General features: G+C 32.4%; 4 protein-coding genes, 1 long non-coding RNA gene and 1 other non-coding gene across 6 annotated transcripts; 2 read left to right on the top strand and 4 right to left on the bottom strand.

Annotated features, from left to right (window-relative positions):
- Positions 1–4,668: 4,668 nt before the first annotated feature.
- On the bottom strand, positions 4,669–7,346 carry LOC123658432. Its single transcript, XM_045593855.1, has 5 exons — positions 7,241–7,346; positions 6,548–6,598; positions 6,039–6,125; positions 5,405–5,638; positions 4,669–4,771 (listed from the first exon to the last, which is right to left on the bottom strand). Exons 1-5 carry the CDS (start codon positions 7,277–7,279, stop codon positions 4,742–4,744), a joined length of 441 nt encoding a protein of 146 aa, XP_045449811.1. The 5' UTR covers positions 7,280–7,346; the 3' UTR covers positions 4,669–4,741.
- Positions 7,347–23,820: 16,474 nt separating this feature from the next.
- LOC123658448 (diuretic hormone class 2) lies at positions 23,821–80,812 on the top strand. The gene is made up of 4 exons (XM_045593870.1): positions 23,821–23,877; positions 78,484–78,564; positions 79,087–79,187; positions 80,670–80,812. Exons 2-4 carry the CDS (start codon positions 78,485–78,487, stop codon positions 80,810–80,812), a joined length of 324 nt encoding a protein of 107 aa, XP_045449826.1. The 5' UTR covers positions 23,821–23,877; position 78,484.
- Positions 80,813–83,549: 2,737 nt separating this feature from the next.
- On the top strand, positions 83,550–83,621 carry Trnae-uuc. The gene has a single exon. It is a non-coding gene; the product is annotated as a tRNA-Glu (tRNA).
- Positions 83,622–92,704: 9,083 nt separating this feature from the next.
- LOC123658263 (catalase-like) lies at positions 92,705–95,285 on the bottom strand. Its single transcript, XM_045593700.1, has 2 exons — positions 95,142–95,285; positions 92,705–94,210 (listed from the first exon to the last, which is right to left on the bottom strand). The coding sequence occupies exons 1-2, from the start codon at positions 95,283–95,285 to the stop codon at positions 92,729–92,731; spliced, it is 1,626 nt and encodes a 541-aa protein (XP_045449656.1). The 3' UTR covers positions 92,705–92,728.
- Positions 95,286–99,837: 4,552 nt separating this feature from the next.
- Positions 99,838–102,632, bottom strand: LOC123658525 (peroxisomal catalase 1-like). The gene is made up of 2 exons (XM_045593919.1): positions 102,479–102,632; positions 99,838–101,536 (listed from the first exon to the last, which is right to left on the bottom strand). The coding sequence occupies exons 1-2, from the start codon at positions 102,623–102,625 to the stop codon at positions 100,004–100,006; spliced, it is 1,680 nt and encodes a 559-aa protein (XP_045449875.1). The 5' UTR covers positions 102,626–102,632; the 3' UTR covers positions 99,838–100,003.
- A 28,941-nt stretch (positions 102,633–131,573) lies between these two features.
- Positions 131,574–132,416, bottom strand: LOC123658537. Its single transcript, XR_006743904.1, has 2 exons — positions 132,226–132,416; positions 131,574–131,824 (listed from the first exon to the last, which is right to left on the bottom strand). It is a non-coding gene; the product is annotated as an uncharacterized LOC123658537 (long non-coding RNA).
- Positions 132,417–144,179: the final 11,763 nt, after the last annotated feature.

The following is a 144,179-nucleotide window of genomic DNA, read 5'->3' on the forward strand; positions in this document are numbered from 1 at the left end:
ATGTATGTATAATTTTTTTTAAGATGCTTTAACATATTTACTTGTTTTGTAATTTAATCTCGAATCTGAATTAAAGTCTCATCTATTTGATAGAGCTTTTGCAAATACATAGGTACATACCTTAGTATAGTTACTCACACTACTATGTGAGTCATGAGTTTGGTCTCATGGTTGGTTCAGAAGTTTAATTCAAAATTTGCCTTTCGTGCTTTGTAAATTTCGTCAATACTAGAGCTATATTCCTCTGAACCTAAAACTCTTGTAAACTGGTAAAATTCAGGTAAATTATATGAATAGACGAGTGGCAACAAAAAAAAAATTAACTCTAAAGGGCTATTTACACGCATCTTTATCTTTTGTTTGGAGAACATTGCGATAGTATCATTATTGTAGAGTTTATACAAAGATAAATTGATATACCTCAACAAATAAATAATAATATAAATTATCAAATAGTTTTTTTTTTAGTGTTTTTCATATATTTTTTTAATTTTGACACCTCTGATCTTCGTAAAAAACTCAAGAACTTTAGACTTCACAGGAACATTCCATTACTTCTCTACTGTTTCATGTTAACTCCAGAGATCTAACAGAGCGAAACGCATTTCTATTGAGATAACGTTTTGGGCTATTTAAAATTTTCGCGATGCTCTCTTCTCTCTAGTAGCAATCTCCTTCGTAAAATCCCTTTATAATATTTTATGTTGGCTTTGAAACTAGAATATTAAAAGGGTCATTGTCTGACAATCATTTATATAACATTTTGTACATTAAATGAGCTTGGCCGCTAGTGTAACCGAGTCTTTAATCTACTTAAATAATAACTATCTTTTTAAGGAAAAATTAAAAATAATTAACATAAGGTACGTATTATATGTATTATGCAGTTTGTTTATAAGATTTTGTGTTTATTATTCAGAAAAAAAAACTTCAATCATTAGTAGATAATAAAATTTAATTGACGAAATATTCATTGTTCATTAAAATATTCTTGATATCCTCACAAATGATCTTGTAGTTTATTGCAGTTATTAAACTCTTCCCAGTTTGAACAATTCTATAATGATAATAAAAAAGAAATAATTACACATTTAACTTTACCTTAATAGATATAGGGAAAGAAAATTATTTGTGATCAATTACTTAAAAATGAAACAAGACAACAAAAATGTTTGATTCTCAAATCAAATCTTTCCTTTTTTTTAATAGTTATTTATAAAAGTTATAATCTTTTTATTTCATTTGTTTTTAACATTTGTTTCAAATTTTTCTTAAAAACAAACAAATAAAGCAACTAAGGAAATGGTCGAATGTACTAATAAATTTAAAAAGTAAATAAATAAACTCGTTATAAATTTATAACTTTTAAATAATATATGGAAAATAAACTAGATCGTATTTTGTAACAACCAATATAGGTCCAGGTTTGTTTTAGTGTTAAAATTGATGCCAATGATAACATTCTGCACAGACTTAAATTCTAATTAAGAATAGTAATGTTTAGTTCGTAATGTATGATAACTTCTTGATTAATTCAAAGTTCACTGAGCAAGAATGCTACAGTTTTAATACAAAACATCAATTTTGTGCACAGGGGAGCTTAATACCGGAAAGCTTGGATCTAAGACAAATATCTTTAACCTTTTAGTATTCAACCACTTATATTTAGGCTTGCCGTGTGGTGTCGGCCGAGTAGAATAGCACCACACCCTTTCTTCCCGTGGGGGTCGTAAAAGTCGACCGAGGGATCAACCTGGCTCAAAATCATCAGGTTCCTGGAGAAGGAAAAATTCATTTGAAACCCGGAATGGGCTCTCCGTCAAGCATTCGTGGTATAGCTCTAAAATACGATAGACTCCTGCAGCCGAACTGGCTCCACACGTATCGACTCGTCATTCCTGTGGGCCTAGCCAGTGAGGTCGAGAGGGTGGCACAGAGCTTAGGCAACTCTGCGTTTTCCTGAAGAGTGTCTTAGGCAACACAGTGTCTGTCTGACACTGTCTAAATCGTCTGCAATAGACGGCTTAAGGCCAATGATGATGTTCATGCGAATCGTAATTCTAGTTGCCACCAAAATGGTATTAAAAAAGTATTAATTGGTATCAGCTACTATGATACATACGTGTGTTTGACAACAACTGGGACAGACAAAGTATTACGTGCTCTCCGAGGCACGATGGGGAGACCCACAAGAATAGCTACCAAAACCGGAAACAAATATTTGTGTAAATACAAATATCCTTTTCGAGCGAGAATCGCCAGTGCACACGCATTACTACATCAGAGTGGTTGTAATGATGAATATGAACAAAACGGGAATACATTGATATGAATAACTTAATTATTGTAAACTACATAACTAGTTAGTTGTTGTAGAAATGTCCTAAAATATAATCATTAGGTTCCTGTCGACTATTCAAAATCGGTTTTATGAACTGTAATGACATAATTATTATTTTACTACAATATCTTATAAAAAAAGTGTCCAAAGGTGGTGTTATCGCTGAACGAGCTATTTTTTTCAGACAACCTTAGCACATAGGACGCAATATAACTACAACTTTTTTTAGTAAAAGTAGTAAATATTATTAGTAAAGGAGAAAAAGTATACATCAATAATGAGCATGTAATGATTGTCGAATGTCCTCAAGACGTCATGCCTGGTGATTCAGGGTCAAGCCTTGAACATTGTTTCCGACGACAACGAGCATTGCACTATTGACACAATTTTCTTTGTAGATATACTGTCTTTTTTATTTATAACTAGATTTTTGTGTGGTTTTACTTATGATATTTAAGAAAACACAGCTTTTTCAGATGTAATATTGTTAATTTTCAAGTGTATAACCATTCTTAATGGCTTTCTAACTTAAATAAGTTTTTAAAAAAATATTTTGGTCTTTTGCGTTAAAAGAAATAAGCATATAATAAAAAGTTTTTCGATACAAGGTCGGGAGACCCAAAATAACCAAACAAGAAAGAAATATTAGTTCATGTCAAAATATCCGTCTCAAGCTGAAATCAAACTCGCGACTGCTTTCTATATGCACTGCAATACTACACAGGGATGGATAACTACATAAATAAATGCATATATATGGTTTTGTATACACGACTTTGTTTTTAATTATTTTATTAGTATTATATAGAATTGTAGCGACACAAACTATTATATCGTCTGGTCATCGTCGTTGCGCCGCTGAATGAAGACAAAAGAAATTCTTCCGACATTCGCCATCACTAAAATTAATTAAGTTGTAATGGAAGATTTGGCTCGGCTAATATATTTATTTATTTATTTGTACAAAAATCCACAGCTACATTTTATGTTTCTTAAACCAATACAGAACATCCAAACAAAAGACAATTTCAAATTTTACATAATTTAAATTACGCTGTTAAGGTAGACAAAGTTGAGGTAGTAAAATACAGTTAAAATAAAATGTGAAATATATAAAATGTAAAATATCCATGTGTGGATATGTATGTGTAATTTTGTGAGTGTGTATACTGTAACATATCTGATGTTAACTGAATGCAATTAAAATAATTAGAACAGACGTCATGTAATAACATCATATCGGCTACGTGACGGCGATCTTCCAAGGTGATAATTTGATAATGAGCACACGAAGTATCATATTTCGAATCCCTATGTCCAGTGCAAAAATTTAAATATTGAACAAAACGTTGAAATTTTTCCAAAAGCTGAACATATGTTACATACTGGGGATTCCATACGGAAGAACAATATTCCAGGAGACTTCGAACATAGCAAAAATAAAGCAATTTTATTGTATTTATGATATTGAATTCTTTCGAGACCCGCATCACAAATCCCAGGGTTTTATACCTTTTATCTCTTATGTGTGCAGTGAAAGTCATTTTTTGATTCTGCGTGACGCCCAGGTCAACAACAGAAGAAACCTTTTTAATTGTAGCAGCTTCAAATTTGTAGGTAACACAATAGTCGGTTCTATTGCGTGAAAAAGTAATGTGAGTACATTTACTTACATTTATAGTTAAACGATTTTCCCTACAATATTTGCTTATTCTATATAAATCATCTTGAAGTAATAAGCAATCTTCGATTAGCTGTACTCTCTTGTTTTTACAAGGCGTTTGGCGTCATCGGCGTATAAAATGAATTTAGAGTTCTGGATACAATTGCCCAAATCTTATATGTATATAGAGTACAACATATGTATACATTACTTCATACGCTTCAGCCTGTAATATCCCACTGTTGGGCATAGGCCTCTTTCCCCATGTAAGAGAAGGATCAGAGCTTAATCCACCACGCTGCTCCAATGCGGGTTGGCGGATATATTCCCTACTAGGAGTAACGATCGCTATCAGGTGTACATGATAACAACCGGGACCGACGGCTTAACGTGCTCTCCGAGGCACATTACTTCATACATATATATAAAATATATAAATGCTACATAATATGTTTGAGACTATAAATATTTTTTGTGATACGGACAAGTTAATATCAAAAGAGTTGCAGTTAATGTTATCGTATAAAAATAAATAATAATTGTAGCAAAATGTGATGTAATGTAATGGCTCAATTTAAACTTTAACTCATTGCAACTTTTAACAACTGAGTACATAAATAGCACACAGATTACGTGGACAACAGACCACATATAAAAACAGGAAAATATTTAAAATAATTTATTTGTTTGTAAAAAAAAATATAAATGAGTCGAGAAATTTGGAGATGCTCTTCCGTTCAACAATTCCATGATTCATTTGGACATTTCTGAAAAATTAACAAAAACATAAACATTTATTTGTGTCTTTTCGATAAAATACCTATTGTTTTTATTATATATATTTTTTTATCTACAATATATGATATACACGTCCAAAACATTAGAAAAGCTTTGAAATATGTAAAATTTTAAATTCTTATAAAATGTTATATAAAACTACCTTCTGCGCGCGACTTTGTCCGCGTGGAAAAGTTACTTTTGGCTAAACGCTAACTTTAATAATTTGGTAAACTTTAGTTGTTTACGCAGCGCACGTAGCAGAAGGTCTTAAAAGGAATATAAATCCCGATTTTGAAATATTCTTCATCGCTCCTATTGGTCTTGTATTGTTGAGACGTTAGCCCACCAGACACAACACCCGTCTGGTTGGAGGATCCTCCCTTTGCGACGGAGGATGAGTGACCCAACACCTCTGTTCCTCCGTACCCCCAAAGATGATATATTTTCAAATCGGACCAATAATTCCTGAGATTAGCGCGTTCAAACAAACAAACAAACAAACTCTCCAGCTTCATAATATTAGTATAGATTACAATCACTAAATACTTCTAATATTATTTTAAAAAAAACTGAGTCTAACATTTAAGGATTAAATGTTTTCTTACAATAAAGTAATGTACCTTAAGCATAGCAATCCCTGTGCAGGTAAACACGTCGTAGGCTCTACAAGGGTAATCTAGATACTGCCTGAGGTCTTTATCGACACAGTCTTTGATTGCTTTATCTATAGCGTCCTCCCAGCCCTTGTGCCCCTCCAGCCACTTTCTGAGGTGTGCCCTATATGTCTCTTTGTTTAAAGTATTCTTGTCAATAAGAAAACCAGACTTTTCAAATACGCACTGAACATCGCCGCACTGGAAATAAATGATATGAACAATATCACAATACATTAATACAGGCGTCATGTGCCACAAAGGAGGCTCCATATTCTACTTTTAATCGCAATAACTTTGTTAAACATGTATTACGCATTCAAATCAAGTCAAGTTGCGTTCTAATTTACTCGTACGCTTCAGTTTTGGTTTGTTGCGAACCAAGATACAGACAGTGTAAATGATAAAGTACAAATTAGGGTTCGGTAGGTACGTGTAATTTGTAGTATGCCATTTGAAAAAAAAAACCAAAATTCAGACACAGAATTTAACTTCTGAAAGTTTTATTATAAGAAAATAGGAAAATAAAAGATATAGATAGTAGGTGAATATACCTAAAATTAAAAAGATATTCTAGTGTAAATTATAAATAAAAGCTTACCGGTCCCTGCAACTTGGGATTAGAGCATTCAGCCAAATGTTTTGGCTCTCCTAACTCGGGAATATCACAGCACGCTGAGATCGGTTTCTGAAAATGAAAAATGAATTTAATAAAAACTAAAAAAAAAAATCCACTTGAATTTACTTTCTCTAAATTATTTTCGACAGATATTGACAAACCATTTATTCTATAAACTAGCTGTGCCCGTGACTGCATCCGCGTGGAATAGAAAAAAAAAAAAACAAAAAAATAGCCTAAGTTGGTCCTCATTACATCAGCTTCAGCGCCAACTTACATCGTTTCAGAGATAAGCAAACAAAAATTGCAAAAAAAAATGTTATTTGGTGTATATACATCCATATGCATTTAGTAAAAAGCGGTTATTTTAATATTACAAACAGACACTCCAATTTTATTTATTTGTATAGATATACTTAGCAAATATGCAGTTATAGTTGTGCATGTTTGAAAACATTCTTAGTTATTATTAATTTAATAATTTTACTCACAAGAGTTGCTCCTCTACTTCTTTCTTGAGCTAAAAAATCTCCATTTACACTCTGAAAAGAAAATTAATTTAGAACTTATACTATTACTATATATGTAGGGAATTAGTATGATATTGAGGAATCAATTGTGGAAATAACCCGGTCCTTTTATTTCAAATCTTTAAAAACTATTAATTTTACGTGTATTGTAAATTTGTAATACAAGTACCATATTATTATATACAAAGTAGAGACCAAATGTATGTACAAAACACGTATACTTATTCTAAATACTACTCACTCTTTATTATTATGATTATTAGATGAAATCTATCTATAGAGTTACTTTGTTGCGTATTGTACATTTAGGGATGTACATGTCCTTGAATGTTTAAGTTAATTATTATTTACTTAGTTACAATGAATAAAAATGTAATAAATTAAAAAGACCAGATTATGAAAGAAAAGTACGATATTTTTATAGTATGGAAATGAGTATCAACATAGTATGTTATTCGATATATTGTGTGTTTAAAAATATTGTATACAAGACACTAAATTTTATATTTTCAATTTTAGGTTAATAACACTTTGTTACAATAATAAGCCAAAACAATACATTTTTATTATATATATTTCAAATGAACATATTAAAACGAAAATAATACATAAAATATGAGAAAAGAATTTGAAGAAAATTTCAAACCCACTCACCAAAATAAATAATGTTACCGACGTGAATAATCGAAACATTTTCACATATATCTTACTTCAATAAGCAAAGTTACCTCAGGCGTCTTTACGAATAAAATGAAAAAAATATATATGTGCACAATTGTTTACATACATATATACGAACAATTTGTAAACAAAGCGATAGCGTGACATAAAGATATTCGAGTCACAGGTCAGTCTGAGCGAATCAGCGTGTGTTAAACTTTATTTATTGTCACTTTAATAATCAATTATCCTCATGTGATAATGATTTTATTCTTTGTATTGGTTTGTTATTTTCATCGATTCTTGGAGAAATAATGAATACAAACAGATAATTAAATAATTCGTTGAAGAATTTAATAATTCCCCAATGCTGTCTGTTTGAACCGTCTTGTTTAATTACTATATATTTACTGTATAATTTTTATATTTTTATTACTATTATGAAATATGTAATGAGTGACGTAGTATAAAAAAAAAATATAAGGTGTAATATTAAAAATAAAATTTAAAAAAAGAAGAGTAGACATAAGTTTTTTAATACATTTGCACATATGCATATATGCACGTAAATATAATGAACGATTGGGTATTTTCAGTATTTTTGTGTATTGTGTAGAAGAAATAATATTATCATTAAAGACTCATCTCGTGTCATTCCAAATCTATTGAAAAGACTCGATGGCATCTTTAAATATTTATAATCTAATCAGAACAGCCCGATTTCGCATGATGAAGAAATAATATACGTAAGAAGTATAAAAAACAAGAAGATGTGCCTGCTTGTGGCAGTTGTTTTTTCTGTTTGTGCTTACTTTTAAAACAATGAATTCATGTAAAGTATTTTTAATGGAATGTGTAGCGTACATCAAAAGAGCACTGATATAGGAGAGAAAACAGGCGTCCTTCCTTTTAGGGCCATATAGAGTGAGCAGTGATAGATACATAGAGCCATGACATAACCGAAATTGTACGTGAAATTTTTTTATTATTTTTATTACAATGTAACTTTGAAATCGAAACTGTAAAAACTGTAAAACTCAGGTGACTAGGTAATTGACACACGTACACGAAAATAATGCACAAACGACGGTAATTTTGTAAATAGTGCGTGTGTGTGTAGTGCTTAGTCAATACGCAAAAAAAAAGAAATTAAAAATGTACAGGTAAATTTTTTTTTTAAGGTATTGTAATGGAAATTTTTTTAGTGTTGCAACACGTCTTACAGGGCTGTCGATCTTCAACTGTAGGATAAGCATAAATATAATGCAAAATGTTTAATAAATGGCACGGGCATTTTTGAGAAAGAAAACAGTATTTTTAATTGAATTAATGTAAGAAATTAATTTTAATCTACACTTAATTTTAAGATTACTAAGTTGATTAATTGGATAAATCCTAAAAGTGCATTGAATAAAATTGTTTTATTTGTCAATTATACTTATCAGTATAGTATCAGGAGCTATTTTTACATTATGACGCCTTTTTGTTTTGTTTTTTTTTTTTTTTTAATGTTTCTTATATATTTTAGGCTAGTCTCTGTAGGGCGCCGTAGGTAGCTACTCGTATTATGCAATATTGTACTTGACATAATTTACTGATGACGATAAGTCATTAAAACGCATCAAAATCGGGTGTACGTATAAGAAGAAAGAGTGTATTTAAAAACTAAGAACATTTAAGTAAAATATATTTTTAAAAATATGAAATATTATTATCTTTTTAACTAAAATGAAAATAATGAAAGAGTTTAATATATGACAAGAAAATATATAACGTAAAAGCAACTACTAAAACATTTCGACGTATTTATTTAAGTTATTTGTCCTGTCTTAGTCGAAGGACTAACAATGTAATTCCTAATATTTGGGCTGTCTACAAAATTTCACTGACAATATCTTGACCTCGCCGAAAATTCTCCTTCGTATCTTCTCCATTCCAGATAACATTGCTGAAATAATCTTTTTACATTTTGCACACACGTCTGCCTACTGAAATCTGAGTATGTGTCACTTTTAAATATTTTATTTAAAGATGAATATTGAAAGTAAATGATTTGCATAATAAGGTTTATTTATTCTCGTGTTTACAGCGAACCCTAGAAATAGAAATCGAGTAATTGATACGAAGGCATTTAAAGTTCATTGATTCTGTATTGGTATCTGTCTGGTCGAATCCCATTAACTTGTTTAATACTTCTAAACGCAATATACTTAATAATAGGGTATAAAACATTGCATTTTATTTTTAAAATATTGCGCTTAAAAATGTTAATTTAATTAACATATAATGAAGTTAAAATATAGTAGTATTTTGATCCAAGCATCGCCGTGTCAGGGGAACTTTTAATAAATAAAATTAAAGAGGAAGTCAACAGTTACCGTCCGTTCCACAACAGAATGGCTACTTCATGTCAGTCAGTCCCTCGACACACGTTTAAATAAAACATAAATATGTATGGAATTAGTATTTCTTTAATTAATAATATGGAGATTTTTTATTTTATTGTTTTTACACCAATTTAAATATTTTTTTAAATTTACTTACATTAAATGTAGATTGGTTCATGAATTTTATGAAAATAGTGGAAAAACTACGCATCTTTATTTATTTTACATTTATCTATAAAGAAATATATATAACACTCACTACAGCCTATTGCAGTCCACTGCTGGACATAGGTCTCCACAAGTTCGCGCCAAAAATGGCATTAACTCATGTGTGTTGCCCCCATAGTCAATACGCTGGGCATGCGAAGACGCTGCTGCCTATCTTCAGTCTGTGTATTTCAAAGCCAGCAGTTGGATGGTTAACCCACCCTCATGATAGCATTAAAAATATTCTTTAATTTAGACTTTATTTCATAAAGCTAGGTCAGGTACTTTTGAAGATATTGAAGATTTTCTTACCGACCCTTTTTCTTTACAGTCCAGTGTAGTTACTTATGAGTTGGGCTTAAATTTTTGGTAAACAAGTCAGTAAAGTAGCTTAAAAATATTTTCAACATTTTATTTAATCAAAATATTGGATACTTCTTCGGTAAACCTTTCAGACTAAGACCAAGTCACTGTGACACGTTATTTTGACTCTCCCTCAGAAAGATTATTTTACTTAAAGGCTTAGCTCAATAAAAACCTTACTGGAGCAGAGAGGTCACTTTTTCAATAAAGAAGCGTTTAATCTGGCTCGCTACTACATTGCATATTTACGTACATAATATAGGTGTCTGAAAGTTTGTACAGAAACATGCAAAATTTCCGTGCATCACTGTACACTTGATTAATTCAGTGGTATAAGTCCAGATTTGGACCGCATCCGTCTGGATTTAAATGCGTGTTTTGTCCATTTGAGCCACTTCATGTTTAATTATTAAAAGGATCTATTTCACCTATTGCTTTATAAAGTTCTTTAAGTTACTATTCTTATGAAAAACAATTTTATAGTCCTACAATAATACGTATATACACACACTAACGACCCGACGTGGCTTCGCACGGGTGAAATACTGATAAAATAAAATGAATACAAAATAAAATAAATGTAATATATGCGCAAAAAACGTGTTAATTTACGACATCACATTAGAAACCTGTAAAGCTGTCAGTGTGCTTTTACTATATTATTCATGTTTTTTACATATAAACCTTCCTCTGGAATCACTCTATTTACAAAAGAAAACCGCATCAAAATCCATTGCGTAATTTCAAAGATCTAAGCATACAGACAGCGGGACGCGACTTTATTTTATGCTTCGTAGTGATAATGTACGTAACGGTTATCTTTAAATAAAAGCTTTTCTTTAACTTGCAATGTAAGTATGTGCGTTTATTAGGGTGGAATCTTGCAGCTTAATTTTGAAGTATATCTTTAACCGATTGAGCTGAAATTTTGTATACACGTTTAGTTTGGATGACAATCCATGCTTAGCTATGTGATGTCATTCTAAATCTAACATAGCGTTCACACCTATGATGGTGGAGTTTTTATTTTAAATACACTCCTACAATATGGGTATCAAATGACAAGGCTTTATATCATAGGAAGAAAGTAATGACATGTTGACACGTTGAAAGTAAAAGGTTTAAATGAAAAGTTTTTTTTCCTTTCTTCGCATTAAAAAATATCTCGTTATAATCAAATAATTTATTACTTTTATTTATTTATTTTTTGTCTGTATATGTTTAAATTTAATTTGCTATTTAATAATCTTTAAAATTTAAAGAGTTGAAAAAATTAATGAACTAGACAAGCTTTTGGCAATTATTGCGGATAATATATAAATATGCTTTGTAAATATATTTATAATCATTCAAATTTGAAAAAATCGACGAAAAAACTACTTTTAAGCACTCTCCATTATTTATATCACATGCAGTTTTCGATTTCGAATTATTCTTTTTATCGATCGGTAAATGGAAATATTTTTACGTAAAGCCAGCATTTGACTTTGTTTTAAGTTTTATGACAGTGTTAGCACGTGTATGGAATTGTTTTAAAATAAAGCGCTTTTCGTACAGTTCCAATGTTATTTGAATAAACCGCGCTTGTAGCGTAGAACGTTATCGCCTTATCTCAAGTGAAAACAAAGAGTATGTGCATTCGCTAAAGCTCTTTTACAAAATGCCTTTTATAAAAGATTGCGTGATAGCTACTTTGTTACCTTTTGAAAGTTTGTATTTTATTTTCACATCGAAAAGATTTAGACTTGCGTAAAATTGTAATGTTATTTGATAACAAAATATTAAAGGTATCAAATTATATATTAATTATTATACGTGGACAGATATTTATTTTTTTCGCATTCAGACTGAAACATCCCACTGTTGGGCCTGTTTCTCCATATAGGAGAGGAGTTAGAGTTTAATCCACCACGCTGCTCCACTGCTGGTTGGCAGATATGTTGCCTACTATGAGTAACGATTGCTGTTAGGTATATAAATACAACAACCGGGATAACAACCGGGACCGACGGCTTAACGTGTTCTCCGAGGTGCCGAAAGAAGTCCCACAAGAATACAGATCCAACCAGAAATAAATATTTGTTCAAATAGAAGTATCAATCACAAGCGGGAATTTTTCTGTTTTAACCATATTTTAAATTGAAAGAAAAAAAGGAAATTATTTATTGTATGCATTAAAAATAAGTAAATATATCAATATAGTCTTACATTTACGATATAATTTCGTGTATTTACATTCGTATAATTTCGGAAAGCAGTTTTGTAATGTTTTTTTCGACAAAAAGAAATGTATTTTAGTCAAATTTTTCAATATTTATTCAATGTTAGTTGTGCCTTTTTTAATAAAGGCTTCAAAATTAACCATTTGATATTACTTTATACAATTTGAACTTAAACTTTAGGAGATAAAAAAATCTTTTTGACAACGAAAAAAAATCTTGTTGCTCTATGAACACAATATCTACAGACATATCATATGTAACAGTAGTCAATGAAAGTAAAATTTTACCCTTGAATTACTCGTAAGTTTGAATATAACTAATTATACTCGTAACTCAATCGCACAGGAGAATATAATAAACATTAATTTTTAAGGCGCTGACTGTGGTAGCATTAATCGGATTAGATGTATAAATAAACTCTGTATGTTTTAATTAGTTATTTTTTTTTTTTTATGTCACTAGGTCGGCAAACAAGCTTACGGCTCACCTGATGGTAAGCGATTACCGTAGCTTATAGACACCTGCAACACCAGAAGCATTGTAAGCGCGTTGCCGACCCAATCCCCAATCCCCCCAGGAGCTCTGGTCACCTTACTCACCAACAGGAACACAATACTGCTTGTAAACAGTATTATTTTGCTGTGATCTTCTGTAAGGTCGAGGTACTACCCCAATCGGGCTGCTCCATATTTTGAGCAGGAAATTCCTGCTGTGGCCTACCTCAGTTTATAGCCGATGTTCTAATTTGGGTTGGAACTCTCAGAAAATCTTACCGTATTCGTTAGTCAAATACGTTTGTCACTGTAATAAAAAAATATTGTACTTTTCAGATACACACCAATAATTATTTTGAAATATTACAATGACAATATCGTGTTAATGTTTTCATCCACAACATAAGCCTATAAAATGATAATATTAATGTTGTTACTGAATAAAATATTTACTTCTTTGTAATTCTGGTATTCCTTACAAACAATAAAAATATACAAATATACAAATCTTATAGTATTAGTATAGATAATTATTTCGAAATCATAGATTCATCTTTATAGTATCTATTTGTACGTTTCTATATATGTATATGTAAAAGTAACATTTACCTCATGATGTAAGCTTAAGTTGTGGGTCAACGTGGAACTTAAAATTTCCACGCATTATAATAATATTTTTGGTCTCGAATATAAAACGTTAACCGAACTTTTACTGTATGAACCAATTTTAATTTTCATAAGATGTTAGTAATTGAATTGTCGTAGGCTGTTTCAAGTTTTTACGCACCACATAAGATCACTTGTATTAGGACTTACATTTTATGCGTCGTAAAATCTAACATAGGGCAAATAGATGAACGAGTGACGCGTCTCGGACAGATTACACCATCGTGTGTGTACTTTAAGAGATTATTGATAGTTAAGTTGAGTTTATTAGATTTTTTACAGGATACTAAATTCTTGATTATATATTCAAATATGCCAGAACTAACCTTTAATGGGAACCCTACAAATGTTTTATATACCCACGTAGTTATCGAGATACGATGAGAAGATTAAAAAAGTATAAAAAGCTTTTCCTATACAACTGGGGCTACAAACAAGTATACGGTTAACATGATGGTAAGCGGCTACCATAGCCTATGGACTTTACTAAAACTAGTATAATCACAAGCGCGTTTCCTACTCTATTTCCATTGTCAATGCATAATGCAGCGCACCCTCATTCTATCAGTATTTCAATACATTTCAAAAGAATTTGTTTGGTAATTTTGTTGTTTTTTATTTGTAGATGCGATTACAAATATATCTTTTGTACTGAAAACTTTATTTGACGAAGATAACTAACAAGGCACGCATGGCTAGTGAACTAGTTGCAGTGGAAAAACCCTGACTTGTCTCCGAATTGATAACTTGTTACGTTTTTACCATCAATTTCATTTTACTACTATTTTAAATGTTATTTAGACACTAACTATATTAAAATCTAATATTTTATAATATGTATGAGTTACATCTTAATATATATAAATCTCGTGTCACAATGTTTGTCCTCAATGGACTCCTAAACCACTTAACCGATTATAATAAAATTCGCACACCATGTGCAGTTTGATCCAACTTAAAAGATAGGCTATATTTTATTTTGATATATTATGTTATTATTATATTTCAGGAAAAAATAAGGTGATGCGAAGTTCGCCAGGTCAGCTAGTGTATTATATAACTCTACAATATAATCGTTATAAGCGTTTCACTCTAAGGGAATAAAATTCAATAAACCCTTTAAAAGAAATCCAAATAAACCTACGATACTAAGCAATTCATTTTATAGTCTGTGTTTTACAGTCAATACAATGTGGTCCACGCAAACCCATTACGGATTTAGTACCATTTATCCCATCAATTCTACAAATCACTTATCCGATAGTCTATTTACATTTTAAGTCGTTTTAAATTTATTCATTAATTTTTTTTGGTTGGAACTTAGTCTATATTTTAAAATATTGATAGCGTAATCACATTAAGTATGTATGTGTACATTTTAACCTCATAATCTTATCAATTTTGAAATAAAAAAAGTAAAAGAGCATCGTAATATTTTCGATTTATTCTTTTTTTGAAATGCAGAGAGATAAGAATTGAGTGACGGTTTTGTTTACCTTTATTTATACTGTCGTTACAAAGAAATTTATCAATTCGGTTATTGTATACGTAACACAATATCTTCGCATATAGCAATTTAACCCTAATCTTTCTTTTCAAGAAATAGCTTATTCCAAAGGTAAAAAAATAAATATATAAATTCCGAAGCGAAGGCTTTTGAAATAGAAACGAACTTACTTTTTTTATTGGAGCAAAAATTAATTTCCTTACATAAAATTAATCGTATTGAAAGATATTGTCTCTAGTTTGGTTGAGGTTTCGGTCGAAACTTTCGATATAAAAATTGAATTAGTCAGTGACGTAGTAACCACTTACGTTCAGGATTACAAAAAGATACAGCTTATTTTATATTTGACTAACCCGCAGTGAGCAGTGTCTCTGCTTTCTGCTCCTGTTATGGGTTCTATTCCCACCCCAAGTTTTGTATAATATATCTATTTATTTATGTATGTTTTATTTGTATGTATTCATCGAAAAAAAATAATACTTATATCAGTTTGCTGTTACCTATAACATAAGCATTAAGTTGCTTATCATAGGAACAGGCGAGCGTCTGTGAATGTTAAAGATATTTATTATTTATTTATATATTTATCTGTTATTAACATTTACTTTGATTGATGACAGTGATATTTTTTTCATAAAATGCAAGATGGTCTCTACAGTGCAAGAAATCTGAAGTGCAAGAAAGTCGTTCTCGAAAACAAAAATAAAAAACAACGTCTTTAGCTCGATACAGATTAAATAACATTCTACATTATGGATGTCGCGATTCTTCTACTCTTTTATTACTATTTGAGCTTGATTTTTATTTAAGAAATAACAAAAAATATGCTCACCGAAAATATTCCCCTTTATATTTTTGTTTAGGTTTCAACTGTCCACCACAAAAATATCTAAACGATACACTTCCTATGACCTGAATCCCCTACTTGAACATCCGATACTCCCAAGAGACGTGGGCGCCTATCTTACACATCGCACCAATCATATTTTCTTTTGTTTGATATCTGACGCTATTGTCTGCCGCCTGAAATGGACCGCCTCAGATGATATTGTTTGATATGAACCTTCTTATTATACGTTGATGTTATTAGATTAATTCTTTGTACACAATTGATTGTGTAAAGATCGTTATATTGGTATCATATTAAAAAAAAATTTTAGATTAAGAATTACGACTATATATACTATATTATATTACGATAAAATTTAATATGCATCAGTGCTTAATGTTTTAATGCATTCGGGAATAAATAGAACTAATCGATTTTACACCCATCAATAGTACTTAGTAGTTTAAGTTATAAAAAGGAGATATGACTATCTTAAAGATATCTTAATTTTTGATAAGAAGTATTTACGAGTAACTAAACAAGAATAAAAATAAACGACTGGTAGATCATATTAATGAAATTTGTAAAACTTGACTTTCATAGCTATAAAATAAGATGGAAGATGTTAAATGAAAATTTATTTTCAAATTGTACCCTTTTCTTATTCTATAAACGAACAACTTGTACAAAATACTTCTTATTAAAGTTATACTCACAGATTAAATATGCTCCAATTTTACAGCGGCGAAACAGTAAAAATTAAGTAGAAACTGGTCTTTTGTTTCGTTTGTTCACTGGATTGCAGTTAATATAACCGATCTGTGAATAATCGAATATCGAACAATGTTAAAAAATTAATAATTGGACCAAAAAGAAATACTTAGAGATTGACCTCTAAATACTTAGAGACTGACCTCTTTGTTTATGCACATTTAAGAACGAAAAAAAAATGTTAAAGCTTACTCTCCTTATACAGTCACTGATAGTTTTTAACTGTCTCTTACAGCCAAACTTCTAGCCTTACATGAGGACCGTAATGAGTCTATAGTAACACTAATATTATTATCATACGATTTAATATTACAAGTTCAATAAACGAACGAAGTAGAGTTCATGTAAAAAGCTTGATACTTTGCCCAACATTAAAAAAAGATAGCCCTCTTACAGTCATATATTTAAATATAATAAATAATAAACTAAGTTGGCTATTAGTACTGTAATGTAGTGCGCTTAAAGAACCCAAGCACGCACCGTTCGCTCGTAACGAAGCAATTGATTAAGCATTAGTTGAGAACGAAACGGTTACTGTCTCCCCTTTGTTTATTTATGTGAATAAATAATAACTGGAAAAATTGCTATGATCATTTATGAGTTTGTGTGTTTCATATTTGTAGAAAGAGAGTATTCTTCAATATTTATTAAATTAACTCTTGTATAACTGTGAATCATTTTCATTTATTTTAATTCTCATTTTGGAAAATTCTCAACATTTATATTAAAATTTTATCATTGTTAGTTTTGCAGCTAAAATTCTACAAATTATACTAAAATATTAGTAGGATTATAATAAAGCCTGCTAATATATATGCAAACTATAAAAGTGAAGGTGGAGATGGGAAGATGGGAAGATGTACACAGGAATATTGGCTGTAGCTTACTTTTTAAAGCAAATTTAAGCAAATTCTAATGGAATGGAATATGCTAATAACCACCCTAATAGCTGAAGATAGAGAAGAAACCTTATCTCTAGGTTTTAGGGAATATGCACTAAAAATCTTGATACATGCATAGTATCTTGTAAAGTATATTTTCAGAAAGTACGTATTTTACTGTCACAAAACTATATCGTCTCAACAAAAGAAAATTTAACGCAAGTTGCAAATCGCTTCGAGAAATCAATTCACTTTTAAAAATAATAAAAATTCTTACAAGTTATACGTAACTTTAAATTGCAATTCTCGATAAAATGACGAGTTTCTCGGCAGCTGTTTCATTAAAAAGTTAAAGTACATTTCGTTAGGCCTTTAAAAGTATAGCTATTTTACTTCAGACTGCACTTCATAACAAGTAAGACAATTACTCTACGTGCCAGTTTTCAAATTTTATTTTTAAAACATTATTCCATTATGTATATCCTTAAATTATTTCACTACATATGTCTGTGAATAATAATAATAATAAATATCTACACAACACACACACGGTCGTCTGTTCCTACGGTAAACAACTTAATGCTTGTATTATAGGTAACAGCCGACTGGTATAGGTATATTTTTTTTTCAATAAACATACTTATAAATAATACATACATAAATATATATATTACACCCAGAATCGGGGTGGGAATCGAATCCACAACCCCCGGAGCAGAAAGCAGGGTCACCTACGAACTGCGCCAACGGGCTAGTCAATATTATCGTCAATAATAATATTATCGTCATAGCTTATAAAGTACCAAGACATACTCAGTACAGTATTACGTTACTAATATCCTATATATGCCTACTGATGAGAAATGAGTCATTAAGGAGAGATCCACTCAATTTTTACTATGCGTATTTATTTGTAATTTATACTATCTAATCTGATCAAGTATGTTCATTTATTTTTACATGAAAACACTTTTACAGAATTTAATTTTTATGTAAATTTTAGAAATCGAATACGAGTAGGTGTATTTATATTACTCTAGTATTATAAAACTTATCGTTCTGACCAGGTATTAACATGATGTGTATATTGTTTTGAATTAATTCATAGTAATTAGCAATATAGCCGTTGAACCAATATAATTACACATATACTTACCCTTTTACGGATTACCTTAAACCAGCGAAAAAGTGCGTGCGTACAAGTAAAACTTCTTTGGAAAACTAATTTTTAAGTCTCGTTTATATTTATACAAATCTAAAGCTTTAGATTTCCGTTCCAGTGCCATCGACAAAAACGTTGCCGTTTAATCCGTAAAAATTTCACCCTCATGCGCCTAAAGAGGTTTCACTTAAAAAGTGACATTTATTTGTTCTTTCCGAAAAATAAAAGTGTTTTATTAAATAAAACATATATGATAATTTATTTACAAATAGTTTTAAATTGAAAAGTTTACGTAAGTTACTCGTCGTCGTCATAATCACTATGCTTGCTCTACATTTCTCTATTTCCATCTATCTGACTGAAGTCCGCACAAAGAGAATACTTTTTGTGCGTATTCAATAGTTATTTGTCTAAATAATAATACTAATCTGATTTATTCTTATCGAGATTATAGTCGTATGATGTCGATTTTTTGTTGTTTATACTTTATTTAATTCAAATATAACAAAAAATCATGTGCCAAATATTTATTGATTAAGATTAAGATAGACAGTTACTAATGTAAACTACAAATTAAGTGTAAATGTATGAATATATTGAAAAGATACTGAAAATGAATATGAGCATATAGTCATAAAATTATTATTATTATTATTATTATTATTATAAAGTTTATTTATACAAAATATTATACATATTTACAATTCACAACTTACGAACTAAAATATAAACTACTAACAAACTAACTAAACTACTAATAAACTAATAAATATTTACAGATAGTTTTGGTATAAATCATGTCCGCGTGGAATTGTGCCAAGAATGCTGGCAGCATTTCCCCGTTGAATCGCTATGCCGATTCTCTGGGCAAAAAATGCACCAGCCCTCTTGTCACCAGTGGAGGCAATAAGGCGAGGTGTTATCTCATTTAAAAAATTTTTAGCACTGCTACTCCAAGGTCCAAGTGTTTCGACTGCAAACGGCACAAAGATGTAATTTGGAATTAGTGACGAATATTTGTGCCGTTTAGCCGTTTCAGCTTTTTCCGCTGCGGCTCCCGCTTTTAAGGCTGTTTCCCTGACGTGAGACGGAGCAAGTGTGTCAACGCAGGTTGCGTCCCACAAAAGCGCCCGTCCCCTTTCCCAGGGAACCAACGTCAATCCATCAGGTCTCTTGCCATCATTGCGACTAATTCCAGTTGGCTCGATAAGAGCAGGAACGTCGATGGTGGCAAGAGCTCTTTTTATGGTATCGTTTAGGGAACCGTGGCGGGAAAACCTACCTGAACTCTTGTTACAGGAAAGGCCGTGTAGTCCGAAAGAATCGACCTCTTTTCCGCACGGACATCTGTGTTCAAAGCACAGTGGAGCTCCCAACCGGAGACCGAGAGCAATTCTAAAACTTTCGTTGTCTAAAAGTGTCCCAAGATTTTTTGACGGCATTGCGTGTAACCAGTGTCCTGACTCTTTATTTGACACAGCTAGAAGCCTGGCACGGTTTTTGTCACTTGTAAGATTTTGCGTCAAACTTATATGAGTATTGTGAACTATTGGTATATCCCAAAGTTTTTGTTTTGTAACGTCCTTCGGGATATCGCCATTAGGACACATTAACTTCCAGTTTTCTATTGCATCTGTAGCATCTGTAATTTGGACTGAATTAGATTTTAAGATGTCAGAACATAAACCCTTGATACTATGCACAGAAGCAAGAAACGCAGGAAGAGCGACACTGGAAATTTTTCTCACGCCGATGCCACCATCTCTAATTGGTAAAGTAGCTTGGGTCCATGAATTTTCATCAAAAGATAAATTTAGAATTTTTTCTAATGAATTTTTGGCATCAAGTTTTTCAGTCATTCCAGGAAATTTCCAAATTGGGCTTGCGCGTAAAATATACATTAATTTTGGGACAAATAGACAATATTTTAATATAGTGTAGGCAATATGAGAATTTAGAGTGCCCAATTTGTCAGTGTTTTCAACAAATATTTTAATTTTATTATCCAAAATTGGCTGTATGCCTTCATCAAAAAGTGGTGCACCTAGAAGACAAAGTGTACTTCTTTGAAGTATTTTTAAATTAGGAGCAATTTTATTAAATAATTCCGTTGCCAAATTAATTTTGGAAAGTGACAGAAGATCTGTGAAAAAAATTTCACATTTTGAAAAATTTAATTTGAGACCAATTTTATCAAACTCGTTTTTAATTTTGATTAAGTCTTCAACGACATCGTCCACTTTACCTCCTATGGTTCCATCATCTAGGTACCATATGTTCAATTTTGATTTTAAATTTGAAATACATTTGTGGATACCTAGACTAAAAAGAGCCGGACCTAGTGGGTCTCCTTGCTGAACGTCGACATTAGAAAAAATTGTATTTTCGTCAAAAAGTAGTTTAGATGGTGAACTGTAACATTGCCAAACATAAGGATAAATTTCAGGAAGATGTAATGAAACTTCGTTAAGCAAGGTTGCTCTGTCTAAAGAATTAAAAGCATTCTTTACATCAACTTTCAGCAGAACTTCAGCCTCATTACTTTTTAAAAAAGTACGAGCCGCGTGAACTGCTGCTTCACAGCCTCCTTTGCTTCCAAAGCCCAATTGTATTGGTTGAAATTTGGTTTTAAGGCTGGAGACTATGTGTCTACATGCCAATTTAGACGCCAGACGGCGAAATGTGGTCCCAATAGCAATCGGACGGATACTACCGTCTTTTTTGTTAAAGGCACATAGTCTTGCACCGTAAATATGAGACAAAAAAGATGAAGATACCTTACCAGATAACATGAAATTACAAAGATTGGTTATGTCATTCAAGAGAGCCCTGCCAGCGTCACCGGCTGAGATACTCACAAGATCTTTAAGATGTTGTGGTGTGATGCCATCTATGCCGCTAGCAGAGCCACTTGTGAACGACATAATTGCAGCATAGGTGTCTTCATCTTTAACCTGTAAAACATTATTGAAAATAGGTGGACTTGGGAGCAAAGACGCCGGATTCGGTAAGGGATGCTTTTCGCGTAAGGCTTCTAACGTTTTATTATCAAAAGGTGCGAGGGTATCACTAGAGAAAAGAATGCGAGCTGCATTCTTAAGATCTCCATCCATTGCTTTATTTTCAATAATTTTACTAGAATCAGAATATAAAGGTCGTGGGTTTTTAGGAATGATAATTGGAATGTCTAACAAGCTATTCTGTTTTAATTTAGTTGATAAAGAACCACTTTTGGTTTTATCAACATATAAAAATTTGTAGGAAAACAAAAAAAGATTTTGCCAGGCCGAATCAGTGTCCGAAATACATTTTTTAATCACAGATGATAGTGATCTAGCTAGAGACATCCTCGCTCCTCTAGGAACTCGTTTAACAAGCGGGATATTTTGATGACATTTTAAAATAAATTTTTCAAATGGAACCGAATCACAATCACTGGTTACGATTGATGAAGTATCAGTTAAAATAGGTAATGAATGCACTAATGGATCACTGTGGCAACGGGTGGTGTGAATTTTTAAGCCTTTGCGGCCCCTAAACAACTTTCCGTTAGTGCATTCTGGACAAGTGAAAAGTTCCGGTTGAGATACATTGGTTGTTTTAAAACTATTTGACATAATATCGCACTAAACAATGTACACTTAAATACACACACATAAAGTCACTATAATGGCGTTGCTGCGGCGTCGGCAGCACGGAGACCCGCTGCAGGGGCACCCGGCTGCTTGCCTCAGGCCGCCGTCATCGCTCGGCAACGCCACGCTCAGGAAATCTGAAAAAGAAAAAACGTTAAAGCGGAATCTTGTAATTTATATATAATTCCGATATTGTCAGAATTATTTTATGCAATTTGATGTCAATTTAATAAAGAAATATGATCGAAATAATAAAATATAAAAATAAAATTTAGAGAGAAATGTTATTATAAAGTAAATTAAACCTTTTATTGTAGTTATAAACTGATTGATTAATACAAGAGTGATGTTTTATAGCCTACATGGCTCGTCATAATCAATCAAACATCACCCTTCAAATCACAGAATGTCGAGCAATGTCATAAAAGATCTAATCTGATCTAATCTGACTAGTTCCTAATAAACTGAAAATATGAAAGTTATATCTCGAATTAAATACTATTTAATATATGAATTCCTATCAATAAAATGTATATCGAATCCTTTGCGTTTCCACGTTTCTTTTGATTTGTATATCGGGGAAATGGGAGTATAATGGAACGAAATCTAATACAGTTTCCTTACGTTAAGGGATGCAGCTCATTTTACGTGATACAGTAAGATGTATCGTGATGTGATTTGAACAGACGATTAAATGACATGAGAAATTTGAAAACATTAGTACTTTCGTAAGTTATTTGTAAAGGTTTACTTCAGTTATTTGCCTTTATAATACTTTATGCGTTTAGAGGTTTTTAGGAACATACAAATTTTTAAAGAAAATATTTGTCAAAGAAAATATATTTGAATTCGTCTACAATAACTTTACTTAATATTTTGGTTTTCAATAGCTTGAGTTTTTAATAATAGTATTATAGTTTATTTGTGGCCCTAAGAACACTTACACTTAGCTGATTTCGAGATTGGAGCCCTCGAGATATTGGATATTGCTTTGAAAATTGACGTTTTTGATAAAAAAATATGAATTACATTCCATCGGCTTAGAGTCGTATTATTTTATTTTAATAGTAAACCTTTAGTATGTATACGAAAATGTAAATAATATTAATCCTTAAAAAATTGTTTTTTTAAACTAATTATAAAATATTCCATAATAAATAAGAAATTGAATTGTAATTCAAATCGTAATGTGTACCTACATTTTTCTTGTTTATAAGTATTGTGACAAAATGTGATTTAAAAAAATAAGAAGGTAAAAGCTAAGGAGGTATGAAAGTTTAATTTAAAGCAATAAAAGCTATATATATGCATTAAGTTAACTATTTCAGTATAGCAGGCGAAATATATTTTTTTAATTTCAATTTGAATCATTAGATGTGAGTGTAAACTCTGTTGGAGCGAGGTGGGCGGCCGGGTTTAGTATAAAAGAGTGGTTCTGGGCGGGCGGCGGCACAACACTTGTTGCCCTCACCAAGCTTAGTCGCTGAAGCCTGCTGACATCATCAAGGTACGTACATAACATATTTACTAAAATTTTGCGTCGTATTATAATGAATATTGAATAAATTTTGGAATTTCTAAAAATAATCCTAATGTTTTCAGTAATTTAAAAAAAAAACAAGAAAATTTTATATATATAATTCTATTATAATTCTATATATAGATATATATATATATATATATATATATATATATATTATATATAATCTATTATAAATTAAAAATATAAATCTATAAAAAAGGGAAAATAATTACAAACTATATACTAATAAAAGTATATATAAAGAATTATATTGTTTTTTTTTTTTGTAGTTTTCTTAATAAACTTATTAAGCTATATAACTAGTTAATACTCGCAAAGTTAATTGGAAAGATCGTAAAAGTTCCAAAGTTACGCCGTTATTCCGAAGTTTTGTGATTTAAAGCTTAAGCATAAACCAATCAAAACGGTTATGAATTTATTTTAAAACGCTATTTAAAAAAATGCTTCCCATAATTTTTATACCAGATTATATATAAATATACAAATAAAAAATCTTATATTTTAATTTCATAGAAACAATTTCATAATTAGTGAATTGGTATCGAATTTTTGTGAATTTATATTTAATACTAGCTGACTTGTTGAACTTAGTACCTTAATATTTCTCTCGTTAATATATAATTTTTTTTTTATCTGCTTTTATATAAATATTGTCCTGAAAAACGCTCAAAAAAAAAACTATTCAATTAAGTGCAGACGTTTGGAAGTTATATATATACGCGTACCTACATCCATTTTGGCATATAATATTAAACTATATTAAATAATAATTTAGGTAAGGTAGATTACTATACATAATAATAAACTTTAACACATTCATAATATTTGAAATGTTTGCAATTTTTATTTAATTTTTATAAATAGTTGTTAAGCTTTATACGTCTATCTGATTATTTAATCAAGGTAACTACTAAATAATTCATAAATTATTCTTATTTTAAACTAATTTTCAACTAAAAAATTAAACAGTCTTATTGAAATGTAAATTTTTTTGGTCTTTTAAATAAAGTGTCTTCTTAACAAATATATGCTAATTAGTATCGGATACAAATATGGAAATTAAGTAATGAATAAACAAAAAGTCACGGTTTCCTCCATCACTTTGAAAAGGTAGACAGCATAATATCTAAAAGATGGTAGATTTGCAGTACGATTTATTTATATATAATAATTTACCACGAGTAGTGTTTTAGAAGCGTAAGATTTAATCTTTTTGCAGAATATAGTTTTAAATATGTTATATAATTTAAATTATGTACCAAATATGTCGAAAATAGTATATACTTACATGCTTGACTATGCATGTAATGATAAAACTTCGTACAAAATCTAGCATTCATTGCCAAAAAGATATTTTATTAACCCATTTAAAAGATATTCAAATTTTAATCTGAATCATCATAATCATCAATCGAACCTCGTAACAATTAATAACTACAAACGATTATTCCTATATTATTCTTTGCATTTTCTTATTATTAGTAGATTAAATAACTCAACTTATATATAATATTAACATTTATTATAATCCACGAAAACTAAATTCATCCGTATATGAAACAGTCAGAACAAGTTTTCATGCATTGAAATTAACAAAGCACGAATTGAAAGTCCGAATATGAAAACTTTTTGAAAGTTATTAATAGAAATAGCATTTTTTATTATTAGGTCAGTTTAGGCAACCCGCGGATATCATGCTGAGGCGCCATTATCATATTACGTTGCGGCAGTAACCATAAAATTAGGATATTATAATTTGATCTTTCGGCCGTTTAATTCTGCTCTATGATGTCATTCCTTTTTCTAATGTTTCCTCGTCATATTTTTTGTAATAAAACATTTCACATTTCTTCATTGTTTTTTGAATTTGATAAAATATTATTTAGGTATGAAAAAATAAAAAGTACTTAAATAATTCAGTTACACCTCTTTTCTATACATATCCATAAAGATTATATAAATGTATCGTATGTAGTACCTCCACATAAAAACTAATTTTACGCTATTTTTAAATATTGCTTAAAAAAAATTCGTTATATTATTTTCAAATAATTGAAATCTGTATAAAAATATAAACGACAGAACAGTTCCATTATTTCTTATAAATATTTTTATTCCAATGCGATTTTATGCGAGAACATGATTGATATATCGTTCTGCGTACGCGTGTTTTCTGACAATTCAATATCCTTAAAACGATAAGCCGGTTCCATATATGAGTGACGTGTAAGAAAATGATGACAGGCTTCACGCGAAAGTATTAACTTTTTTAAATTACAATATCGTAACGATGTATCAAACATATTAACAATACCTACGTGTACTTGTATATAAGTACAATTTATCAAGGCTTAATTTAGGAAATACTTCAAATTTATCTTTTGTATCTTATCGAAGTTTCTGATTTTTCGGTGCTTAACTGAAAACCGCACATTTAATAATATAAAAACATCATTTCAATTAGTTGAGCTTTTTTTTCATAAATTTGAAGATTGTAATTTTTTTTATCAATGAGAAACATTTAATTATTTTAGTTATTGTATATTGCATAGTTACCTTTATAATTATTGAAAAAACGAGATTACTCACCAAAATGGAATGAAAAAAATAAAATGGATTTTCCATTTATTTATTCACTTAATACTAGCTGACCTACCAGACGTTGGTACTGTTTAACGAATTAACAAATGTTACATGATTAAAGAATTGTTAAGTTTTGAAATTTTTCATTGTATAAGATTTCCCTAGTTTTTGATTAAAATAGAATTAAATTAAATTACGAAGAGAATAAATAGTTGAATTGTCGATTGTGATTAGGTTATTATGAGACTGACATTTTCAGCCTAGCTCAAAGTCCCAAAAAAATAGAAAAAAAAAATCATCTAAATATTAGAAAATTAAAAAAATTGCCGAATTGCTCCTCCAGTCGTTCTTAAGTTTTTCTTTTCTCAAGTCACTACAGATTGGTGATGTTCTGTTTAAGGTATGTGATATCTTGGAGCATTTTAATTAGTCATTTCAATCATTTAATTGTTTATTACCATTTTTAAAATCACTTTTTTTATTACGTAGTTAAAAATACAATAATATTAATATCTACTTGAGAAAAAGAAACAAATAAGAAAAGAAAAATGTTTAATTCAACTTCCTGCAAATATGCATAATTATCGGAACTCCAATTTTTTCCGTTACGTTCTAAAAACAAAACTCTTCTTTGTTTAACGACTTCATTAGGAACTTCAAATTATTTTATAACGAAGTTATATTTATGTGTAGAGATAAAGAGATACCGCTTTGGAAAGTAAAAATCTCATCCTCCTTAAAAAAAAGTCGTGTACGTAATCTAAAATAAATTGTTTTACATTTATATTATGTTGTTTGAATAATCTGCCTTCTTATATAAAAAAAATAAATTCTAATAAAAACAACATGAAAAAAACAAAAAAAAAAAACTGCCAACAGTTTAAGAATACTTAAAACTTTTTTAATCAAAACACATGTAATCGTTATTTGGCAAAGTTTGAGAATTCATTAGAAGATCATTCTATTTTTGATTTTATTGTAAAAGCTAAGATTTTGATAAAAAAAGTATGATTTATATAGAATTGAGAATTAAATTATTTAATTAGACCTTTTAATTACATAACGAATGAACGTTAATTTTTGTATCAGTTTCATTGGTAGATGTTAATATTAAATCGCACTTATAAGACCTAATATGAGATTTTTCAGATTGTATCTATACGTAGGTATATATAGTATACTTTAGACCACATTTATATAATATTAACCAAAATTCCAGAATCAGCGAATTAGCATTAAAAATTATTTCCGTGTAATTTTTTTTTTATTCACTGTAAACATGAGATTAAAGCGGTTAAACATAAACATTTTTATTATATTACTAAAAATTATTTTTTTTGAAAGTATAATAAAAAAATATTTCAAAGTTAAAGTATTGTAGCGTAAGTTATTTCTTATAATATAAGTTATCTGTCAGTGAAAGGCCCTTTAAAAATAGTTCGACTACATTAGTAATCAGCAGAAACGAAGAAGATGAACGAAAAAAAACCAAACTCACAGTCAGCCATTACCAACATTATAGCACATAAATGAAAACCTGTTATTTTGACATTACAAACAGATGCATCAATCTTATTGATGTGTAAAGATAGATAAACGCAAAAGGGAACGTATTAATAGGTTATATTTTTCATCTACCCTCTCTCGTGCGCCCTACTTATGTGCTATAGGGCTACTGATTATGATTTGATTGATTGGATTCTTAGATTATTTTTACACTTGCATACCCATTCCCAGAAGAGCATTTACAAATATACGAGTTATTGAGCAAAATGTTAATTTAACTAAATAACAAATTTATTAATTATCATAAATAATATTTTAATAATATTTTTTTTTTATATATTTTAATAATAATAAATTTTAGATTCAAGATCCTAATGACATTAAAATAAACGATAAAGATATTTACCAAGTGTTTAAACTTCGCCTAGAAAACAATTCTTTAATCTATAAAGATTTGTCACAATTCAAACATCCAAACATTATTAGAATTATTAATATGAATAAAAACGAAGCATATCCAAACATAGACGCTCGTTAAAATAATTTTAAAAATAATTGAAAATAATTTTTTTCGTGCGAATATCGCATTTAAAAGTTTGACGTTAAAATAATCGACATTTAAATTAATACTGACGACATCAACTATGAAATATTTTAAAATAAAAAGTTGACACTTTACGAATAAAGCATAAAACGTAACAATTTAAATTTAAAATACTTGCAAAATTCAGAAAATACCGAGTTTGCGTACGTGAAATGTGCTCGCTCATCCGTCGTTATTTTAAATGGTACTTTCAGTAAAAATGGCCACGCGTGTTCGTGTGGCATATTATTAGATGAATATTTTAAATATTATTTTATTCTATTTATTACCGTGCAACTATTTGATATTTTCAAAATGATGCTTAATTTTTTTTTAAATTTTAGAGAGATGATGAGAAATAGATGTTTCATTAATTTAATATTCTGTTGCGTAATACATCACCATTTTGAATTATATAAAAAGCTGGCTTAATGCTTATAACATTCTTTACTAGTCAACCTACAACTTCATACAAGTGGATGTTTGTAGGTGTGCAAATACTAACCTCAGATGTGAAATACAAATATGAAGTTAACCTCGTAGTTCTGAAACTATTGGAGAATGTTAAAGGTGAGCTTGACGCTTGAAAAGTGAGTTTTCAAAAAACTTATCTTGAATAAACGTAAAGACAGTATGGGAGCAGAATTATAATCGACTTGAAATTTCATACAAGAGCATTCAATAAAAATCTCTATGAATTTAATAAAATTCTTCCTTTAAAATAATAAAAACGCTGGTTAAGTTCCTAAAAACTATATGCTTTTTGTTTCAATTTAAAACTGAACTTAAGAAATATACGTGTATGTATTATACGTTATTTAGAACACTGAAAATTTAGATGATGACAGATTCAACTTCCACGTTTATGGCTGCGTGACAGTATTAGAACTTGTGTCTTCTCAGGAATTTCAGTTAGACAAAGTTTTACTTCATAGTCTGTATAATTTCAAAGAACATACCCGAACTAATATATAAGATATACTACTACTAACAAGATACAGTACAAGATACAGCGTCGTGACCGTATACTTTTTGATATTTGTTCTGCCTCTTCAATATTTAAATCAATATAGTTTTGATATAACAGTTATTTTAATTACTTCTACAAAAGTGTAGTAGTAGTATCTGGTAAAATGTTATATTTATAATTATACATACAATTAGCTGTGCATGCGACTTCGTCCGCATGGAATTTAACAAAAAAGTTATTGTTCATCGTATATTCATAAAATAAATTTCATTACATCATCATCATCACATTACATCAGCTATCTGCTAGTGAAATATATGTCAAAATCGGTCCAGCTGTTTCAGAAATTAGCCGGAACAAACAGACAGACAGACAAACATGCAAAAATTGTAAAAAAAAAATGTTATTTTTTTTTTACAATTTTTGCATGTTTGTCTTTCTGTCTGTTTGGTATATATACCTTGTATACATCCATGTGCATTTAGTAAAAAGCGGTTGTTTGAATATTACAAAGAGACACTCCAATTTTATTTATTTGAATAGATAGCATCCAATATCTGATATATAGCCACATACATTGAAGTACTGTTAAAATATTAAAATGACCACTTTTTACTAAATGCATATTTAGTAAAAAGTGGTTAATACTTTTACGATTACATTAAATATTAAAATAACCACTTAATAGTAAAGTTATATTAAAATAACCACTTTTGACTAAATATGTAAATATGTAAAGATTGGTTATTTTAATATTACAAACAGACACTTCAATTTTATTTATTTGCATAGATTGAAAGCTAGGGATATTTACACTTTTCTTTAGATAAAGTTCAGATGATAATTTTCGCTTTTTGATATCAAAATGAATTATAGTTGTTTAAACAACTTTTAACGTATTTCAACGCATGTCTATGAGTATAAAACTTTCTGTCGGATGTTTATGTCAATTTCATTGTTATCTTGAACCTTTTGTGTTCGAATAACATCATCTCGATGGTTTTGTACTCGTGAAAACTTTATTTTGTACTACAGTGAATTTTTCCTCTTGAAATTATTATTTTTTTCCAAATATCATTTTATGACAAATTTATGTATTTTTATGATAAATTTATCACTGGAGTCTTCTTTAAGTAGTTTTAATTTCGAATACGCAGAGGCGTAAAAATGTACAAAGTTTTTATTTCCTATTCATTCCTTTTTTTGCTAATTTTGTGAAAAATAAACGAGAAATGAAATTAACAAATTAGGAGTTAATTGCAAGCGTATATTTTAATTATTTAGAGTTTTCGTGGAGATAGCGCTCGCTATTAAGAATATATTTAATGTACTAAGAGTTGTACAATTTATGAAGGTAGAAGAGGCTCTCTATTATTTGATTGGATATATAATATTACTATCTATATCTGCCTATTCATTATTTCTATTCTTCCAGTTATTATATCATATATATAGTTCAGGTTGTAGAAATTCTTGGTTCTGATATTTTGATTAAATATATATAGATAACCATCCAACTGCTGCCTTTGAAATACACAGGCCGAAGACGGGCAGCGTCTTGGGTGCGACAAAGCCAGCCCTGCGGTCACCAACCCGCCTGCCCAGCGTAGTAACTGTGGGCAACACACATGAGTTCACGCCATTTTTTGGCGCGAACTTTTGGAGGCCTATGTCCAGCAGTGGACTGCAATAGGCTAAAATGATGATGATGATGATGATGATTTCCTTGAGGAACTTATAGTTGTCACTTATCGAACAAGTTAGATAATTAAGTGAATTTAATATTGGCTTTTAGTTGTGTTGATTTGAAACAAATATTGTCAATGTTATATAATTAGAAAATATACAAAGAAGATGGCTCAGTATGGTACAGAATAAACAAAAATAAATTCAAGTATTTAAAATTGTTCCTATCCGATATCTTAAATGGAATTATATGACTCTAATCTTAAAAAATTAGTAAACGTTATTCTACCATATTTTTGTAACAATACGTCACTTAAGTAGGTCACACACAATACGATTTTTTTCTGAATAAGACCTAACACTTAAAAAGCGGCTGACGCGTGGATCATGGATACATTTTGAATTCAAATTACTTTTAGAAAAGTTTATTTAATCTCTATCGAAATTAGATTTAAATATTTCGTTCTTATTTTGTATTGTTGTTATATAAGATAATTAACATAATTATTTACTATTTGCATACAAATAGTCTAACGTAAGGCGTGAAATTGACATATCAGTCTTAAACACGCACATTACCGGTCAACGGTGCGCTTGAGTGCAATAATTACAATCTTGTTCATATTGTCACGAGAGTTCTGAGTTCCTTATATTATTAGGATTAGATTTCGAATGTGGAATTTTTTTTACCATTTCTTACAATACAATACAATACAAATATACTTTATTGTACAACCAAAAACAATACAAATAACATAAAAGAAAAAGAAACAAGCGAGAAATAATAATAATAATAACAAAAAAGGAATGTACAAAAGGTATTTTTAATGTATTGAAAATAAATCTAGAATAAAACGTTTTAATAAATACAGTAGCATCACACATATGTACGTATACAAACTTTTTCAATTTACCTACAAAGAGCATTGAAATGATTTTATTACCCCTTTTCCAATACCTGTCATTTACATTATAAATTTTCGCACCCTCATACTCTGGGGACCTGCGCTAACCTTTTAGAATATGTTTGCAAATGTACACCAGTATTGTAAATCAACAGCGTTTGTTACTCTGTTCATAAGGGAATTTTAGAATAGTGGTAGAGACTGAGTTATTGTAGTACAGCTTGACTAGGTTGATTAAATAGTTATAATAAGCTATAAGTAAATAATTTGTTTCACTTTTTGTACTCGCATATTTTACGTCGTAACCGAATTAGTATCCAGCCTATTTTGAAAGAAACCGAAGTAAGACATCAGACAGATTTAAATTATTTTGTGTGAAATAGCTGTATATATTTTTATTTTATATTTAAGCTGCTATACGTCGTTTAAAAAGTTTAAATGGAACATAAATTACCCCTTTCATGTTAGGTTCTAGTATATTTTTTTATTTTCTATCGGCTCAGACATGTGATTTTTATCCCTAGACTTTATACAAAAATTCGATAAAGGACTTGTTTCTAAAAGTTTCGCTCTTAGCTTTATGGAAACAGTATTTTTGAAGAGAATATTGGAAAAGTCTGCTACATCTATTAAAATTCAAAACGTATATTCCTCTCAAAGTATGAAAAGAAAATTAAACAATATCTTGTTGCGGTGGAAGCTTATTCTACATTCAAATAAAATTTACGGAAGAATATTTAAGGAAGCTTTAACTAATTATCATTACAGAAAGTGTATTTTAAGAAAGTATAATGTTTTTGAAAATTAATTACAAATCCTTAAAAAGGAATAATTCGAATGCTTTGAACGAAAACGTATATCAATACATCGTGTCCGTTCAACTTTAATAATAGTATTAATTTGATTCAAATTAGTATGGATTATTTACATGATAATATTTCTTTTTGTTTTCAATGTTTGATTTGTTTCGTCGTCGACGATAAAGCTCGTGTAACTCGTATCGTGTACTTTGAAAGTAATAAAAGTATAATGATATTTTTTCAGTATTAAAACTTTTACTTGATAGCGCCAGTAATAATGTTAAATTATTCCGTATATTAAAACGATATATTTTCTTAGAGTTAGTTTGTTGTTGAATAGTTAAACTGTTTAAAACAGATTAATTCTGTTGCTACTGTAGAATATATTAAAAGCTCAAATGAAATAAAGTTTTCAGTTTCCAAGGAGTATTTTCTATGAATATTTATCATCTAATTCATCTTCGGTGCCCAGCGTGATGACTATGGGCAAAAAACATGAGTTCACGCCATTTTAGGCGAACTTGGAGGCCTATGTGCTGTACAACTTTTTTTATTTAAATCGATAACCTTCAAAAAATATTTATTCGTTTTTTAGTCTATAATTTAAAAATTTATTGAGTAGTACTTTCTCCACTATTGTCTCAGTCAGTTACGTTTCTATTATCTTCGGCACGCCGCTAAGGGACACGGTTAATATTTGCTACCTTTGTTTTCTCTACTACGATATAATAATTTCGACATAAATTGAGGAAAACAATGTAACAGCCTATTCGACCTCATATGTTGAAAAAAAAATTGTAGCAAAATAATACACATTATTATTTTAATAGAAAGTAATTTTGTTAAAATATTTGTTCACCGTATCGAACATTATAAAGAAGGTTTTTTTTTGTGGAATAATAAATTTTTAATATAATTTTTTTTAACTGATAAATAAATTTCGAATTTCTAATATTTCGAAAGCAATTCATAAAGCACTGTACTGATTGTTAAATAACAAAAAAGAGGTGATGTATATAGGGAAAGGTTAAATAATACATTAAAACTACTGTAGGTATATACTAGACTAAGAGTGTGTATATCGTATACAAAGAAGGCATCTAAGTTATGCCTTTATGCGTCAAAAGCCACGTAACTGCCCTAAATATGTAATAATAATAGAATCTTATTTAGCCGCCTTTCCGCAAATTGAAACATTTTGTACGTGAACATTATTTAATAAAATAAAATATATATGACCATATAGTTCCGTTTTGTATATACATATCGAAATGTTGTGCAGTGCATCGTAAATAAGATACACAAAAATAGCTTGAAAATTATTGTTTCTCAGTAAGTATATTTTATTTCCAACTTAATTAAAAGTACAATTTGAATATAACATATAACAACTATATTTATAAATTAACTTACTTCTTTATACTCTGTCTCAACGTATAAAATAGCCATGCACAGATAAATAATAATACGACTTTCAAAATTCTATCTGCGTGTCAATGAAGAGATTACGAAAGTGCGGGTAAGAGTGTAGAGTGCGTAAAAATAGATTTATTAATTCCGAATACTCGTGTTACTGCGAACGTAAAACTAGTTATTCTAGGCACACGTCGGAAAAAAGCCTATTTAATAATAAAAATGACCTTAAATCTATTTAAACATTTTCCGACATCAGATCCAACCACGATCCAACGATTCGACTTCACCGTTTTATTTTTACGAGATACGTGTCTGTTTTTACCGAAACTTTTTATTATTATCGTATTTAATAAATTATTAAAGACCCGTTTACTCTTTTTTATGAATAAATCAAGATGCTCATAAATTTGTGTTAGCTTATAAGATAGGGGTTGGGAAAGGATTTGAGTAGTGATAAATTATAAACATTCATTCCATACGCGTGTTTAAATAATTATGATGCCAATAAATCTCACGAGTTTGAGGCAAATACATAATATTAGAGCAAAGAAAAAGTTCGCAAAATCTGTACATTGTTTAAGCTTTCCGTTTTAGGAAATTTATTTGTTCGTATATTACATGTACCTAATTTAAAGTTATTTTACATTATTATAAAGTTCTTAAAATTTAAATATACTTATTGTTGTTCAATTGGCTTCAATCGAAATAACCAAAATGTCGAAACCGTTCGAGAGCTCCTTACCCTAAGTTTGAAACTGAAACGAATCAGGAGCTACATTAAATTATGAGCTATATTATTTTAAAGAAGGTTAAGGTCAGAAAGATATTATTTTAAATAAGGTTTTATGGCGCTCGTAGACGCAATTCATTTATAAGATGATCGGTTGGAAATGTACCATTTTTATTAATTGTTAAGTTCTGTGAAGCTACAATAATACAATTCATAGAAATCATACTTCATATAATAAGTACATACTGACTATATGCTTGTTGTTTTGGTAAATTTCGTTTCCTTTATAAATACTATAATTCCTAATATTCTACTTGCTTGTCCAGATTTTTTTTTCAAATTCTATCTTCAATTTAAAAAAAACATTGGCAAAATCCAAGAGGAATTAATACATATAAATAAACATGGAAACTATTTATATATATGTATATGCGATAAAATTAATTTTAGAACTTTAAATTGCGTTTTTTTTAAATGCGTTTAAATCAGTGTTAGATCTTTTTTACTGAAGATAGTAGAAAATGTCGCACCGCGCGTCTTTGACCTTTAAGATATTGTAAACTTAGGAAATAAGATTTACCATTAAGAGCAAGGGAATTTACGCTTCACTTAAACACGTTTAACGTTAAAGATATTTTGTTTTATGAAAAGCTCCGCTAAGCCGATTTTCGTACATATAATATTTTTTCGTTATTTTTAACACTTGCAAAGCCGTAAGCCACATCGTCACCTTAATCTCTTTTACATGTAACAAAATTACATTCGCACTTCAGCCATTTAGTTGATGTTTAAAAATAATACTATTTGCAGTATTTTTTAAGAAATTAAAAAGTTTTTCTTTTTTAACATTTCTGAACTTTTCTTGCGTCATTCTTGTCAGTAAATTTATATTAACACTAGCTGACCCGGCGAACTTCGTATCGCCTAACAGTGACTTTTAAGTATTATCACAAATCTTTTGTATGGGAGTATAGAAAAGTGTTGTTTTTAGACTTTTTCAGGAAATTTAAATTTTTTTTTTTTAGAATTTTTCTCTCCGTAAGAACCATCCTCGTACTTCAAGGAATATTTAAAAAAAAGAATTAGCGAAATCGGTCCAACCGTTCTCGAGTTTTGCGCTTAGCAACACATTCAGCGACTCATTTTTATATTATAGATAAATTACATTATAGATAAATAATATATGAACAATAACGATTCAAACACGCTTTTATAGTTTAGTTGCGTAAAACAAAAGTTAAATTTTGTTTTTATGCTTGACTAGCTGTACTCGTGAATTCGTTTTGCGATTGTCATCTTTAAGCCTATAAGACAAAGTATATTCACCAGCTAAACTTGAACCATATAGATGGAGGTTTCTGTTTATGCCACGTTTTAAGTTATTTTGTTTTAAATTTATGTACTAACTACTTTCTTTACTACCCAAAGATCTTTAAATATGTACGAAAGATCTCTAAAATATCTCCTTTGTTACAAGTAAAGAAGAAACAAAATTGACCACCGCCTTGATAAATTACAATTAGTTACACATTTTGACTTTTATTCTCTTTCACAAAGGAACCATTCGTTCTTAACGTCCTTAAATCATCCTATAATTTTGGCGTTATGTACGGAAGATCGACAAACAAATAAAAATGAAAAATATTAGCATCAGTATCCATTGTAGTGTCCTTTTCCATTGCGATTCATTACTGGTATCAAAATGTACAAAATTTTAATCTGTGTAACAGATGTTCTGTTATAATTTTAGATTGACTAGTAACTACTTAAACAAATACGAAACAATTAGGACGAATATAAATAGAAAAATAAAAATAGATAAAAATAAATCATAAAATGTTAAAAAAGTAAATAAATACAATTTAGGGTGAGAAGCGAAAAATTATCCTTAACAGTTTATCTAGGCAATTATCTTCACGCCGAGATGCTCGCAGCATAAATTATACGACACCACGGACGGACTGATAAATTGCAAACGGTTAGAGGTCGCTTGACGAATCATAATTTAAGAACAAATTGAAAGGTTACAATTATACCTGAAAAATTTACTAATTCGTTGAGCCAAAGTTATATTCGTTTATATTCGTTGAACCAATATATAGCTTTTCAAGATTACACGGTTGCTATCAACACTTTTACTTATACCGGATACCGCGATTGTCATTTTGAAACTCCCGATATTTCGACGACGTTACAGACGCCATTGTCAGAAATGATATGTCGATATGTTAAATTTTACAATATTGTGTATTGTGACATTGATTCATAACGAGTGGATGGACAATAGCTGTTATTGTTATTGTTGTTTATTTGATATGTATCTTTTCCAAATCGAAGCTATTCTATAGCAGATTTGACGTTCGGCTGCTAGAAGAAGAATTTTGCAAACACACAAGTAACAGATTTGTTCTGATATCTTTCGAACCGAATGTATTACTACAAAATACTTTTTGTACTAGCTTTGCAATTTGTCACGCGCAATTATTTATTATCTGTTGAAATTTCGGTTCAAGTTTCAACCTAATTGATTCATAGGTTTTAGGGCTAAGTAGACAATCTCTTTAGACATCCTGATAATCAAGAATAGTAGGACTTAAAAAAAAGCCTTTTAATGCATATAATTGCTTGTTTTTGGTTTACTGCCTATTAATTGAAGCGCAAAAGATAAGGATTAAGTTGAAATGAATGAAAAATGAAATAGGTTCTATTGAAAGTCAGATGTTCCTTTGTGCGACAATTCTAATACCGTAAGTCACTTTAGGTTTATCTCACACAATGCGAAATAACTTTGAAGATTTCCTTTCAAGAAAATCACCTTGAAACCGTATAAAACTATCGCGATTCGAAGAAAGTTTTCTGTTATGGAATTATAATTATAAGTACGTCTTATTTCTGCTTAATGTAAAGGAAATATTTGTACTGTATATTTTTATCGTTTAATTCAACTTTGATATCTTTATAATAAATAAATAAAAATCAAATTGGTGGAAGAATTGAAAATAGTGCAGTTTAATTCACAACTTATAACGTACAATCGTACATTTCAAGTTTTTAATAATATTAAAATATACCAAATCGACATTCAACTCTAATAAAAAAATTATTCCGAGTTATCAAAAAAGATTAGTTAGTCGGTTAAAATTCAAAGTAAAGTTTTACTGTCAGTAAACGCTTAATTTTATTTCTTATAATATGTAGAAAATCTAATATATTCATTAATAAACAATCAAATATCAGTGGCATAAAAAGTGAATCCTTATTTCTTACGGTTATTTACATTTTTTGATAAATTCTTCTCATCACTTCGGCTTTATACTTACTGGTAAAATGTTTTCAATTAAAGTAAAACATAATGTACACAATATAGATAACAAATGAATACTTTAAATGCTATCAAAGTTTAAAAACGACACACAACAAAAATTCGTTCGCAGCAAAATGTTACGCTGCCATGTCAACGCCGCGTGTGGCATATTCTACTTTCATTTTTTTTTCAAAGTACATTTTTATATTTCTCTAATCTAGACTATTGTTTAAAATATTTGTGTTAAGTTTTGAAAGTTAGCACTTCTTAAACTACTTAACGTAATAATATAAACCAAAAATTCTTCTTCTTCTTAGCATTAATGACTTTCTATGGTTCCAAACGATCACAGAAGGTTTTGCAAATGTCACATATAATGTAATAAAAAACTCCTACTTGTTATCTTAGTTAGGGCCCGGCCATGTCCGTGGCACGGCATTGTCGCCGTAAAACGACACGGTCTCGTGGACGGTGTACATATTATTGAAGTTGACTGTATACCGTTCACGGCACCGTGCTGCGGCACGGCACCGTGCCGTGGACATGGGGTAACCCTTAATGAATTAATGAGAATATTACATTCTCGACTAGTTCAAACAATCTCCATCGTGTCTTCTACATTTTACGTGAAGCTAGGAAAACAATTTATTCTATTATCATTTTAGAGCACGACCGAATTGAATTGACTGTAATATTACAAAAAATGTTTAAACAAATTAAGCTTATTTTTCGTGCAGTCCTTGTGGAGCTCCCCACAATGCCTCGGAGAGCACGTTAAGCCGTCGTCGATCCCGGCTGTTATCATGTACACCTGATAGCGATCTTACTCGTAGTAGGGAATATCCACAAACCCGCATTGGAGCAGCGTGGTGGATTAAGCTCTGATCCTTCTCCTACATGGAAAAAGAGGCCTATGCCCAGTAGTGGCATGTTACAGGCTGAAGCGTAAGCGTAGCATATGCTTATTTAAATTTATTCGGTGATGTTTTTCATGTTTTATATGTAACATTATAATGATGATGGCCTCGACAATCCCATATTAAGTATCGTATGCGTTTACACAGGCGGTTCCCATTAAGGAATTTTCCGCACACGTTTTAACTGAATCATTACACAGATTATTTCGGACGCTAAAATTAAATTACTGCAGCTTTACTGAATTTAAATATATGTGGTACATATTTGTCATTTCCCATTGAAACTCTTTTTAATTTCGTAAATAACTGCTTTAAATATTTTTGTAATGAAATATCATTGTAACAAGAATATGAGAGAAATAAAAAAACAAAAAAGGATACTAGAGTCTGTCAACAATGAATATTTTGAAATTGTGAAAGAATGTGAAAGTTTCTAATTTTAAGCTATTCTTTACAGCGGACATATATATTTTATTAAAGTTTAATTTGGTACTAAACATCTGTTATATTGTCACCTGATGCTTAAAAAATATTATGATAGCCAAACCTACCTAAACCTAAATTGTGTATTTACCATGTAGGTTTTAAATGAATGAACTGTAATCAGACGATTTTAAAAACACTATGGTAAATATTATTGAGACGTAAAACAGAATGTTTACCATATTTGTCAGTAATTGTTACAAGTTCCTAATTTTCTGCTGTGTTACTTAATGTTACGGGTACTTTTTGTACGCCACACAGTACTAATGACAAATGAAATAAATTGAAACATGCGTACGTTGATAATTTTAACTGTACTGTTTTTATACCGAACAAAAAGAAAATTAGTATGAAATTATATTCTTTAATAATAATAAATAATAATAAATAAATATTTACACAATACACACACGGTCGTCTTTTCCTAAAGTAAGCAACTTAATGCTTGTGTTATAAGTAACAGCCGACTGGTATATAGCTACATATATATTTTTTTTTCGATAAACATACTTATAAATAATACATATATAAATATATAAAAAATATTTACATTACACCCAGACTCGGGGTGGGAATCGAACCCACAACCCTCGGAGCAGAAAGCAGGGTCACTACAAACTGCACCAACGGGCTAGTCAACTTACAACAATATTCAAAAACGATATTATCGGTAATTCTGTGGAAATCATAGGTGTTAACTAATAAATTGTTATCCTAGTATCGTTATGGTAAACGATAAGTACTACTCGAGATATCATTCGATTAGAAGACGATATCGGTGATAACGTTCCGTTTACAAAATATTTTTTGTATATTAGTTGACTTTATATGGCCTCGTCATGTACGATTTACAAATCTGATTATCGTCTTTTCTACATGAAAGTGATTTATTACTTATGTGGGAGATCGAAATATTCGTACAATAACCCGGACGTGACGTCTATGTTATGAGCCAGACGTGATAAGTCGACGTATGATGTGAACCTTTTATGTACCTATTGCAAAACATAAAGTCCGTATGGAGTATATTATGTGACATCTAAATTTAGCATTACTAGCATATATATACTAGCTGTGCCCGCGACTTCGTCCGCGTGAAATTTAACAAAAAATATTGTTCAAAATAAATACATTTCTAAAATAAAAGTAGTCCAAGTTACCCCTTATTACATCAACTATCTGCCAATGAAAGTTCCGTCAAAATGGGTCCAGCCAATTCAGAGATTAGCCGGAACAAACAGACAGACAGACAGACTGTGACTGTGAAAAATGCTATTTTGATATATGTACCGTGTATACCTACATCCATATACATTCAGTAAAAAGCGGTTAATTTAATATTAGAAACAGACACTTCAATTTTATTTATTTGTAACGATATATTTCATACGAACTGTTATGAGGTACGAGTATACATATACTAAAAATCTCTGACGATTTATCAAAGCAATTTAGGGGACGGCTTAACAGGAGAATAGCGTTTCAAAGGTCAGACTAGGGCAATTGAAATATAACATATCGTAACATTATTACCTAGTATCGGATTCCTGAAAGCTATACAATTAGGAGATAAATAAAAGAAAACCTTTAAACAAAGCTCTGATAACGTGATTAAGTTGGAGATAACGAAGTTTCGAACAATAAAATTAGTGTCCCAAAGTCCCGAACTATCAGTGACCCATTAAATTAGTTGCTAAGAAAGATCAAAATTTATTACTTGATTTATTTAATACTGTTTTATTTAAATTTATTGTATTATTTTTGTTGTTTTATATTTAAAATGTTTTTTGTCAATATGATTAAAATTATCACTTCAGCCTATCGCAGTCCATTGCTGGGCATAGGCCTACACAAGTTTGCGCTAAAAATTGCGTGAACTCATATGTATTGCCCACACTGGGCAGGCGGGTTGGTGACCACAGGGTTGGCTTTGTCGCACCGAAGACGTTACTGCCCGTCTTCAGCCTGTGAATTTCAAAGCCAGTAGTTGGAGAGTTATACCGCCATCGGTGGCCTTTATAAGTTCCAAAGTGGTAGTGGAACTGTGTTATCCCTTAGTCGCCTCTTATGATACCCACGGGAAGAGAGGGGGTGGCTATATTCTTTACTGCCGTAACCACACAGCGTAGAATTATACATCACACACACTCCAATAATCTTACAGTCTTAGTACATACATACATAGACACACACATATATATTTATATTCATATTACTGACTAAGAAATTGTGATCGCATTAATTACTTTAAATATTTTTAAAACCCTTACTCCAAGGTTGTCTATGAAAAAATAATTTAGTGAGGTAGCCGTCTCTTCACTCCAGCACAATCATTATTCTATTTTTCAACATTTCAACTAAATCAGCGATTTATTATTTATAGTGATAAATTATATTTGGTGTCATTTTTATTTTAATAAATTATTTAAAAAATCATCTCAAATAGTGCCACTTTGCATAAATCAAATAAATTGCCACCACTACTCAGTGATGCCAGGTGTAAAAACAAGATGTAACAAAAAACAAAGACAAGACCGTAAATATTACAGCCATTGATATAAAACCTTGTTTTGTTTTCTCTTCGACGATATCGATATTTACAGCAAGATGAATGTTTTTTGATTAAAACCTTCATGGATGGATTAAAAATGATTATAAATGATGAAAATATAATGATTTAAAAATGAAAATGTTTTAAACGTAGTAGATATTAAAAAAAGTTATTAAAGTTAAATCAAAAACGGAACTGAGATTTCAAATTACTTTTTAATTTTTTTAATTATTTTTCAATTTACAATCCCGTATAAAGGTTTTTGTTATTATTTTTATTTGTTTAATAATTAAAAGTCATTAAAATTGAGCAAGAAGTAAAATAATTGTACAATGAACTTTAGTAAAATAGCAACGTTTTTTTTTTTGTACATAATTAATGATATGAAACTCAAAATACTTTCAGAAGCTCCTTAAAAATTTTAAAACAAAATTACCACCACGCACTAAAACATTTTAAAAGGTGAAACGCTAAAATATTCACGCAAATAAAATTATATAGCAAGGCGTGTATCGTAAATTAAATTTTAACCAAAATAACTCCACAGGCTTTCGAGTTAACGAATTAAAGCGGTGCAAAATTAATAAAGCACATTCGGCCAGCGCAAATACAATTAAATCTGTTACACTTACGTACGTTTTATTTAAGTATTCACGTAATAATCCTAAAAACGTGGGCTTTATAATGACTTTATTGACACCCATAAACATTTTTACGACCCCGTTTCTTGTTTTTACTTACAAATTATATGGCCGTTCGTTGTCTATCGAACCAAGATGATCCGTTATGAACAATGTTCGGCATACTTCTAAAGTCTAAGGGAATGTTTCACCAATTGCGGATAACGCTATTTGACGGATGACAGTATCCGACAGTAAAAAGTTTTTGATTCATTATTATTATTATTTTTCCATCACATTATATTTTATTTATGAGATATTTCTATTCACATACATCAATCTTAAAGTTGTAGTTTATTAACTGAGGAGAAACAGTTTACTGTATCGTCATACATGTTCCCAACTGGTGTAACAGGCCCTTAAACTTTAAAATATTATCTTGTGCTTGATATGCTGGTACAGTACTATACAATCTAAATTATAAATACAAGCAGTTAAGTAAAAGAGAAAGTAGTTTTTTTACATGCTATTAAGTAGAAAAATAAGCGTATATGCTTAGCATATATTTGTTTATTTCCTACTATGTTTAAACGCATTTATGTGAACACGGCTAAAGTTAAAATTTTGTATTTCAGTAAAACGGTTATGTTGACCGAAGTCAAAGAAATATGCTGCACTTTCTAAAGCGTGTTTTTAAATTCCATTTGTCGAATTCCTTTAAAAATGTCGCTTTATGGTTGACGGTATTATTATAGAGTTTTCCAATAACAGAAGGAAATGCACTCACTGAGAGTACGAGTACTTCAAGTCTTGCTTTACGAGTGTAGGAGTAGGATTAATAGCGACATTGTTAGTCTCGCAACGTCTTAAAATTTTACGACAGGTGAGAATTCGTTTCTCCACTTGTCGTGAATTGTTGGTGAGAATTCGTTTGTCACTTTGATTTTTTTTTTTATAAATAGACTGAGAAAGTAAGGAACGTTTAATCTTTTCTTAATTATAAATCTACTTAATTTTTTTTCTAACGAGTATTACTTAAATAGGAATCTGGTTTTGTTATTGGTTTTTGTACACGAATTTAATTAAGAAAATTTTAATAATTTATATTACTAATAACATAAAATACTCGTCTGTTTGAGCCTTTCAATTTATAGTCTAATAATAAGTTCATTATATTAAAAACTTCTCAATTCAATTACTCAAGATATACATAGGTTCAAACATGTAAAACATAAATTGAATTTTCACTGATTTTACAGTACGTAACATAGGAAATGAAGTAACCGTTTTATTTATACAAATAATAAATTATTTTATTAACACTAAAACAATTAATATTTGAAATATTTAGTATAAACAATACAATTAATTTTGATATTCTTAACATGGACGTTAATTTTAGTAATATAGATACAATTCACATACAAATCTTTGACCCAGTAATATTATTATTACAAAGGCTAGTACCTACTTAAAATAAAAAATGCTACATTAAAACTAAATAAATTGAGATATTTTATATGAAAAGAAGCGGTACGTTACTTGGAATTCTTGAGGTGAACTCATTAACAGCCTCTCAGTCTGTCACAGTGAGAGCATGCACTCGGCTTTCCAGACTCAATTAGACTTTCCGTAAATAAATTTCACAATTAATTCGAATAATTGCTTTACTAAATGCGTACTAATGCAGCCAATAGATCGACAGAGGACGGCGACACTAATCTACATCAGTCTGTTCATCCTTGATCGCTTGATTAAAACTATTAGATACAACTAAAGTCATTAATTTAATAATTGAATAAAAATGAAATGAAAATAAAAATTATGATAAATATTCCGTTTTCGAATAATTTTAGTAATAAAATTAACCATGTTAATTTAAAATCTTATATTAGATATAAATTCAATAAATTATTCAACTAGTTTTAAGCTCTTTTGAAAATCGCTTTAATGTAACAATATCTTGGTCAATATATTTTGAAAATTTCAAACACTTGCATAAGAAAATTTTGAAGCAAGACGTAGAAGTAACAGCATTCGAACTCTTTATTTTTTTTTGTCACTTAAATTGTTTCTATTTTAAAGTTAAAATTTAACAATGCCTCTGAACTAAATTCATGAGGTCTTTATCTAAGGAAAAGAAAAAAAAAATAAAAAATTAAAAAATTCTTAAAGAAGAAGCCAATTTCGTAATATATATAATTAAGTTTGTAAGATAAATTATATACTTCAGCCGGTAATATCTCACTGCTGGGTACAAGCCTCTTTCCCCACGCAGGAAAAGGATCAGAGCTTAATCCACCACGCTGCTCCAATGCAGGTTGGCGGATATATTCTCTACTATGAGTAACCATCGCTATCAGATACATGATAACAACCAGGACCGATGGCTGAACGTGCTCTCCGAGGCACGGCGGGGAGATCTCACAAGGACTGCACAAACACCCAGACTACGGCAAACATCTATATGCCCAATACAAAGTTACCCAAGGTAAATTATATCAAGCGAAAAAGTTTATTAAAATGTAGTTATTTATCTAGGATACTATATTGTTTTGTATAGTAAATGAGCATCTTATGAGAGCGGAGGCCTTTATATATAATAAATAAATAAATACACGCTTCACACTCAACGCCCCCCAGTAGGATTTTCTCTTGTGTCGGGAATCCGGAAACACACAAAATACCCAAGCATAATGCCCAGACTCGTGAGCGGGAATTGAACCCACGACTGCCAGCGCAACAGCCAGTGCTATGACCGCTGCGCCAACACGTCGTCAATATTATATGTGATGAAGTTGTGAAGCCTGAAGGAAATTCGTCTTTAAGGATTTCATTCTAGTCATATTATATTATTATGAGTTTTCCTAGACTGCTAATAATGAGTTAAATAAAAATTGAAACACAAACTTAACGTCTAAAAAAGGGAAAAACTATTTTAGCCTAAATTAAAGCTACGATGTTGATTCATTAGTTGTATCCAACGCAATCTCGCCTCAGATCGATTCTAAGACGAGATTGCCTGAACTTCATGAATGTAAGTTCCATAAAGGAGTACAAGTTGTTTTACGGTGCAATACTACGGCTTTATTTGACCTCTAACTTCTGCCGTAAAACTGTTATCACTTTATCTACTGCGGCAAATCGGATTAAAGTATAAGTCAAGTTTACTTTAAGTTTTCTGTTTGTTTTTTTTTTTATTATTATTATTAAAATGCCAGCTCTAAATTGATTATATAAATTGAAGGCTGGAAAAACAACCTCAGATCTTTTTATTTTCTATTAAAAAATGTTTTTGAAATGCTTAATTAGGTTTGTTTTTATTCAGAACGACAGGTGAGAGTGTTTAAATTTGTCTTATTGATTATTGACATACTACTAGTAGCATCTCCGAGTTTTTCATATTTTGGTTAGCTTCTCATACAAATGTTCCTTTTTCTTCTCAATATATATGTTATAAGTATGTTAGCTAAATATAAAATGTTAACTGAACTATAAATAAGTAATATAAGGTCATTAAATGCCCCCCACCTAAATATGAAATTTATCCCGCTTAGCTCCACTATTGGGTTAAATATTTTCTTTATAAAGATATAGTTGAAACTTTCCCTTAAATATGCTTTACAATATGCGGCGTACAAGATTATAAGCCAATCCTATCAAGGGTTCCAGAAATTAATAAAATTCTTCATGTTCGTCAGCAATTTAAAACGTAATAATGTCTAATATAAATGATCTCTGCCGCTAAGCTGCAAATGGATTTTTCCACGCATTTACGAGGTTTTAAAAAAAATGTACTTTATTAAATTAATCTGTTCGCAAATGTCAGCAATTGCGTCCTTCTGTATACAATTTTAAATAAAACTAAATCTAATCGTATATATTTATAGTAACTGTGCATAAAACTATGAAAATGTAACAATAACTACTTAATTTTCCCTAATGTTCACAGAAACTGTATGAAAAATAAATATATTTTAACCAATCATTTTTACTAGTTATATTATTTATATTTAAACGGCTACGATCATAGCATAGCATGTAATCAAATGGTATACGTAATTTTTTACGAAATGTTTGAAAGATTTATAGTTTTTTTTTTTTTTTTAAGTTACATAGATATTTCTATAGAAATATATCGATAACCTGATTACAAATTCTGAAGATCTTCATAAAGACAGCAGATGGAACGCCTCATAGCTTTTTTTTATTGCTTTCAAAATCGAATAAACATTCAAAATGAAAATACATCTCTAAATATTAAACGATTTAATTGATTGTTTGAACGCAATATTTGTTTTCACAAAATAAACATTTAAATTAAATTAGCTTTGTTTAAAATGAAGCGACAATAATGACAGGTAAATATATGTCGACTCGTTAGCGAGGACGCTGTATTTGGATTTAACAGGACAAAACTATGTTAATAAATGACATTGAAATAATATCATTAACGTAAATTAAGAACATTGTAAGCGAAATTTTTGTAAATTGTTAATTCATATCAATTAATAAAAAGTAGGATCAGATAGGATAAAGAAAATATACAATTTCTAAAAATTATATTTCGAAAGTGATCTAAATAAAACTAAAAATCAAAATTGACTGACTGACAACTTTTCTTGTCGTTATTTCTTTTATTAAATAAGAAAAGATAGAACGTGGTGCGATGCTGGTGGTTTTTCTGTTACAACTATATTTCTGAAACTGTTCTTGTACTTTGATTCGAAAGTTCCATTTACGCTGATTATTAAATTTAAATATTTTTATTTATTTATATATTCGTCTCGGTTTTGGTCTTTCGGCTCCCGACACTAAGCTGACTCAGACTACCTTATTCACAACATAAATACAACACTACGTAAAGTTAGTTCCCCAGTCTGGCAGCTATAGATTTGACGCAACTTCCTGCTGTGTCTTTCTTTATCAAAACCTCTATTTTATACATAGTAGAGAATAAATAAGAATTAACTTTATTAACTTAATTAACATAAATAAATAAAAAACTTCATTACCTAATCAACTTTAATTTATTTAAATAAATGTGTTTATACAAATTATACTTACCCTTGAAATTCTATTTGAAAGTTGACTAACTGAGTTTAAATAATGATCATGCGTCAATTAAAGGCAGTTTATTATTGAAACGACGGTAAATTGTGTAAATTGAATATTAAATAAATTAGTTTTGATTCATATAAGAATGTATATTTTCACGAGCTTTTTAAAATAATTTACAAATAGATTTGTATGAACAATCATTATGACATAGCGTTATGAATAGTCGTTACAGCTTGAATGGTGATCTACATTTGTATGTATTAAAATTTTCTTTCAATTCTGGGTGTAAATCTCAAACAGTACTATAAACCATCAGTAATTGTACAGCGATTGTTACTCACAGCACAGGGATATTGACTACCTACTCACTGAACAGAAAGTTAGTGTTTTAAGCTAGCATTCTACTATATTAAGAAGGGGGCTTTTTAAATATATACATATACAAATAAACAAAATTAGAGTGTCTGCTTGCAGTATTAAAATAACCGCTTTTTACTAAATTCATATGGATGTATATACAAGGTATACAAGGTACATATACCAAAACAACATTTTTTACAATTTTTACTTGTCTGTCTGTATGTCTATTTGTTCCGGCTAATCTCTGCTACTTTTATTTTATTCTAGCTACTTTTATGTTAGAAATTTATTTATTTTGTAGCTCTACGAACCGAACAATTACTTTTTTTATAAAATTCCACGTGGTTGAAGTCGCGGACACAGCTAGTATCAAATAAAATTAAATAATATTTTCATTTGAGTACGTAATACGTATGAAATAAAGTCTTATGCCTATGTTAGATTTCTAGTTTCAAGATGTCACAATAATAAGGCAGTGTCGCCTCATTCATATAAGGGTCTGACCATCAGTCAGGCATAACTTGATAGATGGAAAACCTTAATGTATAACCTTCATAGGGAAAAAAAGATTTCTTTATCTGTTTTATTGACAAATTGTTCTTGCTAACTTTATAGATATTGTATAGATAATTTTAGGTCTCGCTAAGATTAATTTGTATGAAACAAGATCTAGTGGCACATCTTAGCGGATTTAAAAGATGTTACAAAATGAAACTATATATCTATCCCCCTCGGTTTCACCTAAGTTACTTCGAGCAAAAAACGAATATAATAAAACATTATATAGCCTAGCCTTCCTCGGTAATTGGACTAAAAAAAATTCGATTCAATCTAGTAGTTCCTGAGATTAGCGTGTTCAAAAACAAACAAACTCTTCAGCTTTATAATATGACATATAATTTTATGCATAATTTCATACGAAATTTAAATATAAACTTTTAAAATTAAACTGTAATTCAAATACGTATTTTTTATGTTTATATTAATACTTACTTTCTGCTTCATTCTTTGAGCTTATCCGCAGCGATCCGTTCCCGTAAATTTTTATTGTGATAGAATTATTTAAATATTCTCTGCATATCCATATTGATAAGAAATATTCGGTCTTGGTATCAATCTTGTATCGCAGACATAATTCACTATGTTATACTGAACTATATCGACATATAATAATCGTCTTTTACAACCGTTTTAATGAAAATTATTCTGCTGTTTTCTTTTAAAAACATTATAAAAATTATTTTGATATATCATGATCATAACTGTTCCATCAAACCACAAACTAACTTAAATATATTTTTAATATACTAAGTATGTATATCATTTTATTATCTGTAATAAAATAATAAAAAATAATTTTTTCTTCTTTTTATGTATCACATACCGTATATAGTTCAGTTCATACCAAAACTTATAACAACTGTCTTATAAAACTTATACCATATCAGAAGCCAAAACCTTATCCAATTTATTGTGAAAGTAAATAATATCATCAAACGTAATCATTGAAAGCGTAATAGAATTTCAATCGGTCAACGTCAAAAGTTTTCTTTATACGAATTACACACGCCAAATTGATCTTTGCAGATGGTCGGCGTATCACAGCCTTTGACAGAACATATTACTATAACTGTCCTTTTTTACTTTATATATTTTGCTGTTTCGGTAAACGAGACAGAAACATTTAAACAATTTTATCGATTGAATTTATATACTACTCTGATTAGGAATATTATTGAATACTCAAAAAAAAAAAAAAAGAAATTAGTAATTAAGATTATATGACGAATCGGTTATCCCAGTTGGTTTTGTGGGTTCTACCGTTTACAATTCTCATTCTTGTAAGAAAGTGAAATATCACTTCATATCCATTCTTCTATACAACACAAATTTTTCATCATCATCATCATCATTACAGCCTATACAGTCCACTGCTCAACATAGGCCTCCACAAGTTTACGCCAAAAATAACGTGAACTCGTGTGTTTTGCCCATAGTCACGACGCTGGGCAGGCGGGTTGGTAACCGCAGGGCTGGCTTTGTCGCACCGAAGACGCTGCTGCCCGTCTTCGGCCTGTGTATTTCAAAGCCAGCCGTTGGATGGTTATCCCGGTCTGCTTTTTAAGTTCCAAGGTGGTAGCGGAACTGTGTTATCCCTTAGTCGCCTCTTATGACACCCACGGGAAGAGAGGGGGTGGCTATATTTTTTAGTACCGTAGCCACACAGTACTGAGTGGCTACAAATTTTTATAATATTTATTGAGTTTAAAAGTGTTTATATTTTTCTAAATTGTATTCATTATATGAGGATAAAAACAAAGTGAAGCAAATTCAGGCTCTCCGGGAACACTCTGAATTACGAATGGAGCAATAAAAATGCTTTATTGAATCATTTACGATGTTGAGTAATCCGCTAAACTTAATATACATATTTATAAAGTAAAACCTCTGAAATTAAACCTGAAAATATACATATTTTGATTACATTATAATGCGAGGTACAACGAAATAAATTTAATTTAATCTTGCTTAATTTTTTTTGACAATTACAGCTTTATTTTGTTTTATTATTCTTAATAATACTTAACCGTTACTATAAATCGTCTTACTAATTTATTGAAACAATCTTTGTAAGAGAATTATGCATACCGAGTTCTATATGACAATGTCATGAGATGCATAAAATTATTAAGTCTTAAAATCCCGTGTAGTAAAAAAGTTAGTGTTTATTAAAAATACATTAATAGATAAAGCGTATTTTTCGGTGCAGGATTACATAGAAAAATGTGTGGACTTTAGTGACGCTGTATTTCATAAAAGATATTACTAATTTTGTACTACGTTTATATATGATTTTCAAAAGAGTAACTGTGGAGTTCCTTGCCGATTCTTCTCTGCAGATTCTACATTCCGAATCGGTGGTAGCTTCGCTTTAAAAAAATTATCACTTTAAAAATTTTAATTTGTAAAATAACGACTCGAAAGTGCTTTTAAAGCCTATTTGAATAAGCTTATTCTTGATTTTATATTTATTACTGTATAATTTCCTGGTACTGACTAACTGACTGACTAACTCTTTGTCACCAGATTCTGAATTATTACGGCTGAGATTAAATTTACTAAAGGTTAAGGCCAATGAGGAAATTTTATGCCTAACTAGACAAACAAGGGTATCCTATTTTATATAAAAGACCCTCAAAGGAGACCAATTTGCAAAACAATTTTCATAAATATATTAAATGAACTCGTGTTTCTGCCTTTATCAAAAATGTTGCAGTTGTGATATTGTGATATATCAAAAAAGAATGGCAACATATTAACTTACAATGCAGTATTTTTATATTGAAATTACAAACATAGAATTTTATAAATGCGGTTACTGATCTTAAAAAAAAATATGTGTCCATTTCGAGCTAAGGTAGTCCTCAAAACAATTCATTTGTCATATTTTTTTTTATTCAAAACAAATTTGTTACATTTTACAAATATGCTGTCAACTCAACACAGTCTCGTTTCACATTTTATTAACTTGTTTTTAAGGGCTTTGTTTTGTACCTAAGTGTTTGCATATATTTATATTTCAAGTACAATTTAGAAGCGCCTCTTAAGTAAAATAACCCGAAAGTTACAAAATTAAATAATATTATCAAGTGTATGAAGATAAAGATTCTGTATAATTTTACTCGTCGTTTCTATCTACATTTTGAACAAAGGCTTATTCATACATTTTTGAATGTAAATTGTAGATATCGAATCTGCTTTTTAACCGACTTCCAAAAAAGGAGGAGGTTCTCAATTCGACTGTATTTTTTTTATTATTATTTCATATGATAATTATTTATAATTTTTTATTACAATAAGTAACAGTACTTAAAAGTTTTTGGTTGTCATTGTGAATAAAGAATAGAAAGAAAAAATCTTGATGAAGAATTAAAAGATATATATAGTTATAAAATATATAATTTCTTAAATAAAAATTTCTTTCATTTCAAACCTTCACTTTGAAACGTAGGTTATTACGATATAGTTTACAGTAATAGTAATAAAATAATGTTAAATAATGTAAGTAGTATTAATAAAATTATGTTTTCGAATAAGAATTAATAAATTAATAAATATTTTTAAATTGATATTTTCCAGCTATAATTCATGTTTAAGAACATTATGCAGATCTAAATAAAATTAAAGTACTATTTTTATTATGTCACTAGTTTATGTACGCATTCTAAAGCCGAAACTTTAAATGCCCCATAAAAGCTGAAACCGACAGTACAAATACACTTAGCTAGTGCAAATACGACGTCGGACGGTAAACGTATGGTAAACAATCTCCCGTCAAAATATACTGTTACCGTGTTAAAATGTCAAACTTGTATGAACAAAAACTTGTATGAATGAATATGTATATGTAACTTTACTAGCGATAAAACTATAACAGGTTCAATTCTGTATGAAAAGACATTTTGATCAAAAAATTATATGTCATAGTCTACAATCTAGGACACTAGGTCCATGTAAAGGAATTGTATCTCTTTTTGCTTGGGAACCATGTAGAAGGAAGAATGAATGAGTAATTGTCATTCTTAAATCCTAATCAAACTTTATCTATCCTTTACCCGCAGCGTCGGTTAAAAATTGCTTAGATAAAACCTACCAACGCTTAGCTATGCATTACATTTACTACGTAACAAACTAAAAAGTATGCTGTTTCATAAATTACTTACAGCATAACTCTCGATATCTCGGTCACACAGTTACAGAAACCTTTGAACATACGGTTCATCTTAAACTGGTTTTTATACTTAATCTAATAAATTTAATGAAAGATATAGAAATGACAAACAATGTCGCGATCAAACCTTGTGAAAAATAAATGTATGTACATTTCGAATGGTAGTAAATAGTAAAATTTTTATGAATCGTAAAAATTGTGCACAGTAACGTTATGAAGTGTCTTGTATGTGTTGTTCTATGAATAGTAAGTATAAAAATAGCTGTGGGATGTCGCCTTTATATAATATTTTGTCCCCGAGAATTCTCATCAAAACATTGGCTTAAAATTGTGACTCAACGATATGTCTAATTATGAAGTCGGCCGTTAGACAGAAACAATTTTTGAGACGAAAATCTAAACAAAGAATTTCATATTTAGTAGATTAAAAATAAAATTATTTTAATAAAAATTATTATTTTGTTTATTTAGGTATAGTTGTATTTCTATATTATTTGTCCCGTGTTTTAACCGTCAGCAAAGCTTTTTCGTAAAGCTAATTAAACTATGATTGAAACTGAAAATTTAAAAGATTTATTATTTATTTTTTAGAAAGAAAGATATTACAGTTAACTATATACATTACATACTTTATATAGTTTACATTTAACTGTATTTAGAACAAAGTATTTTTATGTCGATCGTAATGAATATCTATTTAAGAAGAATATCGAGAGAAGAGAAGAAGAAAAAAGTCGTTTTTCTGAAATTTATATTTTATTTTTCACCTAATAATTAAATATGTACATTCGAAACGAAACGATGACATCCTCACTTAGAACTGACGTCACGGATTTGTAAATTTATGTTTAAATCCTTGACAGTTTACGTGTAGCTATCATGACAGATTTCCCAACGTGACGGCGGTAAGTTGAACTAGCGTGACAGATTTGTACAATGACGTGTTAAAAATACTTCTGTCAGAAGTATTTTATCTGCCTTCCTAAATGAGGTTTAAATTAAGTATAAATGTAATAAACTCAAAATATTCTTCTTTTCTAGGGCAATTGGATGAATCACACGCTTAAGTTACATTTGAACGATACCGAGAAGGTTTTTAATAGTTTTTTAGTGAATTTAAAAAATGAAACAATTTCCTTAGATCAAACGTCGCATGAATACATCATCAAGGGTTCAAAAGAACCCTTGAAACTATTTCAGAAATTTTATTCTGTTCTTGTTTAACATATTTCAACAAATACGTTTTACTACAAATAGTTTAATATAAAGTAATAAGAAGATTTAATTGTTTCTTAAAGTTCCTTACTTTTTTGAATTTCTATTACTAAGAGAGGAGGATTACGAAATACCGAACTCTGTTTCATAGAAGCATAAAAATGACAAAACTAAAGTTAACCACAGATAATATCGTGTCGTAATATAATGTTAAGGAAATATTCTATAAAGGAATACCTCAAAACAAAGTTTTGCGAGTTACAATATTCAATGCGAACAATAAGTAAATTTACAGACATTTAAACTTAATTTTCGACTTACGTTGAGATACGAAATATACATGAGTATGTAAATATAATAAGTAATTTCACACAAAGGACCAGCATCGTCTTTCCCTTCGTCATTTAGTTTCATATCCTACGTATATGTATGTATGTAATTTTGAAACTTAGTTATCTCCTACATATGTATGTAATTTTGAATCTTAGTTATCTTGTCTCTTACGATTTATAAACCTAATTCTAAACGAATCATAAAAATAGTGCATGTTATCATGTAGCAACCATCTTAAACAATTTTGTATTTGCTATCCATCCAAATCAACATTTGGGTATCAACAACAGTAGTTACTACAAACCTAAGTAAGCACTAGCAAAAAAAAAATGCCAATCAGACTAGAAACCTCGAAGAAATAGATATTTTTTTGAGTATTCTCTCAAATTCGTGAAATTATATCATCCTGGCTCGTATTCGTGAGCACTCGACCACTTAGTACCACCACTCCTTTCAAACAGTAAATATCGACGAACAAAAGAAAAGTAAGGAAAAAGACTAGCATTGAATATCGTTCTTTTTGTAATCGGTTATATATTAAATTTGTGATACGTCACTAAATGCTAATGTAAACTCAGTATAACATTTAAATAAACATTTATATTGAAAGAAAAAAGTGATCAAACTTTGCGAAATAAAACATTTCAAGCATAACAAATGAGATAAGGCGTTTTCAAATTAATTTTTTTCAAACAACATTTAAATTATCTATATACAATGTATCCAGGATTTAAGGCGAAGGTTATCGTTAAAGTTATTTTCATATTCAAAACAACATTTTAGAAATTATGTGTTTTTAATGAATATATACATTATAAAACGTTATAATTGTGTTTGCTGGCAAACGAAAAAAAACCGACTTCAATTACATCGACAAGTAATACAACGTAGGTAGATGAAAAAATAGTCAAGTAAATACGAATTGTCAAAGATTACTTTAAAGACCACATGATAAACATTGGCTTTCGAATAAATTAAAAATCATCAAAATCGGTACACCCAGTAAAAAGTTATGCGAATTTTCGAGGGTTTCTCTCGATTTCTCTGGGATCCCATCATCAGATCCTGGTTTCCTTATCATGATATCACACTTAGGATATCTCTTTTCCAACAAAAAAAGAATTATCAAAATCGGTTCGTAAACGATGAAGTTATCCCCGAACATACATAAAACAATACATATATATTGTCAAATTGAGTATCCTCCTCCTTTTTTGAAATCGATAAAAAATACTTTTTAAAGGTATTTATTTCGAAAAATTACAATGTTATTCGTAATCACAATTCGCAAATTTAAACCTAAACGTGTTTCGGGTACCTATCATTTGGTACTAATTTTTAAACTTTTAATTTCAAATTTAAGAAGTTTGTAATCTCGACCGTACAGACTAATATTTGTGTTTTTTTCAACATATCGTAACATTTGCAAATTCGTCTGTGCTATCGAACTATTGATAGCTAACAGACTAAAATAAATACGAATGAAATTACTATAATTTTGTTTCTATATTTTGGACTGATTAGTTGAAACCGCTTCATGTTAAGGATAACAACTACCTTTTCAGGAACTCGATACATTAGGCGTAACAAGTAATGAATATGTCTTTCACTTCCCTCGGGCTAGGAGTTATCACGAGCTACTTCGTTTAGTTAAACTTATGTTCTACGACTTACACTTACATACTCTTAGAGGGGTCAGATTTACAAGTATTTCTATACTAAATTAGGTTCAAGGAAATACAACTGTGGTTTGGTAAATCTTAACTGATATAAAGACATATTATCTGAAAATCCTAAGTATACAAGTGTAATCACGCTAAGATTTAATGTAATAGTAGGCGTCAATATCGATATGAGTGAAAATAACAACGTAAATGATATAAAGAAAGTTGCCAGTTTTATCAGTCAATGATAATAAAAAAATGTACGTATTTACAATTAATTCATTCATCATGAAAGCTTCAATAATCACATTTATAACAGACCAAGGTCTGCAAGGCCCTTTACCAATGTTTCCTATTAAAAATTGAATTTGTAAATATAATTATTCTTTATTCAAATTAATCTTTCTCTTTTACAAAAGAAAGGAAAAAAAGGTTTAATATTTAAAAGTTAATTCAGAAACCATCTACAATTTTTTCTCGTTATACCTGAAAGCGATACAGAAATATCTAATGGTATCATTACAATCTACAAAATGTGAATTTATTCTAATCGAGGTTTGGATAAAGTGCAGAAATAATACTTAAGGCGAATCTTTTGTTTTTAACAAATTAAACTTGACAAGGACGTTTTATTCGAATCGTTTTCGTACCTGGGGATTGTGTTTATGAAGTCATATTAATCTCACATTGTCGTTGAGAAGTTTTACTCGGTTTGAATTTTACGATGAATTAAGTATCTCATTAATATGTACGACATTGCGTTTCGTGACTAGAATTGTATCGATTTCACGAACTGCCACGCAAGTTAATCTTCTTATATTTTTATATGTTGATTTGTAGTTAATAGTTATTCTTTATCCTCCTGATAAGTTTAATCTGTTGTTTTCTTAGTTTTATTTTAAAAAAGAACTTTTCACGCATAAGAAAAAGAAAATTGTGTCATTTTACATAATCTTTGTATGTATAATTTTATTTCAGATAAATTAACATATTATTTACATTATCCTTATATATGAATAAAGATATTTACGAAGTAAATGAAGGACTTAAATTCTTGTACATTGTTCAGTACTTAGCATATATAACATATATTATACTGCGTAATCTAAATAAATTAAATTATAAACCTTGTTTCTAACATTTATAATATATCCTTTTCTAATCTTTACGCAAATTTCACTCATTAGAATGAAACAACTTTTTCGGATTTTATCGGGAGGACTCCCGTGATCATGGTTGCTGTATAATATCCGAAACGTCTGGCTTTTAAAAAACTTAATAAACTGCCTTCAGCCTATCGCAGTAGACTGCTGGACATAGGCCTCGCCAAGTTCACACCAAAAACAGCGTGCAGTCATGTTTTGTCCGTTTTGATGGTTATCCCGCCATCGGTCGCCTTTTTCAGTTCCAAGGTGGTAGTGGAACTGTGTTATCCCTTAGTCGCCTCTTACGACACCCACGGGAAGAGAGGGGGTGGCTATATTCTATACTACCGTAACCACACAGCACTAATTTTGTAATTAATAAAATTATTATAAATCTATATCGTTTTCAATATCGATAAATAGAGAACTTTAATAGATATGAATAGAAATTTTTTATTAAAAAATTGAGATTTTTTTATGGTGAATTTGACAGACAGTTTTGTTCTAGGAGCATTGGCGCAACGCTCACAGCACTAGTTTGTGGCTGTTGCGATGGCAGTTGCAGGTTCGATCTTCCATTTGACCAACATTTGTATTTTCCATACAAATGTTTGCCGTGATCTGTGTGTTTGTGCAGTCCTTGTGGGTGAGTGCCTCGGAGAGCACGTCACGCGGTCGGTCCCGGTTGTTATCATGTACACCTGATAGCGAGCGTTACTCATAGTAGGGAATATATCCTATAACCCGCATTAAAGCAGCGTGGTGGAATAAGCTCTGATCCTTCTCCTACATGGGGAAAGAGGCCTATGCCCAGCAGTGGCATATTACAGGCTCAAGCGATGAAGCGATTGGACACAAAATATTAAAATCTTAACGAAATTTTCATTTAATTTCTTGTAAACGCTAAAAGTGTACCAATACGTAATAAAGTATTTGAATCTGAATTTGTTAGTAAAACTTTATTCGAAATTACACAATTAAGTCCAACTTAATCTTGAATAATAAAGATAACAATAGATATTAGGCAGAATTCACGAAAATAAAGGCATTTAGAAACAATTAAGATGTTTTATCCATATTAAATACCTTTCAGTCTTTTACGAAAATAGAAGAAAGTTAAATTAAATTATAAATGAATTTAGTGCGTATTACATATCGTAAACAAAAGGCATATTAATAAAGAGGTAATTTAAGGTTGAATTTAGAAGTAATTAAAAGAAATACTAGCTCTAGATATAAGGTGTAAAACTCCTAACTACGTATTTTTTTTAAAAAGAGGCTTAACCAAAGTCCTATAACAGAACTTTCGAATGGAGATCCTGTAGGTATTATAGATTACGTTCCACGTCAAAAAAAAAATCCTAGCCCTTGTTAAATTTTAAATTTGTCTATATTAGCTACTTTTGTAAGGTACTTCTGGATAACCGTCCTATACTATTTTTCTTATTCCTTAAAACGTCGATAAAGTGAAATAATAATACTAACTACCGCATAGAACGAAAGAACCGCTTACGGAAACGAATTATCTTTATCGTAGAATGTTTTTCATTGTAAATTATAACCGTGCTTATGCGCTCACAAAAGATATCATGTGAAACGAGTCTATAAAAGTAGCTCGTCTATTTAATATTCATATTAAATAGATTAAAATTTTGATAATTCAACACGTCTTCTATAATATTTATGTTATCACATCATCACAGCAGCCTTTCGCAGTCCACTACTGGACATAAGCCTCCGCAAGTTCACGCCAAAAATGGCGTGAACTCGTGTGTTTTGCCCATAGTCACCACGCTGGGCAGGCGGGTTGATGACCGCAGGGCTGGCTTTGTCGCACCGAAGACGCTGCTGCCAGTTTTCGGCCTGTGTATTTCAAAGCCAGCAGTTGGATGGTTATCCCGCCATCTGTCGGCTTTTTAAGTTCCAAGGTAGTAGTGGAACTGTGTTATCCCTTAGTCGCCTCTTACGACACCCACGGGAAGAGAGGGGGTGGCTATATTTTTTGATGCCGTAACCACACAGCATATTGATAAGTAAAAGAAAATAACCAACTGAAGCTAAAAGATTTTTATATATTAGATAACGCTTCCTAAGTAAATGTGGAGCTGCTAGGCTAACTGTGTCTCGAGTAACCACTGGATGCCTGTATAATAAATTTCTTTAGACTGTGATGTTACTCACCTACTAACCTAGACACCTAGCTATAAATTGCGATCTCTCTCACGTACATGCCAACATCTCATAAATATAATATAATACTGTCTTCTAAAATTCCTTTTCATTTTCCTTTATTATATTGAATGAATTACGATGTTACTTGTTTCTATAATGGAGTTTAAATTGCCTGAAACATGTAATCGTAATTTTTCGCAACTTTTGTGGAACCCACTGTACGGTGAAAATAGAATATTGTTACTGAATACAGGAGAATGGAGAATAATGGTTTCTAGAAAATGATTTTATTTTTGTGTTACCCACACATTAGGAATTCTAAACCTTTTTGTATATCATATCGATATATAAAATAAAATATTAAAAATAGCATGGTGTCGTCTCCTGTCAAAGATTTTCATTGTAATATGAAACTTTGAATAGTTACGGGTTTCTGTAAAGAACTCACTATAGACGGCGCCACGGTTCGCTTAAACCGAAAATAAAAATCATCATATCAAAAATTTCGCTCTTGCGGGTACATCGTTCCATAGCTTAATTGGCTAGAGCGCCGACACGGTCAGTCGGAGCTGCGGGTTCGATCCCCGCTTGAGCGGTCAATTTTTGATATGATATTCAAAAAAACTGTATTTTTAATATAATTTTGATACATCTTGGGCAAAAAAAAAAACAAAATCAAAGTCAGACAGACTTTCTCTTCTTGAAGTAAGACTTCTTTACGCACGCTTGACATGGGGAGTAAGCTGGTGAATGCGTGACGAGAGCGTTACAAAAAGTGGTATCGGGTGAATGGAAGCTTAGAGGGATATATAAGTTAGTGAAGATAGAAAGAGAGAGAGTTATGTTTCGTAAGGTTTTCTTCAGTTGTGTGGTCTAATAAAAGCACACTCTTTTTTTTTGATAAAACGACCTAAAAGGGAATTTTAATTTTTATAATACACTTTAATTTTTATTCGATTAAGAATTTTGATACTTTATCGAATACAAAGTATAGGCTTTAATATTCTTCTTATTTTAAGTTATAATTTCTAAATCTATATATTTATATATTTAGTTTTATATTTAAAATCGCCATTTAACCATTATTAATTGATCAAGATAACATTGGTTTAATATTTCTTTTTTTACGTTTGTGCATGCAATGAGCATCAAAATGGTTTAATTATAGTGTTATGTTGGTGGGAAACATTAAGCGGGACTAAATTTTGCTGGCCCCGAAATTTCCAGACTTTAATGCGTAGAATTATATTATTAGACATTTAACAATTCCCATAACATTCTAAGTTTAAGTACTACAGATTTAACGAGTTGTTTGAAACTGAAATAGAAAATAATGCAAGTTATTTGTTGTTGTATGGTGTTCAAGTTATTTTTAATAATAATAATAATAAATAATAATAATAAATTTATTTGTGAAAACACACTGCATCAGGTTAAAATTATATAAAAAGAAAACACATAGTACATAATTTACAACAAGGACTAAATACAAAGAGTAAAACGTAAAACAAAACAAAAAAAAAAAGAGATACAACATAAGCTTATCGATTTAAAGTATTTAACTAAATACATTTTTTATATAAGTTTGCAGCATGCCTCACAAAAAGGTGTGACCTCAGTTTACGTTAGGACTGTTAGTCCTAACACTGGTTTTCAGGACCACCCTAAGTTTTGTAATTAATTTTCATTTTGGCGGCACTCTGATAGAAATACACATACACATGGATACATACATAAACATAGAAATCTATAGATTATATAAAATATTGTAAAACAATACATACTAATAAAGGAAAAAAAAACGCGATATGAACAACACAAAAAAGTATACCGCATAATACGTTTATTCGATCTATTACATAATTATATTGAATAAATTGAAATATAAATATATACTCATAAACATACTTGCTTATTATATAAACACATAATTATAAATGAATACATATAGGATTTACTAGGTTCTATAGAAATACTGGCACCACAAGGAAAACGCTTCCAGAATAAAATACTTATTATAGAAATGAGATAGATACTTAAATAAACATATACTCGCATAAACATTTAAAAGAAAAGAGAGAAAAAAAAATTCACAGCTACAGAGAAAAAAAGAACTAATCTTTCTTTTGTACCTCCAATAAATACTTTTTATATTGACGCTTGAAGCTTGCTTTAGTACAAAGGTCCCGCAGAGGAGGAGGGAGGTTGTTCCAGCACTTGGTTGCTGCGTATTTAAAGCAACCCCTAAATGCTGCCGTGCGGTGAACCGGCATAGACAGTGCGCAGCGAGTAGACCGTGTAAAATGTGTGGTGTTAATGTCTCTCGCCCACTCCAACCTCTCGAATAAATAGACAGGTACACCGTGTTTAATTATGCCAAACAGCATTGTGGCAAGATGTAACTGCCTACGACTTTCCATTTTTAATATAGATGCCCGATTTATAAAAGGAGTAACGTGATCCCGCCGCGGTATCTGAAAACAATAACGTGCACAGGCGTTCTGAACCCGTTGTATCGAACTTTTCGTGCGCTCTAATAGCCTTGGACCTATAACGGCATCGACGTAGTTAAACTGAGAGAGGACCAAAACTTCACATAGTCTAATGCGTAGTTCTTCACTCAGTGACTTCCTAATTCGATACATAACTTTCAAACGGAAAAAACAATTACGTACTAACTTTGAAACATGTTTTTCGAATCGCAGATTTTCATCCATCAGAAGCCCCAAATTACGAGCTTCTGATACTCTGTCGATTTTGCAGCCATTAACAGCAATCAGTGGATCAAAGTCCTGGACTTTCTGTACCTGCTTTCTCGTACCGATTATCATATACTTCGTTTTATTGGGGTTCAAAACCAAAGCATTTGACTTGGCCCAGTCAAAAATCCTATCCAGATCACCGTTAATTTTACCTAAAGAGGATGCAACGTCATGGGATCGAAAAGAAAAATATATCTGAATGTCGTCAGCATAAATATGAAATTTACAATTTTGTATGCACTTAGTGACGTCGGCGGAGTAAATGCTAAACAAGATTGGCCCCAGTATGGAACCCTGAGGCACTCCTCTTTTAACTGGGCTACGTCGCGAGGAAATCACATTTCCCTCCTCTGTTTTTATTTCTACAACTTGGTACCTATCTTGTAGATAACTGGCAAACCACAGAACAGTGGACTCATCCAATCCGTAAAATCGGAGTTTTGCTAAAAGTAAGTCAATATTAATAGCATCAAACGCCCGAGAAAAATCAAGAAATACAACAATAGTAACATTTCCGCTATCTTGGGCATGAAGCATGTCATCGATCACACTCACAAGAGCGGTCGTAGTGCTGTGGTGCTTCCTAAAACCAGACTGCATTACGGGTAGGATGCTTCTACTTTCTACGTATTCAGTGAGTTGCTTGCAGACAATTTTTTCCAAGATTTTTGAGGGACACGACAATATGCTTATTGGACGTAGATCTTTAAATTCCGAAGGGTGGGAAGTTTTAGGAATAGGACGCACCACAGCATCACGCCACATCTCGGGGAAAGTTGAAGATAAGATGCTTCTATTTACTAAGTTGGTAAAAGAGTTTAGTGTGTACGGAATAGATAAAAGTAGCATATCCAGTGAAATGCCATCCACGCCGACGGCGTTAGAACGCAATTCCCGAACAATGGTGGCGACCTCTCCCTCCGTCACAACATGCAAACTAAAAGTCCTTGACGAATCATATTTGTTTTTAAGATAGTAGTCTATATATGATGAATCTACTACATTATCACCTGGAACGTTCATAAAATGTTTATTTAACTTCTCCGCATCACGCAAATTTATAGGAAGGGGCACATCAGTATTTTTAAAGTTTACATTTTCTTTAATGTGTTTCCACATGGTTCTAGGGTTTTGTATGTTGGAGCAAATATATTTTTTTAAATAGGCTTCTTTTTCGGCGTTGATGGCCTGCGCTACGAGATTCTTAAGTTCCTTGTAGTAGTTTAGCTTGGACGAACTCTTAGATGAACGTGCTTCCCGATGGGCCTTATCGCGATGTTTCATCATTATACGAATATTATAAGTTATCCAAGGGTAGCTCTTTTCCTTAATGGTAACCTTTTTTTTGGGGACAAGACAGTCAAAAACTCTAAGCAAATTAGAAGAGATATATTTAGCTGTTTCATTAATATTCACCCCATCATTCATAGCACTCCAATTGATTGATCCCATGTAATTATCAAAAAGTGATAGATCCATGTCTTTAATAGGCCTATAACACAAGGTTTTCGGGCGCTTTTTTATCTTGGGCATATCCAGCTCACACACGACCAACGCATGGTCACTGAGTGAAGGCATGTGATCAACCCATACTCGTGTCACGCTTGCATCAGTGCAAACGAGATCGAGCAAGGTATTTACATGAGTGGAGAAATGTGTGGGCTCAGTGACGAACTGGTGAAGGCCGAAGCTGGACAAGAGATCATTGAGTAATAGCGTGTTACCCTCTCTAGCGTTCAGTACGTTAATATTGAAGTCGCCGAGAAGGATGATATAATCATGCCATGAAAACGAACTGATTGATTCACTCAGTGCGTTAACGAATGTCTGCGCACATAGCCAGGGTGGACGATAAGCGGTGCCAACAGCAACCTTTTTACAATTTATTCTTACCTGAAGCCACATTTGCTCAACAGTGTCTGTGATTGGATGCCTGAGGATGCGGACGGGCAGTTCACACTTACAGTAGAAACCAACACCGCCACCTCGACCACGTATACTAGAAGGTCGAGGAACGTGTTGAAGGTGGTATCCAGCTATCTTTGGGGCAATGGCGTCCTCACCCTCTTTAAGCCATGTTTCGTTCAATGCACAAATGTCGACTCCATGTTTCCGCAACGCAACCACAAGTTCCTCATGACCTGTACCCAAGGAGCGAGGGTTTATTAAACCAAAACGAATATATTTATCTGGAGCCATTAATAACAACCATTATTAAAAAATAAACTAACAACATAATACGCAGTATACCTCTCTATATAAAATTTCGCATAAAAAACATAAAATAATATATATTTATAATAAGATATAATAATATCAACTATCACAATATACCATATCAACATATAAAGTAAACAGTATTTAAAATAATGTTTGGTAATATACGAAGCAGAAGTACCTCCAAAATAAAGTAATGTATCATAAAAATCGTTGTGTTTGCATAGTATTACAATAGAATAATACTTTATGATTACATCGAAAGCCATAAAGCATATCACACTATTTTTGTGAGACATGATGACATAGGCAATAATCACCGCCAATATGGGATATGAACGTTTAACCATAGTTATTTCCAGGTAACAAGTTTTTAAAACATAAAAATCAGTACAAAAAACAACAACAATATCTCCATTACATACAATATATAGAAGGGATAAAATATTATACAAACAAACTATACACAAAAAACCTTTTCAATGTCATTGATAGATCCAATACGATGTTTAATATTATTTAAACCAGCATCTCGGCGCGCGAATATGCGCCCATTTCGCGTCCACACGTACCGCCAACCCGCTTCCTTAGCTTTAGCGCGAGCAGCGTAAAATAATTGACGGTTGGTGCGAGTGAGACGCTCGTTGACGTAAAATCGTCGTGGCTGTGCATCAATGTTGAAGCCGGCCGAGTCCGCCCCCCGTCTTACGCGCGCCGCGCGCAGTATCTCGTCGCGGACAGAACGTCGGGCCAGGCGCACACAGATGGCGCGGGTTCGAGGCTGAGTCGATGGAGCTAAAGTTCGGCGGGGACCGGCGCGCTGCACACTCACTATATCGCGTTCATCGATGTTTACCCCTATTTTATTACCAACCAGGTTGACTACGTGCGTAAGATTTTCGCCGTCGAGCTCCGTTATACCGGTGATCTCTATGTCATTTAGCAACAGCTCCTGATCTCGCTCATTAATATCCGCTCTCAGCTGGGCTATGGTGTTTTCATTAGTATCTAGGATCTCTTTTTCCCTTTCTAACTTAGACAAACGTTCATCAAATGCGTCTATGCGGCTGTTAAACTCAACCAAACTTGACCTAATGGAGCCAATTTCCTGCCTAAACGAACACATCTCCTTTGTGCAAGCCGATAGCTCTGTGCGCAGGAGTTCAATTGCTTTTGTCATAGCTTCGATACTACTAACGCTATTATCATCCAAAAAGGCATCTGCACACCCTTCGTTGTTTTTACAGCTTTTGCATAACCATTTAGGTGCAGCTGTGTTGCCAGGGCTCAAGTTCGATAAACACCCACGATGGAAAGTAAGGGAGCATTTCCTGCATTTAGCGCCATCTGCTGAAGATGTGAACTTACCACAGCTGTTGCATTTACTGGCCATAATGAACTTATTTATCTTATAAGTGTTAAATCGAGCTATGGGGACTAGATGTCGCTAGTTTATACCAGTTTTAATAATTAAATTTAACAATAACTATTTTATGAGAATTTTGTCTTTGTATTACATTAAATTTAACTTGCACTCACAGAAGACGGGCTGTTTATCAAGAGCACTATCCACAATTTTATATTTTACAACAGATGACACAACGAACGAACAGCTGATCGTCACTCACAGAAACAACAATATTAAATTCCCTCTCTTGCGTATTTTATCTTGCAAACATTTATGGGCATTTTGAGCACTCAGATGTATATTTATGTAAAACTTTCTGTATATAACGAATATTATACACTTAATTCACTCTGCAGATACGAAATACGTGTTGTTCAGACTACCGCCAAAACAGAGAACCTATTTGTTGTTGTTTAGTTCAAAAGTATTGTAAAATAAAAGAACAGTTGTATTTTCATGTCCTAGGACCACTTTTTTTACTTCTTGGGGTAAAAGTTTAATGGTGAAATGCAGAAATGAATTGAACTTTTTAACATACCTTATATCGACGGGTCCTACGCATAAGGTCGTAATACATAAAAACGTTTTTTACAGGAGAGCCATTTTTATTACCGTCACTGTTAAAGTTCGTTTCAGATACATCTTTGATCAGTGTTTCTAGTTTATATGATCAATAATTCGCTTAAAAATATAATGCCAAACTGTAAATGAAATAAAAAATAATATTTACACATAAATAACTCATTTTAGTTACTTACGACTTTATACTTAATACAGAAACGTCGTATCTTGTTGTTACGACCTTATGCTTTCGATCAGGTTGTTATTAACTTTGTGAATAAAGTCGTATGTTTGAGTTAAGACGTTATGCTCCGTCTAATCTCTTATAATATCTCTAAAAAATGGGTCGTAAGAAGGTACTTGGTGAACAAAAATCACAAATTTCAGCTAAAATCAACTTTTTAAAATAATTATTATCAGATTTCCTTAATTTCCCACTGTTATTTATATAAGAAATAAACAAAATTAAAACTAACCAAAAAAATATGGAGGGTAATCATTAGTTTGATAATTAAATATAGTTTATTATTAATAAATTTTTAAACTAGAATCAGTCTTTAGCTGCACTAACAATAAAAATAAAAGTGAATCAAATAAATCTATATTTTGTTATGATACTCCGAAATATCATTTTATTATACAACAGCTAATAGTTATATTTGGAGTGGCGAGCATTAAAGGAGGCCTACGTCCAGCAGTTGACTTGTGAGGGCTGATGGATGGATGGAATGCTTATAATCAACTTAAAGAAACCTTAAATAACGAAATAAGTAATAACCTCTGGTTAACATAAATATAAGTAGTGAAAACATCTTACAATCAAATATATTTATTTATTTATGAGTAAACGACAACTAGTCAGATGAATGGCTACTGTTCTTTTCTGCACCAATGCTACTGTGTGATGACTGTTGATAAAAACTATGATATTCTTGAAGTATTGTACGTCCTTGATAAAGACTTAATAAATCATTAAATTTTGCAGATATAATAGGTAATAGATCAGTGTAACATGGAACTAAAACTTCTGTATTTAAAATATTTTCATTTTTTCTTCTCGATGATTCTCATATTATTTTCATCTTTAAAGTGATAACGATAGTTCAAAATATAGGGTTCACTCGACACTATCTGAACTTATCTAGTTTTACTCCAAGCTATTTTTTGGTTTATTGTATTTTTAGCCGAATTTCTACACATCATTTCAATTACATTATAACGGGGAGGGTTTACTTCCGGCCATCTTACTAAAGCTTTTAAGTTCAAGTTTTTAAGATTTGTGCTGGAGCTAGCCATACATAAATCCAAGTACTTTAGTCAGTGTTTTACTGTTCAGGCTGTTAAGTTATGGAATAGTCTGCCCTTAGCCATAAGGGAGGCTACATCGCTATTGACTTTTAAAAAACACGTAAAAAATTATTATCTTATTATTAACGAATTGCTTACATACTTTATTAGTTTATGATAGAATATAATTATATTATATTTTTATTCTTCTTTTTATTTATTTGTAAATTTTCTATAAGTATTAGAATGTAGAAATTTGTATGTAAGTTTATTATACATCTAGACAACCTACCCAATTTTGATAATAAGTTTCCTTTTTAAGTCTGGGTTGGCTAATTAGCCACAAGTCCGCCCATTGTACTTCACTATCTGCTTTGTTTGTAATATATTTGTGGTGTACAATAAAGTATAAAATAAATAAATCAATCAATCAAACCATTGCGCAGGGATATATATAAGCTTATTTTTGGCATTTCTCTCAATTAAAGCGTAAACGGAATTCGCTTCGATTTGTATATACTCACCCTCTAAAAACCTATGAAATATTGTTATTACCATTTACCATACTTTCTTGCTGCATAAGTATATAAAGCAAACACAATATAATTTCTGTTTTGACCAACACAACTGTTGGACTAAAACCTGAATTCCTTGTCACCATTATTAACTTTAGTCTCAATAAACTTAGATAAACAGCTTGCTACTTCACATGTCCCGTGTTTGCCATTAATCTCAGGCCACATGTAACTATAACCTGAACAACTAGCAAGATCAAAAACAGTAATATTAAAAATTTACAAATTTCTTTTATGATGAAATAAACATACATTGCGATGGGGACAGTTTAAAATCTTTTGATAATCAAAACACCCGATAACTATTCTTCCTTCACTTTCTATAGCTTCTTTTTTATCATTCTCCTTCATTTTTGTAGGCTTAGTCTGGTTTCTCATGTAATTTTCTTGTTTTTGTTTATCTTCTTCAGTCATTGTATTTTTATTTGTGTAGTATATATGGCATTCGTTAAAGATCTACTTTTTCAGTTTATGAAATGAGGTATTAATAAAGTTTTATTTTATTATATTACGATACCATCTTATCGTTGTCGCTTTCTTCGTTATATTTTCAGTAGCACACCACTCATTGTATAAAGAAAAGATTTTTGTGAATGTAAGGTCTAGGTAAATTTAGTAGAATCTTTGTGCACATAATGGGATTCAATGGGCTAAAACGTTTTGACATATTTTAAAACTTCCTGTTTCATTTCATCATCAATGACATGAATGAATGAATGAATGAGTTTTGGTACCACCACGCCGATTAGGAGAAATAGACCCACCACCCAAGCACCATTTGGACTGTTCTCTCCCTTATGGAGAGTGTATTAAGAAACATTGTCTTGCAGATCAACACCTGATTAGGAACGTCAGAGTTGGACTCAATAAGAGGTAAGCAATACTTAATCGATTTCTTTCATCTGGACACAGCATTTGAAGTAGAAGGATACTTAGTATATCCTAGTTCGGTATCATTGAATCGTCAATCGTAATTAAAAGATTGACCGAACATCGCCTTGTACAAATCCCACTGGTGTTCAGCTTCAAGTGGCGTCGGTGATTTTGAAATCAAAAATCACATTTTATACAAGCACAATCGCTATATTAATCATCCAATTGTAATTGAACTAAAATGTCATTAAAAATGGATTTATAAGCTTTATTGAAAAAGCAAAAAATCGTATCTTTATTTCTAAACAAAGCATAAAGTCTTATGACTGTGATACAACTATGTGCGCTTAATTATCCTTAAATTATAACCAAGCATACGGTCGTAAGTATAAGTTACGACTTCTAGAATAAAACTGTAGCACAGTATAAAGTCGTAACTGGCACATTGCTAGTGGTGGTCTACGGCGCATACAGTCGTAACATGGCCGAACCGATGTTATGCGCCGGACCGTATTATTTTTCGTCAAGCCCTATTAAACACTATCTATAACTAATATAGTTTATTCGTTTGATAATTTTATATAGATAATTAACTACATTTATTAATAATAAAAGTAATATTCGATAAAACTTACCATTTCCAAGATTGTCACCAGTCGTTACTATTTTACTGCTTAGGTTATGCTTATTTAAGTCTAATTTTAAAATCTTTGACGAACATATATTACTCATTTCATTGGCTTATAATCGCGTAAGTGTTAGTAATTAAAAGTAATCAAAAACTACAAAGAAATTTGACTTACAAGCAATATTATTTCGAACATTAAAAATGGAGACTCTGATCATGCCATACGACGTCGGTACTATGCTCTTAATGACCCGGACACCGTCCAATAGATCGGAGCATATCGTCGCAACTAGCAGCGCGACCTTATGCGCGGGAATGTTTTAATGTTAAGACTATTAGCAATTCAAAAACTTATAATTTATAGAAGATATTAATATTCTGACTTCAGGAATGTTAAATACGGTTTATTATTGTTTTAATGACACAAAAATCCAATTTTGCTCAAAAAACACGTTACGACCTTAGGCGTAGGACCCGTCGATATATAAGCAGCAAATTTTTATTTTTTTAACAAAACAGTTTTAATTTCTCTCTTGAGTATTTATTATTTATAAATAAAAATACAATCACTATTAACGCAACTGGAAGTCTTTATCTTTATAAAATGATACATTTGCGCAATATCTTTGTTACAAAAGAAATATTCGTATTAAAGGGTTAAGACCAGCCAGTTGGCGCAGTTTGTAGTGACCCTGTTTTCTGCTTCGTGGGTTGTGGGTTCGATTCCCACCTAAATCTGGGTGTAATGTTTGCATTTATATATTTATATGTCTATTATTTCCATGTACATTTATAAAAAAAATAGCTATAGCATTCGGCTGTTACTTAGGAGCTGGTGTTTAGGAACAGACGACTATGCGTGTATGCTATAAGATATTAATAATAATATTACTTATCACTTTAACACAAAATTAGTAACGTTTTTATTAAATTAGTTATAGGAGTGAAGTCCTAAAACTTCTTAGGCTCTATATATCTTATTTCTAAAGGTCGTATATAAAGTTCAGCTCATACTGTACATATATAGTACTGTGTGGCTACGGTACTAAAGAATATAACCACCCCCTCTCTTCCCGTGGGTGTCGTAAGAGGCGACTAAGGGATAACACAGTTCCGCTAACACCTTGGAACTTAAAACGCCGACCGGTGGCGGGATAACCATCCAACTGCTGGCTTTGAAATACACAGGCCGAAGACGGGCAGCAGCGTCTTCGGTGCGACAAAGCCAGATCTGCGGTCACCAACCCGCCTGCCCAGCGTGGTGACTATGGGCAAAACACATGAGTTCGCGCTATTTTTGGCGTGAACTTGTGGAGGCCTATGTCCAACAGTGGACTGTATAGGCTGTAATGATGAAAGTTCAGCTCATAGTCAATCGATAAAGTATACACCTGTAGTAGCTACTAGTAACTGAGATTGAGCTTGATCACAATTTTATTTTCATCATCATCACTACAGCCTATACAGTCCACTGCTGGACATAGGCCTCCACAAGTTTACGCCAAAAATAACGTGAACTCATGTGTTTTGCCCATAGTCACCACGCTGGGCAGGCGGGTTGGTGACCGACCACACCATATATAAAATACAAGAAACGTGAACGACTATATTTAATCAAAACTTACTTTATCGATGTAAAAATAAACTTGAAAACTACGTATCGGACAATTACTTTTATTTCAAACTTAGTTCAAACATCTTAAGACAATCAACTTCTCGTGTTCTAATTACACACAGACTCGCTATTAGCTCTACCCTGCATTAAAGCTACGGACTCCAAACAAGATTTCATAGGATTTTGTAGTCTGTACCAATTTCAACTGAAAATGAAACTTTTAACAACAAAATTCAATTTCCCGAGCGTTACTTTAAACTCAGTCATTTCTTTGTATAACGGACGGAAAACTGCTAGGAATTGTTCTGACACGTCGAGAATAATTAGTTTTTGGCTTTGAATTTATTGTTCTCTCTTAATGAGAACGGTTTCATCTTCAAGCGTTTCTTGTATTTTGGTATTTAAAATTATATACAATTACGATTATCTAGTAACTAATAACAAACTTATAATACAAAGCAAGCATTAAGTTGTCTACTTTAGGAACTGACGAGCGTGCGTGTATGTTATAAAGTATTATAGGTGATTTACTCCACAAAAACTACCCATTTTATTAGAAGAATTTTAAAGTTATTATTATTTTATATAACTACTATCTGACCACGCAAACGTTGTTTTGCCATATATCTTATTAACCCCCTTAATCCCCCCCCCTACAACTTAGGGGTATGAAAAATAGATGTTGTTCGATTCTCAGATCTAACCGATATGCACACAAAATTTCATGAGAATCGGTCAAGCCGTTTCGGAGGAGTTTAAGACTACAAACACCGCAACACAAGAATTTTATATATTAGAAGTATCGACTTAACTACGTTCTATTTGACATGGCATATGATTATTTAACCTTTTCGTATGTAAAGCTATACTAAAATTTTAATGAAATCTATTTAGCAATAATGTTCGACGAAATATACGAACGAACATATTATATTATAAAGTGATTAAAATAACATATCACAGTAAAATGTCTTAATACTCATAGAATATTACAAAAAATGCGTATCGTCAATTTAGATCGATCTAAAAATATGTTCTAAAGGCTAAACACATCATTAATAGTATGTACAAGCCTTTATAATAATAAGGATACTATGAGAATGAGAATATTATATAAGAATTATATAATAAGTATAATTGTTATATAAAAATATGATTCCGACAATCATGAAGAAAAATCCACATCTTTAAGGAAATTTCTAGAGAAACAGATTTCTATTAAATAAAAAATCTAATCATACAATTACACAAATACGCAAGTCCAACAATGTTGTCAATCACGTTAATAACATTTCACAGCGATTGTTGTCTCTGTGATTGTTGTTCAGTCCACAAAGTTGCCGAACGAGTTACAGAACTGTGCCCAAACACCGTTGTACAAACTTTGACTCAAAGTTTCAACTTAATTTTGGCGTCACGAATATGTAGAAATAGAATATAACAGATCAATTTATTTTTACCTCAAAAGTTTCCTTTATATATAAAGAAACCGTTTTATAAGGCAATTGCTCTAAGAAGATCTATGTTTTTAAGTTCATTTAATTGTCACAGCTATCTAAAAATAACCATTTAATCGGATATTTATTTATTTATTTATTTATTTATTCATTGGAGTTTACTCCTTAAGAATCGATTTTCATATAAGACCCCGGTATAAAAAAATATGAGGAGTAAAATCTACTGAATGAATGACCTTTTTACGTTTTTGTTTATTTATTTACCGTTTGATTCATTTATTTTCCATTTGATATGGTATTGATATTTTTCTAAGACTAATAAGCCTTTTTTGTGCCTATACTGTCTACAGTCGATCTGAAGGAGTAAACTCCAGTCGTGTGACGGAATCAACACACACTTTTTTTATTAATTCTTAATGTACACCGAAATACAGACACATATAAATAAAAATACAATACAAGGTAATATTATCGCTAAAGAGCGATTTTTAGTACTTCATTGAACAGTAGTCACTAACATCATCTAGCGTATGTATACTTTTGTAGTTAAATAAATATGTACCTTTCAAGAAGCGGTAGAAATTATATATTTGCATCACGTCGTTAGCTTTTTTTATGAATGAACATGAAGGTGTCTTTTATTCTAATTTATGACTTTTAATATAATAAAGCTGAAAATATGGTAAGTATATTATTTTTAACTTTCTAGTCTAAGAAACTGTAAAAAAATTCGTAGATTCAAAATTGTATCTGAGTAAACTGTTCATCTGTATTATGTCTTGATCGAGATTACCCGAAAATTGGTGTTTAGACTTTTTACCTACATACCTTAGGTAAGTAAATTTTTTTTTCAACATTATAAAACTACATATTTGTAGGACAAATGTAGATGGCATAGGCAAAAGGTGCTGTGTGGCTACGGCATTAAAGAATATAGGCACCCCCTCTCTTCCAGTGGATGTCGTAAGAGGCGACAAAGGGATAACACAGTTCCACTACCACCTTGGAACTTATAAAGCCGACCGATATAGTGGGATATCCATCCAACTGCTGGCTTTGAAATACACAGGCCGAAGACGGGCAGCAGCGTCTTCGGTGCGACAAAGCCAGCCCTGCGGTCACCAACCCGTCTGCCCAGCGTGGTGACTATGGACAACACACATACATGAGTTCAGGCATTTTTGGCGCGAACTTGTGGAGGCCTATGTCCAGCAGTGGACTGCGATAGGATGAAATGATGATGATAATGATAGGCAAAATAGTTCAATCATTTTTTAATTTTCAAATATGAAATTTATTTACAAGATAATTTTGATTAAAACTATTGTTATGTGATTATCACTATTATAAATACGGAATGTATAGTTAAAACTAACTGACATTTCGTTTCAACACAAACTATCGATAATAAATCTGGTCTATCACAAGATAAAACAATTTATTAATATTCATTCAATCGGTTATCTATTTACCTCAAATTAATTAATGTCAAGAGTAGGATGCTAAAACTACGGCTGGTTGAACCTGATAAGCGGTTTTATACTTTCATAAGGGTTAAGTTTCATAATCAACTATTCATATATGAATAATAATAAAGCCAAAGGTAGAATTATTTGTAAAATTATACCAGTATTCTCTCATCTACTGACCGTTAGAATCCTTGCAATAATGCGCTCGATATTATTTTACGGAATTTCTTTAACAATGTTTTAATATTTACATGTACAATATATTTACTGTAAATATATATGTGAAAATACATAATAGATCCACACCATCGTAAAAAATGATTTCATCGGCTCCAAGGCTTACTTAAAAATAAAACATTTCAACAATAAGACCGACTTATACGCTACGTACAATACTTTAAGTTGTTTTGTGAAATAATCACACAATCAATAATTATAGTTTAATATTAATGGCCTGAGTTCAAAATATCAAAATACCTACCAAAAAATATTTGAATTAATTTATAAAATTTCGATTTTTAGACAAAACTGTAATTCCAAATCATTAGTTTGCCATTTTGATCTATGTATATAATGCAAATTATGTAACGCTTAAATATTTATATTGCTAACTTATTATACTTTACTGTTTTTAAACCGAGGCTTAGCAATAAATTCAAACATAAATCATCAATGAAAGTTAAATGATAATAGTTACTAGATATTTGTATAAACCTATTTTATAATTATAGTCTTGTTTGTAAAACAATAGCTTAAATACGTAACATTAAAGCGATTTTATACTAGCTACGAAATTTTCTGTTTACTTAATATAAATTAGGGATTGTTCGTGCTTAAACAGTTATACGTAAACACGTTTTGTGTCGAGTGAACTTTTTCAGTTTAAACAAATGCTAAAATTTGTGACAAATGTTGCTCGTTAAGCGGTCGTGAAAAGTAATAACTGTAAAACTTATTTTATTGTACTACTAGGGATAATTTATGTTTTATTTTTCATCTTTTATTAAATTTTACTACAAATCTCATAAAATTAACGTAAAACAACGTGTTCTTTTACGTAATGGCCTCTTTTTTTCACGCCACTTATTCCGATCCCATGAGAAATTTAGTACAAAATTTTTAGCTAAATTTATAATGTCACCGATCTTTCAGAAGGGATTTGACCTTACTAATTGTCTTGATAAATATAAATACAACCGTGACTGCCTGGCATCGCACGCTTTTTTAATTGTTATTGCTCCTGTCCTATAATTCAGAGCGTAAGGTATTACAGCCTATTAATATACTCAACAAAAACTATATCTGCACAAAAACAAACCAACTTACTATGTTTCTATAGTACGTATATATATACTATAGTCTATATGTCTATATAATCGGTTATTCCAAATGACTTGTTCATACAGATTGTCTAACCGAGTGGTCTTGTATGAAGTACATTAATAGACAATTCGCAATATACATGAATATTACTCCGTTAATAGCTTAAGAGACGGCTCGGCTTTAATCGGTCAAGCTATTCAACTACAAAGCTACATCCACTATTGCTTATAGACTTAGATATAGACCAGATTAGGACTTACTCTATCTGCAACGAAGATGTGTTTACAGGACATAAGTTTCAATTATATATACACGTTTAAAGAAAATATTATATAGAATTGATATCTTCGACTTCATTCGTACATTTATCCGATATAAAAGTCATCTTATGCTATACCTAATTAGAATCTAACAAATTGTATCCAAAAACGTTTTGACATTTATGATTAAATAATAAGAAACTATCCATCATCACTCTCGCTTTTATGTAAATAAGTAAAATGCGTATATTTATTTTATATTTGAATAACACGAAATATTTTATTTTTGATTGATTTATTTAGCCTGTAACATCCTTCTGGTATAAGACTTTTTCTCCGTATAGGAGAAGGCTATATCAAACCTTATAAATATCCATTAGGGAAATTAAAAATGTAAATTAAAAAAGAAAGGTAAACCAACTTTTACATTTCTAAATAGGCAAGTTAAATATAACCACCAGAACTAATTACTACTTTAGCTTTCTTAAATTTACTCTTTATTAATAATAAAAAAGGGTAAAAAGAAATCAAATCTTACAGTATATTTCCAACGAAGTAAAAAGAGCTGCTAAAAAATTTACCGGCTAAAACTTCAAATTACCGTATATAAATTGTAATAAAGGTAGGCATTTGATATTGCTTTTCTTTGTAAAGTGAACAGGAAGTATGCTAATGAGTAACAATTTAAGTTTAGCCAACTATCTAACACTTGGAGCTAAAGATAAAATAACAGATATCAAATAATATGAAATTATGCATTCAACATAATTTGAGGCCTTTCAAGTAAGCTCAACATACTATAACCTTCTCGTCGTACTCAAGTACAAGTCAATTGGACTAAGCCATTGTGCTAGTCACTTGTTGAACACACACTGATTTAATCACTCTACACACTTAAGATACTACTAATACCTACGCGAGCTTGCTAATTTTGAGGTCGAAGATATTCTGTTTGAAACAATCTACACTCACAGTATAAAATGGATACTTTCGTTTACAAATTGTCTTTAAATCTGGAAAATTTCAGTAGTTTTTAATTATTTTATGTTTAAAATTAATTTCATTGATGATCACAATTTTTAATTGTTTTGCCGATTTTGTCAGCAGAATCTACATTCCAAATCTTGTTATTGCTTTAAAAAAACAAAATAAATAAGTATTCAAGAACAATTCAAAAGTATTTTATATATTAATTTGGTTTATAAACCATTAATAAAATATATTGGAATACGAATTTTCAATTAAATTTTGCATTAACAGAAAAAGCGTGATAAAAATCCTGCATTTTGCAACAGAAATTCAATGCTAAATATGTAAGGTTATATCCACCATCCTTGTCTTTAAATAAAGATTTTCAATAGAAAAATACCTTTTCTCTATTTTCAGTGTATTGTTTTTCTAACCTCATACACGTGATTGAAGCCTCAATGAACATTGAAACATTGTCTTTGTTAATGATATAGAAGCTGTCCATAAAACTTTATAAAAGAGAATGGAAAGCGCTGTTTAAATAATAAATATTCATACACGAAACACTGATTTATTACATACGAAAAATACGAGTGTTTTTTTTTAATATTTTTGTAGTTTTTCATCAAATTATTTTTACTTTAAAACTTCCTCGTTACAATGCAAACTTAAAAATGTTATTTTCTCCAATCACCAAAACGAGTGCAACTTTTCAAAAATTTTATATGTCGTAATGTAGGTATAACTTACTAATGACTATATAAAAATAATGATAACAGTAAATCATATATAAAACGATATCTATTAGGTTTTACCAATTTCTTGAATTACATCCATAACTGTTAAACGCTTCAGCATGTAATATCCCACTGCTCGGCCTTTTTCCCCATGTAGGAGAAGGATCAGAGCTTAATCCACCACGCTGCTCCAGTTCGGGTTGACGGATATATTCCCTACTATGAGTAACGATCGCTATCAGATGTACATGATAACAACCGGGACCGACGGCTTAACGTGGTCTCTGAGGCACGGTGGGGAGACCTACAAGGACTGCTGAAACACCCAGACTATGGCAAACATGTGCATAGCGAATACAAGTGTTTGTTGTGTACGTGGATCGAACCTACCACCACCAGCGCAACAGCCACAAATCAGTGCTGTGACCGTTGCGCCAACGCGTCGTCTACGCCAATGCGTCGGGTGCCATAACAGTTAATACACACTTTTAATTTGTAGCTGCCGAAGTGCCTACCGTATTTATTAGGCGCCCATTCATGTTTGTTTGCCAAGATTCCAAATACAAAAGCAGTGATAAATACGGAAAAATAAAATTGTAAATAAAATAAGATGGTTATAAGGTGGTTTAAAAGAAACATACTAATAATTATTATAATATGGTATATTAGTAATCTTTGGTATCTTTGTTACAGAATGGTACGAGCAAGCTTGTTGATCTGCTGTGTGCTCGGCGCACTGGTCCTCGTGTTGCCAACTGCTGCCTACCCCAGGTAGTAGTACCTATTCTAAAATATAACGTAAAAATAATTTCAAGATCCTTGTTATTTTAGAACAGAAATCACAGAATCTAGTCTTAAATAACATGAATTCTTTGAATGCGGAGCTCATCTTTAGCCGGCTTATATACTTTATCTTATAACTTCAAGCAATATGGTATGAGTAGACATCGGAATCGCGGGAGCAGCTGGTTTTTGATAAAAGTTTAAAGTTAAGTGCACAATATTTTGTATATAAACTAGCTGACCCCGCAAACGTTGTTTTGCCATATATGTTATTAGCCCCCTCCCTTATAACTTATGGTTATGTAAAAATATATGTTGGCCGATTCTCAGACCTACCCGATATTATGCTCACAATATTTCATAAAAATTGGTCCAGCCTTTTCGGAGGAGTATGGTAACTAACATTGTGACACGAGAATTTTATATATAAGATGTCTGCTACAGGAAATTGCAGAAAAAAAAAACATTTATCGTAATGAATTAATGAGTAATTTAATACGGTTTTATTTTCAGTCTCGGCAACTACAACCGCCCAGGACAGTATGAGCCAGAACAAATAATGGACATGTTGAACCGCCTTAACGAACTTATGGAAATGGAACGCAAAATGGAAACGTTAGTATATAGAGTTTAAAGATTTGTTAGTACTTTCTAGTTAATTGAACTTAATTATTTTTACATTATAGTAAATTAAGTAAGTATTAGTTTGAAATCCTAAAAAAAAGATACAAAAAATTGGTTCGCAATAAATCTAACATTCGTCAAGAATTATATACAATATACCTAACGCAGTAACATCTACTTATATTAAAATTCTTTGAAAATAAAACGCAAATAGTACATTGTAATTATGTTTGCTGGCCAAACAAAAAAAACGACTTCAATTACATGTAATACAACGAAGGTAGATGAAAAAATAGTCAAGTAAATACGTATTATAGATTTAGACAAAGATTACTCCCAAATTTGTAATCAGATCTCGATGAAATTTAATTGTGACCACATGATAAACATCGGCTTTCGATTAAATTTAAAATCATCAAAATCGGTACACCCAATAAAAAGTTATACGGATTTTTGAGGGTAAACGACGAAGTCATCCCTGAACATACATTACAAAAAAAAAAACCGTATATATATATAATTGAGTAACTACTTAGTAGTTGAGTGGTACTTTTTTGAAGTCGGTTAAAAAATTTGGAAAGAAACTTTTGAGGACAAAATATCATATCATTTTTTACAACGTATACCTCTACGCAGTAAAAATGTATGATACAAAAAACATTGATTCATAAAAAATAGATCAATGTACAAAATATAATAATAAGAAGTTCCGAGGTTGAAAAACGTATTTAAATAAAATCTATACGTACAGTTTGTATATAATTTTTATTTGTAATTCTCATATATAATATGTTATAATTGACACATAATTTTTTTACAGCATTAAAGATGAAATGATTGGGTATGTTTATGGATAGGATAAGCATGTATATGGGCGCTTTTTATTGTCCTTTTAAAATCAAATCTTTTTTTTTTTTTTTATTTACGCATGTGTAGTTTTATTTTATTAGCTGGTAAATTTTAAATTGCATGCAAAAATGATTATTTGTGCTTTAGCTCGGAGTTTGTGCTTTTTATTTATTTGTGCTCGGTGTTAAATTTTATATTAATTAATTAAATTTACGAATTTAATTATCATTTATTTTGATTTGTATTTTATTTTGTAACACATATCTATTTCATAATGTAAATATATTACACAATATTCATTCATTTAGATTTGTGGCTTCTAACAGTGTCAGTGCCAGCACATTACCTAATAAGCAGTATTTATGACTTCTGCTCAAATTCAATTTTTCGTCCATTAGTTTAAAATCATGCATCGATAAAATTTATTAATTAAAAAGTGTCATTCAATAAAATATTAATAAATTTTATCGTAGTTTATTTCTATGTAGTCAATTTACAATCCACAAACTGTGAACTGTAAAACTGTAGACTACAAAAACGTGGATATAATAGGTATTTTAGACAGCTTTGCGATCATTAACAGTAGTATGTACTGAGTATTTGTAATACTGATTTTTATTTTTATTTTAGAAACAACCAAAAGCGTGACTTCGATATGGGCATCAACCGTGGCTACGCCGGCGCGCTCCAAGCCAAGCACCTGATGGGCGTCTCAGCAGCTAACTACGCTTCAGGCCCCGGCAGGAGGCGACGCAACTCCGAATAAACCTAAAATATTAAAAACTAGTCAAAAACGCCGTCAACTTTTTATTGGGCTTCACTATCTATGCTTAATATTGTTAAAATTTAACCGTCAAATTAGTGTAGAGATTTCTTAAAGGATCGGCCTATCTTCTATTTAAAAAAAAAAAACTCGTATTGTTACATACAATATACCCACATAGTAGTTTATGATACTCCAAGGATGCTTAAACTTTGATCTCTAATATTATTGGATTAACTGATTTTGAAACATTCCATTATTTTGTTTTTATTTCGTATACATTAAAACACTATTGTTTCAGTATTAAGAATCATGTCCTTAAATATTTCCATGTTGTCACGCTTTTATGATATAATATAATTATATAGGGTTTTTCAATAATAACTCTAGAATTTCGACAGCTTGCATTAACTATGTTGGCGAATATTTTACTGTAAAATTTATGACTCTTGTAATTAATATTCTACTAATGAAGTTAGAAGTATAATAGTTATTCGCAAAATCGGCACCAATTATAAAAATTAAGTATCGAAATTGCGATACACTTTTTTTTTTACAAGCCTTTCTAAATAATTTTCTCGTCGACAGATATAAAAGTTAAAGGGCCACATAATATAAAATATGCCGTATGCAGTAATAAGTCTTCTTCGTAATAAATTCAACGGTATGATTACATCTCATTTCGGTAACACCAACTCAGTCGTTACTAAAACCGGGTTGTTTGATTCCATCAAACGTATAGAATTAAATGCCTTTCATGAAATGTAACAGGATAATTATTAACGTAATAGTCAAACTAACTAAAGGTCAATCAATTCAGCAAACGGTTTTGTCTATGTGTGCGTAAACGCTTAAAAAGCAACTTTCGTTTTTTGACAGTCATGCACTGCCTGTTTCAGTATGAAGTTTAACATTCAATCGTTTTTAATGTAAAACCTAATATGAAACCTTCTGTAATTTTAGCTTATATATTAGTCAAACTTACTGTTGTAGCAGATTCCACAAATGTTTGTGAAAGAAATTCTAGTCTTATTGTAAGTACTTCCTGTCTAGAAATTATTGTTAATAATAAAGAGGTATACATATTTACATAAATTTATTTGTTTTGATCATTCTATTTATTATTACATGACCCTTTTATTTTTTAGCAACAATTTGTTAATTTTGGCACTAGTAATATAACCTATATCGAAGGTACATTGCTATTGTTTTAAGTTACCTACCTTAGACAGTAACGACAATATATTATGTTAAATACTTGCAGTATAATAAGAGAAGGAATTCAAAAATTATTTGTTCTAATCTTTCTTAGTGGCCATTTACATTACATAGTTTATACCTACACTATAAAAATCATTTCTTTATTTTATAAAGTAAGTTTCATCATTTCAGCCACTCAGAATATGAATCTATCTAATCGCCTCGACATGTCCCTGAAGTACAATTATGACTGCTCGAAAACAAGAAAAAAACCGACTTCAATTTACATTGACAAGTAATAGAACGTAGGTAGTCAAAAAAATTATCAATTAAATACGTATTAAAAAGCGATAACTCAAAAGTTAGCCGTCGGATCTCGATCAAATTTAAATCAAGCCACACGACAAGCCCCAGCTTTCGATTACAAAAAAATAAACATCTGTACACAGAGTAAAAACATATGAGGTAAAACAGGTGAGGGCAAACAAAAAACACACATAAAATATACATTCGAATTTAGAACCTTGTCCTTTTTTTGGAGTTGGTTAAAATAATTCAGTCGTGTACTCTAAATAAAGCACACTCGTTTTTTTTTACCACGCGCTTTAGTATACAGTCCAAAAAATTTTTATCGATTTTGACTACCATAGCTGTAATCGGTATACGTACTAGTATTTACAATGAGTGTCGAGAATAGCAACGGAAACTGTTATGTGAATTATTTTTAGTACTTAAAATATTTCGTTTATATACTTTTGATAGTAACCTTCGAACAATTTTCGCTTAATAGTTGCTGAAATAAATACGAACACACAGCATTATACACAAACAAGAAATTAAAACTATGAAACAGAAAAAAAATCTCTCCATTATGACAAGCAAAAAAAACAACAAAAAAACCAAAAAAATAAAACCAATCAAGAAAGAGGTTGACTTAAATTAGACAAAAAACATATCTTTAGGTAGGTACTTCAAAATATGTTATGTAATTTTTTTAAAAAGGATCATTGATAAAAGATTTTTTATTTTTTCGTTTTGTAACGCCATCTGTCTGAATTTTACAGCTTCTCATTATACATCTTCGTGTAGCGCCACCTATTTGTACATTTGTAAACTAATATGTAAAAATTTGCGGTATAATTATGCACGTCTGTAAACATAGTATTGTTGAAAAATATTGTTAATAGATGGCGTTGTAAGCTATTTAAAAAACTAAAAATTCATAAAATATGAAGTACAATTTTTCTAAAACTAAATAGGTATACACATTAAATATTTATTATTTTTGCAAATTCTTATAAACTATTTGGCATAAAATCGTTATTTTATGACATTTAAATATTTTTGAATGCAAAATGGGTAATAATGAGTGTTTTGTGTTCAACTACATAGGCGATCACCTTTTATGAGTTAATGTTAAATGCTGTGTGAAAATGTAAAAAAACACTGTTTCATCACTGTACATTTCCTACTTTGGAAATGTATAATATTTAAATTGTGTTAAAGAATATTTATTAAAATTTCTCCTACTTAAGCAATATCCCGTATGGTCTAGTGGCTAGGATACCTGGCTTTCACCCAGGAGGCTCGGGTTCGATTCCCGGTACGGGAAGCTTTTTCTGATTTTTATAACTAAACTACTAACTAAATACTATTTTTTTTTTTGTTTATTAAAAATGTTTTATCATATAAAACGCTATTTCTCGATTCTCCAACAAATCGTTAATGTTAGTAATAATCTGACCAATAATAATTACACCAGCATTTTCAAGGAGGTAACACCAATGAGGTAGGTAATTTAAAAGAAAGATAATTGAAATAACTATACGTATTGTTTTCCAATGTTTACGCGAATTTAACTGATTATAATGAAACGACTTTTTAACCGACTTCCAAAAAAGGAGGAGGTTCTCAATTCGACTGTATTTTTTTTTTTTTTTTAATTATGTTACATCAGAACTTTTGACCGGGTAGACCGATTTCGACAAATTTTCTTTTAATCGAAAGGTGGTGTGTGTCATTTGTTCCCATTTAAATTTATTTGAGATCTAACAATAACTTTTCGAGTTATATCTAATAATGCGTTTTTGCTTGACGCTTTTTTCGTCGATCTACGTTGTATTATACTGCATAACTTTCTACTGGATTTACCGATTTTGATAATTCTTTTTTTTTTGGAAAGGAGATATCCCTAGTTTGATACCATGATAAGGAAACCAGGATCTGATGATGGCATCCTAGAGAAATCGAGGGAAACTCTCGAAAATTCGCAATAACTTTTTACTGGGTGTTTCGATTTTGATAATTGTTAATTTAATCGAAAGCTGATGTTTATCATGTGGTCACATGTAAATTTTATCGAGATCTGATTACTACTTTTTGAGTAATCTTTGATAACGCGTAGTTACTTGACTATTTTTTTTTCGTCGATCTACGTTTTATTACTCGTCGATGTAATTGAAGTCGGGTTTTTTTCGTTTGTGAGCAAACACAATTATTCTAGGACTAACAGTCCTCCCGTGACCATAGTTGCTGTAAAGTATCCAAAAAAGTTGTTTCATTATAATAACTACACATACATATATTAAAATACATACATAACAATTTTAACAAATTTTTTTAAACTTTATAATTCTGAGACGATTCCTGTTAATATAAAGTTACACGTGTTAATAATATACACGGGATTGATTCAGAGTACCTACTTACAATGCTTTACGAGTATAAGTTTAAGTGTTATGTGTATCTAAATTTAGCAATATCTATTATATAGCACAGAATTATAAATAAATATCTATTACTAAGCATTATTCTATTATTCTAAAAAATAAAAATGATTCATCTAAGCATCGTCGCTCTCCCTAATGGGTTCGTCTCCTTCAAGATGTCCAATATTTTTCAATTCAATCCAGCTGAATCTGTTGTATCGAGTATCTTATTGGCCATTGAAACGAAAATAATCACTTCGCGGTCAATGTCCTGAAACGTTTGCCAATTCATTTTTATGCCAAGATTTAATATCGCTATGCTAGGACGTTTGGTCGGGTAATTTAACAATTTAATAAACATTTTTTTATGTTTTGTTTAGTTCTAAAAACCATTTTAATGTCTTGTGTCGTAGTAGTGTAGTCTCTCAAATATTCGACTCAACTATGCCCCGTCTACCATTTTGAAGCTAACTGATTAGATTTATTAAACATATTTATTTAGGATTAGCTGTGTCCGCGACTTCCTCCGCGTAGAATTGAACAAAAAAGTTATTGTTCAGCTCACAGAGTTATAAAATTAAATAAAAATCTATAATAAAAGTAGCCTAAGCTACTCTTTATTACATCAGCTATCTGCCAGTAAAAGTCCTGTCAAAATCGGTCCAGTTTTTTCAGAAATGAGTCGGAACAAACAGACACAAAAAAAAATTGTAAAAAAAGTAATTTTCGTATATGTACCATGTATATACATCCATATGCATTTAGTAATAAGCGGCTATTTTAATATTACAAACAGACACTCCAATTTTATTTATTTGTATAGATATTATGCTAGGTGGCCTTCAATATTTTTTCCATGCCCACTTATTTTTAACTTTTTTTCTAACATTTGCTATATAGTAGCAAATGGAGCACTAATGGAAAAAAACTCCTGAATTTCTTTATTTATTGTAATGTGTTCATTCGCTAAACTAAAAAAAAATATATTATTTATACATAGATTATTTATATTATAACAAAGTAAGTCAAAGAAAGCTTCAGAATTTCGTGTTTTATATCATCGAAGACGTATCCTTTCCCTTTCATTCAATTTCGTAAATTGTAGAAAGCATTTTACGAGCTTCTTTCTTGGCGAGAATTCGAATAATACATGTAAAATAATTATAATATTATATGATAAGTATTTTTTTACTAAAAATATGTAAAGTATTATTTATTATTGTTAATAATTACGAATTGCATCGGAGAAGGAGAAAGGTTATGAAGGATAAAATTTAATTTTTTTGTCGATAAAAAAATAACGCAAAAAAAATATACCCTGCTATGGGTTTCGCTGCTAACGGAAATGTCCTGGGCACTAGATCTTAAAGTTTTTTGTGTAAATCGAGATGTGAGATGATGAGTTATATGAGATCTAAGTCCTTCGCAAAGTCACGAATTATCCATTGAAAACTATTCAGATATCCATATCTATAAAATTGGTTGCATGTTCATTTATCTACTGTACAACATCTACATCTCAAAGGTATAAAAAGTTCTGACGGATTTCCAATACTTACACTTGAATAGTTCTTCTACATTATTTTAATAAATAATCCGTAAAACAACTTTACGTATTTGTTAATAGTAATAGATATTGGATCATAAAATATTTATGTGTCATCTTTGTTATCACTCAAACAATTCTTTAATTAAGATTTATGGCAGGAACTTGGGCAAAGAATATATAACATATGTACTCGTATATATGACACGCGCTTTAACGTTTTCAATTTAGTTATTTTCAATTAAAATTATAATTAATTAGTAGTAATGAATTATACCTAATAATTCTCCACAAGAACAGACACAAACAGAACAAATAACTTGATTACGAAGTGGTAAGACGATAAACGTTTTAAACAACGTAAAACACAATTAGACATAATTGTGTTTGCTCGCAAACGAAAAAAAACCGACTTCAATTACATCGACGAGTAATACAACGTAGGTCGACGAAAAAAGCGTCAAGTAAAAACGCATTATTAGATATAACTCGAAAAGTAGTTATTAGATCTCAAATAAATTTAAATGGGACGAATTGGCACACACCACCTTTCGATTAAAACAAAATTTGTCGTTAGAAGTATAATCTCATTACCCTAGAAGCTAGACGTAGTCAACTTGAAGCTATGTTTGTGTATGATTTGTGTCACAATAGATATGATTGTCCTGGTCTTGTGAACCAAGTATGTTATGGAGTGCCGAATAGAACCCACTGTCGCAATATTATTAAAATGTTTGCCACATCTCGCTGCCGTACAAACGCTGGTAGACGATCTCCACTGCATCGAATGCTTAGTTCTTATAACGATCTGTTTAACGCAATCGATATTGCTGTGACGAGTCCCCGCACTTATAAAAAACTTGTATTGCAACGTTTAAATTAATTGGATTTACCTTGTAATTATAGCTGTTTGTCTTGTAATTGTGATCGACTTATTTTGTAATATTTGAGGTAATCCGTGGTAAACGGTGTTGGTATTACGATAAGTACTTTTTGTATATATACTGATGTTGTTGATACCCATTGTAATACTGTTTGTTTTCCCAAATAAAAAGAAAAAAAAAAAAAAAAAAAAAAAAAAAAACGGTCCACCCGGTCAAAAGTTCTGATGCAACATACATAAAAAAAAAAAACAAAAAAAATACAGTCGAATTGAGAACCTCCTTTTGGAAGTCGGTTAAAAAATTTTAGCCGAAGGGATTGTTGGCGTCAATGGCCTATTTAAATTCCTGCTAAAATACTATCAGTAACTTATGTGCAAGATAAACTTCAGAAATAGAAAGAACCCCTTGACATACTTTACTTTACAAAGGCCAAAAAACCATATAACAAACGAACCCCTAAATATATTTTTATTTGCCATTATTTCTGTTTCTCGTAATTCTCAATATTTTATATAAAAAGCACCTTTTGTCTAAGAAATAAACATGTTTTACGTAATGTAAAAATATACTTTCCTTCATTTCCGATAATGGACTAAATCAAATAAAGCATAGTCGTAATGCCTACGCAATTCCAAAGATTTAGTATCGACAAACTATTTTTAGACGTCGGATTAGCCAAGCCCCGTTGCACTCGGTCTCTGTTTTTCATTCAAGTTCGTTCAAATGAAAATGTGACCTCAATTGCTTGGTAGACTATTTGCCGCACGGCGCTATTAAATCTGGACAGATTTTTTACTACTATGTTACATAAAAGTATGGCCCTTTTGAACATCTATATAACATAAAATCTATCCTCATAATATAAAACTGTTTCCAATTAAAAATTATTTTTGTGTTGGATGGTCAGTTTACCGAAGAAGGCTATATACATATATAGTTAGACTATATAATATCCTAGTTCGTTTTTCCCTGAATTTAACTCTGACGAAACCGCGGGGCATAGTTCAATAGTGATATTTCTTGGGTATAAAATATAAATATATTTATAAAATAATATAGTGCATTATATATATATATATATTTATAAAATAATATAGCACATTCAGTGCACTTGACGTCATACAAGCTCAACTAAGTTCAATGGTAATAAAAGCAGTCGACAGTAAAGAGTCGGCAGACTGGAAGTAATATCAATATGGTACATTAATACACGCATACCATTTAAAATAAAGTTCATCTATAAAGGATGGTATGTAACTATAGATTGATAATATTTTTATATTTACGCTGTGACACGCTACGATTGTACTAATGAAAATTATTTCTCTGCTATCCTACACACATTACTGAAGTAAAACTTCTTTTCGGACGCTTGGCTTGGGGAGTAAGCTGATGAATTCGTGACGAGAGCACTACGAAAAGTGTGATCGGGCGAGACAAACGGAAGTTGAGAGGGAGATATAAGTTAGTGAAGGTGGAAAGTTTTACTTCAGTTGTGGGATCTAAAACACATTCGTTTTTTTCTAAATTATTAAACTTCGATAACCAATTCCGTTTTTTTTTCTTTTCTAATTAAACTATTATTTTTCTATTACACTTTATTTTATTTACTGTATGTTTCTTAGTTAAAATATTACAATTAAACTCGAATTCAGACTATTGGGTAACGAACACGGGGCTTTGCCAAATGGCAGCGAAATAAATGCAAATGACGGTTCACTGTGGCCGTACGTTTTCAGTTTTCATTTTTCTAGGACTTTATAGTCACATTAAATTAACACAAAAACCACAATATTTTATTTAAAATAACGCAAGTTTCGAAATATTCCTAAATAGCTATTTTCGCCACATTATTCACTACTTTTACAAATGAAATTGAGTCTAAAATGTTTTTGTATAAAAACATGTTAAATAATTCGTTCAAATTAATTATTATTTAATTTTAATTACCCTTACGCTTCAGCCTGTAATATCCCACTGCTGGGCATAGGCCTCTTTCCCCACGAAGGAGAAGAGCTTAATCCACCACGCTGCTCTAATGCGGGTTGGCGGATATATTATATAGGTGTACATGATAAAAACCGGGGCCCGACCTCTTGACGTGCTCTCCGGGGCATAGTGGGGAGACCCACAAGGACTGCATAAACAACCAGACCATAGCAAACATAGGTACGGCCAATACCATAGATAGCCAGCAACCGCCAGAGCAACAGCAACAAACCAGTGCTGTGACCGTTACGCCAACGCGTCTTCGTCGTTAATTTTAATTATTAAACACATTTTTTTTTTAATTTTATTTTAATAGTAGGACACCTGAACTAAAAACGACCTCCACACATCTGTTTAATGCATAACAAATATTTTAAATTTATTTTAGTTGGTATATATTCATTGCGGAAAAAAAATCGCGAACGATTTCCTGGAAAATTCCTGGCCACCAAGAAACTATTTCTCGAATCGCACATTTTATAGACAAAAAAATAATAATTGCTGGAAACAAAGTTATAAAAAAAAACAATTATACTATGAACAGCGTTCTATTTACATAACATAATTATTAATATCCACCACTAATAACAATTTTTTTCAAGTGAAGGTTAACAATTTATTATTAAAACAATATTTTTCCTTGAATAAATTTTAGAAATCTTATTTTTAGGCGTACTGATGAGTGAACAACTACGTACGAAGTTTTATTACGCAGCAGTTTGTGCATGACAAAGTAAGAAACATTCGTCTGTCTATCCATCCTTCCAAACTTTCGTATTTATAAAGCCCGTTGCCACTTAAACTTGCTAATTCTGGTGGCTTTATCGGTTACTTTCGTTCTCTCGTGGATAGTCTTTTCTGATCCTATCTGTGAGAGAGACCAAGGAGAGTAAATACATTTTACTATTATTATTGTTAAGATATTGTATTATTAAATAACGCTTTAAAATAATTTCATTCGTCATTCTTTAATTACTAAAATTATGTTTAGACTAAAATAAGTGTAATCTCTAATCAAAATAAATAAAATGACAAACGAATAAATACCTACTTCTCACTAAACGAGTCAACGAGTCCCTGTTGGATTCAAATGTTAGGGGTCCGGAAAAAAAAAAACACAACACACAAGCACAAACTCTCAAACAAGATAATCATCTATATAGCCTACAGGTGCAACAAATATTTGTCATGTATAGGGATCGAATCCACAATCGTCTTGAAAATATTTAAGATGATTAAACTAACTGATTTTGTCTTATATATCTTAATGATATTACAAAACTAAAGAATAGCCAAAATCTTTAAACTAAAAAGGTTTTTACCGATTTTTTCTAAAATTTACATATTAAACGTATATTGGCTATTTAAACAAACTCAGAACCTACTCTGAACGAAGGTGGTACGTTATAAACATACTCGGAACCAAAGTTGTACGTTATAAAAACCGAAATATTTTTATTAATCCTGTGTTACAAATTTTGAACAAAAATAATAAGCGTCCCAAATTAGGCTTAATCGATTATAAAATACAGTATAGTAAAAATAAAAATCTATTCATAAGTCCATACTAACAGGCATCCTTCCAGCAGAGTGGACATAAGGGAGTTTCCAAAACAACGGGCACGGAACAACCCGTCGCTTATAGATCGCTATTTGCATAATGTGTGTGATACCACGCTCCGAAAATGCTTGCTTTAGAATTTTAAAATATCCTGGTGATTCATTCATATTACATAGTACTGGATGAGCGTAGTTACTACGTGAGTTTTTAGCAATGTACGGATAGATATGGACTAAAAAATATGTATCCGTGGCGCTATTTATAAAAAAATTATAATGCAACAATTTTCTTTTGAAATACTGGTTATATATATTTTTTTTTTTTTTTAAATTTGTACCTATGCGTCCTAGACCTTTTTCTCACATTAGTTAATTGCCCCTGCCATTTTGTCTTTGCTATTAAAAGATATGTCTTGATTTTTTTACGGGCACTTCTACAATATGGCTCATAAAAATGTATGGAACTTCAAAGAAGACAGGAGTATAATACTTAAATTTAAGAATGTTTCTGACGTCTTGCTATAAATCAAGTCTTTTGAAACAAGTCTTAGTAAACTACAGATTTTACTTCGTTCTTTTTGAATTTCAATTAATCATTATAGCGTCATACAAATATTTTTGAAAAAATTTCTTTTATGCATTTTAATTATTTTAGTTTGGAAAACAGTTTTTTTTTTTTTTTTTGACTACCGTATAATATACACTTTAAGCACCGACTTTCATACGCCTGGTACAAACTATACACGACCGGCACGCAAATTTGCGTATATTACTTTTTTTTTCAGCAACGCAGTTTCCTATTTAATCCTTAGCTTTACAAAAAACGGCAAAACAAGTACCAACCTACTTACATAATATTAACTCGCAGTCAATACATTGCGCAGCTAACATAAAATATAAAATTGATTTATCACAATTTGCTTGAGGTATTCCATACCTTACTTGCGGTACTATTTTGACAAATAATATTGTGATTACGAACGTTATCATTTATTTTTATACTTATTTCGTTAAAACAGTATTCTTATCATCTCTAACTTTACAAACAAATGAACATTACACAACATTTTAACATAAACTTTGGAAACACATTTTATCACACTTAACTTCTTTGACTGACAAAATGTTATCCGTCTGTTAGGTTTCAATGTTCTCAGTTCGACAATATCGTTTCGTTTACATTTACTTCGGAGAAAATACATTTTATGATAAGCAACAATAAAATAACAGTAGAGCGATCATTAAAATTGCTTAGTTAATATTAATTCAATACAATAACATAGTTTGGAAAATAGACAGACATCTATCCGCTGAAAACCTCTACTATTACAAATGTTTATTTTAGTTTTCTGTTTGGAAGTCATTGAAGCACTTATATAGCAAGCCATCCTACTCCTACACGGAGAAAGACGCGATTACGATTAGATTTACCTTGAAAAAAGGAATAGGTAATAGGAAAATTACAACGAAGGTTCTTACTGATACCATTTAAATACTAATTTTCATTCAAAATTAAAACTACAAATTAAAATTTTATAAAATCCTTAAAATAAATTAAAAACTCATTTTTTACTTCACAATGACTCTCACTGACATGATTGAAAGAACAATATTTTAAAAATAATCACTCAATAAAACCTCATATAAAAAAATATATGTAAATGTATAAAGTGTGGAATAATTGTGTTTGCTCGCAAACGAAAAAAACCGACTTCAATTACATCGACAAGTAATACAACGTAAGTAAACGAAAAAAATTAACAAACGCACTAGCTGTCACTACAATTTGCAAAGGTTTTCCTCGATTTCTCAGGGATTACATCATCAGATCCTGGTTCCCTTATGATGGCACCACTCTTGGGATATCTCCTTTCCAACAAAAAAAGAATTATCAAAATCGGTTCATAAACGACGAAGTTATCCCCGACCATACATAAAATATATATACGGTCGAATTGAATAACCTTCTCCTTTTTGAAGTCGGTTTAAAAAGAATAATTATTCTCTATAGCTTTGTTGTTTATTTTATTACTTAAGATTTGGTATAGCTTTGATGCCTCCGCTTTGGATCTTTTAAAACTGGCATTTGGGCAGGTGACGGCATTTCTAATGCTTCAAGTAATCTATTTTCTACTGCCCTTCCTAAACTCGGGTCGGTCAGTGTTAATAAACGTATTACTCTTCTTTGCAAGTAAGCAGATATAGGAACTAATGTAGGTACAGTATTGTTAATAAGCCTTGCTCTTTGATCATCGTTCAAGTAGTGGTTGTAAAAATATGCTGCTTGATCTAAATCGACCGCATTTACGTCGAATACATGCAATCTCTCTTTGGGCCGCGATGAATCTACATATGGAACTGGTCCATTAAACGAATTTGGATAGTAATTTGGTGCATCCTTCATATTATCTCTTACAGGTGGTTTTCCATCACGATCGTAGACTTTCCAATATAACGGAGTATTTACTGTTATTCTGTTGTGATTAACACCTAGACGGTAATCTTGTGTATCTCGATAAGAAAAACGTCTTGATTTGAACATATTATCAAGTGGTCCTGGAATACCAGGCACTAAGTTACCGGGATTAAAAGCACTTTGTTCTGAAACTCTGAAGAAATTGTCCGGATTCCTATTTAGAATAAGACGACCAATGGGTACTGTGAAATATGTACCCTTCTTCCAAAGTCTTGTCACTTCAAATGGATTGTAATCAAGTTGTTTGATTTTTTCTAACGTCATCACATCCATTTCTAACTTCCACGTAGGATACTTTTTGTTTTCTATAGCATTGTATAAATCTCTCGTATAGTAATCAGGATCACGTGCTGCAATGGCTTCAGCTATATCCGATGGAAGATTTTCTACACCTTGTTCAGTCCTAAAATTAAATTTAACAAAATAGCGGTCGCCTTTTTTATTATTAATTTCAAACGTGTGAATAGGAAAGGCGTCCATTTTTCTGTATCCATTCGGTATCCCGTAATCAGAGAACAACCATAGGACAGCGTGTAAAGTTTCAGGCTTTTTAAGTATAAAATCCCATTGAGAGGTGAAATCGAATAGATTAGTTTTGGGATTTCTTTTTAGAGCATGAACAAAACTTGGAAAATCGTTTGGGTCTCTATGGAAAAATACAGGAAAACTAAGAGCTAAAAGATCTAAATTGCCTTCATTTGTATAAAATTTGACACTCATCCCTTTCAATTCTCTAGCGAGGTCGCTTCCTCCGAGATTTTGTATGACTGTAGAGAATCTGACAACTACTGGAGTTTTTTTACCAACCCCATTAAACAAGTCTGCCTTTGTATACTGAGACACATCGTTAGTCACTTCAAAATAACCAAATGCAGCTGTACCTTTAGCGTGAACTAGCCTTTCAGGAATTCTCTCTGCATCAGCATGCGTTATTAAGTCTATATGGTACTGATTTGAAAAGGTATCCGAATTCAAACCAATAGATTCTCTTATCTCAACAAATTTTCCAGAACTTGTAGTGAGTATGCCTATCGGTTTCTGTAAAAAAGAAATAGCCAGAATTATACACAAGATATGAAAAACGCCTATTTTACTTCATAACTAACAAAAATTATTACTGATGTCCGTAAAACATTTTAATTTTCTACTTTAATGTCTACAGTAAACCTGGATAAAAATTATTTATTATTAAATTTAAAGTGTTGCTCGCCGAATTATTTTTTGGGTATTAAACATTTTACTTGTATTTCATTACATGAATAAATTATTTCCTTGTTGACAAAGTTGTATACTTATAACAAGTACTTGTAGACTGATGTTTTGTATGTCACAAATACGTTTAAATTTCACTATGTATGTTTTCTTTAACTTTTTATCGTCCGCGGTGATTTTCATTTTATGATTAAAACGTGTTAGCATTAATTTTAGTAACATATTATTTTAGGATAACGATACGAATTTCAATAGTCAGTTAAGTAGATTCCGAATTTATCGACGACTGGGTATTCTTTCTGACGTTCCCATATCTCTTAAGCTAAATGTCCTAACAATACACTGTTTATGGCAAAGCTTATCTTCGTACCGAGATCTTGATAGTGTAGTAACCTTTATCCGTAAGGATTCATATAATATATACTAGCTGTGCTCGTGACTTCGTCCGCGTGGAATTCAACAAAATAGTTACTGTTCAGTTCGCAGAGTTATAAAAAAAAAAAAAAAAAAAGTACTCTAAATTACTCCTTATTACATCAGCTATCTACCAGTGGAAGTCCCGTCAAAATCAGTTCAGCCGTTTCAGAGATTAGCCGGAACAAACAGACAGACAGAAAATTATGAAAAATGTTATTTTACTGTACCGAGTAGACATACATGAATTTAGTGAAATGCTGTTATTTTAATATCACAAACAGACACTCCAATTTTATTTATTTGTATAGATGTATAACTAAATGACATTCCGATCACATACCGGATGTTCCATTTTAAATTCACATAGTTGACGAGTGGCAGGATCGGTTCTATTGAAATATTCATGTAATCCGTTATCAACGCACTGAACATAATTAAATGCAAGTAATAATATAAAAAACACATGCGCTTCCTTGCACTTCATATTGACGAAAGCGAGTTCTTGTTGCCAGAATACTTTATATACACCGCCCTTTGTAATTGATGTAATTTAAAGTACTATTATTAATCATGAGTGAAATCTATCGGTATAATTGTAATTGTAGACTTTTTATTCACTCGTGCTCTAAATGTTCTTCTTACATTTCAAATTTCATGGTTACAGTTTGATGAGTAAATTATCTTTTTTTTTTTAAATTGTGAACGTGTATTTACACAAGCTGGCATTTGTAAGAGTTATTATATTATGTACATTGACTAAGACGGCAAACAAGCGTACTTCTCTTGTGATGGTAAGAGGTAACTGTACCCTTAAGTATAGACGCTTGCAACACTGGAAGCATTGCAAGCGCGTTCCCGACTGTAACACTGATCCTTTATAGCGGTTCTGACAACCTTGCTCACCACAGGAACCCAATTCTATTTGAGATCAATATTATTTAGGTGTGATATTCTATAAGGTCGAGACATTTTCCCGACGCGTATTTATGAGACGGTGCCTATTTTGTCACAACGCTGTCTATCTGAAATAATTAAAACTACTTCAGTGAATATCAATCAAAGGATGTAACGTGGCCCACATCTACTATAAGGTAGTGTAGCTGTATTAGCTAGGGTAGCAGTTTATTCTTTGTTAATTTAATTTTAAGCTTGTTTGTTAATTTAATTTTAAGCAGATGTATAGTTGATTTGTAATTGTCCTTAATAATTATATTTTATTCTTTCGTCTGTGATAGGTATAATAAATAAATAAAGACTCATTCTTGGAAACAAACTTTTTAAAAATATTATGTACACATTGTCATCATGTACACATTACACGTCTGCTTCAACGACCATCGATCCTACGACACAGGTGAGCAGCCCACAGCCACTTCAACTTACTAATTCTGTGCGCTATGTCGGTTACTTTTGTTCTCTCGCGGATAGTATCTTTTACAATCCTATCTTTGAGAGAAACCCCAAGCATAGCCCGTTCCATTGCACGCTGAGCAATTTTAAACTCCCGCCAGACCACAGATCAGTTCCTTTGTCAGTGTCCACGTCTCGGCTCCGTGTGTTAACACAGGTAGAACGCATTGCTCGAAGACTTTTATCTTCGAGCGTCGCAGAATTTTCAAAATGAAGACTTGACAAAGCCTGCCATACGTCAACCATTTCAACCGAGTCCTCCTATCGGACTCCTTCTCAAAGTTGTTGTGGCCTAGTTGAGTGGTATAGCCTAGTCAAACATAATCCTGAACGACTTCCAGAAGAGTATCATCGACCGATACCGGTTTCGGTATAACTTGGTTGTTAAACAAAGCTTTCGTTTTATCCCAGTTCATACTTCAGACCGACTCATCGGGAGGACTCGTTTAGGCAGCCCAGCATCTCGCCTAGCTCATTCAACGTATCTGCAAAGATAAAAAATTAAAAGTATAGATATACTAAACAATGAGCTGTTGTTTTTTTGTTATTTTATGATTAAACACAAATATGTCTTCATTTTTTTTTCTGAATTTCAAATTAAATTGATAAAGATGTGTGGACTACTGGACTGGATTTTATGCAACATGTTACTAATTTTGTACTAAAACATAGTTTATATATTATTTTTCAAAAGAATAACTGCTGAGTTTCTTGCTGATTCTTCTCTGCAGAATCTACATTCCGAATCGGTAGTACTCTTAATTAAATAAAAATAATATTCATTTTTAAAGTTTTAATTTGTAAAATGACGATCAAAAGTGCTCATGGGGCCTATTTTTGAATAAAGATGTTTTTGATTTTGATTTTGAATTTAGGAATAACAGACTCATCTGTGTTTATAATTACTAGTCGTTATTTATGTTGGGCAAAAGCTTTACGCTCTGAATTGCTATATTATAAAGTAAGGCACTGTAAGTTATAAGTAATAGTTTATAGATAAATAGTATTTCTAACAGTCGATACGATTACAGCTTAATATTAAATACAAACATTAAATATACCTGCGTATACACAGTTACAGAACTATATGTAGTAAACAATTTATTGTTAATTAAGCCACAAATCAATCAGTACCGCTGTTAGCGATATAATTAAGAAGACCAATAGCGAAATTAACCTTGACTCTTCAGATGGAAATGGTTCAAAATTAAACCTGAATGTTATTATTTACTTTATTTTATTTAATTATATGGACAAGAAATGAACAGATGGTTCGCCTGGTTACGGGATTTATCTGATTTATATTCACTACCACTATAAAGAATTAAGACCAACAATATTGAATACAGATGATGAAACAAAAAGAAGAGGGTGTTGACTTTCAGTTGCCTCTTAACATACCGATAACAGCTATAACTTAGTCGATTTTAATAAAAAATTTACAGTTATCTAACTCTATCATAATAATTTAATATTGTAGATTTAATAAAAAAGCGAATTCGTTTCGCGTTCAATTCTTCAAGTGTTTCAAAGTTATTAACCAGTTAATTTGGAATTTGAGCCACGCGTGAAAATCTTTATAACATTACTGACTACGACTCCTACATGTTAACCTTTTAATAAATATATTTAAATGGTAAAGGTCGAATAAATTTGTAAATTTTATATTAGGATAATGTTGTTTCAAGTTTGAATACATTGCTGTAAATTATTAATAACATAGAAATTTTGCTGCAAAATAAACATGTCTTCAAACATGCACGTTTTGCCTCAGGCAAATATACAACTTGTGTGCATTATTTAACTAAGCAAATATATAAACAATATTGAAGCTGAATTTTAAGTTTTAGGAATAAAAAGGTTTATCTTTGTGTCAATCTGGGACCAAAATTATACTATTAATACTAAACGCCTCACACTCAACGGCTCTAACTAGGATTAACTCCTATGTCGGAGGTCCGGAAACACACACTATACTTAAGCAATAACGCCCAGACTACGGCAAATATCTGTATAACCAATACAAATTATTGCCATGTGGGGGGATTGAACCATCAACCGCCAGCGCTTCAGCCTGTAATATCCCACTGTTGGGCATAGGCCTCTTTCCCCATATAGGAGAAGGATCAGAGCTTAATCCACCACGCTGCTCCAGTGCGGGTTGGCGTATATATTCCCTACTGTGAGTAACGATCGCTATCAGGTGTATATGATAACAACTGGGACCGACCACCAGCGCAACAGCCACAAACCAGTAAGTACTATAACCGTTGCGCAAATGTGTCTTCGAATATAATATAAACAACTATTACAAAAATGTATGGTAATGTACGAGTATTCCGATAAATACATCCACTATTGCAAAACTGACACGAGTCGAGATATAATTATTAAAAAAAAAACTAAGTAATGTCAAAGACAAGTTGAATAGGTAATCAAAAAAAAAGTCTCATTCAATCTTCTCACTAATCTCAATATGTAACATACTTATGTCCAAAACGATTGATAACGTTTAACACAAGACGATCCATGTGTTAAAACTCGAGTTTGATACTTCTTTGTTTGTAGACATCCTGCGCATTATATTATGTAATACTCGTACAATATTATAAATATTAGAATATATATAATTCGTATCCGAATAATAAAATAATTTATAAAACTTTTGTCAATTTACCGAAAGATTTGTTAAGATAGGACTTGTTGAAATATGATTTTGAATGTAATTTTATACACTAAAACACATTAGATGAAAATTGGTCAATTTTATAGACATTCAGTCTATTCATAATACGTAATTTTCATTACTTCGAGCTACTAACTTCGAGAGGACAACTTAGTGATAACTATTATGAAAGAAAAGATCAAGACTGATAAAAAAAGACTAATGTGAATGTGATGCTTTAAAAATTGGAAATCTTTGGAATGGTTTCGACGAATATACATAAAAATAAAAACAGAAGAACATAGATATAAATATATTTTTTTAGTTAATTAAAGATTCATAATATCAAACTGGTTTTTATTCGTAAAACCTATTTTGCAACAAAAAGGGAGCTCATCTTTTTCGACAAAAGTGTAAACGCATAGTAATAATAAACGCCTTTGACCTACTAGTATAATTAGGTTTAGCAACAATAATCCAATTGTATTTTATTATGGTAATTATTTTATTCCAGGAAATAACTAATTATGCATTACGTTTAGTTTTCGAGATTGCAATTGTTTCAAGAAAACGATTTATATTACTACTTAATCTATAATAATTTATTTATAATAAATTATTATTATTATATTGAGTCCAATCACGAATTTTTTATATGTAATATCTAGACATGTAATAAAATAGTAGAAATTAATTCACGTTTTATTTCCATTAAAAAAATTCTTAATGAAATATTATACAATTTATATTTAAAAATTGTTTAAAAAAATTATGTGTCAAATTTATATTGATAACTATATTGACTTTTTGTAAGCAAAAGTTAAATGCAAGGCAGTTTTTGCAAATTTAAAAAATACTTATGCGAAAAGAAAGAATTAAGACGCTTTTTTTCTATTTCGGATAGTAATCAATACTTATTTTTCTTTGTTAAAATAAGATGCGCTCAATAAAATAAACAGCATTTGTTTAAAAAGTATTGGAATAAATATCTTAACGACTAAACAGAATCAAAATGGATGTAATATTATTTTGTAATAAAAATGGAAGGTAGATTAGAATTAAGAAAAATGAACCATTCTAATACAAGTATTGAGTAAATATTAATAATGAACCGCAAATCTATAAATTTAATCATGTGATTTAATCGTTGAACCCATATATTGATTGAAATTATATTCGTCATCTTCGTGGTGATCGTCGTATTTTTTTCTGGGGACTTTAAGTGCTTGTGGTGGTGAGGGTGGGGGTTGTTTCAATAATTTTTGCAAGAGTTGTTCAACTCTTCCACCTAAATCTTGATCTACCAGAGTAAGAAGACGTATAACTCTCTTCTGCATATATGGTGCAACCGGAAGTACGAAAGGTACAGTATTGTTTATGAGCCTCATTCTTTGATCCTCTGTTAAGTAATGGTTATAGAAATATGATGCCGGTTCTAAATCAACTGCGTTAGTTTCATAAACTGTAAACCTTTCCTTAGGTTTACTTGGATCAACATATGGCACTGGGCCGTTAAATGAGTTTGGATAATAGTTAGGCGCGTCTTTCATATTGTCTTTTAAAGGCGGCACACCATCACGATCATAGACCTTCCAGTATACTGGAGTATTAACGTCAATTCTATTGTGGTTCACACCTAAACGATGTGTAAGTGTATCGCGGTACGACATTCGTCTTGTTTTAAACATATTATCCAGTCCTCCAAGAATACCTGGTACTAGATTTCCCGGATTAAAAGCACTTTGTTCTACAATCCTGAAGTAGTTATCCGGATTTCTATTCAAAACAAGACGTCCTATCTGAACTGTATGATAATTGCCTTTTTTCCATAATCTTGTAACTTCAAATGGATTGTAACTAACTTTTTTAATGCCATCGAATGACATTACATCCATTTCGAGTTTCCAGGCAGGGTATTCTTTTTTCTCAATAGCATTGTATAAATCTCTGTTATAATAATCTGGGTCACGTGCCGCAATAATTTGTGCTACCCATGTGGGAAGGTTTTCGATGCCTTGTTCAGTTCTGAAGTTAAATCGAACGAAGAATCTTTCACCTTTTTTATTATAAATTTCATAAGTGTGAATAGGAAAAGCATCCATTTTTCTATATCCATTAGGAATACCGTAATCAGATAGTAACCATAAAATAGCATGAATTGTGTCAGGTCTTTTAGTAACAAAGTCCCAACGCATAGTAAAATCGTAAAGATTGGTTTTAGGATTCCTTTTGAAAGCGTGAACAAAATTCGGAAAGTCTAAAGCATCCCTGTAGAAAAATACAGGAAAGTTGATACATAATAAGTCCAAATTTCCTTCTTTGGTATAAAATTTAACAGCTAAACCTTTCATTTCCCTGGCTAAATCATTTCCACCTTGGTTTTGTACTGCTGTCGAAAAACGTACCACAACTGGAGTTACCTTGCCGACATTATTAAAAACATCTGCTTTGATATATTTTGAAACATCATGTGTCACCTCAAAATATCCAAACGCTCCACCACCTTTTGCATGTACCATTCTTTCCGGGATTCTTTCAGCGTCGGCATGGGTAATTAAGTCTAAGTGATATTGGTTTGAAAACGCGTCAGAATTTAATGTAACAGATTCTCTTATCTCGACCAGCTTTCCTGAGCTTGTTGTTAGAATACCGATTGGCTTCTGTAATCAGAAAACAAAAAGTAATTTACGAAATATCCATATTTAGACTTTGTTTGGTCTGTTCTGGTATTTAATACACAAACTTTCAATGAATACACTGCTGTAAATTGTTACAAAAAAAAAACTATGATATACATACAACAATTTATCACGCATTAAAAATGTCGCTAATAATGTCGCATATATGTTATGCTACATATATTCCGTCGATATAATTTAATGAATATTAAATGCCATCAAATAAATCAATTATTAAAAAAATTATATGGTGTCATGGGACACCAGGTAGGAACGAAGTTCCTTCGGATAGTATAGAAACAGCACAATTTGACAAAAAAAATGTTGAATTTTATACATATTTTCTAATTATTGATTTTTTTTTTTTGATTGGTTTTTAATTAAGTACATAAAAATATTTAGGAAATTTAGTATTTTAGAAAATAACAAATACCGTAAAATAAAATAAATCAAACAAAATAATAATAATAATAATAATAATAATCCAAACTATTAAATGAAATAAAAAAAATATGGCTTTATTTATTTTTGTCGACAGTATAAAATTGCATAAATAAATAAAAAAAAGTTTAATAGTAATATTTTAGTTTTACAAACGACATATTATACAGTCGTGTGACTGATATTACGTCACTTCCGTTATATATTTTTCTTACGGTTTTAGTATCACATTTTTTTCAGTTCGGTCGCCCAGCCAAATGTCAAGCCTGCCGTAAGGAAGTTCGTTCCAATAATATGATAATACGGTTATGTATTAAATCTATAAATTATTTTATGTATGATGAATGATATATATGTGACAATACAAATAGTCATCATTAACAACAATTTTTACTGTAATTATAAAATAAAATCTTTTTAATTGATTAATATGAAAACTTATCAACTTTATTCCCAAAAAAAAAGTATTTTTAATCAACTTACAGAATGTTGCAACTTAAACTCATACAGCTGCCGAGTTACGGGCTCGGTTTGGTTCAAGTAATTGTACAATTCATTGTCAATGCACCTAACATTACCGACTAAAAATACTAAGAGGTATTGCAGCAATACCTCTGCCACGCGCTTCATAGTGTATAAAAACAATTAATTACATCGCCCCTTGTATATATATACTCCTGATACTGTTTAATGAATAGGAGGAACTTCACACTTAACAAGTGAAATCAACGTTAAATTTGATGAATTTACATTGCTAGTAATTAAAATTGGATTTGAACAAAATGTTATGTATATTGTTATCAAGTATTCAATAGTCGCTCAACGATTATGACTTAGTTAATATTAATTGTTATGATATAGCTTAGTAATTACATATTGTATTAATTTCTTAAATCAATAATTATTATTCTTATTTATAATTATATTCGTTTAACATTATAAATGTAAGTTAATCAATAATTAGCTTTGATTTGACACATCGATAAAATTGTATAAAAAGGGTAGATAATCATTTTAAGCATTCATTATTATTCGACTTGTTAACAACGTTACGCTGTTCAAAAATATAGACAGATTGTGGTAATCGCCTTGGCTATTTAATTTAGAAACCCACCAGTGTTTTACATCTCAGAAGTGGGATTGTGCTCAAAAAATGTCTGGACCTTACTTAGATGGTTTGGGCCAACGCAAACGAAAAAATAATGAATCAAGCAGCTCGGAAGATGAAAACAGTGATTTTTTTTTCTCTGACGGTGGTTATAAAAAGAAACTGTACAAAAAACGACACGTTGCTCCCAGTGATGCGGAAGTGATCCCTAAATTTCGACCGGAGGACACTAATAGCAATATTATAGGTTGGCTGCACAAAATAGATCAATTGGGCGACGTTTATGGCTGGGATCACACCGATCGAACATTTATTATGCAATTACGACTACGTGGCTCCGCCCGAGAATGGTACGACGATCTCGATAATTATGACCTGACATGGGATGAATGGAAGGAGATGCTGCAGACTGCCTTTCCACGATCGACTGATTACGTGGACAAATTAGAACGGATGTTGGCGAGGACAAAAGAAGACAAAGAGACTATGACGAAGTATTATCATGAGAAATTGTCTTTAGTTAAGAGATGTAACATCACCGGCGAAGATGCTATCTCGTGTATAATTCGTGGACTACCTTATGAACTGAGAGCTAACGCTAAAGCATATACTTGTAATACTCCTGAACAATTATATTATGGCTATTTATCATCATTAGAAAATTTCAAACGAATGGAAACGCAAACTGTGCGGAAATCAACGTGGAAAAGAGGAACCAATAATGATGCGCTAGGTTCAACATCAAGCCATCAGCTCCAGCCGAAGATATGCTACATGTGTCGGCGGCCGGGTCACGAAGCACGAGACTGTAGACAACAACAGCACTGCGGAAAATGTCGCCGTAACGGACATACTACCGCAGCCTGTTGGTTTGGTGCTGGGACATCGCGACCGCAATTAAATCAGGTTAGTCAGGTGTTACATATTACTTACGATATTTATGCTGATATTTACAAACGAATAGTGATAGTAAATGGACGACAGTTAAGAGCATTCATAGACACTGGCAGTAAAATTAATTTGCTTTGTATGTCACAAGCTAAGAACTTACAAATTAAAATTAATCCAAGCACCACTGTTATGAAAGGTTTCGGAGGAGCCTGTGTAAACTCACTCGGTTCGTGTTACTTAAGTATTTTAATAGATAATGTTCAATTGAATGGAATTGTTGAATTAACTAATTATATAACATCGGATATTGATTTATTAATTGGACAAACAATGATTAATAGTAAAAACGTCAGTTTAGTCACTTCTGATTCATCTATATGTTTTGTTCAAAGTAACTTTGTGCAGGATCTGTTTACGAACATTAATCTACAGGCATCTGATTTTGTTGTAAAGTTTCCAGTTTATTTGAAAGATAAAGTTGTAATACCAAAACATAATCAATTATATGTAGAAGTTTACGTTGACTGCTTTAAGAATATTGGAAAAGAGCACACATTTTTAACAAATACAGTATGGATGCAGTTAGGAAATGTTTCTTATATGATATCATCAGCTGTTATTAAACAATTTAGTTCTCATTTGAAAGTTGTCAATTTAGGAAATACAGATATAGTATGGGAGGCTCATAGACTGATAGCTAGAGCGGAGTTGGTAACGATACCAATTTGCAATGAGGGGTCTAGAATACTGGCTATAGAAAGTTCAGAAACTACCGACATGCGAATTAACTTATCTGACATTAAGAAAGGTCAGCTTAGTGATTTGGAAAATAAACAATTATTATCACTTTTAAATAGGTATAGTCACTCATTTGCTAGAAGTACAAAAGATTTAGGTTGCACTGATCTTATTAAGATGCACATCCATACAATTAGTAACCAACCTGTTTGTCGTAAGCCCTATAGATTATCGCATAAAGAAAACGAAATTGTTAACGGAAAAATCAAGGATTTATTAGAGGCAGGTATCATAAGGGAGTCAATCTCAGATTATGCTAGCCCCGTAGTCCTGGTTAAGAAGAAGGGTGGGGATTATAGACTTTGTGTTGACTATAGAGCGTTAAATGCTAATACTATTAAAGATCGATATCCCTTACCACATATCGAAGATCAGGTCAATAAGCTGTCGGGTAAATTGTTTTTTACAACCCTTGACCTTGCTCAAGGGTATTACCAAATCAGCCTACACGAAGATTCTATACCGAAGACTGCATTTGTCACTTCATCGGGTCAGTATGAATTTTTGAAGATGCCCTTCGGTTTAGCCAATGCCCCAGCTGTATTCTCTCGATTAATACAAATGACACTAGGCAGAGTGGATCAAAATATAGCTCTTTATCTTGATGACGTGATGTTGCCAACAAGTACTGTACAGGAAGGCTTAGTACTATTAGAAAAGGTTCTTCAATTATTAACACAGGCAAATTTAAAATTAAATCTTGGTAAATGTTCTTTTCTAAAGCGTACAGCAACGTACTTAGGTCACGAAATCTCAGCCGGAACTATACAGCCCGGGCAAGCTAAAATAAAATGTGTAGCAGATTATAACAGGCCACGTAACGTACATGAGATTAGACAGTTTGTGGGTTTAACGTCATATTTTAGGAAATTCGTTCAAAATTTTGCCCAAATTGCTCGCCCTCTTACTTTACTTACGAAAAAGGATGCTAAATGGTATTGGGGTCCAGACCAAGAAAATGCATTTCAAACTCTTAAGCAACGGTTGATTGAAAAGCCAGTTCTAGCTATTTATAACTCTGATGCAAAGACAGAATTACATACCGACGCTAGCAAAGTAGGTTTAGGCGGGATTTTAATGCAGTATCAAACTGATAATAGTCTAAAACCAATAGCTTATTTTAGTAGGGTAACAAGTAACGAAGAGAAACTCTATCATAGCTATGAACTCGAAACACTCGCTGTTGTTGAATCTCTTAAACGGTTTCGAATTTATTTAACAGGTATTAAAGTTAAAGTTGTAACAGATTGCTCAGCTTTGAGAACGACTCTTGTAAAACGTGATTTGATTCCACGAATAGCTCGTTGGTGGCTTACGATACAAGAATTTGATCTTGAAATTGAATATAGGCCAGGCGAGCGCATGAGGCACGTGGATGCGCTGAGTAGAAATCCCGTGACTTATACGATATGTATGATTGATAACTCCGACTGGTTGATGACTTTACAATTGCAAGATGATAATATTAAAAGCATTATTTCTAGACTTCATGATAATTCTGATACAAAGTTATCTGCAAATTACATTGTTAAAGACGATATACTATATAGAAAAACTGTTGCAGGTGAGCGATTTGTGATCCCTAAACTAGCCAAATACGGTCTGCTACAAAAACTTCACGATCAAATAGGTCATCCCGGTTTCGAAAAATGTGAAAGTGCCATTAAAGCTCAGTTTTGGTTTGAAGGTATGACAAGATTTATAAGAAAATATGTAAACTCTTGTTTACAATGCGCGTTTAATAAGGGTAACTACGGTAGATTAGAGGGTGAATTACACCCAATTAACAAGCCAGCCATACCTATGCATACGTTGCATGCGGATCACTTAGGTCCTTTTGCTAAAACTCGTAAGGGTAACACTTATATTCTAGTAGTTATCGACGCTTTTACTAAATTTGTATTCGCCCGACCTGCCAAAAATTGTAGTTCAGTAGAGACGATTAGGTTATTAAAAGATATTATTATGCAGTTTGGTTATCCAGTTCGAATAATTACAGATAGGGGCAAAGCTTTTACGAGTAGATATTTTAAGCAATTCTCCGAAGAAAATCAATTTAAACACGTTTTAAATGCGATTGCCAGTCCTCGCTCAAATGGACAAGTTGAACGAGTTAATCGCACATTGCTTAATGGTCTCAATACTATGTCAGAAAGCGAATGCACATGGGACAATAAGTTAAACGATATTGTCTGGGGAATAAATAATACACCAAATGCGACAACTAATTTTTCGCCATTCAATCTTATGTTTGGTCACAAAAACTCTAGATATCCATCCTTTCCTTCAAATGCACCCACAAACTCTGAAACCCAACAAAATGAACTTCAGGTTAATAGAGAAACTGCTAAGCTTCGTATCGACAGAAACATGACTACTATGAAAAGACAATTCGATAAAAATCATAAGAAGTGTCTCAAGTATACCGTAGGCCAATTAGTTCTCTGGAAAGGTGGTGTAACTAGGGATGTAGCTACTGGCGTTACTAAAAAGTTAAACGGGCTTTACACAGGCCCCTATAAAGTATATAAAGCGGAGAGCTCATTAGACCGATACACGATTTCGAGTATTAAGGGCATGAAAGGTTACAAAAAATTCAGTGCTGTTGTTCGTGGAGATACCTTAAGACCATACAAACCAACCATGTCCGAAGATGATAGTTCAGGCAGTGACCGAGAAGTAGATAGAGACGATTTGATTGATCTTCTTGAAAGTTAATTAAGATTTAGAATAATATAATTTTCTTTCTACTATATTAGATTAGTTACCGGTTGTTACAAGTGTGTGACTCTTCATTAGTTGTACTATAATTACAGAAAAAAAAAATACATGTGTTTAGCGTTACGGTTTATTAGTTGATTAAGTTGCAAGAGTATGTACAGTATATAATTGTTTTCATATATTATTTACCACTCAATATACATATTTACAAATGATGAGACTTCTTTTTCAAAACAATTACCTTATGATGATTGCTATTTGACGAGTCCATATACGATTTAGTAAAGACGGCTATGTGATCAAGTCTACATATTTTATGACAGCTTTGTAATCAAGTCAATATAAGTTATACTACTGTGTGATCAAGATTAAATAAACTGAGACGGCTATGTGATCAAGTCTATATGTATGTTATATATACTGACAGCTTTGTGATCAAGTCAATATAAGTTTATAGTACTGTGTGATCAAGATTAAATAAACTGAGACGGCTATGTGATCAAGTCTATATGTATGTTATATATACTGACAGCTTTGTGATCAAGTCAATATAAGTTTATAGTACTGTGTGATCAAGATTAAATAAACTGAGACGGCTATGTGATCAAGTCTATATGTATATTATATATACTGACAGCTTTGTGATCAAGTCAATATAAGCATATACTAATGTGTGATCAGTTCTACATTAATAATGACGGGTATATGATCGATATCAATCCATATAAATAGAGATAACTTATACGAGTATGATCAAGTCTAATTAAGGAAAATATGTTATCTTAACATATATAAACCGACTACAAGCTGTGTGACGCAATAATTTATTAGTTAATACATTCAAAAATAAATACGTTTAAAACTGTGGTTATTACAAACGACATATTACTGCCGTACAATATTTTCGTTCCAGAATTTGGGGATCAGCACTGGAGAACAGCAAAACAAGGACCGTGGGACACGGCCTACACAGGATGGCCGAGTGTTATCAAGTATTCAATAGTCGCTCAACGATTATGACTTAGTTAATATTAATTGTTATGATATAGCTTAGTAATTACATATTGTATTAATTTCTTAAATCAATAATTATTATTCTTATTTATAATTATATTCGTTTAACATTATAAATGTAAGTTAATCAATAATTAGCTTTGATTTGACACATCGATAAAATTGTATAAAAAGGGTAGATAATCATTTTAAGCATTCATTATTATTCGACTTGTTAACAACGTTACGCTGTTCAAAAATATAGACAGATTGTGGTAATCGCCTTGGCTATTTAATTTAGAAACCCACCAGTGTTTTACAATATAATATTACAAAAATAGCTACTTGTAGGGTTAACATTTCCTTGTTGTAACTATGTTTGGCATAGTAATTATACAATATTTTTGTACGCAAACTAAATAATCATAAAAAGGTAACTATGTAACTACAGTAATGATAACAGTAAATGTAGACATTGGTTTAAAATTCGGATAAATAAACGCCTCACACACGGTTGGTAGTTAAAAGAATGTCTTATTTATTCTCAAGTCTATTTTAATGATTTAATTTTTTTAAAGAGCAAATGTAAATAATATCCGAGCTATTTCTTTCCTGAAGATGATAGTTATGAAATTCCAAGAATTACGTTTATTTGCAATAAAAAGATAGCAGGGGCGTAGCTACCGCCGTATCAGCTGTATAGATGTAACGGGGCCCCCGGGCTACAGGGGCCCCTAAAATGTTATTCACGATGTTACTTAATTTCGTGCTTCCTGGGATTTCCAAAACTTACTTTATTTTAATTGGATTCCCCCTTTCGAGGAGGAAGTGATAACTTAAAGTCAATAAATATTTATTTTATATATTACTAGCTGTGCCCGCGGCTTCGCCCGCGTTAAAATCAGTGAGTCACAAAGTTTTCCCGGCAAACTTCCAGTGAAACTCTCATCAAAATCGGCTTAGCCGTTCCGTAAACCTTCCTCTTGAAGCTCTCTCTCCATTGGTGAAACCGCATGAAAATCCGTCTAGTAGTAGATTTTGAGGGAATCGATCACATACATTTTTGGGGACTTTGTTTTATAATACACTAACTGTTGCCCGCGACTACGTCCGCGTGGTTATGAAGATATGTATTGCTATTAAGATGCTTAATGCAATTTTTTTTTTTTATTTCAGTCACTTGAAATGCTTATATCACACTGAGTAACTTTTTAAAAGGTACAATTTAGTATAACTTAATAGTTATTTTTATAAAACCTCTCTATATACTACATTTTTAGATTTATTTTCAGGATGCAGTATAAATAACCTAACAGGCGAACTTATAGCTGCTGTATATGTTTCATACAAACTATCAACCCCAATCAAAGCCCCTTAGCGGTGGAATATCGCAAAATCCGTTCTTAGTGGACGTCTACTAATTATAATCTAATTTCAAATTTAATCTTTGTCCATCCTGGATGGATGGTCCATCCTGGATGGATGGACCATCCAGCGGTTAACCGGTAACCTGCCAAATTTCAAGTTTGTAGCTATTATAGTTTCGGAGGTTTCGTGATGAGTGAGTCAACCTACCATCCCCCGTTTTAACCCCAAAAAGGGAGTTGATTTCTAAAGATACATTATTTACACACCTTCTCACCATCTATAGAGCATACATTTTATATTTCAAGTCTCTTACTTCAAAAACATAGGACTTTCATACAAACTTCCAACCCCCGTTTTACCCCCTTAGGGGTCGAGATTTGTAAAATCTATTCTTAGCGGCTGTTTACGCTCTATAAAGAACCTACCTGCCAAATTCCAAGTTTGTAGGTGTTATAGTTTCGGAAATTTCGTGATGAGTGAGTCAACCTACCATCCCCCGTTTTAACCCAAAAAGGGAGTTGATTTCTAAATATACATTATTTGAACACCTTCTCATCATTTATAGAGCATACATTTTATATTTCAAGTCTCTTACTTCAAAAACATAGGACTTTCATATAAACTTCTAACCCCCGTTTTACCCCTTTAGGGGTCGAGTTTCGTAAAATTCGTTCTTAACGGATGTTTGCGTCTTATAAGGAGCCTACCTGCCAAATTTCAAGTTTGTGGCTATTATAGTTTCGGAGATTTCGTGATGAGTAAGTCAACCTACCATCCCCCATTTTAACCCCAAAAGGAAGTTGATTTCTAAAGATACATTATTTGGACACCTTTTCATCATTTATAGAGCATACATTTTAAATATCAAGCATCTTACTTCAAAAACATAGAACTTTCATACAAACTTCCAACCCCCGTTTTACCCCCTTAGGGGTCGAGTTTCGTAAAATCCGTTCTTAGCGGATCTCTACGCTCTATAAGGAACCTATCTGCCAAATTTCAAGTTTCTAGGTGTTATAGTTTTGGAGATTTCGTGATGAATGACCTTTCGCTTTTATATATACTAGCTGTGCCCGCGGCTTCGCCCGCGTTCTTCCAACCCCCATTTTATCACCTTAGGGGTCGAGTTTCATAAAATTCGTTCTTAGCAAATGTATATGCCCTATAAGGAACCTACTTGTCAATTTTCAAATTTGTAGCTGTTATAGTTTCGGAGATTTCGTGATGAGTAAGTCAACCTACCATCCCCCGTTTTAACCCCAAAAGGGAGTTGATTTCTAAAGAAACATTTTTTGAACACCTTCTCACTATCTATAGAGCATACATTTTAAATTTAAGGTCTCTTACTCCAAAAACATAGGACTTTCATACAAACTTCCAACCCCCGTTTTACCCCCTTAGGGGTCGAGTTTCGTAAAATCCGTTCTTAGCGGATGTCTACGTCCTATAAGGAGCCTACCTGCCAAATTTCAAGTTTGTAGGTATTATAGTTTCGGAGATTTCGTGATGAGTGAGTGACCTCTCGCTTTTATATATATTATAGATTAAATCATTTACCTTCTGACTTTTCATTTATAATGTAAAATTTTTGTATATTTTTATTTTATGTTTTCGTCGGTTTTTCCTTCAATCACTAATAAAATCAATTATAACTCCGGGTGAATAAAAAAATTTTAAGAAGTAAGTAACACATTTGTTCATATGAAGAACAAGGAGGTTTACTTCTTCTTACTGCTTATTATTAAGTATGTGCTGTGCGATAATTATGTTTTTAAAATGCCAACTTCATCAGTTTAAAAAGTACACCCGGTAAATAAAAGTACGTTTCAATGAACAGATAACTGCACCATTTAATTAATTGTTAAGAAACAATCAACGAGCAAGAAATATCAATAATTGAAAATGCCACCACCTCCTCCACCAACTGTATTGAAGACACAGAGACGAAAACACAAAAAAAAAGAATAATTTTATACAAACGAAAAAAAGTCAGAAAATTATACCTAGTTGTGTGTTTTTTTTTTTAAATATAATTGTAAAGAAATCTGTTTTGAATATTATGTATCTTCTTTACCAAAATTGTATATTTTTTTGTAATACCACGTTAGTGCTTATATAATAAATTTGGACACCTTAGTAACAACCGCTGTGGTGTATTGGTACTTGTGTCATGTACTTGCCTAAACACCGGTGATTTGTGGGTTCAATTCGATTCGCTCACACTCGTTACGCAAGCTAATTTCGCCTTTATGTCAACTCGACCCCGTACGACCGTGATCATGAGCTCAGAATAACGCGAGGTCAGATTTATATTGACACAAAACTTCAATGTTTGCACGGTTCATTATGTACGTACATCGTTTGAAAAGATCAGAACGGTTTATTTCAATTAGTAAATTGTAACATTACACATTTGTTATATCACGTTTTGAGAAACGAGATTTGTATAGAATTTATTTGGTATCAGGTCTGTCTTTTGTTTTGAAAATTTGTCCTGACTAAAATTTAACATGTTTGTATATATATATTATGTTGTATAAAGTTACCCAAATACAAAATTAAACCCCCAATTACTAAACGGAAAAGTAATTATATTTAATGATGCTTATATTTAATGAAAAGCATAATTTTGTCCAAATTATTAGTCTAACAGTACATCAGAAGATCTAAAAATAAGCATAGATTTTTATTTCTTTGGTCTACGCTCAATGTTTATAGCCTCGTAAAGCTCAATTTCTCTGTCAAGGCCGAAGCTATCTCTAATTCGCCGACTGCTATTACTTTTCGTCTAAAAATAACTCCCAAGTCGGGACTCAGTTTTTATTACATAAGTGAATGAATTAATCGTAAAATTATGTAATTTAATTACAAAAATTTATATAAATTAACACTCTAAAACTTGATGACATCATAATGTTTTTTATAAGTAATCTAATACTTATTCGTCGGGAACGACATAATTTTTTTATTTTTTTCTCTGCTTCTTCATTAATTATGTTTGTATACTGCTGTTTGATTTGTATGGACTTTGTCTGAAATAAAATTATTATTATTATTATTATGTGACTGGATGTCACTCCACCCGCTTAATATATAATAAATACATATATTATAATAAATACTTATATAAATAATGTAGTAAATTTACTTATACTTACATAAATAAAAATAAGCGGGTAGAGGAATACGCCCCGGCAGGGAGATCAAACGGCCGGGGGTTAGAGCTGTAGGCTGAGAAACCGGCGGACAATCCTAGCAGAGTCAAGTAACACTGCCTTTTGCATCCTGGCTACGAGCGAACCGTCCCGGATCCCCAGTTGCCTCAGATGGTGAGCGAGGCTAACCGGGATCAAACCGTTGGCAGATATTACGATAGGGATTATTATTAATTTTATTATTATTTCTTATGATTACATTTTTAAATATATTTATAAAAAAGGCAAATAAAAATATTTAAAAAATATAAAAATAGGAGTCCTCCGGTGGCAGGTTGAGGCCCAGGCCGCCGGTAGTTAAAGTTCCAGGCTGAGGAACCTCCTAACAATGCGGGTTTCAAGCAACACTGCCTTTTGAATCCGACCCCTTGATCCAACAGTTAAGTGATAGTTTCTTAAGGTGTTGGTCGAAACTCTTCGCTAATAGACCATTAACCGATACAACAATAGGAACAATTATTGTTGAGTCTACATTCCACATGCTGGTAATCTCGTGGGCAAGGTCTAAATATTTACTTAGTTTTTCTTTTTCGGCTTTTACGAGATTATCGTCATGTGGAACTGTAATGTCAACAATAATTGCTCGGCACGCTGATCAGTCTACTAGCACTATATCAGGTTTATTGGTTGCAAAAAACCTGTCAGTGACAATAGATCGATCCCAGTAGAGCAATGCACGACCATTTTCAAGAAATGGCGTTGGGTTATATCTATAATAAGGCAACTCATTTTCAACGAATCGAATAGCAAGTTGTTGGTGTATAATCCTGGCTACTCGGTTATGTCTGTGCAAGTACTCACCATTAGCAAGATAACTACAATCGTAAACAACATGTCTAATGGATTATCCAGGCTTATGGCAAGCTCGGCATATGTCTGGAGTTCCGTCTTTCATGATATGTTTCCGGTAGTTATTCGTTTTAATAACTTCGTCCATAATTTCACAGACAAAACCTTCGGTTTCTCCGAAGAGGTTCCCGTGTTGTAACCAGGATATAGACCTAGGCTGGTCTACATCTGGGTCTGTCAGAACTTTGTAGAACCAGCCATGTAATTCCTTGCTCTTCCATACGGCCACGCGGTCAACGGTACGCATTACTATAGGCTTACGCCATTTCTCTTTGCCTAAGGACAGCGGAGTAAAGCCCCTATCAACTAAAACAACGTCCATGTGCATATCTCTCTTCATATTTAAAAAGTACTATCTGAGATTATACACTTCACGATTGTGGAGATTTTTCGCGTTTAAGAAGCCACGACCCCTTCATTTTCGTGGGATGTACAATCTCATCACAGACGATCAAGGATGGTGTAATCAGCACGCTGTTAACAGTTTACGGACTTGGCGATCAAGGGAATCTAATTCCGTTTGAGTCCATCTCAAAATGCCAAAGGTATAGACGATTAAGGGCATAACCCAACTGTTAAAGGCACTTACCTTGTTACCGCCCGAAAGAAAGCCATTGAGAACTTTTTTCAGCCGGCCAAAGAATCATTCCTTTACCAGTTGTCTCATGGCTCCGTTATCAATGCCCAATGCCTCTGACATTCCAAGATATTTATAATAATAATAATAATAATAATAAAAACTCTTTATTGTACACCAAAAGTGAGCAAAAATACAAAAATAAAAACAGGAGTTAAGTACAAAAGGCGGCCTTATCGCTAATGAGCGATCTCTTCCAGGCAACCTTTGGGTAAAGGAAATGGTATATATGTAGACAGTTTAGGTGTACAGTTTTACCTAAACATATACAATATATTTAGACAAATAAACAATGTAAAAAAATAATAATAATTAAAATAAAGTATATGTATGTACATGGCATATATAAATGGAAAGTTGTAATAGACATACATAGACGTATATAGAGTTAATGAATTATTATGATAAAATTCAAAGTGAGGACAGGAGATAATATGTGACTAGATAGAAGGATTAAAATTGAGAGAAATAGTGTTTCACCGACTTCTTGAAAATTGGAAGGGATTCAACGCGTCTGATGGGCAAAGGAAGGGAGTTCCAAAGCCGAGCAGCTTGGACAGTAAATGATTTAGTGTAGAAATTAGTGGAGTGGGGAGGAATTTTAAGAAGTAAACTATCATCGGAGCGAAGGCTTCGCTCATGAGACTCGCTGAGATACTTAAAACGTTCACGTAGGTAAGAAGGAGTAGCAGGATTAAATAGTATGCAGTATAGCAAAGTAAGTATGTGAGTATTCCTGCGAAGGCGAATTGGGAGCCACTTGAGTTTTTTGCGAAAATCAGAGATGTGATCATATTTGCGTAGGCCGAATATGAAACGGATACATAAATTTTGAATGCGCTCAAGCTTATTAAGTTGCTCCTCAGTAATATCAAGATAAGCAGTATCAGCATAATCCAGCAAAGGTAAGAGAATGCTATGTGCAAGCGTAATTTTGGTGGAAGTGGGAAGAAAATTCTGCAGCCTGCGGAGTGATCCTACAGCTGAAAAAACTTTTCGACTTAATTCACACATCTGTGGACACCAAGAGAGATTTTGATCCAATATAATACCCAAGTTAGTCACTTTATCGCTGTATGGAATTTCAACGCCATCAAAAATTATAGGAGGCAATTGTGACCTATTAATACGAGAAATAAATTTAGAGCTTCCTATTATAATTGCTTGCGTTTTCCTTGGATTGACTGTTAAACCAAAGGATTTACTCCAATTAGCAACTCGTAATAAATCATCATTGATAATAGAGACAGTTTGTGGCAATTCTTCAATAGTACAGTGTGTGTAGATTTGGAGATCGTCAGCATAAAGATGGTAGAGAGAAGATATAACTTTGCTGATGCAATTGATGAAGATAGAAAATAAGAGAGGGGAAAGCACGCCACCTTGCGGTACGCCAGCTCTGACCGCACTCCAATTAGAAAAGGAGTCGTTAACCCTGACTCGTTGCCGGCGACCTCGCAAGTAATTTTGAAACCACTCAGTTACCTCAGGAGATATGTTAAGAGTATACAAAGTATCGGACAGTAAGTCAAAGTCCACGGTATTAAATGCATTAGTAAAATCTAACAGCGTCAAGACCGTGACTCTTTGGTTGTCCATATTCGACCTGATATCATCGGTGATTTTAATTAACGCAGTAGTCGTGCTATGTCCAGGACGAAAGCCGGATTGGAAGGGATTAAGGAGATTATGATTTAGAAGGAAACGGCTAAGCTGCTGATGTACAAGACGCTCAAGAGCTTTGGAAAGAAATGGAAGGATGGAAATGGGACGATATTCAGATAAAGAACACGGATTACTTTTTTTAGGTAGAGGAATAATGTCAGCATCTTTCCACACTGACGGAAAAGAGTTAGTGGAGATGGAGAAATTAAAAATAAATGTGATAACTGGACATAGAATATCAATTAGAGGGATAATCATGTTACGACTAATGCTGTCCGATCCAACCGAGTTAGATTTAATTGCGAGAATGCTACTCTTAACATCACATTCGGAAAACTGGCTAAACAAGAAAGTAGGAACATCAGGAGTTATCGTCGTAGAAAGCTGATTTTTTGTACGTAACTTAGTTGTGTTATCTATGACAACAGAAGAAGAAAAGTGGAGGTTCAAAGAATTGAGATCTAAATGTTGAGAACTAATTTGACGGGATTTACCAACTCCAAGTGATCTAAGAAAATTCCAGACTTTACCGGAATCTGCCAGTGAGACAGATTTATAGATATAGCGTCGCTTTTCATCTCTACACAGTCTATTGCAGCGATTTCGAGCCCTTACATATTTTTCCCTATTAACCTCACTGGGATCCATCCTGTACTTCGCTTTAGCACGATTCTTTTTGTTCTGTAATTTTCTTATCTCAGATGTAATCCATGGCGCCGGAAGATGTTTTATTTTCACAGGGCGAATAGGCGCATGAACATCATATAGCTGAGTTAATAATGCGTTAAAAAATATTGCTTGCTCATCAACTGTACTCGCATTGTAAACCTCTGACCAGTCAATTTTAGTTGCGTCCTCCCGTAGTCGTTCCAGATTTATCCCACCAAAATTTCGCTGCAGAAGAATTCTAGATTTTATTTTAGGAGGCCTAAGTTTATAAGATAAAAATAAGAGGTCATGATAGGAGAAAGCGTTAGCAGTACATTGACCATGGTTAGTAACATGGTCAATTGAGGAAACAATAATTAAATCTAGAAGTGAAGGAGAGCAGTTAGGAGCAATGTGAGTAGCAGATAAGGGTAAAATATGCAAATTAGCAGCGTTAACAATAGTATTAAGACGGGTAGACCGGTGGTTGTTTTTAAGCAAGCAGGTGTTAAAATCGCCCATGATAACCGTGTGATTATATAAGGAAGTAAAATTATGAAGTAATGTTTCAAAAGTACCAAAATAGTCAACAGTGAGACATGGACTATAAAAAACACCGAGAAGTAGTTTGGCATGTGAAAAAATCACTTCGATAAAAAGATGCTCGGCACCACCACCGGTCTGAGGTTGCGAAGTGTCAATAATATTATACGGAATTTGAGAACGAAGATAAATAGCAACCCCTCCACCCGACCGGCCAACGCGATCATTGCGGATCAGGCGGAATCCCGGTAAAGAGAAAGAAGTGGAAGGTAAACAAGGCCTAAGCCAAGATTCGGAAACTAATATAGCATGGATATGGCTAACACTGCCAAAGGTAGACAAGAAATCAGGATAATGTGCAGGAATACTCTGCGCGTTAATGTGAACTGCGTTGAAATTCTTTAAGCAACTAGAGAAATGAGAATTTAGACTGTCGCTTAAACAAGGAATATTTTGAAAACTGTCGTCACTAGAGTTTTCCTCAGTAGATGAAGATAAGGACATAAATTCACTACATTCACTTGAAAATGACATTGACTTGAAATAATTATTAAAAGTACGTATACAATATGTATGACTAAAAATTACAAGGAGAAAATAAAATAAATATTTATAATAAGCAAAACAGACAAAAAATATATAAATATAAATATTAAAATGAAATATAAATATAAAAAAGAAAAACAAAAATAAAATAAAAATAAAACAAATGAAAAGAAAAATTAATATTAAAAAAGTTACTAAAAACCATTTAACTCACCCGCCAGCTGCAAGGATAGGAATATTATATAAACATTTAATATTTACAATGAAAAAGAAGAAAACTAAACAAAATAAAGAGATATAAACATGATTGAAAAAAAGAAAAAAAAAATCACAAATTTTAACAATAAAATTTAAATTTCGAACATAATTAAAAATTCAAATTACCCACTACAGTGACAATCTCGTATTATTGTCAATATCAAACTTGTAATATACACGTAGGTAGTGCCATAAAAAAAACATATACGACCACCAACATTCAATCGAAAATAAAAACAAGACAGTGATAAAAAGTTATAAAATATAAAAGTTTAAATTTAAAAATTGTACAGTGGTATAAAATGAATTTAAAGAATGGTTAAATCAAATCGTAATATTATATAATTAAGTGTAAGTGACAGTTATTGCAAATGAATTATTTTTTTACCGGCCTCTTAGATCGTGATGCAACACTTTTGTATTCCGACGATTTTACGGTAGCTATATTTGGAGGTGGTGACTTGACTACTTCTACGGGCGTGCCATCTGGGATTTCATCAAGGTCAGTTAAGTTCTCAGCCTTATAACGTGTTCCATTCGGAGCCACGACATAGATGCAGCCATCACGCGTCCAGCACTTATTAACACCAAACCGCTCCCGAGCCGCAAGAAAAGCATCATGTCGGGGCCTTGTCAGAAACTCGGACTGCGTGACACCAGTTCCCTTTAATTTTGCCTTCGCGAACCACACCTGATTTCGGACTGCCAGGTCAGTGAACTTGACTACTAGCGGCCGTGGTTTCTTACCTAAGGAGCGGCCAAGCCGGTAAGATAATTTTATACTTGCACTCGAGAAGTTAGGTAAGTCAAGATTCTCAGCGACGAGATTAGTAATTCGAGCAGAAGTGTCCTCCGATTTTTCTTCGGATACTCCGTGGAAAAGAAGGATCTTACGCCGCGTTTTCATTTCTTGTCGATCCATCTCCCTGCCTAGGAACTCAATCTGATTCTTAAGTGTAGTTAAAGCAAATAACACAAATTTTTTAAATGCTGTGAACTATGCTGCCAGTGAAGTGGTCGTTAGTGGAGAGAGATTTCTATCCAAGTCTTGTTGAAAGTCATTCATTCTGGTTGTAAACATTTCTGTCATCGTCGTTAGATCTGCTCTCAGAGACTCCATAGTAAATACGCACGAAGGAAACTGAAGGATCGCCAAAAAATTACGCAAAGGAGATTGCTTGCTGGTGAGTGATGGTAATTAAATAATTAAAAAATTCATGAAAAGCTTCCTAATTTAAATTAAAACCGAATTTAACAGTAAATTTTTAGCAACGACGTATATAAGCTGTTCACTCTTAAGTTAAGTAAGCTGTCACACTTATAAGTTTCACCTTCGTTGAGAGATCTAAAAGACAAAGAGTTGTTAAGTTTTAAATTTTCTGATGATACAGTGCTACCTCTTTCTACGTGGATGACAGCGCATTTATCCACACCAAACTCCATTCTTATACAAATGCTAAAGGTTTCTGTTATTTTTAACAACTTGTATAAGTCTGGTAGTTTGGATGCGAAAAGCTTCAAATCATCCATATAAAGTAGGTGAGATATTGCTTTGCTTCCTCTACGAAGGTGAAAACCCAACCTTGAATCCTCTAATAAAGTGCTTAAAGGGCCAACAAAAAACCACAAATAAAACCACAATGTACTCAAACTATCACCTTAAAAAATACCCCGCATAATCTTTATCCGTTCAGTTGATCCTGAAACATCGTCATCAAACAAACATCACCCGGATGACGTAAAAAAGTGTTCCACTGTCTCATACACGTACTCAGAAAAGAGCACAAAGTAGTATCAATATTGTATAAGCCATGTATGAGGCACTGAATCGTACGTTTTCTTGTAGTCAATCCAAGCGGCAGCCAGATTTTTCCGGTTTCGACGTACCTGTTGGCATATGGTCATGTCTATGAGGAGAAATTCCTTGGTACCGCATCCGTTCTGAGTCGTAGCCAAAAATATTATTTGTAGTCATATGTTTTGTAATTTTTGCGACGTGAACAGATGTAAGTAGCTTATAGATGGTAGGTAAGCAAGTTATAGGGCGGTAGTTTTTAGGATCAGCGGTACATCCCGATTTGTATAACAGGAATGTGGTCATAAATTTTGGTAATGAATTAGTAGAAATTGCGTCTTGAAATTGTGATGCCAGGATGGGGTGCGAACCTGTGGGGTTATTATTATTATTATATTTTTTGAAATGATGATAAATAAATCGTTAGCAATTTTGAAAGGGATGTGATTTTCGTTCCATGCTTTGTGTTCCTATAAATTTTTGTAGTTATGTCTTTTTTTAATATTGAGAATAATACAGATAGCTTATCATCCAAACAACAGCGAATTGAAATCCTATCCAGTATCCTATATTGCGCTGTATTTGTCTTTAAAAAAATTGCAAGTGCAGCGTATTAAAACATAACTAGTGCAAGAGGCCTATTATAAGCTGTGTGCCGTTTATTTTGTTAAAATACGATAGGGTACTGAAAATGGATATTTATGGCTTTTGTACCAGAAAAAATAAATAATATTGTTTTCAAGCAGTGTTGGTGAGTAAGGTGACCAGAGCTCCTGAGGGGGGATTTTGGATAGGGTCGGCAACGCGCTTGTGATGCTTCTGGTGTTACAGGCGTCTACAAGCTACGGTAATCGCTTGCATAAAAAAAATCAAAGAACCACATAGGCTGTATAACATAACATCACTTTATAAAATAGCACTATTTCTTTGGTTATTCTACTAAAAATGTTGCCCTCTAATGTCAAAGAAAGCGTAACTTTCAAAGAAAACAATTTTGGTACGATAAACTGCTTTTATAACCTTCCATATTTAATTCATTATGTCGTAATTTAGTAACACACCCTAGATTACCGCGAAGACACTACGTCATCTGTAAATCCGTCGTACTAATAGTTGTTGGAACGTTTCGCTGTCGTATTCAGTCTCTTTTGCCATTTCACTAGGAAATTAATAGTTTGTTCCAGATACTTAATTTTTTCATATCATTAACTTCTTAATTTAAATGTTGCACGTCAAATACCCGATTATATACACAGCTTAAGTAAATATCGTAACTGGTCAATTTCAGTAATAATAATCTATAAATCGGTTTAGCAGTTTCGGAGGAGTATGGTAACTAACATTGTGACACGAGAATTTTATATACAAGTCTAGCTGACCCTGCAAACGTTGTTTTGCCATATATGTTATGAACCCCCTTAATCCCCCCCCCCCCTATAACTTTGGGGTATGAAAAATAGATGTTAGCCGATCCTTAGACCTATCGGATATGTACACAAAATTTCATAAAAATTGATCCAGCCGGCTAATTTCTGAAACAGCTGGACCGATTTTGACAGGACTCACTGGCAGATAGCTGATGTAATAAGGAGTAACTTAAGCTACTTTTACTATAGTTTTTTTTTATAACTCTATGAGCAGAACAATAACTTTTTTGTTCAATTCCACGCAGACGAAGTCGTGGACACAGCTAGTTCTTTACAAGTTTAAACTTGTAAAGAACAGTATGATAAAAAGAAAAGTTCTGAAACGTATTATACCTATTTAATAAATAATAGTGGTGGCCCCGTAGTCCAAATTCGACCATAATTAATTTAAATTATAAGTTCAAACATTTAACAAAAGATTATATGCGTGTGTGTGTGTCAAATACATAGTAGTGTGTGTAATGATTTTTTTTTGATTTAGTGTATTTTTTATGCATAATTTAAAAAAAAATGAGCATTCTGTACGCATTTTTCGTAAAAAGGGCTACAAAGTTTTTGCTTCACGTATTAATATGTAGATTATTGGATTTCAATGAAAGTTCTTAAGATAAAATTGTAATAAAACTTTAATCGTCTTCACAAGCGACGTGCATCGAATCAATACCCCACATAGCCGAATGTCTCGCGAATCTATGTAAGTACCTCTTACAAGCCAGGAGAAATATACTTTATGACTATACGATAGGGTATATAATGGTATGGCTAAAATTTTATTGACCCGGCTGCCACGAGTACGGAAATGGGTCAGGTCAGTGTCTCTGCATCTTTTAATTCATGTGAAAACAGGTGTGCGGTGCAAAAATACGTTCAGAAGTGTCTCTGAGATCAGGCATTAGAATTTGTATGTAATTCGCTATTAAAATATTACCTTACTTATTTTAATTTTAATTATTATTTTATTATTAATTTATTAGGATACCTACGTAGTACTATTATAGATTTATCAAGAAGTTGTAATAATTAATTCAAAATTGTTCAAAGCAGCTTCACACTCCAAATCCATCTTCTCCATCCATTCTTCAATCAAATTAAAAAGTTGTTGCCGATGCTTCAAATTCCTATGTTGTGCAGTGTACATACGTTAATTTAATAAAATTTAGGTTAGTTTTGTTCGTTAAAAATTATTATCTATAAAAATTTACAATAAAACACAAGGTTTGTTTTATTATTTTCTTTGCGGAAAAGCGGTAAGAATACGTTTTGCCTGAATGACGTCTAGTTCAAAAATGTCTCACACAAGCCGCAGCTAAAAAATTTACTATAACTCACACATAGCCAATACACAATGCGCGTGCCAATAAGAATTAAACGATGTATACTTTTAATATCCATGTTCCATCTGTGTGACATTGCATATTAAAAATTGAACTATTAAGCTTAACCAATTATTTTATTAGTCCATTATGTTATATTTCTTAATCGACTTCCAAAAAAGGAGGAGGTTCTCAATTCGATTGTATTTTTTTTATGTATGTTATTTCAGAACTTTCGACTGGGTAGACCGATTTCGACAACAAAAATTTAATCGAAACGTGGTGCGTTTCATTTGGTCCCATTTAAATTTATTTGAGATCTAAGAACTACTTTTCGAGTTATATCTACTAATGCGTTTTTACTTGACTATTTTTTCATCGACCTACGTTGTATGAGTATTATATACCGCATAACTTTTTACTGGATGTACCGATTTTGATGATTTTTAATTTATTCGAAAAGTGATGTTTATTGTATGGTCGCATTTAAATTTTATTGAGATCTGATTATAACTTTTTGAATAATCTTTGATAACGCGTATTTACTTGACTATTTTTTCGTCTACCTACGTTGTTTTTTTTTTTTTTTTTTTTTTTTTTTTTTTTTTTTTTTTTTTTTTTTTTTTTTTTTTTTTTTTTTTTTTTAACAAGTCTTATACATCCACGGGCTTATGAACCCATGTCCTTTTTTACTCTAATACATGCAAATTTTTATTTTTATTTTTTTCTCTATTTCAAGGTAGGCGTTAGTCAACAACATCGCTGTTCAAGTCAGACTATGTTTGTTTTTAATGTCTCCAAAAGAGACGTGAGTCCACCGACCGGTTCTTAATCTAATCTATGGTACAAATTTTTTTTTTTTTTTTTTTTTTTTTTTTTTTTTTTTTTTTTTTTTTTTTTTTTTTGTATTATTATTATTTCCTTATAATACTATACTTATATCTAGCTAAATCTTACATTATTTACATGCGTAATAATCGTTTTCTTAGAAATATATTTTTTAATATTGTCTATATTACTACCAAACTTACTCCTCCCAAGCAAAGCAACCTATTCGAATTTTATTTTGACATCTCGAGAATACTCTCAACGACGGCGGTGTCTCTATTATGAATCGCCATCTTGAGACTATGCTCGAGGATGTCTTTTTCCGTAGCCTCCGCCGCCCTCCCGACGAAACGACAGATCGCGTCATCTCTGTAGTCGGTGTAGTAGACACAGGCCTTGGTGTGTCTAGTCACCGCGACTATCGCGTGCGAAACGCTGTCATGTATTCGCAGCCTCCCACTCCTCGTCTGGATGACGATGACACTCTCACTCGTCTGGCCCTGCGCCTCGTGGATAGTCAAGACACGCGACCCCTCCCCTTTCCCGTATCCCCGGTCCACCAGCAACTTCTTCTCTTCCTGCGTGAAGACCAAGTATAGGGTCCAGTTCTGTTTTGCAGAGATTTGCGCGCCCGTGAAGCTTTCCACGCGCAGGGAACGGATTATTGGGCTTGAGCTATAAATATCTTTGTAGACCTCGCTGATGGCGAAGGCGACATCCTTGGGGTTTCGGTGCGTACAAGACAGCTCCCACGATATGCCTGTTATCAGGGTTGGTCTGCTGTACCGCATCTTGAACAGGTTTTCCCTGTCGATGTACGGCAGCTGGTTAATATCTCCGATGAGGACCACCTTCTTGGCCCCTGATAGTCGGGCTGCCATCACTATGGCCCCGAAGTGGTTCATGAGGGCTTCATCTACCGTAAGACGGCTGATTTTTGCGCCCCCTCGAAAACCATTGACCAGTACGGAGGCCATAGTGCGCACCTTAGATTTGGCTTTAACGCCATAGCGGTGTGCCAGCTTCTCCTTAAGTTCTTTGGCAGCCTCGACTGTGGTCGTAATGACGACTTCCTCGTCCTCATCGAATTCCCCGACTATGCGAGTTGTCTTGCCACATCCTGGAACCCCATTTATCCATTCCAGTGAAGGTAGCCCCCAGACCACGGAAGAATCATCGGCGTCACGGTCCCCCGTGATGGTTTGAGCCATCCGGAGTATCCGATCATCCAGCATTACTCTCGTGCATCTGGCCACTACCACCACCGGGTCCCCTGGTGGTGTATTGAAGATCTGAGGCTCTTGTTCCTGCCCCTCAGACTCGACCGCGCTCACGAAGCCTGCTGTGATGTTATATGCAGCCATATACCTCCCCGACATATTTCCTTTGAGTATCTGTCGAGTGTCGTTGTTGTAAATGGCTGCTTCGGCTTCTTCGAGTTCCACCTCCAGTAACTTTAGGTTGTTGTACTGGTAGGTCTGCATGATCTTATTGCATGTGGCCAGGTTCACCTCTCGGTTTGCCTTTGTTATGGCCAGGAACTCGGTAAGGGCATTTTGCGCGTGTTCAGACGGTGTGGACGCTGGTCGAAGTTTTGGTGGTGTTACTTGCCCCATATCGGCCCTTGTTCGAACAGTTGGTGGCGCCTCCGGGTGCTTCGAACTTTCGTCCTCGGTGAACCTTTCCAACGCCTTAATTTGCCGCTCTCTTGTATCGACCTGATTGGGGGACAAATGGGGCGGTTTTTTGCCTCGTTTTGGGGAGATCGTCGATTGGATAAACTTCGCCATCGACATCAGGCTCGGTTTCGGTGTGGCTTTTGTCCGATTGCTTAACTCAGCCTTTTGGGCCTCGACCTGTTTCTGTAGGCGCTCCGATCCGCTGGGTGTGGGCTCTTCAAGAGCCGGCGATGCGGGGGGTTTAGATGTGCTGATCTTGGGTTTTAGGTAGCCTAGATCCTCCCCCCTGTCTTCGTATATAATGACCTCGTTGTTCAGTGAGGCCTTTAGACACCCGTACCTGTCTGATACGTTGCCTTTGTCATACCCGACTCTCATTGAGTCCACACTGATCCTTCCGGGAGCCCCACCGGAGGCCTCGTCCAGCCGCTGTAGCCACAAACTTGACTGCGCGAAGGCAGACCTTTCTCCTTCCTCGAAAAGCACGATTGTTTTATTTTTCAACCGCACCAGACGGTAAATTAAGTCGTCCTTCGGTTTTTGCGCAAGCGCCTCGATCTTAGAGCGCTTTATGCTTGTGTTTTGCGTGCTACCTGTCATCAGCAGGGCAAGGCCCGGCGAGACCACCAGACGATCCTGACCTTCAGAGCGACAAAAACTCATTCCGACTCTCTCCGCTTCGCTGTCCATAAACAGAGCCACGCATCTGGTCTTTATTCCCACTTCACCGCTTCCTTTCCATTCTTTGAACAAGGCCACTGGTGTTTTACTGTGAGTAGGTTGCGGAGGTACGTTTTTATTGGCTCTCTTCTGGAACAAACTCTGCAGAGAAGACGGTGTGGTCTGTGTTATTTGGCCACGCAGCGTTTGGGTATTCAGGGGCTGAGAAGCAGTTGCCCCAGGCTGGTAAACGGTATATGGGACACGGACCTGAACGTGTGTCGGTGTCTGTGTAATTGTGTTTGTGTTTGTGTTGGTAGTTGTTGTGACGGTACTGGCACTATGTGGTATGAATGCAGCCTGTGGTAGAGCGGTCGTGCTATTTCTTTTTGCAGCCAAGGAAGCGGCTTTTCTCGCAAATGTCAGGAAAGACGTTCTGCCCGGTTCATTTTCCAAGATGGTGCGGAGCGAGGTCTGGTCTAGTTTTGTCTGGAGTTTGAGTTCCAGAGCCAGCCTTTCTCTGCCGAACCTCGGACATTCCAGCAGAATGTGCAGAACTGTCTCCTGACAGTTTGAGTCGCAGATACACGAAGGGCTGTCCCTAAGGTGGAATCTGTGTAGATACGCCGCAAATCCTCCGTGACCGGTCAGTACTTGTGTGTCGACAGGTGTTAGTGCCGATTTTCTTACCAGCTTGTAAGCGGTCTTTACGTCTGGTAGAAAGATTTTCGTGACCGAGCCAGTTACCGAAGAATTGTATCTTTCTTGCCACAACTCGACAGTCTCTTCACGTATCCGCCTTCTGACATACGACACTGGAACTTTGTCGTAGTCGGGTGCCGTCTTTTTCGTTAGGGCCGCCTTTTTAGCCAGTTCGTCCGCTCTTTCATTTCCCGGTGTACCTACGTGGGCCTTCAACCAAAAGAACCGCACCGTTCTATTGTCTTCTCGGATTTGCCTGATGCGACTCTTCATCTCAATGGCCAGAGGGTGGGTTACCGAAGGACTCCTTAGTAGATCAAGTGACGATCTAGAGTCGCTCAAGATGTTAATAGAGCTTTTTTTCGATTTCCTCGCCATGTCCACGGCTCGGAAGAGTGCGTACATCTCCGATTGGAAAACGGTGTTATGCGGTTCAAGCCGGAACGTGGAGTATCTTACTTCCTTGCCTTGATCCCACCACGTTAGGGCTGCTCCTACTTTGCCCTCTATTTTGCTACCGTCGGTGTAGATGTATGAGCCGACGATGTGGTGTTTTTCGAGGTCTTCAGGGTTCAGACTCTCCAAGCGCTCATACTCAGTTGGCATGAGTAGAGATGGATGGGGGTTTTGCATCGGACCCACCTTGCGCTCCAGCTCTCTGCCCGGTGGCAGAAGGTCCTCGCAGTGGCCTTTCTTAATTTTAAACAGCATGGCCGCTTCTCGGATCCGAAGGTCGAGTGGGAGCAGGCCTGAGAGGACGAGTGCCGATGTCAGAGACACCGTTCTGTACGCTTTGCATATTTTCTGTGCGAAGCCTCTTTGCAGTGAGTCTAGTTGCTTCCTTACAGACAACTTCTCTGCTGCTGAGGACCACGCGTTTGCCGCATACAGGACGATGGGCTCTATCACCGCCACGTATATGGTTCGGACTATTTCTCCGTTTAGACCCCAAGACACCTTCGCCGCGCGCGCTAAATGTTTATAAATGTTAGCCGCTTTCTTGCATACGGCGGCCACATGCGCATTGAATGTGAGCTTTGAGTCCAAAATGAGCCCCAGCAGTTTTATTTCTTCTACAAGCCTCAACTGAGTGCCGGACATGTGGACTATGGGGGTATCGTATTTTAGCTTCTTGGTCATTACCATCGCATTGGTTTTATGCGGTGCGAAGTTCAATTTATTACGTTTACCCCAGTCCTGTACGGCCGCTAAGGTGGTTTCAGCCGAAGCTTGCAGGTTGCTGGTTTTCTGGCTCGAGAAAACGAGGACCACATCGTCCGCAAAGGCTTGGCAGTACACTCCCATGCTTTGTACCTCTCTCAGAAGCGAATCCAGGATAAGGTTCCAGAAGGTCGGTCCACCTATGGATCCCTGGACACATCCCTTCGTGGTTTCCCTCTCACAGGATGCTCTGGCATAGTTTACTATGACTCTTCGGTCCTTCAGATATGAGTCGACCAAGGCGTATAGGTTCCTCGGGCAATGTTTTTCTACTAGCTGTTTCTTGAGAGCTGGCCACCATGCGTTGTCGAAGGCGCCCTCTATATCGAGCGATACCAGAAGTACTATCTTTTTTAATTTAATTTCCCTCCTGATATGCCCGACTAAGTCGTAGAGGGCGTCCTCCGTTCCCTTTTGTGGCATGAATCCATACTGGCTGCGGTGCAGCGTAGGGAATAGTCTCCACTGAAGTCTACCTATTAACATTTTCTCGACTGTCTTTCCGAGTATCGACAGGAGTCCGATAGGTCTGTAGGACTTCGGGTGGGTGTAGTCTTCCTTGGCTGGTTTGCGGAGAATGCATACGTGGGCGACTTTCCACTGCTTGGGGAAGTGAGACAGCGATAGACATTTATTTGCCAATGCTAAAAACAACCCCACATCGCAGTTTATTGCCACCCTGCATATGTCAGATGTTAGTCCATCCGGACCTGGAGCTTTCTTTGGATTTTGGTTCAAGAGAACTTGTTCCAGCTCGGCAGCTGTAAAAGGTGGATCATCATCCGAAAGGTCTTGTAGCTCCGCAGGAGTTCTGTATTCTACGGCCTCTCTGACCTGTTTGTGATAGGCAGTTTCGGTTGTCACAGAGTCCATCGGGTAGAACGTGTTTGCTAGGAGTTCAGCCGATTGATCCGGTGAAAGTGTTTCGCCGACCTCGCTCCTTAGCAATGTGTCTTCGTTTCTGTGAGATGTTTTTCTGATGACTCTGTAAATACCGTCCCATACGCTTTCACGGTCTTGTGCCGTACAGAACTCCTTCCAGCTTTGGGTGGCTGCTTCGCTTGCCGCTAGTTTGTATTTATCCCTAGCCAGTATGTATTCTTCTACAACGTAAGCCCTTCGGCTGGGTGCAGCATTTTTTATGCGACGTTTGTATTTTTTTGCTTCCCTTTTCAGGGAGTTAAGCTCAGCAGACCACCATGGTGGTCTGGGGTCGCCTTTCCACGGCTTTATCTTCGGGATAGTTTTCTCGCAAGTGCGTTCGGTTAATAAATAGTTTCGGGATAGTTTTCTCGCACCTACGTTGTATTACTTGTCGATGTACCTAATTGAAATCGGTTTTTTTTGTTTGTGAGCAAATACAATTATTTATAAATGTAAATCTACAGCAGGTTAGAATAGGAAGTCTGACAAAACATTTTACATCCACAACTTATGTATTAAAGCTCGTGCACTACGTTTCTTTTTAACGATTTTTTTTTTGTTGTTTAACGCGCTAATTCACGAGTTTCGTTTTAAATGTCATTAATATAAAAGCACATTGCAACGCGACTATTAACATTATTATTGAGTGCAACTAGAGCAAGGATAGAATAGTAGAAATATTAAGAGATTGGCATATATATCGAGGAATTTGATGAGAATCTTCAATTAAAATCATGGTTTTTCACCTCGTTAATATTTGTCATTCGTTAACGAGTTATTTCTTTAACTCAGATTGTTCCAATATTCTTTAAATTATCTTTGAGCAAGAAATGGTTCAATTCATAAGAAATTCGAGATTTTTATAACAACTGTTGAAGATTGGCCATTATTTTTGTGTATTTAAAAATAGTAAATGTATGTTTAAAGGTAATATTATTATAGTTAGCGTTGCAATCAAAATAACGGTAGATCTAGAATATGCCTACAAATGATTATAATCACCATTCAGCCTGTTACAAACTACTGCTGGGCAAAGGTCTCTTTTATCATGAAGGAGAAGGATTGGAGCTTTATCCAATGCTGACTGAACTGATGTGGGGCATAGCAGGAAATATTCTGCTCAAATCCGGAGCAGCCCGACTGAGGATACTTCCTCACGATCTATTTGAGGTACTCCTCTACCTTCCAGGAGATCATAGCTAAATATTATTGCTTTCAAGCTGTATTGTGTTCCTGTGGTGAGTAAGGGGACCAGGGCTTGAGATGCTTCTGGTGTTGCAAGCGTCTATAAGCTAAGGTAGTTGCTTACCATCAGGTGAGCCGTACACTGTCTTGTTTGCCGACCTAGTTGTATAAAAAAAATGCTGCTCCACTGCGGATTGGCGGATATATTCCCTACTATGAGCAACGATTGCTACCAGGTATTTATGATAACATCCAGGACCGACGGTTTAACATGCTCTCCGAGGCGCGGTGGCGAGACCCACAAGGACAGATGTCCAAAGATAAAACATAATTTTATAAATAGTTTACACGATACATTTTTTTTAAATGACCCAATACTATTTACGTTAGCATGAATTATTTCGTTTATTTACCACAAGAGACAAATAAAACTAAAAGGTAAAATAAGTTTTTTTTTTTATCATCTATCGTATCGTGTTTATTTTTCTTCAATATCATTTAATTTAGAGTTGATATTATTCCTTTACGTAAAAACATTTACTATACGAAAATGTATAATAGTTTACTCGCATGGTTTCACTGACGTTTCCATTTACATTTTTTTTTCAGAGCAGCGGAAACGTAAAATTTTGCACCTGTAGCTACTTTTGGTAATGTAATTTTTCAATATATCGATTCGGTCATAACACTGTTTGCTGTGACAAATGAGCATACAGAAGCTTTTTTTTTTTTGAATATCATATCAAAAATTGACCGCTCCAGCGGGATTCGAACCCGCGTCTCCGACTGACTGTGTCGGCGCTCTAGCCAATTAAGCTATGGAACGATGTACCCGCCAGAGCGAAATTCTTGATATGATGATTTTTATTTACGCTTTAAGCGAACCGTGGCGCCGTCTATAGTGAGTTCTTTACAGAGACCCGTAACTATTCAAAGTTTCATATTACAATGAAAATCTTTGACAGAATACGACACCTTGCTATTCTTAATATGTACGATTTTATTTTTGTGTTACCCACACATTAGGGATTCTAAACATTTTTTGAATATCATATCAAAAATTGACCGCTCCAGCGGGATTCGAACCCGCGTCTCCGACTGACCGTGTCGGCGCTCTAGCCAATTAAGCTATGGAACGATTCGCTTAAACCGTAAATAAAAATCATCATATCAAGAATTTCGCTTTGGCGGGTACATCGTTCCATAGCTTAATTGGCTAGAGCGCCGACACGGTCAGTCGGAGACGCGGGTTCGAATCCCGCTGGAGCGGTCAATTTTTGATATGATATTCAAAAAATGTTTAGAATCCCTAATGTGTGGGTAACACAAAAATAAAATCGTACATATACAGAAGCTGTGTGTAATGTGTGTGTGTGCGTGTGTTTCTGGACCGGGTGTTATAGGGGGTAATCTTCGTAAATACTGATTCGATCATAAAAATTATTTCACTAACAGATAGCTACACTATTCAGGAGTAATATATGCTATATTTTATTGTTTTTGGAACAAAAAATTCAGTGAAAAATAATAGTAAATGTAAATCAGGTCGGAGAAATACGCGCGAGATGAAAACTTTACTGTACATTGTCGCAATGAGACACAAATTTGTTAGGGACGTGGTATAATGGCCTTAAATAAAATGATACTGCCACTCAAGGGATTGATGGACTACTCCCCTGGCAACCGTGGAACAAGGCGAGGGTCTTCGCGTGACAAGCGGGTGGAGACAATGCGGAGCAGGGTCTTCGCGTGGCAAGCGGGTGGAGAGTGGAGACAATGCGGAGTAGGGTCTTCGCGATGCGGAGCAGGGTCTTCGCGATGCGGAGCAGGGTCTTCGCGATGCGGAGCAGGGTCCCTGGAATGTTATGTTTTCCCGCCTTAGTCCACTATCCTTCGTCATTGTCCGGAGGCCCTTCCACGATGCCCCAAGAGGAGCGTCTGCCACCTACCGTGGTAGCGGAATTGTCGTGGAAGGGCGACAGAACTTAAATTACATTTAAGAAATAAAAACAATTACAACAATGCATAAAATCTAATTACAAAACAATTTTTTTTTACTGCGGTATGAAAGCTTGAAGGTAGACAAATAAAAATATATGTATATTAACTGTTTAAATAATATCTATTAAGTCAAATAATCTTAAGGATAACTATTATTTAAAGCTCACACAAGCTGAACAGAATGTTTACATATATACTAATGTAATAATAAAAAGGTTTTTTTTTAAAACAAATAATTGTGATAATAAAACTTACCCTAAGACGGGGATTTCTCCAGTGTATTTCCAATTGATTATTATGCTGATTATATTAATATTGAATCAGGATCCAGATTAATCTTATTAACGCGTTTTACAAAAGAAATAGGCAAATCAATATTCTCGTAGTTCAAAGTTCATTACGTATTAACAACTACCTCGCAGTCTAACGCCGAATGACATGACCGATGGCATGCCGCCTCGGCAACGCCCGAGAGAACCCGTTATAAAATTATCTATATTGAAAACAAATCGAACGTTCGCTTTAACTTTTTCTTGTAAATTAGTTCATTAAATACCTATTTGATTTTTTTTTTATACTCTTTAAAATAATATTGACAAAACAAAAATTATATATATTTTTTTTATATATGGATGTAAATCAATAATGTGATATTTTTATTAAAAATAAATATGAAGTCATGTAACGTTCCGTTACAACATTTGCATCACAAATTAATTAACGCCCAACGAAGTGGGCACGGGTCGGCTAGCGATAAAATAAATTATATTGATTTTGTTTAGTTTGTGTTGCCAAGGGTAATTTAAAGACCCTCACGACACCTTATTAAATGTCGATTACAGAATTATTATTAATTTTGAATCTTTACAGAGAACTATAAAGAATGTGATTGTGTATAATGTGAAAAAATATATTTGTTTGAAAGCTATAATTTTAGTCGCTAGTCCAATTTGATAAATTATTTTTGTGTTAGACAATCAAATATTGAAATACAACGCCGGTGACACTGCAAGGATGTCTACTGTCTAGTCCGAAAATAAACCGTGAACACGTTATACTTATATTTTTAGTAGACGTCTAATTAAAGGTTAATAAAAGAATATGTTACGTAATTATGTTTCCCACATTATCTACAATAATATTTTAGCAGTCGTTTAATTTAAAAGGTTAACAAAGGAATAATTATATAAACATTATTTTAATAACATAAAATTATGTAAAATAAAAGAATTAGTTACGTAATTTTATATTTCGCAAATATAAATAGGTCGGAAAGCCGCAGAATAAAACTTTTAATACTTTATTATAAAATTTAGAACAGTTCCATTATTTTTTCTTATCTTAGTAACGCTACAACGGTTAAACTTTTTAATTTCAATTTGAATTCATTTGTAAGATATTTTCATGTATATGTAGGTAATGTAAATTGAAATTCGGAATTACAAATCGCGAAGTAATGTATAGTGAGAATTTCTGTGTGAAATGACTCGATATCGTTTCTAACAGTAGCACCTATTACAGTAGGTACCTATTACGCTATTTCGTAATCAAAATAAATAAAGTAACATCATTAGCAACCATTTTTCATTCTTATATTTACTTTGTTGATATTATTCATAAGGTATATAAAAATTAGAACTGTTTTATAAAATAAAATCTAGCTATCAAAACTGGTAATAAAACTATCATCAAGCCGTATTTACGTAATTTTTAATTAGTAAATTAAAATGAGAAAAAAAATACTAATTTCTATATAACTAATATACTTCATAATGAATAATATCGATTTACTTTATATTATTTCACGAATGAAGCTAAATAAATTCTTAGACATACATATCCATGGTGTCTCACAAAGTCTCGTACGTTGTTGTGTGATTCTATGAGCTGTCAAAAGCATTTGTGGATTGCGTCGCGTATAGTTTTGTCTTCATACACTTACACTTTCTAAATTTAAAACTTAATTCAAAAAATAATAGCTCATACTACCCTGTTAATAACTATATTAGTATCTAGAGGGCGAGGTTCTAATCTTTCATTCCTTTATACTTACTGCCTGGACTTCGAATATAATGCAAATAAATGCATTCATAGATATATAATGTAACAAAATATATTTTCAGCGAACGCCTGTTTAATATCTCGTCGCCTCTTCTTAATAGAACTTACAGATCGAACCGGAAGTAACTTTAATTAAAACTAAAACAAATTTTAAATAACGATCGCCCTTGGCCAAGGCGCTAAGGTTGGCGCATGGATGCGTCGGCGCATGCGCTGATCGCTGACATCACGACACGCCTAGCCAAACGATGTTTGAACATTTGCCTGTAGTTCGTTCAGGGAACGTACAATGTTGAAAAAGTTATCATACTCATTATCTAATTGATATTTGATTCTTTATTTATTTAATTGATCAATAATGTTAGAATAATTATTAAAGTTTTTTTAATTTAATTGATTTTTGAAGTGAAAACTTCTTTAGCCCTGTTGGACACTTTTTGGTAGGGAAAATCTTATGGGTTCGCGTCACCGACATGCTTATAGCAGTATATCTGTAGCTATACAGCTGACGTATTGTGCAAAACATTATGGAATTTAAATTTAATACTAAAATTTCTAAGTTTTCACTTCTACCGGCAGTCTCTATATATGTCTTTTTGGAACGACGTTCCTTACGGCAGGCTTGACATATTTGGCTGGGCGACCGAACTGAAAAAAATGTGATACTAAAACCGTAAGAAAAAAAATATAACGCAAGTGACATAATATCAGTCACACGACTGTATAATATGACATTTGTAAAACTAAAATATTACTAGTAAACTTTTTTTTAAATTATTTATGTAATTTTATACTGTCGACAAAAATATATAAACACATATGTTTTTTATTTCACTTGATAGTTTGAATTATTATTATTATTATTTTGTTTGATTCATTTTATTTTACGGTATTTGTTATTTTTCGTTTTTATTGATTCAAAAATATATGCTTTAATTATATTTTTATTTTTACCTAAGTTATTTTAATTTTAATTCGACAAAAGCTTAATTGGGAAAGATTGTGTGTTTTATACAATATGTATTAAAGAACATAAAAAAATAATATTCCGTAAATTCAAAAAAAAAATCTTATCAAGAAAGTATGGAATAGTGCAATAATATTTCATTTATATTATAATCTACCTCAAGAATGTCAGATATATAAAGAAACAACTCTGCAGTATAAAACAATTCCAGTTTCTTTTAAGTAAAACACACAGAACCTTTAATTTAATACGGTATAAGTAGTCTGAAAATATTATTTATATATTATTTAATGCTATTATAATAATAATAATAACTTTTTTGTTGCAGATTTACATCTACACAATTGTTAGTAATATTTTAAAATTTAAAAACTCCTTTATTTTACTTTTTATTATTATCTATTATAAAACCTATTTCATTCAAATATAAAAGCTTTTTAATAAATGATGAATAGAAGACCTAAATAAAACAATGCGTTAAAGGAAAATGCCTGCACTCACTCCCTAGACACGACCACCGTGTGACCTAGTAACTGAAATAACGCTTGGGGTAAATAACTTTTTGCGCCACGATATTTAAAAGAGAATATTTCTGTACACTAACGATTGTTAAACGAGCTGATATAGTGAAGAGATATATATATATATATATAGTGAAATGTTTGACTTTGTGGTTTGATTATAAAATTATTTTATTGATGCTTATTAGTTTGATTACTCGATTCATTTATTTTTTTGTCATATCTCCTTTAACACACTATAGTTAGTTAATTAATGCAGTATCATACCGTGATTACATTCATACAAGATTTATCAGAAAATTTATCCGAAGAAACATTGATGCATATATTACTCAACAGTTTGTAGTTTTGTACACACTCGTAAAACTCAAACGCATTACTAATAAGTAAGCATCGTATCAAATATTATATATTGACTCTTAACTTTGACGTTTATCCAGTTTATTTTCATTTTATATTCTGAGATCATAGTGTTCTACTTGAAGTTAATATGTGAAAATTAGATAACTTCAACAAAACTAATTGCGATCTGACCTCAGTTATCGGTCTCCTTGGGGAAAGCTGTAGCGCAATAAATACAATAATTTATTTATCAAGAACTATACTCATAGTACCTACAAAATATTTGTGATACTTTATGTGTCCCTAAGGAAAACGTTCAGACATTATTCCTTTTTTTGAAATTCGAAAACGTGCCTCAATAAATGTATTCTTTAATATTTCGTATGGCGTTACTCCCCCCGTTTTACTTTACAAGTTATATTGAGCCTATATCAATGGTTACTAATAAATTTTATCTCACGTAGTCAAATTACTGATACTTTTTATCAGCAGGTAATAAAACAGGCCGTTAGGCTATTTCACATCAACTAATAAGCTACAACTTTTGGATTCACATGTTGCGAATAGAAATATTCGACAGACAAAGTGTGTTTGAATCATCATTATCATCATTACAGCCTATACAGTCCACTGCTGGACATAGGCCTCCACAAGTTTACGCCAAAAATAACATGAACTCATGTGCTTTGCCCATAGTCACCACGCTGGGCAGGCGGGTTGGTGACCGCAGGGCTGGCTTTGTCGCACTGAAGACGCTGCTGCCCGTCTTCGGCCTGTGTATTTCAAAGCCAGCAGTTGGATGGTTATCCCGCCACCGGTCGGCTTTTTAAGTTCAAAGGTGGTAGCGGAACTGTGTTATCCCTTAGTCGCCTCTTACGACACCCACGGGAAGAGAGGGGGTGGCTATATTCTTTAGTACCGTAGCCACACAGTACAGTGTTTGAATGATGAAAAAGAAAAATATACAAGTAAATCATAAAAGCATACAAAATTTTACCTTGAAAATTTTTTCGAAGACTTTTTTACCTGTAGATAATGGTACAGTTATTTTCAATCTACCAGCCGCTCTTATCTGTCAGCTTTAGTTATTAGTGTACATAGCTTTATTGTATCTTATGTGAGGACAGGCGTGCATTTAAATATATGCTAAAGCATAGTATTAATAAAAATAAAGTTCAAATCAGCGCGATGTCTACAAAGAGAAAATGTTTAAATAGGTCACAGTGTTTTTGTTTCATTTGTGGTGACTATGTTTTTAAAAATTGTTGAAAATCGTTAACTGACGTTAAGCACTTGTACAGGTAATTTAACTAAATGAATATATAGATTAAGTATATAGGTCTGATAAACAAAAATTATTAGATATTTCATAAATTTTCATAACAAGAATTATCAGAATTGTAAAAATACACTAACACCTAAGTGTTAAAAGTGCCAACTACAATTCCAATCTTTGAATCGTAAGTCTTTTCTCTTTGGTCGTCGATATTAAAAAACTTTGAAGAAATAAAATTAAGCTTCCAGAACTTAAATAAAAAAGGTCGTTAAGAATGTAAATTGGACTTCGGTTACGGACTTTAATCACGTCTAGAATGAAGGCTGGGTGTCACGCTGAAGACAAAAGTTTCAATTTTATCGATTCTATTTAAAACTCTTTAAATGAGGGTTTTATATATAAAACGACTTTTTAAATATTATTTTTTACATTTTGTGAGAGAAAATTTATTTGTTTTCTTAAGCTTCATCCAACCTTAATGGAATAAAAAGAAGAGAAAGAGAGAAGCTTGTATAATGGGTGTACTATTATTTTTTATTAACGTTATAGAAATAATACATTGCATCTACGCTTTTATTAGTTCTGCATCAAAAAGGCGTCAATAGAACATCATTATTATTAAGATTTCAGTGTATATATTTTTGTATTTACTTATAATATTTATTTACTAGTAAAAATATATTCACGGACGCAATTTATAAAATTGTTCTGACGCTGTAATATCAAAAAAATTTAAACGTAAAGATTGTCCATTATTTAAAAAACCAAGAAAAACCATAAATCTTAATTCCTTCTTACATCGTGACTATACTATATTATCTTTTTTACGCGTTGTACGGTATTTATTAATAAGGCATTAAGGCATTGTTATCCGGTAAACCGGATCCGGTAATACTGCGGATCCGGTACTTTGCATATTTTGAATTTTGAAAATTACCGCTCAATTAAAACTGTAAATATATTATGGCTGAATGTATTCAACCCTATTATAGTTCGCGTCATGTAAAAAGAACGCTGAAAGAAACTGGAGGGGGTGCGTTTGCGCATGGGTATACTCGCGCACAAGTACTACTGTTTTATTTTTTAATTAGGCTTTCACTCGCGGCTTCGTATAATGGTTATTGGTAGGTACATTAAAAAATACTAGAAATACAAGTGCGAATAATTCGGACTAAATAAGTATAATAATTATCACTTTACAAAATCACATATTTTTTTTTAAACAAAAGCAATAACAAATTTTTTAGTTATTGAAATGTCGTATTCAAAAATAATAATTATCTGTACTCTCGATATTCGTATCTTAATAGTTTTTATGTGTTTAAAATGATAAATTGATAATTGTTTTTTAGTGAAATAAATAGTAAATGGAGAATTTTGTAATTTAAAACTTTTGTGCGCGATAATAATTTGAGTCGACGTCGAACTGTCAACCGCTGTCAACCAATAGCACACCGGCAAGCATGCGACAAGTGATAAACACTCCCGTCCCCCTACCCCGTACCACCAAATAGACCGATAAATCGCTTCTGCGCAGCTTCAAGGCCAGCGTTCTTTTTACATGACGCGAACTATAACAACTGAAACAACACTGATTTTTTTTACTTATTATGCGGTGTTTAAAGAATATCGTAATAAAAGAATATCGTATTGTAAGTTATGGAAACTTGCAGAATTCCAATTAATATTAAGATTCTAACTAGGGATGTTATAGTACCGAAACTATCGTATATCTTAAACAAAAATCTATATATACATAACCGTAATATAAACCAATATAAAAGTATCGAATAATTTTGGAAAGGCGAGGAATCTAAATAACACAGATGCTAAGTTTTTTACATTTCCCCAGTCAAACAACATTAACTGTGTGCGTATTGTCATAACGTATTTTGAAAGCAACAATAAATCATTGTAAGATTCGTCGCTGTTTTTCATGGAGTATTTAGATTATGTAACTGTAACTAATTTAATAATTAGCATGACTCATTGTGGTTACAAATGATAATAATTAAGTTAAATAACCACGTGTATTTTATTTTGGCACTTGAATATTTTTAACCGAAAATTAATATAATCCGAAATAATTTAATCCCACCAAAAACATTTTCATGTAAAATGTTGCCAAGACAAGATCATATGACTCGCACTATCAAAAAGTTATCAGATCTCATGTAGAGCCAAGCTTCTAACTCTACACGCCCTAACTCTACAAGCCCTAACTTCACAAACTCTACACCTTAGTCAAAATATGTGGCTTGGCCGTTACGAACTTACCATCCATGCTGTCCCGCGACGGGCCCAAAATGAAGATGCAGGTGGCAGCATCGTCAGCCACAGTAGTCCACCTCACCAGCAGTTGTCATCTACAACATCGGCCGGTAGTAACGAAACGGCGTAACGAAATAGCGGTGCGGCGGCGGCGTAAAACTCGTAAAAGAAAAAGCAGAGAAGAATCAGTAAAAAATTGAACATTCGGGTAAGGAAGAATTCAAATAACAGATTCAGTCGGTTTCACCACGTGTTCACACGATATGTTCGAAATTCAACTGTCCGTGAGTAAAACAATTGATTTTTTGAATACAGAATCTGGGCTTCATTCGACAAATTTTGAATCCTATATGCTACATTTGTAGCTCTGATAGAAGTTTATATAAATATATTAACTTTAAATTTGATATATGATTTCTTTTTCAACTGAGATTCTCAATGTTGTCACCTTATAAAATTAGTTTTAAACTAGTATGAAAAACAACATATTACATGTACTGTTTTTTTTTTGCACTTCATTTAACGGTCGGCTTATTTTGGAATGAAAAAGCAAAATTAAGTTATTACGAATTAATCAATCCGGTCTGATCGGATTGCTAAAATTCCTACCAGATCCGACCGGATTGCAAACCCTGATTACATCGTATTATTTGTATGAATCTCATCGTATTTCTAATTTGACTTAAAATTGAAATAACAAAAAAATACTTTATATGTTGCAATTAATTAGAAACATCTAAAATGTTTTTAGACTTTAAGAAATATAAACAAATAAATCAACAAAAATTCTATTTTTCCGACATAAAGTCTTTAAATTACTTTTTCTCTCATAAAAGTTAGCAACATTTATTAAAGACTTATAAATACTCCACCGCTTAAATTGCTCACAATAATATCTATTACACACTAGCTGTGCCCACAACTTTGTTCGCGTGGAACTTGGACTTTGGACAGCATTTTTTGGATATATCTTTTGGTTTATTTTGGATGAATAAACACCGTCGTTTGGGTATTTAGATACATGCTCAACTTGATTCTTTAAATTGGTATAACTTTTTTATTTATGAATCGATTGACGTCAAACGAACGCTGAATGTTAAGTGAAGCTATCCACAATATTCTGGCGAAAACTACATCTACATCGGATAAGCCGTTTCTGACATTGGCGTGCACAAACGCATAGACAAATAGACAAAAATTCTAACAATCATTGTTTTGGGCACTATTTGGGTTGTTAAAGGTCCCAATAATATTTTTTCTCATATCCTTGTACAGACATCGATCAGTTACATTTTTATTATATGTATTGATGATAATGAGAAACCGACTTGGCAAATGTAAATCGTATATGAATGCAAAAAAAAACAGATAATAAATAGTAAAAATGAAGTTAACGCATATTACGTTATAGTTATTAAAAAGAAATAACTTTGTCATCAAGAAAATACATGAAAATATCTGAAGATAAAAGGAAATAATACATTGCCATACAAGCAGAATTAATTCAAAGACATTGTTTGAAATACAAGCAACTCGGTTCAAATTATGACCAATATATCTTGAACCGTCTCTCTCTTAACAAATGTGTAAAACTAAGTAATTTTTAAAACACAATAACGATCTACGGTTCGCAATAAAATGGCTTCGCTCCACATTATTTGTGCTCTGCTCGTAGATGGTACACCGGTTCAAAAATGAAAATATACATTTATATTTTTATTTATAATAATTGTTATCTTCTTAAATTATTCAACGTCGGTAATATTAATGACTCCGAGTCTATGTTAATAGTTTATACATCAGCAAATTGAATATCTCAGTTAATTGTTGTCCCATTGAGGTAAGGCCACAGCAAGATATATCCTGCTCAAAATCTGGAGTAGTCTGTTTGAGGAAACACCTCAATCTTACAGAATCATCACATCATCATCATCACTTCAGACTATGGCAGTCCACTGCTGGACATAGGCCTACCTAAGATCGCGACAGACATCCCGGTTTTCCGCAATCCTCATCCAGCCTACACCGGCAATCTTACGTAGATCGTCGGTCCAACGGGCCGGAGGACGTCCCACACTGCGTTTGCCAAGACGCGGTCTCCACTCCAAGACCCGTCTACTCCAACGGCCATCGGTCCTGCGACACAGATGGCCAGCCCACTGCCGCTTCAACTTGCTAATTCTGTGGGTTATGTCGGTTGCTTTCGTTCTCTCGCGGATAGTCTCATTTCTAATCCTATCTTTGAGGGAAACGCCAAGCATAGTCCGTTCCATTGCACGTTGAATCTTACAGAAGATCACAGCTAAATCGTACTGCTCTCAAGGTCTCCTGTAATAAGTTGGGGGTTAGGATCAGCAACGCGCTTGCGATGAAATCCTCTATAGTCTACGGTAACTGCTTACCATAAAGTAGGCTGTAGCTTGTTTGCCGACGTAGTCGTACAAAAAAAAGTTTGAATTTTATTTCGTTATTTGATTTGAATTTGTTTGAGTAGAATGTATTTTCCAGAATAATTATTGCATTGCAATGCAACAAATTTTACAAAATACTAATGTTTATCATAGAATAAATTGCTGTTTTTCTAATTTTTCATAGATTTTTAATAAGATATAAAAAAAAATTAAATAAAATACTACTAATACTAAGCTGAGTGAGAAATAAAAGTGTGATCAAAGCTACAATGTTGTTTAATTTATGTTGTCACTATTAGGAAAAACTTGTAACAGACGAAGTAAATAGTTTTGGAAATGACATTACTATGAATCTTTCATAGAGCAGAATAACAAAAGCAAAACTACCAGCGGTGCCCTCGTCGTCCGTATTATACTTCAAAAAATAAAATTCAATAGACATATATTTTAATTATATGGAATAAATTGGCCAACGCATAACACTAATAGACAACTAACTTTAACCTATGAAATTTCAATGCATTTTTTATATCAGATATTTTTTAAATATCATCAATGAAACAAAGTTATCGACGACTGAGTTCTAATGTCATGCACATATTTCCTTCTTTTTTTTCTTACTATTTTTTGCTTGTTTCGATTAAATAAACGCTTACTTCGATATATATTTGTATCTGAAAACCGTTACACAAAACTAAAACGAAACCTGTATAAATCATATTCTTGGCGGGCACATGTGTTCTTATTTAAAACCATAAATCAAATATTATGTATTTATAGCAAAACTGGAACATTACACACAACTGGAGATGTTAATTTTTTCGAACTAATTTATGTTCTTATTTAAAATATTTTGACGTATCGCGTCGAAATATTTTGAAATTAAATGAACAACAAGACTTTAATTGAACAGGTATCCTCTTCGGAAAAGCATTTGCTCTACTACGATTACTATAACCTATGCGCTATTTAGGATACAATATCGGTTTCAAATATTAAAATGAGAGACTGTTTTAGAGACGCCTATGCAATAATAGCTATCTAATCCTCGATCATGTGCGGTAAAATTCCTTTTCAATTTTTCCTCTATATTGAAAAAATAAATGTCAGAATAAAAATCGCGAGAGAAAGAGCTATTGTCATGAAGCTAATGTCATTAAATACTAATAGATATTACATGTGTTATGTGTAATTGCTATATGCGTAATACATGTAAATATAATAAACATAATAAATAAATTATGAGTTTCCCACAAACCCCAAGCAATTTGCTGACGTCTGTTGTGTAGTTCCGCTCACCTGTTCTAATGGTTTTCATCAAATATTCATTGAGTTCTTATGAATGATCCTAGCTATATACTTATACTTAGTTTTTTACGTCTACAAGTTTGGAGTACATGCGGGGTACGCCCAGGAATTTAAAAGTGTCTAAAAGAAACCATTTTATTAACAAAGAAAACCCATCAAGTAAAAGAAAGCAGACAAAAATATCTGTAACAGAAATGCGCCTGTCGGTTATGGTATTTTAAATATAACAAAAGAGCTTTCTGAAAAAATTTGTTACTACCCAAAAGTAGTCCATCACTCATCAGTAAACTCACCATTATTATATACCATTATTACATGACTTACCATTATTTTCAAGCTTTAGAATTTCATGTGATGGCAGCCTTACTAGCTTTCAAATATCACTGCTGATTTCCCATAACACAGAAAAACATGAATTTTAATCCGAAAAGCTGCTCCACTGCGGATTAGGTGATATATGACTCAGAATTTTTACTCAGCATCCGCTGGTGAAGTTTTTCATTTAATATTTCAGAGTGACTAGCTGGGGTTGTTTCAGTGAGTTTTGATTTATAAACAACATCGATTAAATTAATCACAGCCAATTTTTAAATAACGAATCATAATTCTGATCCTGGATTCCAAACATTGGAGGAGGACCTTTTGGCCTATAGTACCTACTGCTACATTATATACATTTCTATATAGATCATAGCTCTTTAACAATTAAGTTTTCATGTTAGTGGTTATATTTTAATTAAGCTAAGAATTAATAATAAAAACCTGATTATAAAGGAAAAATAATTGTCTCAGTCATTTTTTCCTCCATAATCAGGTTTTTATTATCAATCATCAAATGTAGCTGTTCCTAAGATAGCGCTTGTTAACATTCGAATATTTTAAATAATAATTATCAATCGCTGTATATGACCAGTGTTAAAACAGGCAAATAATATATATGATATATTTACGATAACCCCACTTACTTTAATAAATAATATACACGTAGCTCTTCTTGAGGCCGGGGTAATTTCTGATGAAGGAACATAATGTTTACGGCCTCAAATCTAAGA

Source organism: Melitaea cinxia, chromosome 12 (assembly GCF_905220565.1).
Source record: "Melitaea cinxia chromosome 12, ilMelCinx1.1, whole genome shotgun sequence".
NCBI classification, from domain to species: domain Eukaryota; kingdom Metazoa; phylum Arthropoda; class Insecta; order Lepidoptera; family Nymphalidae; genus Melitaea; species Melitaea cinxia.

Bases quoted from the DNA above. Each gene is read 5' to 3' on its own strand.
- LOC123658448 (XM_045593870.1), top strand. From the start codon at position 78,485: ATGGTACGAGCAAGCTTGTTGATCTGCTGTGTGCTCGGCGCACTGGTC. The intron at 78,565-79,086 runs GTAGTACCTATT...TTTTATTTTCAG, and splicing joins ACTGCTGCCTACCCCAGGTA to TCTCGGCAACTACAACCGCC. The intron at 79,188-80,669 runs CGTTAGTATATA...ATTTTTATTTTT, and splicing joins AATGGAACGCAAAATGGAAA to ATTTTAGAAACAACCAAAAG.
- LOC123658432 (XM_045593855.1), bottom strand. From the start codon at position 7,279: ATGTTTCGATTATTCACGTCGGTAACATTATTTATTTTG. The intron at 6,599-7,240 runs GTGAGTGGGTTT...TTTTCTTTTCAG, and splicing joins CGGTAACATTATTTATTTTG to AGTGTAAATGGAGATTTTTT. The intron at 6,126-6,547 runs GTGAGTAAAATT...TTTCATTTTCAG, and splicing joins GAAGTAGAGGAGCAACTCTT to AAACCGATCTCAGCGTGCTG.
- LOC123658525 (XM_045593919.1), bottom strand. From the start codon at position 102,625: ATGAAGCGCGTGGCAGAGGTATTGCTGCAATACCTCTTAGTATTTTTA. The intron at 101,537-102,478 runs GTAAGTTGATTA...TTCTGATTACAG, and splicing joins AGTTTAAGTTGCAACATTCT to AAGCCAATCGGTATTCTAAC.
- LOC123658263 (XM_045593700.1), bottom strand. From the start codon at position 95,285: ATGAAGTGCAAGGAAGCGCATGTGTTTTTTATATTATTACTTGCATTT. The intron at 94,211-95,141 runs GTATGTGATCGG...TCTTTTTTACAG, and splicing joins AATTTAAAATGGAACATCCG to AAACCGATAGGCATACTCAC.